The 144,179-nt window shown below is 42.0% G+C and overlaps 2 protein-coding genes across 4 annotated transcripts; one reads left to right on the forward strand and one right to left on the reverse strand.

Moving 5' to 3' along the window:
* Positions 1–19,155: 19,155 nt before the first annotated feature.
* LOC132815328 (tumor necrosis factor receptor superfamily member 11B-like) lies at positions 19,156–53,056 on the reverse strand. Of its 2 annotated transcripts, none has more exons than XM_060824182.1 (4): positions 52,989–53,056; positions 25,752–26,154; positions 22,479–22,694; positions 19,156–20,069 (listed from the first exon to the last, which is right to left on the reverse strand). In XM_060824182.1, the coding sequence occupies exons 1-4, from the start codon at positions 53,016–53,018 to the stop codon at positions 19,789–19,791; spliced, it is 930 nt and encodes a 309-aa protein (XP_060680165.1). In that variant the 5' UTR covers positions 53,019–53,056; the 3' UTR covers positions 19,156–19,788. The 2 variants fall into 2 exon arrangements, with proteins under 2 accessions (XP_060680165.1, XP_060680166.1); XM_060824183.1 differs by lacking the exon at positions 52,989–53,056 and adding an exon at positions 32,621–32,688.
* Positions 53,057–61,548: 8,492 nt separating this feature from the next.
* On the forward strand, positions 61,549–114,580 carry LOC132815329 (collectin-10-like). Of its 2 annotated transcripts, none has more exons than XM_060824185.1 (7): positions 61,549–61,634; positions 75,671–75,822; positions 91,961–92,032; positions 100,309–100,380; positions 102,297–102,350; positions 108,754–108,849; positions 114,116–114,580. In XM_060824185.1, the coding sequence occupies exons 2-7, from the start codon at positions 75,690–75,692 to the stop codon at positions 114,505–114,507; spliced, it is 819 nt and encodes a 272-aa protein (XP_060680168.1). In that variant the 5' UTR covers positions 61,549–61,634; positions 75,671–75,689; the 3' UTR covers positions 114,508–114,580. The 2 variants fall into 2 exon arrangements, with proteins under 2 accessions (XP_060680168.1, XP_060680167.1); XM_060824184.1 differs by lacking the exon at positions 61,549–61,634 and adding an exon at positions 71,648–71,808.
* The last annotated feature ends 29,599 nt before the right edge of the window (positions 114,581–144,179 follow it).

Here is a 144,179-nt window from a genome sequence, read left to right on the forward strand (position 1 = left end):
CAAATAAACCTGGTAGGCTTTAACCTGGTATCATCTGTCCACCCCAGTCTACCACTGGCACCTCCACATGAGGGGAATGGATAGGGTGACTAGTCACAGTCTTTTTCCTAACATGGGGAAGTCCCAAACTAAAGGGCATAGGTTTAAGGTGAGATGGGAAAGATTTAAAAAAGATTTGCGAGTGTGCAACAAGCTGCCTGAGGAAGTGGTGAAGCCTAGTACAATTACAACAGTTAAAAGGCATCTGGATGGGAACATGAGAAGGAAAGGTTTAGAGGGATATGGACCAAATGCTGGCAAATGGGACTAGGTCAAATTGGGGTGTCTGGTCAGTGCGGACAAGTTGGACTAATAGGTCTGTTTCTCTGCTACGTGACTCCATGACTCGATATTGCCAGGGAGGTGCAACAGTGGATTGCCAACAAGTATTCAGGAGCTCAATGGCCTTTGATGAATGGCATAGGTGACAAGGCTGAGTGGCAAGTTGCTCTTAGAACAATGTGCAGTAAGATGGGGTCAGAATCTTAATTTGAGGGACACTAGAAGGACAGATAGGTAGTTAATGAGGTGAATTTGCTAAATTTGGTGTGACCTTTTTGGGTCTTGTATCAAGAATCGCTCCTAAAATCTCAATACAACTGACATTTAGCCAAAATAACATGAAATTCAGTCCACTGCCTTTTGATTGTTAAAGCAAGTATCACTTTGATTGTAAAGTTGGATTCTCAATAATGCCTAATCTAATCCTATCATCAACTGTGGTGATAAAGTTGATAGCATAAAGCAGACTGTCTCTGTTCCAAATGACTTTTTAAAAAAGTATTAGCAGATAATTTGGAAATCCCTGCATAAGTCAAATGGCAGGCCCCTCTTTGAACTTGTTGTCAAAGTATAATACCACAAAGCTGACAGAGCAATGCACTTTACAAATTAAGATGGTTGCTGATGCAGTAGTGGTTTCTGCGCAACATGATAGTCATTTTATGAGGAAGTAGGAGAGAACCTGGGGAATTTTCAATTAAAACTGTAAAATGGCAGCAGTTCAAAAAAGCAGCTCACTAGCGTCGTCTCAAGAACAATTAGTAATGGGCAATAAATGCCAGTCTTCCCACATCCAAAGAATAATTACAAAAAACATTTGTTTCATTCATTGTTTTTCATAACTTAGATATAGGTATTTTAAAACTCTGTGAGGAAAAGAATACTTTTCAAAACATAAGCCATTGATCCAACACTTCTACAATTTCAAATAAAAACACATTTTAATCAAATGAGGGAGTCCTATTCATTTTAACAAGTATATATTTCCTGACATATCAATGCAGAAGAGACATCACTTTTACTTAGTTCCAGAATATTCTTTGCAGATTAAACTGTGAGTCAGTGGGGAGGACTTTATGGTCAGTGACCATAATTCTATTCTTAAAATAATGATGGAAAGTGATCGTATCCTCAGAAAAGTATAAATGAATAGGAGTATACTTAAGAGGGAAATTAGGAGGGCAAAAGAGAAAAATGAGATAGCTTTAGCAAATAGGGTTAAGGAAAATCAAAAGGGATTTTACAAATACATTGAGGACAAAAGCGTAACTAGGGAGAGAATAGAACATTAAAGTGTGGAACTGCAGAAGATGGGGGAGATAGTAAATGAGTATTGTTCATCTGTGTTTATTGTGGACAAGGACATGAAAGATATAGGAAGTGGGGAAATAAACAGCGATATCTTGAAAAATATCCATTTAACGGAGGAGGAGGACATGTTGGACAGCTGAAAACACATAAGGGTGGATAAATTCCCAGAACTTGACCAGGTGTACTCTAGAACTCTGTGGGAAGCTAGAGAAGTGATTACTGGACCCCTTGCTGAGATATTTGTATCATCAATAGTCACAGGTGAGGTACCGGGAGGCTGGAGACTGGTGAATGTGGTGCCACTGTTTAAGAAAGATTGAAAGCAGAAGCCAGGGAACTATAGACCAGTGAGCCTAATATCAGTGGTGGGCAAGTTGTTGAAGGGAATCCTGAATGACAGGATGTACATGTATTTGGAAAGGCAAGGATTGATTAGGGATAGTTAACATGGCCTTTTGTGTGGGAAATCATGTCTCACTAACTTCATTAAGTTTTTGAAAAGAAATGAAGAAGATTGATGAGGACAGAGCAGTGGACGTGATCCATATGGGCTTCAGTAAGGCATTCAACAAGGTTCCTCATGGTAGACTAGTTAGCAAGGTTAGAGCACAGAGAATACACGGAAAACTAGCTATTTGGATATAGAACTGGTTTGAAGGTAGGAGACAAAAGGTGGTGGTGGAGGATTGCTTTTTAGACTGGAAGCCTGGGACCAGTAGCATGCCACAAGGATGCTGGGGCCATTGCTTTTTGTCATTTATATAAATGATCTGAATGTGAATGTAGGAGGTATGGTAACTAAGTTTGCAGATGACACCAAAATAGGAGGTGTAATGGACAGTGAAAAAGGTTACCTGAGAGTACAACGGGATCTTGATCAGATAGGTCAATGGGCTAAGGAGTGGCAGGTGGAGTTTAATTTAGATAAATGTGAGGTGCTACATTTTGGCAAGGCGAATAAGGGCAGAACCTATACACTTAATGGTAAGTTTCTGGGGAGTCTTGCTGAATAAAGAGACATTGGGGTTCAGGTTCATAGTTCCTTGAAGGTGGAGTTGCTGGTAGATAGGATAGTAGTTCAGGCATTTGGTGTGCTTGCCTTTATTAGTCAGTGCATTGAATATAAGAGTTGAGAGTCATGTTGTGGCTGTACAGGCCATTGATTAGGCCCGTTTGGAAAACTGTGTTCAATTCTGATCTCTCTGCTATAGAAAGAATGGTGTGAAACTTGAAAGGGTACAGAAAATGATGTTACCAAGGTTGGAGGGTTTGAGCTTCAGGGAGAGGTTGAAGAGGCTGGGACTATTTTCCCTAGAGCGTCAGAGGCTGAGGGGGTGATCTTGTAGAGGTTTATATAATCATGAGGGGCATGGATAGGGTAAATAGACAAGGTCTTTTCCCCAGGGTAGGGAAGTCTAAAACTAGAGGGCAAATGTTTAACCTAAGAGGGCGAAGATTTAAAAGGAACCGAAGGGGCAACGTTTTCACACAGAGGGTGTTTGGAATGAGCTGCCAGAGGAAGTGGTAGAGGCTAATACAATTGCAACATTTAAAAGGCATCTGGATGGGTATATGAATAGGAAGGGTTTAGAGGGATCTGAGCCAAACGCCAGCAAATGGAATTAGATTTATTTAGGATATCTGGTGGGCATGGACGAATTGGACCAAAGGGTCTGTTTCCGGGCTATACATCTCAATGATTCTATGACTCTATATGAAACTTTACGTAGAATGAATGGACGACTGCAGAACATGTTTTTAAATTTGCAAAACTGATTAAACTAGCAAACATGATCATGTTAATTTCTTTTGATTTAATGTCAAATTGTTCTTGTAGCCGGACTATAGTCAAATCACCCAAACGTTTGGAATGAATGTGTACGGTATTAATTTATGAGTCTACAAGCCAGTGAATTTCTTCCTGGATTGCAAATTACTTTTTAACAAATCTAAAGCAGACACAGTGTAACCATGAATGCTGTTCAAAGAACCATGTGTCAGTGACACAGAGTTCCTGAGCCTTTGATGTCTTTACAGAACGATTGGAAATAACCCTCGGTCTTCACTCAAAACCTCAATAAGTATGAGGAAGCATAATTTTAAACTATGTCTATGATTATAAGTCATGTTTTTTATATGGGTCATTTAACCTCCTCTCAATTCTATACCCAATTTTAGAAGCTAGTTATGAGTAAGGATTGACAAAGCCCATGAGTATATAAACAAAAATCGAAACAATCCACAAACTGATCCACATTCTTTAAGTAATTAAAACGTCTCATACTTCAAAGATAAGAGGGATTGAGTTCCAGGCAGTAACCTAAGGGATATTCTTTCATGGTTAACTTTCACACTATCATTAATGAGCTTGTGATGAGAAAAACTACTTTACTTCCTACTGACTACTAACAAAAGCAGGAAGTTTTCCACTCAATTCTGGGAAATCATGTGAATGGCTAGAGGTTGTTTTCATTGCTCATAATACCTTCATTATAGGGGTTGCCTGAGAATCACTGTGTATGCACAATACAGAACATAAATATCATAGATTTCATAAAACCTTCAGGTGAGAATAATTATTCATTTTCTGTAATTATGCAGCTTGATTCAGCAATCCTTTCTCATTGGAAGTTGTACATGGCTTGGCTGTCATGCATTAGATCATAAACCATGTTTCATCGGATTAAGTAGGATTGCATAGAAGATACAAAACAGGAACAGACCATTCAATCCAACCAATTCAAGCCAGAATTTACTCTCCACTCCAACTTCTTCTACATTCTCCTCTAAAATTGCTAATTATGAAATAATCCCTAAATTTTGTACTGTCTCAAGGCCGAGTTGTTTTCAGAGCAATCCAGTGCTACCAGACATAGCTCCAAGCAGACTGCACAGACAAAACAATCATATTATACGGCATGATTTTGCAACTGGGCATGAAGGAAAGGTGATTCATAACTAGCAAAATCATATAGGTTTCGGCGAAAACAGGTAACATTTCCAGAAGACAACTATTTTTTGTTGTAGTCAATGTCCACATCCCACAAGAGCATTTTTAAAAAGTACTGCTTTCTCTTTATGCTTCCACTGGATATGCTAATAATGCACCTCATACTGGACAAAAAAACCGAAAGAACTGCAATTGCTGTAAAGCAGAAACAAAAACAGAAATTGCTGGAAAATGTTTCAGGTCCTGTGACCCTTCCATTAACTCTGATTTCTCTGCAAGGATGCTGCCAACATGCTGCGCTTTTCTAACAGTTTCTGTTTTTGCATCAAATACTGACCTTGATATTTCTGTTCAATATTTACAAAATCATGAAGGGTATAGACAGGGTGGATAGAGACAAGCATTTTCCCTGGGTGAAGGATTCAATAACGAGAGGTCATGCTTTCAAGGTGAGAGGTGGAAAGTTTAAGGGGGATACACACAACAAGTACTTCACACAGAAGGTGGTGGGCATTTGGAACGTATTGCCAGCAGAGGTGGTAGAGGCAGGTACAGTAGATTCATTTAAGATGTGTCTGAACAGATGCACGAGTAGGTGGGGAGCAGAGGGATACAAATGCTTAGGAATTGACCGACAGGTTTAGACAGTAGATTTGGATCAGCTCAGGCTTGGAGGGCCGAAGGGCCTGTTCCTGGGCTGTAAATTTTCTTTGTTCTTTGTTCTTAACATGATGATACAAAATAACAAGGTATTTCTATACAAATGTTACCAGAAGTTCACAATCTCTTTTCATTTCTGTACATCACTTCTCTTATAAATCCTTGTTCTTTTTATCCTATTACTTATAATTCGAGGGTAATTTGACACATTGCTTGTATTAGACAGATTATATTGATATTGCATGAAAATTATATTCATAGAATTCCTACAGTGCAGAAAGAGGCCATTGGACTCTACAAGTCTGCACTGACCCTCTGAAGGGCATCTCACCCAGACTCACCCACTATCATGTGGCTTTTAATGATGGCTAACCCATCTAACCTTAATATCCCTGGACACTATGGGAAAACTTTTTAAGCATGGCCAATCCAGCTAACCTGTAGATCTTCGGACTGTGGGAGGAAACTGGAGCAAACAGAAGAAACCTATGTAGACTCAGATATAACGTGCAAAGTCCACACAGACAATCGCCCAAGGCTGGAATTGATCCTGACTCCAAGCTGTTGTGGAGAAAGTGAGGTCTGCAGATGCTGGAGATCAGAGCTGAAAATATGTTGCTGGAAAAGCGCAGCAGGTCAGGCAGCATCTAAGGAACAGGAAATTCGACGTCTCGGGCATAAGCCCTTCATCAGGAAGCTGAAGTGAGGCAGTAGAGCTAACCACCAAGCCACCATGTCAGAATCTATTAGATTTAGATTAGATTACTTACAGTGTGGAAACAGGCCCGTTGGCCCAACAAGTCCACACTCCCGCAACACCCCCAGACCCATCCCCCTACATTTACCCCTTCACCTAACACTACGAGCAATTTGGCATGGCCAATTCACCTAACCTGTACATTTTTGGACTGTGGGAGGAAACCGGAGCACCCGGAGGAAACCAGAGCACCCGGAGGCAACCCACGCAGACACGGGGAGAATGTGCAAACTCCACATAGTCAGTCGCCTGAGGCGGGAATTGAACCCGGGTCTCTGGCGCTGTGAGGCAGCAGTGCTAACCACTGTGCCATTAAAGAAGTCTTAAAAATTCATGTTGAGAATTATAGCATGATCAGAAAAATCAATGTGGTTTTACAAAAGGAAAATCATGTTTGACCGAGTTATTGAGAATGTAATCATTGATAACGAAGAACCAGTATATCTAATAAATATGGATTTTCTAAAGGCCTTTGGTAAAAATGCCCTGCATCCAGCCAATACAGAAAGCAAGGATGTATAAAATTGAGGGCAATGTATTAGCGTGGATAGACGATCACATAACAAATACAAAGCAGAGAATAGGCATAAACGGGACATTTCCAAGTTGACAGGTTGTGAGTGCTGCAGAATCCCAAAAATTAGAGCTGGAACACTAGCTATTCACAATGCATTCATGAGTCAGAGAAAGGAACTAAGTGCAATTTGCTTAATGGGACTGTAAGGTCCTAGAACTGTACAAAGAGACTTCAAAGAGATAAAATGAATAGATTGCAAGGTAGTACATGCATCATAAAGTGAGGAGTTGTGATATTAGTCACTTTGGTAACGAGAACAGAAAAGTAGAATTTTTTGAAAAGATGTGAAACTGGTAAATGTTCAGTTGTTCAGACAGTGCTCATACATGTAACACAGGAAGCTAGCATGCAGGTACAGTCATTGATAAGGAATGGTGTAGAGGTGCTGGTGTTGGACTGGGGTGGGCAAAGTTAAAAATCACAGCAGTTCAGGCAGCATCTGAGGAGCAGCCCTGAAGCTCTTCAACCATGTCCTGAATTTCTCCCCACCCCCACCCTCCTCTAGCTTATCTCTCCACGTTTCAGGCTCTCTGCCTTTATTCCTGATGAAGGGCTTTTGCCCGAAACGTCAATTTTACTGCTCCCCAAATGCTGCCTGAACTGCTGTGCTCGTCCAGCACCACTAATCCAGAATATGGTTTCCAGCATCTGGAGTCATTGCTTTTACCTTTACAAAGTTAAAAATCACACAACACCAGGTTATAGTCCAACAGGTTTATTTGGAAGTAAAAGCTTTTGGAATGCTACTCCTTCATCAGGTAGCTAGTTGAGCAGGATCATCGAACACAGAATTTAGAGCAAGACATCATAGTGTCAAACAACTGATGTGATATATTGAACAAACTTAGATTGTTAAGCCTTTCATCTTTTAGCATGGGTTGCAGGTTTCGATTCATTAAAATGTAAATCCCAGAACTTCAAACCTCCTACCTGACGAAGGAGCAGCGTTCTGAAAGCTTGTACTTCCAAATAAACCTTTGGATTATAACCTGGTGTCGTGTGATTAGGAAGGCAAATTGCACATTCTTTGTTGAAAAAAAATGGCAGTACAACAATAAGGAAATGATTCATAATTGAACAGATTTAAGGTTAAAATAGAGAAAATTTAAGACATTCAGTGAATCCAAGGGCATACAGACCACACAGGAAAGTGAATGAAAGTAAATGAACCATGCTGATATTGCGTGACTTGTCAGATCTTATGACTCATATGGACTACACATGCTCCTATTTCTTATGCTCTTTTGTTCAGTTTCTGATTGATGTGAAAGGAAGTAAAGGACTGGAAGCATATGTAATGACAAATCACTCTTATCTCGAGTTGACTTGGTCTCATTCTTTTTTGTTCACACTGTAGCCGAGATCAATGAATAAGAATTCTCAATTATTACATTATCGCTTCTTAAAAATGATATTACTTTGAAATCTATAGTATTTAGCTGCAGATCGTCTCTTGATCAAGTTGTTTCATTGACTTATTGTTTGTTATTGTTCTTTGAGAGTGGCAATTATGAATTAAACCTCTTTACTTACCAGAAGCTATTTTATATGATATAAAAGCACTGGGTGGTCATTTGAATGGTGCTACTGAGAGAATTAAGAGTAGGATTGCAGGGATGTTGGGAGTGTGGACTAGGAGGGTGAGTATTCAATGATACTTGATTGAACTTGCCAAGTGCAATCTTTTCTATAATCCATACAAATATGCTACTACTTATCTTTTTGACCAGCAGGAAATAGATCTTTATGAAATCTAGTGCTGACTGATGTTATATATTGGTATCTCATTTTGCTCCTCATACAGCATTTCCATTGTTCTAAAAAAGCATTTATTGAAAATCGAATGCATAAGATTTGAAAGTAAACACAGAAAATAAAATGTATATTCAATATCACCTACTCACACTAAAAGCAACAAATTAAAGTAACTGTCACTCTACATACCATATTTATTTTCTTACAAGATGTGGCCAGTCTTTACTTTGTGATATTTCCTAGTTTAACCATAAAGTTACTTACCCTTATAATTATCCTAGATAAGAGCTGCCAGTCTCTTAGTGAAATAATGTTTTCTTATGTTCTGCCATTAATTGAAAGAATCTGATCTATATTATCATTGCAATCTCTCCCACTCCCAGAACTATCTGTAGTATCTGCATTCATTTAATTCTTGCTTCTTGAGTATCCCTGATTTTATTGCTTTACTGTTGGTGGGTGTGTAAGTTGCCTCCAGGTTTTAAGATCCCTATACTTCTCTGATTCTCAACACTGTTTTCATTTTTAAGACACTTCTTAAAACATACCACTTTGATCAGTTTTTGGTGGTCTGGCCTGATTTCGCCTCATGTGTCCAGGTGTTATATTTTATTTTACGATACCTCTGTGAAGTGCCTCTGATTATTCCATTGCTTTGATAGTGCTTCATAAATACACATTGTTAATGTTCAGTGGTTAATCATGACATTCATCTCAAAGGCAATTGACTAAAAGATGAAATCTGTTATTAATCCCAGTTACCTATTGGTTACACAGGAATGTTGAAGGGATAGGTCACTTATCATCTCAAGTCATTTGCGGGGACCATGGTTGATGTGTGACTCAATTCAATATTGTTGCCCTTATTCTTTAATATCTTTGGATGACTAAACCTATCAATCTTAGATTTAAAATTAACAATGAGCCTAACATCAACTGCTATGTACAGAAGCGAGTTCTAAACTTCTAGAACCCTTTATGTGTATGCGTTTTTGAATTTCACTCCTGAAAGATCTGATTTTATACTTCCATCCAAGACCCATCAATCAGCAGAAATAACTTCAATCTAACTATCTATCTTGTTTGTTCCTGTTAATATCCCAAAAATGTTGAACCAGTCACCTCCTAAATTCCAGGGAACATTTACCTAATTTGCAAAATCTTTCCTTGCATCCAGGCATCATTCTGGTAAACTTAGAAACCCTCCAAGACCAATGTACCTTCCCTAAGATAAGACCACACTTGAAAGATACAATGCAGTTTTAGATGATCTACCTTCAAACGGCATACATTAGTAGTTATTCTGTGCAAGAATCAAAGCATAACAATGACTATTTGAAGTGATGCATGCAATTTTGCAGCAACTGACTGATAGAAAAGCCAGTAATAATATTACAGTAAAAATTGCTACTTGCCAGCGGAAATATTCAACCGTTTGTTGCAAAGATGCTTGGGATTACAAGTAGTAAATGAGTTGCATTTAAAAGTGTACAAAATATCTGACACCCATACAGCAAAAGTCATATTCCCATTATAATAAAAATCCAAGAGTCCCACCACATATACATCACCCAAACTGCAAAAACATTAAACCTGCAAATGAAAAATATCTAAGCTTCATAAATAAAATCATTTGAGACAAGACTTCCCCTAACTATGTTAAAAGGTTGTGGAGTTGTTTTGTTTTGCAGATGTTAAAGCATGATAATGTGCTATGGAGGAAGTGATCTATTGTCTTATGTTACCTTTCCAATAAGATAGTAAGCTGATGTAAGGTCTGTCCTTTTGAGTGACATAAATGATCCAACGTGATTATATTAAAAAAAAGGGAATTTTTCCTGAGACCCAGCTATTGTTATTTTTATTCAAGCGATATCAGTAAGGCAAATTATCCTGTCATTTATTTCTAATTAAAGTTTGTATTGTGTGAAAGATATTGTCGCTGAAATTTCCTATAATGGTGATTATATTTCAATTAGTTAACTGGATGTGAATAGCCACAGGAATTCCTGAAGTTGGGAAAAGTGAGATACAAAGTTGTTTTTCTTAACTTCACCTAAACTTGTTCAGTTTGGATCCATGCTGTTAATTTCTTCAGTAAGCTCTCTCTTTCTCCAATTGACTATTCTCCATCACCAGGCCAGTTCAGCTCTGCTGTCACCTAACATCATTATTTTCACAAATATTCTTTGCTTCTCTGTGTTATCCCATAATTTGTGCCAGTCCTGTACAAGCTCAGAATTAGATTAGATTACTTACAGCGTGGAAACAGGCCCTTCGGTCCAACAAGTCCGCACCGACCCACTGAAGCGCAACCCACCCAGACCCATTCCCCTACATTTACCCCTTCACCTAACACTACAGGTATTTAGGATCTGGCCACAATGATTTAACAAGTTGATGTTTTATCTTCAACTCTTTAATCCTCCTGTCAAAGTATTTTCACCATAACTGCAATGAAATCCCATAGCTCTGGGGGAGTCTTTTACAAAACCTGCCTTGACACTTGACTGCCCTCGACTGTTCTCTCTGAACTCTGTCTGATTCTTGTTAATACTCAAGACACCCAAAATGGAACTCCAGACTTTGCATTCTCTGAGCCAGGAAATTTCCCAGTACCTGCTGCCCACCTCATGATGAAAAGCCTGTCTAAAGTGTCCAGACAACTATAGAAAATGCTACAGCGCAGAAAGATGCCATTCAGCCCCTTCTGTCCGAACACTTCAATTTTGTTTCTGCTCAGACAGCTTGAATGTATTTGAAAAAGATAGGTCATGGAAGGATATTGTGAAATTTGAAAGTGTTCAGAATAGATTGTTGCCATGGTTGGGGTGTTTGAGCTACAGGAAGAGGCTGAATAAGCTGCGGTGGTTTTCCATGGAACATTGGAGGCTGAGGGTTGACCTTAGCCAGGCAACTATAGACCAGTGAGCCTGACGTCGGTGGTGGACAAGTTGGTAGAGGGAATTCTGAGGGGCAGGATGTACATGTATTTGGAAAGGCAAGGACTGATTAGGAATAGTCAATATGGCTTTGTACGTGGGAAGTCATGTCCTCACAAACATGATTGAATTTTTTGAAGAAGTAACAAAGAGGATTGATGAGGGCAGAGTGGTAGATGTGATCTATATGGACTTCAGGAAGGCATTCAGCAAGGTTCCCCATGGGAGACTGGTTAGCAAGGTTAGATCTCATGGAATACAGGGAGAACTAGACATTTGGATACAGAAGTGGCTCAAAGGTAGAAGACAGAGGGTAGTAGTGGAGGGTTGCTTTTCAGACTGGAGGCCTGTGACCAGTGGAGTGCCACAAGGATCAGCGCTGGGTCCTCTACTTTTTGTCATTTAAATAAATGATATGGATGCGAGCATAAGAGCAAGAGTTAGTAAGTTTGCAGATGATTGGAGGTGCAGTGAACAGCAAAGAGGGTTACCTCAGATCACAACAGGATCTTGACCAGATGGGCCAGTGGGCTGAGAAGTGGCAGATGGAGTTTAATTCAGATAAATGCGAGGTGCTGCATTTTGGGAAAGCAAATCTTAGCAGGACTTATACACTTAATGGTAAGGTCCTAGAGAGTGTTGCGAATAAAGATACCCTGGAGTGCAGGTTCATAGCTCCTTGAAAGTGGAGTCTCAAGTAGGTAGGATAATGAAGAAGGCCTTTGGTATGCTTTCCTTTATTGGTCAGAGTATTGAGTACAGGAGTTGGGAGGTCATGTTGGGGCTGTACAGGACATTGGTTAGGCCATTGTTGGAATATTGCGTGCAATTCTGGTCTCCTTCCTATCGGAAAGATGTGTGAAACTTGGAAGGGTTCAGAAAAAATTTACAAGGGCGTTGACAGGTTTGGAGGATTTGAGCTATAGAGAGAGGCTGAACAGGCTGAGGCTGTTTTCCCTGGAGCATCGGAGGCTGAGGGGTGACCTTATAGAGGTTTACAAAACTATAAGAGGCATATATAGGGTAAATGGGCAAAGTCTTTTCCCTGGGGTTAGCAAGTCCAGAACTAGAGGGCATAGGTTTAGGGTGAGAGGGGAAAGATATGAAAGATCCTAAGGGGCAACTTTTTCACGCAGAGGGTGTTACAGCTATGGAATGAGCTGCCAGAGGAAGTGGTGGAGGCTGGTACAATTTCAACATTTAAGAGGCATCTGGTTGGGTATATGAATAGGAAGTGTTTGGAGGGATATGGGCCAGGTGCTAGCAGGTGAGATTAGATTGGTTTGGGATATCTGGTCAACATGGATGGGTTGGACCGAAGGGTCTGTTTCCATGCTGTACATCTCTATGACTCTATAGAGGTTTATAAAATCATAAGGGGCATGGATAGAGTAAATAGACAAAGTCTTTTCCCTGGAGTGGGGGAGTCCAGAACTAGAGGGCATAGATTTAGGGTGAGAGGGAAAAATATTAAAGGAAACAAAGGGGCAACGTTTGCATGCAGAGGGTGGGGCGTGTATGGAATAAGCTGCCAGAGGAAATGGTAGAAGCTGGTACAATTGCAGCATTTCAAAGGCATCTGGATGGGTATATGAATAGGAAATGTTCAGAGGGATAAGGGCCAAATGCTTGCAAATGGGATTAGATTGATTTAGAATATCTGGTCAGAATGGATGTGTTGGACCAAAGGGTCTGTTTCTATGAGTCTCTATAAGCTCATGCCTCTCAGGTCTCAAGGACTGATAGACATTGTCCAGTCATGGATCTAAATCCAGCAGTTGGAGAGCATAATTGTGACAATCCTCCAGGCTTGGGAAGTTTACAGCTAGGCAAAACAGAAATGTCCAAAAATACCACTAATGCTAACACATAAAGAAGAAAGCACATGTGCATAGTAGACAGCTTGCAGGATGAATTTATCTTTTACTGTATATTACATTCTGGCCTTCCTCTGGAAGTGGGAGGGGGTGAGAGTGAAAGGGGTCTGCATGCCAATCTGCTCAGGACTTGGCTGGGAAGTTTGGGGACACCCACTGCTAGGGGTGTCTGTTCGCAAGCAAAAACAGAAATTGTGGGGAAAAACTCAGCAGTTCCGGAAGCATCTGTGAAGCATCAGATGTTTTGTGTCCAGTTACCCTTTTTCAGAACTAATGGTAGCTAGGAAAAATTGCTTCTTACGCAGGTTGGGAGTGGTTAAGGGAGTAAACAAGAGGGGAAATAGAGCCGAATGAGAGAGAAGAACAGTTGAACAGACAAAGGAGTGGATAACAGTCGGCCTAGGAGACTGAATGGCTGCTGATTGGGACTAAGTGATGAACAATGGTTGGGTGTAATAGCAGATTACAGAGGAACCTCGATTATTCAAACGACATTGGCGGGATGTATTTTGTTTGGATAATCAAATGTTCGGATAGTGAAATGCCGGATAACACAGTTTAGCCAAGCATCAGGACCTTTTGATCTTGTTCGGATAATCCGAAATTCAGATAATCAAATGTCAGATGATCAAGTTCCTCTGCGTGTGATGACAAGGTCTGGTGTGTGGGTGCTGGAGTAAGGACTTGGGAGAAGGTGCCTAAAGCCATAAAATTGTTGAACTTGATATTGACTCCAGAAAGCTGGAGATTTTACCAAGAGAAAATAAAATGCAATTCTTCTAGCTTGCACTGAGCCTTGCTGGAGCACTGCAGCAAGTCTGAGACAGAGATGTTGGCCAGGGAACAGGGTGGTGTTTTAAAGCAGCACGCAACTGGAAGCTCAGGGTCTTTTTTGTGGATAGAATGTAGGGGTTCTGAAAAGTGCTCAACTGGTCTATGCTTTGTTTCTCCAATGTAGAGGAGACCACATTGTGAGCAGTGAATGTAGTAGAATGGATTCAGCAAAGTATAGGTAAAGTGCTGCTTTACCTGGAAAGTGTGTTTGGGCCCTTGGATAATGAGGACAGAGGAAGAAAATGGGCAAGTGTATCCCTTCTGCAGTTGGGGGAGAAGGTCCGTGGTGCTATGGGAGGGATATTGGAAGTGATTAAGGAGAGGACCAGGGTGTGCCAGAGGGAATGATCTTTGTGGAAAGCTGACAAGGGGAGGGGAGAGGGGAACCATAAGACATAGGAGAGGAAGTAAGGCCATTCGGCCCATCGAGTCCACTCCGCCATTTAATCATGGTTGATGGGCATTTCAACTCTACTTACCCGCATTCTCCCCGTGCCCTTAATTCCTTGTGACATCAAGAATTTATCAATCTCTGTCTTGAAGTCATTTAGCATCCCAGCCTCCACTGCATTCTGCGGCAGTGAATTCCACAGGCCCGCCACTCTCTGGCTGAAGAAATGTCTCCGCATTTCTGTTCTGAATTGACACCCTCTAATTTTAAGGCTGTGCCCACCGGTCCTAGTCTCCCCGCCTAACGGAGACAATTTCTTAGCATCCATCCTTTCCAAGCCATGTATTATCTTGTAAGTTTCTATTAGATCTCCCCTTAATCTTCTAAACTCCAATGAGTACAATCCCAGGATGCTCAGCCGTTCCTCGTATGTTAGACCTACCATTCCAGGGATCATCCGTGTGAATCTCCGCTGGACATACTCCAGTGCCAGTATGTCCCTCCTGAGGTGTGGAGCCCAAAACTGGACACAGTACTCCAAATGGGACCTAACCAGAGCTTTATAAAGTCTCAGTAGCACAACGGTGCTTTTATATTCCAACCCTCTTGAGATAAATGACAACATTGCATTCGCTTTCTTAATCATGGATTCAACCTGCATGTTTACCTTTAGAGAATCCTCGACGAGCACTCCCATATCCCTTTGTACTTTGGCTTTATGAATTTTCTCACTGTTTAGAAAGTAGTCCATGCTTGTATTGTTTTTTCCAAAGTGCAAAACCTCACATTTGCTCACACTGAACTTCATCAGCCATTTCCTGGACCACTCTCCCAAACTGTCTAGATCCTTCTGCAGCTTCCCCACTTCCTCAGTACTACCTGCCTGTCCACCTATCTTCGTATCATCGGCAAACTTCACTAGAATTCCCACAGTCCCTTCATCCAGATCATTAATATATAACGTGAACAGCTGTGGCCCCAACGCTGAACCCTGTGGGACACCGCTTGTCACCGGCTGCCATTCCGAAAAAGAACCTCTTATCCCAACTCTCTGCTTTCTGTCAGACAGCCAATCCTCAATCCATGCCAGTAGCTCACCTCGAACACCATGGGCCCTCACCTTACTCATCAGCCTCCCGTGTGGCACCTTATCAAAGGCCTTTTGGAAGTCTAGATAGACCACATCCACTGGGTTTCCCTGGTCTAACCTAGTTGTCACCTCTTCAAAGAATTCTAACAGGCTTGTCAGGCACGACCTCCCCTTACTAAATTCATGTTGACTTGTCATAATCCGACCCTGCTCTTCCAATAATTTAGAAACCTCATCCTTAACGATGGATTCTAGAATTTTACCAACAACCGAGGTTAGGTAATTGGCCTATAATTTTCCATCTTTTGTCTTGATCCATTCTTGAATAATGGGGTTACAACAGCAATCTTCCAATCATTCGGGACTTTCCCTAACCCCAGTGACCTTTGAAAGATCTCAACCAATGCCTCCACTATTTCCTCAGCCACCTCCCTCAGAACTCTAGGATGTAGCCCATCGGGGCCAGAGATTTGTCAATTTTAAGACGTTTTAGCTTTTTTCGCACTATCTCTTTTGTAATGGCAACTGTACTCAACTCAGCCTCCTGACTCCCTTTAATTGTTGGGATATTACTCATGTCTTCCATTGTGAAGACTGACACAAAGTACTTATTAGTCTGGTGATGGCATCCAACTAGATATGGCAGCTATTGAACTCTGGATGTGTGTGCTGCTGGGATTGTAGGTGAGGACAAGGGGGATGTTGTGAGGGGGAAGAGAGGGGGTGAGAGCTAAAGTGCAGGAGATGGTTCGAGACCCAGTTGAGGGCCCTGTCAACTACTCTGCTGGTTGAGGAAGAAGATGGACTTTTTGGAGGCCCCCTTGTTAAAGTTGACATCATCATAACAGGTACGATTGAGGTGGAGGAACTGGCAGAATGAATAGAGACTTTACAGGAAGCTGGGTGTGAGGATGTATAGTCCAGGTAGCTGTGGGAGTCAGTGGGTTCATACTGAATATTGATGACCAGCCTATCACCAGAAATGGAAACAGAGATATCAAGGAAGGGAAGAGTCAGAAATAGACCAGGTGAAGGTGGGAACGGGATGGAAATTGAAAGTTTAATTGATAAACGTTTCCAATTCTGGACAAAACAGGAAAGCAACAGCAAGGATATCGTCGATAAATGGGAGAAAAAATTGTGGGTTGTGGCTGGAATAGGACTGGAACAAGGAATGTTCCAAGTATTTCACAAAGAAACAAACATAACTGGGGCCAGTGTGAGTACCTCTGCCCACCCATTTGATCTGAATAAAGTGAGAGAAGTTAAAAGAGAAATTGTTCAGGGTGAAGATAAGCTCATGCAGGTGGAGGAAGGTGGTGGTGGAGGAATGGTTCAGGCCTTTTTTCCAGGAGGCCAGAGAGCCAGCCCTGAGACCATCCTAATGGAGGATGGATGTGTAATGCGGCTGCATGTCCATAGTAAAGAGGAGGCGACTGGAGCCCACAAACTTGAAACTCTGAATCACAGATGTGAGTGGGAAGGGACTGGACAATAGGAGAAAAAGAGTAGTTGACGGAGGAAGAGATGAGTCCAGCGGGGCAGGAGCAGACGGAAACAATGAGTCTGCCCAAGCAGCCCAGTTTGTGCATTTCAGGAAGGAGGTAGAAGCGAGCTGTGTAGGGTTGGGAGACTATGAGCTTGAAGGTGGTGAAGGAGAGGGGCGTGGAGATCACCGGATGAAATGAGGTTAGTGACTGTTGTGGACACGGGATCCTGATATTTCATGGTGGGGTCATGGTCTGGGGAAAGTATCTGAGAGCTAGGGCTCAGTCTCCGCAGCACCACCCTTGTCAGCAGGGTCAATTACAGAGCCTTTGATCTGAGAGCACAGAGTGCAGTCAGTTCACAGGGAGATTGGTTGATGGAGAGAAATTGAAGCGACCAGTATAACTTCGACAGTTCTCAATGAACAGGTTGAATGCAAGTAAAAGGCCACAGGGAAGGGCTATAGGTGGAGGGAGAGTTTTAGAGGTGGGTGAAGGATGGAGAGAGCACTCTTGTCCAAAGAAATGAGCACGGAGGTGTAGGCAATGGAAGGAGAGTTCAATGTCATATCATGCCTGAAATCCATTAATGTGATCAAAGATTTTCTTTGGACTCTGTATACTGAGATAGCTACTTTTCATGGATTAAGGCCACAGTAAATACACAACTAAATACCAATAAAAGAAAGAAATGTTTTGTTCGAAACAAAAACTGAAAGTGCTGGAGAAACACAGCTGACTTGGCAAATTCTGTAGACAGAGAAACAGAGTTAACATTTCAAGTCCGGGAACCCTTTGTCAAAATGGAAAGCAACTGGGAAATGATGGTTTTTACACTGATGGCAGGGGGTGAGGTTGAGGGGAAGGAGGAACATCATACATGGATTTGTTGCTGAGAGAGAGAGAGGGGACACAAACAGAGAGATTGCTGATGATAAGCCAAGAGTGTGAATAATTTGGAGTAAGTGCTAACAAGAATTGTGAATAGTTGAAAGTGGGTGGGCTATGCAGGGAGCAACCCATTCATAACTGGACCCGGCATGTACAGGGAGATAATGAGCATAGGGGAGGAAATTGCTAAACTCATCATTAAGTCCTGAGAGCTGTAAGATATCCAGGTGGATGAAGAGGTAGAGTTCCTTCAGGTTGGATTGAGCTTCAATGGAACACTGCGACAGACCTGAGAGGGAAATGTTGGCATGGAAATACGATAGTGTGTTCAAATGGCTAGCAACTAGTAGCTTGGTATAGTCCTTAGGGACCAAGCACAGATTTCATACAAAGCGGTCACCAGTCTATATTTCATCACCCCAATGTAGAGGTGACCACATTCTGAGTAACAAATATTGTAGACCAGATTGAATGAAGGTGCAGGTAAATTGCTGCTTCACATGCAAGACAGAGCCTTTGATACAGAGAAGGGAGGAGGTAAACAGGCAGGCGTTGTACCTTCTACAATTGCATGGAAAAGTGGCAGGGGCGGTACAGTGTAAGGTGGTGTTGGGAGTGGAGGAGTGGACTAGGAATCCTTGCAGAATGCTGACAAGAGGGGAAAGGAAATAGATGTCTGGTGGTGGTGAAAATGGCAGCTTATGATACTTTGGATGTGGAGGCTGTTGGAGTGGAAGGTGATGACCAGGGAAACACTACCATTGTTGTGAAGGGCAGGAAACAGGTCAGACATGGTGTAGGGCCCTGTCAACCATGATGATGTGAAATCATCCATTGAGGAAAAAGGTGGACATTCCTGAGGTGGCATCATCATAACAGATGCAACAGCGACAGAGAAACCAGAGAATGGAATGGAGTCATCATAGGAAACATGGTGTAGGGATAAACAGTCAAAGTAACTGTGAGCATTAGTGGATGAATATTGGTGGGCAGCCTATCCCCAAAGATGGAAATAGAGGTGTCGAGGAAGAGAAGGGAAGAGTCAGAGATGGACAGGTGAAGATGAGAGCTGTATGGAAATCGAAAGCAAAATTGATAATCTTTTCCAATTCTGGGTGAGAGAAGAAAGCAAAGTTGAACTTCGGGTCTTGATGCATTAAAACACAGCCAGACATAGATTTGAATTACAGTAAAATATTTTTTCAGTGAAGGTAATGGGTTTCACTGACCTTGTCTCTTTGATAATACCTTGGATGGAAACAAAAGCCTACTTACAGGAAATTATGTGCAATGGGAGTCACATTTTGTCAGGATCAATATCAACTTTATCTTATCAGATGTTACATGGCAGAAAATGTTTACATTGGGTGTTTAGACATCAGAACCAGAGACTGATTGATCAACAAATCTGAACATGTGTCACCTGGTCTGGTATAAGAAACTGTCATATAACAATTGATAAAAAAATTGTCTACACGACAACGTGTGTCTACTCAGTTTTAATTTAGTATATCTGAGGGATTTGTAGTGACTTTTCATTTGATGATTAATTTTGCTCCTTATTGTTATGGCTGAAACAATATCAACCAAAGGTATGCAAATATAAAAGTTCTAAAATACATTTGACAAAAAAAATCTATCTACTCACTGCTATAAATCAGCAGTAAATGTCGGATTATCAACTTAGTGTAGATAAGACTTAGCAAAGAATCAGAGATTTGCTGCATATGTGTCTAATTCATGGTGTTGACATTAGTCCTTGGACAATCAGAACTCAGTTTTAATTCTAACATGTACTCTTAACGTAGAATGCTTTTTGTAATAGTATAAATACCATTCTGTATCACTGTCAGCAAATAATGATTAACAGTAAGACGGCTGATGCCAACTTTGATGCTGTGCTGTCACACCTTATTTCTTCTCTCCTATACTATTACATGTTTATTCAAAGCCTGTGCAGCAGCTTTGTGTACACATCATGAATGTTGGCTTCTTTCAGGCCACGTAGTAGAGCCTCCACAGTATCGAAGCGAAGGTTCGCAATTTTCCAATGTTTCAGAAGTCGGAAGGTTCGAACCTGGCCTGTATTCATCCACCTAGCACCTTGCAGATGTTGTGTACTTATCTTCTTCCCAGGTAGATTAGCCAACAGCATTCTCAACTGCTTCAGTGTCAGTTTCTGATGAGCGATAAATTTAAAGGCTGCCTGATCACAGAGTGCAATATCTAAGGGAAATAAGATAACATAAGGATTATGTTATTGCTCAATTTCATGGTCGAAACTTCAGTCACACAAAGCTATGTTCACCACTTTGCCATTCTGCAATGGATCTCCAGGTTCTATTAGCTTGACAAAGAATAAAAAGAAAGATCCCAGTTTGACTTCTTGTTAAAATAACATTGCAGGAAAAGTTATTTTTTCAGACCACAGTTTACACATTTCAGTTAGCCCACAAAAAAGATCCTATAGTGGACACCACAGTCAACTTGAAAATCCACAGAGAACATCATATTAGATGGGAATCAAGTGTAAGTGAACACTTCGAGCGTAATCACTTCTGTGCATCATTTACACCCAGGAAGATGGAGAGACGTGAAAATGTGGCTCAATTAGAATCATTTACATCTACAACACAGAAAGAGGCCTTTCAGTCCATCAACTTTGTATCAGTCAGCTATTCTAACACATTTTCTAACACTTGGTCCATAGCCTTGCATGCCTTTGGCAGTGGAAGTGCACATCTGAATATTTCTAAGATGTCATGAGAGTTCCTGCCTCTACCAGGCCTAGAGGTAATGATTTCCAGATTCCCACCACATTCAGGGTGAAAAACATTTCCTCACAGCTCCTCCACACCTTCTGGCCCTTACCTTAAATTTATGTCTGTGCCAAGGAGAATGGTTAGATGGATTAGATTGAGGAATTAAGTGACAGATGATGAAGTAGACTGTGCTGAAGACCTGAACAATACTTCAGGCTTGGGCTGGTAAGCAGCACCTAACGTTTGAGCCTTGTATGTGCCATGCACACCTCCAACAAGTGAGAATAAAACATTTTGCCTTGACAATGGTAATACCATCACTACCAACATCAAGGGGCTACCATTAATATGAAACTGAATAGACAAACTATGTAAACACTGCGATCATAAGTGTAGGTCAGAGTTGGGAATTCTGCAGTGACTGGTCTCCTGGCTCTTCAAAGGCTGTCCACCATCTCCAAGTACATTGTCTAACCAGAAGTGTCACCTCCTTTATATTGATAGCATAATAAATTGTTTCAGGGCAGTGACTTGAAAGAAATTCTAGGATTTGCATATTAATCAATCAAAACCTTCACTTTAAGAGTCATCTTAGGTGTGTTCATTTCATTCACATGAGTTGTGTGACCCTTTGATCTTTTCCTTGTAAATTCTGTGTTTAAGGTCTTCCTCTCTCACTAGCACCTGATGAAGGAACAGCACTGTGAAAGCACATGCACCAATATCATTTACTATATCCTTTGCTCCCAATGCGGTCTCCTGTACATTGGGGAAACTGGACGCCTCCTAGCAGTGCGCTTTAGGGAACATCTCTGGGACACCCGCACCAATCAACCACACTGGCCGTGGCCCAACATTTCAACTCCCCCTCCCACTCTGCCAAGGACATGGAGGTCCTAGGCCTCCTCCACCGCCACTCTCTCACCACCTGACGCCTGGAGGAAGAACGCCTCATCTTCCGCCTCGGAACACTTCAACCCCAGGACATCAATGTGGACTTCAACAGTTTCCTCATTTCCCCTTCCCCCACCTCAACCCAGTTCCAAACTTCCAGGTCAGCACTGTCCCCATGACTTGTCCTACCTGCCTATCTTCCTTTCCACCTATCCACTCTACCCTCCTCTCTGACCTGTCACCTTCATCCCCTCCCCCACTCACCTATTGTACTCTATGCTACTTTCTCCCCATCCCCACCCTCCTCTCATTTATCTTTCCACCCTTCAGGCTCTCAGCCTGTATTCCTGATGAAGGGCTTTTGCCCGAAACATTGATTTTCCTGCTCCTCGGATGCTGCCTGAACTGCTGTGCTTTTCCAGCACCACTCTGATCTAGACTCTGGTTTCCAGCATCTGCAGTCGTTGTTTTTACTACAGACAATAAATGCTGACCTAACCAGCAATGCTTACAACCCACAAATTTTTAAACTGTTAAAGATTGAGTTAATGAATTTTTGAGTCTTTTTGGACTGTTACACTTTTCTGACAAAATAAAAAATTGCAGGTCCTATTTGACTACTCACCCTAACACAAATGTAGCTCTCCAATCTTTTCTACTAGAAATTCAAATGTTGTGTTCACATATCGAATAATTTGCATTTTCTGTAAGTAGTCTGCATTATAGTGGACTTGCAAATTTACTCACAAAACCTAAATTTTGTTGACCATGTCACAAACTTCATGTTTGACAGGTTGGTTTTATATTAAATGGATGTGTTAACTTGATATTCAAGTCAGCCATTAACTCTTTAATAAGCTTCTTCAGAATAAATGGAGATTCAAACTAACTGTCAATATTTCTAATCATGATACTTTCCAGAAATTGAAATGTTACGAAATGTTGTTTTATATACACCTCTGGAGACAAGTATGTTTACCTTTCTTTGAAAATGGGTCAGAACATCCTGAGTTTGATGCCTCACTGCTCCGACATGGCTCACACACATGATCTTGAAATGCATTTCCTCGGAGAACCTGTTTCAAGCCAAGTGCAGTGCAATTTATGTGCTTTTGACAGGGTTGGCTGGCAGAGCTATTAATTGAGAAAAAGCCCCTTGGACACTTCATGCACTCTGTATTGGCATATGGAGTTCCTAGAAAGAAATTGGCAAGTTGTAACATACAGACAAAACAAACCACAATTTCTTCAATGACTGATTTATTTGAACAGTATTAATACAACAAGATAAATAGTCTGTAGCATTCAGTAATCTTGGCAATGTTTCTTATCAATTAATTAATCTAATGAACAATTCTATCGAAACTTTTTTTTTCAGCCAGGGTGAGTAGAGTTTCCCACCATGGCTGTTAAGAATGACGTAGATGCATTTAAAGGGGAGTTAAAAGGGGCTCTTGTGGTACAGTGGTAGTATCCCTACCTCTGAGATGGGAGGTCTACTACTTGTCTAAATTAGCCCATCAATTAAAACATTCAGATGGGTCAAAAATGTTAATCATTTAAATCACATTAAGTTCAGACTTACATACTAAGGGCTGGCGAACAACATTATGCTATTGTGTCACGATTACGGATAGAAATTTCTCAGGCTGTCGCAGGCTAGTGTAAGCTAAAGTTGTGTGAGAAAGTTCTGGAAACTGATATAGAGGAGGATCCCAAATGATCCCATCCTCCTCTGACTTTCCCTGAGGTGGCTTTGAAGATGAAACGCAATCAGGGAGTCAGTGAGGTTTTTAAGAAACCAACCAGAAGCTGCTTTAGCTCTAAATCCGAGCTTTTTCAAGCACTGTACCTGCTTCCTGACCTGTCAGTAATTCACCAAAATGTGGGCAGTGTGAAACCAGCTTTATTGGTCAAAGTGACAGGTTTTTAACAGTTATGTTGATGATCTGAAGTATCCGTCAGGAGGGAGGCTACTGCTCAGAGGGTGCCCTGTATTGCTTATTAGCTGACTGCCAACTTCTTGGATGGCATTTCCTCTGTCTAGCCCCTTCCGCATTTTGATGTGCACTTCCCTGCTGTCAGCTTTTAATGTGCTGAGGGTAAAGAGCAAATGAGATAGACAGAGAAAGCCAGCTGGAAAGAGAGCAATAAGGGATAGGTAACAAATGCTAGCCGAGCCAGAGGCAGCACACCCCATAAGAGAATGAAAGATAGCCCCTCAGCACCCACTACTTGAGAGCCAAGAATCAGCCATCCTCTCTATTCCAGTGGTTGCCTTTGCCTCAAAAATCGAAATCCTGGTGAGCTTTCCATACTCATGCTCTTTCATTAGGAATCCCTCTTAGATGGTGATCCTACTGTCACTAATTGGAAACAGAGCTCAGTGGTGAATTTTAATGGGTTTGCTCTGGAATGTTGGGTTCAAGCTCCAAATATGATTCCGTCATTGTGGGACAGACTCTCAATTTTCCTCTTCCTGCTACACCAGGGAATCTTTCTGGTTTCCGCTGAGCCATAGGCTGCTGCAAATGCTCCTCTCTGACAAGAGATGCCTGTGGCAGATGGCCTGTAGGTTTTGGAAACAGCCATGGCCCTACCTGCCCCTGTAGGCCCATGGTTGTTTCCAAAATGTCCCTGTGGGCTTATTCATCAGGGCAGGAAGCAACATGTGTGGTTCTGTCCAGAGTTTAGGGAGAGGCAAATCATGAGAACTGGGAATGCCTCGAGAAAAATCCCCATTGCCTTGCGTCAGTTGTTTCATCCTGCCTCTCATGGTATGTGTGCTGTTCTCTGCTAATGAAGAGCCAGAGAGCCCTCAGCAGCATGGCATTGACCTTCCAAGATGATGCATTGTTCCATCCTGTGTAAAGTGATAGTCAGAGCATGCAGACTATTGCTTGGACCAGCATCCTCTCAATGACCCATTACAGCTGATTGCCCATGCTGGTGGCCAGCTCACATGTGATGCAGTCCTCCCCAGGTTTCCTATCTATTAAGCAGGATCCACCAATATGATTGTGTATCTGGTGGAGAATGCAAATGAGTCATGTGATAGTGAATGCTCAGAGTGCCTGACATCATCTGAGGATTCCACAGGTTAATCCAAGACCATTTCCTCTGCCACCTTTAAGAATCTATGAGAGAGGAAGAACTCAAGTTAGTGTTGATATTCAGATAACAACAATCTCAACACTGTGTATATCATGACACCATAGTTAGTGGTGACATCAATTTAACCTGTGTAACAGGTCAGTGCCAAGTGGCAGTACATCTTCCAGTACTATCACTAACTCTCTGAGTCATCACCACCTCTCCATCACTGATGCAAAGCTCTGTTAATTTCCAGTGCATCCTCCTCTAATACAATCCAAGTAGCAATGGTTGCAGGTCCAGCTCTGGCTTTTCATCTCTGCCTGGAGTCATCAGCTCTTCTCCTTTAATGAGAGAAGGAAAAGTGCTATGAGTGCAAGAAGTGAAGATGATGGAATGAGTACATTTGTGGATGGTCATCGTGCGGGATGGCTGTGAGAGATTATTGGGTGAGCTTGAATGGTGCTGGCTCAGATGGAGATTCGAGAAGGTTGCAGGAGACAATAACTAAAACATAGAACTGCCAGAGGAGTTCTGAGCAGGAGGTCAGAGAGTGAGGGACTGGAAATAATATCTTAACAACCTTTCCTGACCTAATAAGATGATTAAACATTTTGGTGTTGATTGCAGATTGTTAGAACCATACACCAGCTGCTCACAGCCTCTGCAAATTTCAAGTTAGTCTGCTTCATTTCTGGAGTTGATCCCTTGTTCTCTTTCTCCAGGATTGATGACATTCATTCTGCCCCTCACCACATCCAATATGACTTCCAGAGAAGAGTCAGAGTGTCAGTCTTCCTAAATTTTCCATCTATCTTCTTCGCTCAATGCACTGGTCTAATCAGTTAAAATGCCACTGTTAAAAATAACACTGGCCAACAACTTTTAATGGAGTTGAATGAGGATGTGGGTCTGGTAAAGGTGGGAGAAGGGAGACGGAACTTATCTTGTTAAGGACAACTCATCCCTTCTGAGTCATAGTGTGTTGCGATAGTGTAATCTTGATGGTAGTCATGACAATCTTGTGTGATCCAGAATATTTCTATCTCAGTTGAGAAAACATACATGGCAGCAATCTAAATTTTAACCAGCAATTTAAAAAAGCTAAGGAGTTGAATATTTTACATAGGATAATTCCAAATACTAATACACAGCTTACCAAGCTTCTTTACACCAAATCCTGGTGGGCATTTATAGTGCTTTAGACAAAACTCAAATTCAAAGTAGTGACCTTCAACACATTCACAGACACGGTTGTGAGTGCTGTTGCATTCATTTTTAACATATTGATATTCTTTGCAAAGCACATTGCAATACTGGCATTCATCCAAGTAATTCCAATATTCTGTATAATGTGAATCAGGACAAAGTGCACATTCAGTCCTCTTTTCTGCATTGCAGTGCTTCTTTCTGTAGGTACCAGGAGGGCATTGCTCACATATGTGATACCGAGACAATTCATCATCCCAATGCTGGTAGACAGGGACGAGGAAGGATTCCATTTGTGCATGATCAATCGGCTGTGTTACCAGTGGAACGGATGAAAAGGATATAATGGAAAGCTGAAAAGTAAAGCAAAGTGTTAAGTTTCATCCTGTTAAACGTTCTATTGAACAGATCATACAGTTTATTCAGCTATATGTTCTCTCCTCTCTTTATTTGAGATACAGCCTATATTGCTCTGGAGTTACGCACGTTAATGTGAAACCACATCGGCTTGGCATTTTGGGACCTTCCCTCGAAATTAATTTGGTTACTCATTGAGTACTGATGAGATTACACTCAAGTGTAATGGACATGCAGTGAAACAAGCTACAAGTTGTTGCTTGCTATGTGGTGCAAAGTGTGTGATTTATTTATACATAAATATTTTAGAGTTTAGACTTTAAACCAGTGGCACATGGATTTTTATCCATGTGTATGAATTAGTTTAATGATTAACTTGTTAGTATTTCTGAAGTCACTTTTTTTTGTAAAAAAAATGAGAGAGTCTTCCTTGAATAATGTTGTGAAGTTGTTTGCAGTGAGACAGCATTATGCGAAGACAGAGTAAATTGAACAGCATTTGCTAAGGAAGATCAGAAACTTTTTTTTTGCTTAGGGGTAAAACATAGAACTTGGAAAGCCTTTGGTTTCAGTTTGCAGAAGTTCTGGTTGAAGTTAGATGCACAAAACATTTGAACCCAGAGAAAGGAGATAATTCAGAATATAGATAAAGAGTAAGGTTGTCTCAGTGTAAGGATTTTAGTTTGTTAGCTCTGGTCCACACCCCCCACCAGCCCACACCCCACTCCTGGCACCTTCCCCTGCCACTGCAGGAAGTGCAAAATCTGCACCCACACCACTATCACCTCCACCCAAGGATCCTTCCACATCCATCAGAGATTCACCTGCACCTCTCCCAATGTTATCTATTGCATCCGTTGCACCCAGTGTGGTCTCCTCTACATCGGGGAGACAGAACTCCTTCTTGCGGATTTTTTCAGAGAACGTCTCTGGGAACCCGCATTCACCAACCCCACTGCCCCATGGCTGAACACTTCAACTCCCCCTCCCACTCCATCCAGGTCATGTAGATCCTGGGCTTCCTCCACCACCAAACCGTTACCACCTGATGCCTGGAGGAGGAACTTCTCACATTCCACCTTGGGACCCTGCAACCACACGGGATAAATGTGGATTTCAACAGCTTCCTCATTTCCCCTCCCCCCCACATTATCCCAGTTCCAAACCTCCAACTTGGTACCGCCCTCCGGACCCCGTCCATCACTGGCCCCTCCGATCTTTCACCTTCTCCCTCATCTTCATCCACCTATCGCTTTGCCAGCTACCTCCCCCCAACCCCACCCCCCTCCCATTTATTTCTCAGACACCCGGCTCACAAGCCTCATTCCTGATGAAGGGCTTATGCCCGAAATGTTGATTCTCCTGCTCCTTGGATGCTGCCTGACCTGCTGTGCTTTTCCAGCAACACATGCTCGACTCTGATCTCGAGCATCTGCAGTCCTCACTTTCTCCTCACAATGGTCTGGTTAGAACCTTGAAGTAGCTTTTAAAGCTGAGCAAGTCTAAACTTAGTTGTGTAAAAACTCAAGAGAGAGACTACTGAATTTTCAAGGCCAAAAATTGAAAGAAAATGTTAAAGTCAAGAAAGAAACAGTCATCAAATCTATAATTGTGATAGAGAAGGGAACACTCTCTGGTCTTTGAGTATTGTAAGGAGAAGCTGCTGAGATACAGAGAACATTGAATTTTACTGTGCGTGTATTAAAATCTTTCAAATTGTTATATATAAAAAGCTTGGTTTATTCTACTTTATCTTTTCTTTTACATTATAAATTTCTGTTTTATTGTTAAAACCAGAGCTGTAGCAATTTGTGCTTGTCTTCCAGTGAAAGAAAACCTCGTGAATTTAAAGATAATTGATATAGCAAAGCAAATTATAGTCTGTGATCTGATTTGTCCAGTAATAACATAGTAGGAATGAGAACACAACGAGTACGTGCATACTATTGTTTAAATAATCCTGATGGGCTGGACTACAGGAAGGTGCACTGTCTTCCTTAGAAATGTATCTCAGCAAGAAAAAGAGAAAATCAATAAGTAAGTGAAACAAGTTTTGGCCGACCTATGGAAAATGTGGTGTTCTCAGGAACTGAACACTGATACTTCAAAACCAACTGTATGTTTTGTGCCAGAAACCTACTGATGTATTTCCCGATATCATTACATGTCCTGAGTTGAATCAAAAATACCAGAAATTTCAAACCAATTTGGTGACTCTTGTGGGTTAAGCCCCAGGTAGACATTTGAACAAATAATGTGATAAGTTTTAATAATATGAGTGCTCTTATGAACTAAGACAAATAAAGATGTTCATTAACATACAAAGTGAGAATTTTGATGTTTGAATCTCAAAGCAATGAAACACAAAATGGTCTATTTTGATAGCAGGAATAACAAAGCCATGTAATTCTTGGAAAATAACAGCCTAAGTAAGGTACACGCAGCCAAGCAATCCAGTGTTTTTTTTTATTTTATTGACCCACAGGATGTGGGCTTTGCTGGCTGGTCCACATTTATTGCTCAACCTTGGTTTCCCTCAAAAAGCTGTTGGGTGAGCTGCTTTCTTAAACCACAGCAGTCCACATGTGTAGATTAACCCACAAAGTCCCAGGATTTTAACTCAGTGGCAGTGAAGGAATGGTGATTTTATTTTCAAGCCAGAATGGTGAGTGGCTTGGACCAGAACTTGCAGGTGGTGGTATGTATCTGCTGCATTTGTCCTTCTTGATCATAGTGATCATCGGGCTTGGAAGGTGCTGTCCAAGGACCTTTGGAGAATTTCTGCAGTGCATCTTATTGATGGTACATGCTGTTACTACTGCATAATGGTGATTGTGGGAGTGTATGTTTGTGGATGTAGTCCAGCTTACCCTGTCCTGGACGTTGTCAAACTACTTGAATGTTGTTGAAGCTGCATTCATCTGGGCAAGTGGGGGATATTCCATCACACTCCTGAGTTGTCCCTTGTAGATAATGGACAGTCTTTGGAGGGTCAGGAAGTGAGTTCCTTTCTACAAGATTCCTAGCCTCTGATCTACTGTTGTAGCCACTTTATTCGTATGACCAGTTCAGTTCTATTTCTAGCCAATGGTAACCCCTGAATATTGGTAGTGGGGAGTTTTGATCAATAATCATTAAAAGTAACAATATAGATTAATGAAGTAATAAAATACACATAAAACTCACTGTGTTAATTTCTGAAGAAGTAAAACTGAAAACCTGAGAAGTTATGCTAAAATTATATTCAGAACCCTAATTAGACCATAGTAGAACCTAAAATTTGTGCACCACTTACAGCTGAGTTTGTAGAAATGATTAGTATTGCTATTTAAAGTTGCTGAAGTCTACAGAGAGTGGTGTGGAGTGAGCTGAAGGCCTTAATTTTAACTTCAGAGTTTCTGCTCAGTCTGCTTGCTTACAGTCATGGGTAAAGTCTCTGTTAGCCAGCAGTGTGATAGGGCCGATGAGTAGAGGCAACACTAAAGAGGAGGAAGAGGAGGGCTCTCAGCAGGAGGCCATCTATTCCCCGAATCTTTAGGAAATAGTTCTGTTACCTCAGTGAGGAACAATGCATCCACTTGGCAAAGAGGTGCTCATTGAAATCTGCCACTGGTGCAGGCAGACATGCAGTTTGAGGGCCCAGTGAAAATGGCATTGTCAGTGATTGAGAAGGCCATAACCATGGATTTCTATGTCTCGGCTTCTTCTCAAATTGGAGCAAATAATATTAGTAAGATCACCCAGTTCACCACCTATTGTAGCATAGGGAAGTTACAGTGACTACGTATGCAAAATGAGATAATTATTTTTTATCTTGCCAAAGAGAAGCAGAAGAAATCATCCCTGGCTCACAGCAGAACAGGCTTCCCGTGATGTACAAGGTGACCATCTTTAATTCTGTTCCCTCCATGTTGTGCTGATGTGTCTCCACACATCAATGTCAATGATAACAGTCGTGGTGCCTTTATACTGTGGTAGGCAACTGTAGCACTTGCATTTGTGGCACCACGTCAAACTACTGGGTGGCTACTGAGTAATGTGGATGATTGTCAAACCACCTAGCTCATGACTCTGCTGTACTCCCACATGTACATGTAAGAAAAACCTCAGGGCAGTATTTTATCCTCTCAGAAGTGGCAAGAGTGATGACAAAGTTGGTTATTTTAATTGGGCGGGAGTCTAACAGTCTGATTCTTGAGTCATAAAATCTTGCCTGATTGAGTCCTCACACTTTAGATGTAAGTTCCGAATATGACCATCATGTGTCAAAAAGCTTATTTCCATGCACTGTATCTCATGAATGGGCCAAATCACTGTACTATCAGTATACTCCCAACCATTCTCAAGAAACCCAATGCCACAAAAGCCAACCTGGTAAAAGACAGTGAGTACCTGTTGACTTATCCTATCAGCATCTGTTACAGCTCACAGAATGGGTGCATCAGCCACAGAGCTTCTCTTTACATGGAGCCAGCTCTTCTGAACAAAGTGAGTTTGTAGAAGTGGTTGGTGTTGCTACTTAAAGTTGCTAAGTCTACAGAGAGTGGTGTGGAGTGGGCTGAAGGCCTTAATACAGACCTCATGGTTAATGGCCATGTTCTTCACAGACCCTTCACCCATACAGCTCAGCAACAGCAAAGCACCAGCTTCACAACATTATCAGGTTTGCTCTTGGCCCAGCTCAACACAACATCAGAGCTTCAAGTGTGTACTTTGGAGCTGAAACAGTGCCAGGACTCCCAGTGGTGGAGCAGGCTATTTTACATTGACCATGTGCCAACCACCTGGTGCATCCGTATATGATTTTCAGTGCTGCCGTTGAACTATCCATCATCTCCCTCTTAGTTTGTCTGTGACCACAAAAGATCTTTACATGCAAGCAGCCCTTGTATATTTTGTTTGTATGAAGAATCCTACAATGTTTAAGCTCAGCAGGTCGTACAACGAGCTTGCTCTTCCTCACTCACTCACTCTCAGGGTCCCGTTCCCAGGACACAACATCTCACAGCTGTTTCCGGGATCAAGTAGTGCAAGCTTCTCTCTACACAGGCTCAACAACAATCAATCCTCCTCTCGACTACGTTCAATAAATCAATGGACAAAATTAGATTTGACAACCCCCAAACCTTTATGTTCTAATTTTAGCACAGAAAGGATTCTCGTGTAAGTTTAGCAGCAAGCAGCCTATGTGTATAATCTGGTTTATAGTGCAGAAGAAGTGGCTGCAGCTTGTAAATATATCAGACAGACCCAGGATGGATGGCTCCTTGTATAACAATGATGCCATATCAGTGTCAGAGCTGCAGGATGTGCCAGCAGTTTATAAAGCTGCATGTGCTTCATGGAAATGGTGAGGTGTGAAAGCCAAAGAACAGAAGGGTTTAGTGGGCGTGGGTATTTCCAGACAGTCAGAGGGTATCATTACAATCAAACGGTTGGACCATTTCCTGTTCAGGAAATAGACCATGATCAGTCAGGTGCTTGGGCTGGGGATTTGTGCCCTCATGGACCTCCCGCTTTCATTCCAGGCTACTGACTGCCTTTGGAACACATGCCTGATGTTTCTGTGACTATCTCTGCAGGTTAAGCACATCAGCTATGGCTGAGAATAGGGGCATAGCTTCTAAATGGCTCTGAGCAGGTACACCTGGACTCATCAGTCCTCTAAGAGCCAGACACCTCGACTGTTTCTTCCTCAACCAGCTGTGTAGATATGTCAGTGACTGATCAGCAGATTATGTCCCCAAGTCTAATCCAGGTACAGTGCCCACTGAGGTGAAACTCTCTATATTAATGGAGGGTGCAGGTGAATGCTGGTGCAACCTCTAAGAGTTTGCAAGCTTATTCCTCAGAGCAGAGTTGTCACTGAGAGGTTCTTGCTCCAGGATGTCACTAGAAACTGCTTAAGTGAAGAGGTGGAATTAGTACACAAAGATGGATAAAAGCTTGTGCAGATTAAAAAATGAGTTAGTGATAGTAATGATTGTAGGTAAGATGTACAGCACAATGGAATTCACTGGGGTGGTTGCTGTCTCGTCATCAGCACATGAACCATGCAGCTTAACTCTCCTGCTCAAGAGTGAGGAGCCTGATGTCCACCAGAACCTCATCCTGGATCTTTCAGCCCGATTATCTCCAATATTTTCTGCACTGTTGTTGAATGAGGTAGGTACAAGAGCAGTTAGTTAGCATGTATGAGTTGGAGAAGCAGTGAGGTGTCCAGAGTGCGTGAGTAGGAAGCACAAAGGGTAATAAATATTCATATTTGTAAAAGGTGGATTGGACATGAGTAGACATGACATATATGATGGTGAGGGTTATGACTATCACCTTTGGTGAGATGCATGAGGCTGCAGTTGTTTGTGCAGTGACAGAGTTAGACTGAGCATTGGCGTTTTGGGGGTGAGGTAACAGAGAGAAGATGGAGCCATTTAGCCTTGCAGAGTATAGGAGATCACTGACCTTCTTTCTGCACTGCTGTGTACTTTTTCTCCAAGCAATGTGGCTGAGCTTGTGCACAGCACCTCCAATGGTCCATGCAGGGGAATTGGCAACAGCACTCAGATTTCAGCATTGAATTCCAGCTCCAGGGGGCTGCACAACTGGTAAGGAAGTTAGAGAGAATAGTAGTGCAGGATGTCGATCTTTAGAGTGAATACAGCACAGATCCATCCTGTATCTGTGGCCAGGTTGCCACATCTAGTAGGATGGCCTCTTGTTGCAGGCATCCAGGAAGAGAATTGAACATCTCTCCATCTCTTTGTCCACCAGCACTTTGAGAACTTTCTTTGTGAAGCAGGAAGTGAGCTTATTTTCCTTCTGTGCTATGGATCGAGACAGTGTGAGAGGTAGCTCCCATCTGGTAGCAAGTGGAGCCTAGTTGGATTTTAAACATGGTGCCAGAGCTTAGAAAGCCAGTGGTTTCCAGCAGGGATCAGCACTTCCACGTCATCTCACTGCCCAACATGCCTGTCACCTTGTTTGCATAAATAATGAAAGGAGAAGATGTGACTGTGAGAGAGAGAGAGAGAGAGAGAAAACACACTATGGGCTATGACATAAATGATGCCATCAAACTTGCTCATTGCCATTCTTTAACATCACAGGGAAAATATCATCCAGTGCTGTCACTTAAAATGTGATCAATACAATCACTTGGGTGTGTAAAGAACAGGCAGAATTCAACACTGACCTCCAAAACGAGTTTGAAAGTCAGGGCCATTTAACTGGGCGAAGACCCAGTCATCTTTTCACTCTGACCATTTTCAGTCCAGTGATTGGTTTACCTGCTTTGGCATCAATTGAGACCCTTAACTGAAAAATTACTTAAGCATTTCAACTCACTTGCAATGGTGTACAACCAGCAGCAGACAGAGCAGTTGCCGATAGGAAATCAAAAAGAATGGAACTGTCTGATTGAAGGGGCCAGGGGTAAGAGTGGATGTCTGTTGAAAGTTAACCCCTGTCCCAATCTTCTGATCCATCTGCACCTCTACACCTCATCCTTATGGCAGTGAGACCCTCACTGCAACCCCCATCCCACCTTCACTGACCTGTGGCCTGTATCCCTTGCTGCCCCTAGGCCTCTGGCAGATGCACAGCTGACAGCTACCCTTACTCCCTCAGTGGTACTGATGGCAAAGTAGAGCCACCAATCTCTGGTTGGTAGTCGGTTCTCTTGGGGGAAGGATCAGGTAAGTGCTGAGGAAGAAGAATGGAGTAGTAGGAGGAGGTAGAAGAGGAACAGAAGAAAAGGAGAAGGCAACCAACGCATTGCTTTTCTGGCTGGCTTTCCTGAACCCGTTCACCTTATTGAAATATCAGAGAATACAATTCAAATTCTGTGTTCACTTGCACGCCTTACTCTCTATCTGTTAATGAAACCTGCCACAGAAACAAACATTTTATACCAAATTTATAATTCAATAATATTCCATAAAAAAGTCAATTAATTGCCATTTTACGTTCCATTGATGCTGGTCGTCCTTATGCCTTTCTTTTAGTCCCATTGCTCCTACTCAATGCTGATCCTATGGCTGCAGCCTGTCTGCTGGAAGGTTACTGACCAAAGGTGGCAGTACACTACACCCTTAAAGGCAATTAAGGGTTACTGTACAATGTGCAAAAAATTATCACCATGACAAACCTATTTAATTGCACCGTGAATCATGCTACGTGCCAAATTCCATGCAAGAAAGGCCACATACATTTTCCTAAAAATGATATTAATAGCTTATTAATGCTTAATCAAAGATTCTTATCACAAACATATGGCATATTCAGGATTGGGCCAATTTAATTCCAGCAAGAAAGTATGACATAATGTCTCAGGTCAATGGCCTTTCATCAGGTCTAGGAAATGTTCCCAAAATTGTAGGCTTGGATGAAAGAGGGGAGGTTCAGACAGTGAGAAAAATGAACAAAACGGAAGGTCTGCAATCAAATACAATGCAGAAGACATGACAAAAAAAAAATTAGAAAGAGAAGCCAAGATTTATCTGGAAAAATGGTGAATAACAGAATCATGAACATCCGCTGTCCAAGAGTAAAACAGCTCGAGGGAAAATTAGAAAACCCGGATTAAAAGAGGAGATAAGAGTACAGAACTCAGGAGAGGTTATTAAAATCTCCAGCATTGACGCAAATAGGACAGAGTGTCTGAAAAAGGTTAACACTCAAACTTCAAGTGGACAAATGACTGACAATGAAAAGAGAGATGATTAAAACAGGACTAAAGGTGTTATGTCTGAATGCACGCAGTATAGGGAATAAGGTAAATGAGCTTGTGGAGCAGATCAAAATTGGCAGGTAAGATGTGGTGGGCATCACCGAGACGTGGCTGCAAGGAGATCAAGATTGGGAGTAGAATATTTGAAAAGATAAGCATTTGGGTAGAGGGGTTGGGGTTGTCCTATTAGTAAAAAATGAAATTAAATCAATAAGAAACAACAAAGTAGGGTCAAATGGTGTAGAATCAGTGTGGGTAGAATTGAGAAACTGCAAAGGTAAAAAAAGCATATTTGGAATCATCTATAGGCCTCCCCTCATCAGGAGCTGGGGCACATCATACACCAGGAGGTAGAAAAGGTGTGTAGGAAAAGCAAAGTTACAGTGAACATGGGGGATTTCAATATGTAAGTGGATTGAGGAAATTAGGTTCGCAGTGGTTTGCAAGAAAAGGAATTTGTGGAATGTCTACAAGTTGGCTTTTTGGAACAGCTTGTGATGGTGCCATTAAGGAACAGACAATACTGGATTTAGTGTTGTGTAATGAGGCAGACTTGATAAGGGAGCTTTAGCTGAAGGAACCCTTTGGAAGCAGTGATCATTTCGTGATTGAATTTACTCTGCAATCTGATAGAGAGAAGATAGAATCAGAGGTAATGGTATTTCAGCTGAATGAAGGCATGAGGGAGGAACTGGGTAGAATTGTCTGAGAGAGAAGCCTAGCATAAAGGCAGTGGAACAGCAATGGGAGGAGTTTCTGGGAGTAATTGAGGAGGCACAGCAGTGATTCATCCTGAGGAGAAAGAAGCATGATACAGGGAGGATGAGGCAACCATGGTTGACCAGGGAAGTCAGGTATAGCATAAAAGTAAATGAGAAAACATATAAAGTTGTGAAGAACAGTGGGACACCAGAGGATTGGGAAGCTTACAAAGACCAGAAGAGAGCAACCAAAAATAAGAAACAAGGAGGGAGAAGATAAAATATGAGCATTAGGTAGTAGTAATATAAAGGAAGGCTGTAAGAGTTTCTTTAGACATATCAAGGACAAAAGAGAGGCAAAAGTGGACATTGGGCCACTGGAAAATGATGCAGGAGAGATAGTAGTGGGGAGCAAAGAAACATCTGAGGAACTGAATCATTACTTCGCATCAGTCTTCACAGTGAAATACATGAGTAATTTCTCCAAAATTTAGAAGGTTGAGGGGACAGAGCTCAGTATGGTGGTCTTCACTAAGGAGAAGATGCTAGAAAAACCGAATGACATGAAGTTGGATAAATCACCTGGACCAGATGATTCTAAGGGAGATAGTTAAAAAGATAGTTGAGGTGTTAGTGGTAATATTTCAGTTATCAGAATTGGAGAGGTCCCAGAGGACTGGAAAATTGCTAACATGATACTTCTGTTTGAAAAGGGAATAAGGCAGAAGATGGAAAATTACAGACAGATTAGTGTGAGTAAATCCTGGAATCCATTGTGAAGGATGGGATTTCTGAATACTGGGAAGTGTATGGTAGAATTGGGCAGAGTCAGCATGGTTTCATCAAGGGTACATCATTCCTGACAGATTTGCTGGATTTCTTTGAGGACATAATGAGCAGATTAAACCAAGGAGAATCAATGGATGTTATCTACCTGGACTTGAAGAAGGCATTTGACAAGGTGTAACACAGGAGGTTACTGAGTAAGAAAAGGGCTCATTGTGTTAGAGACAAGGTGCTAGAATGGATAGAAGCTTGGTTGTCTGGCAGAAAGCAAAGAGTGGGAATGAAAGGGTCTTTATCAGGGTGGCAGCTGGTAACTTGATGGAGTTTAGAAGGATGAGGGAGGATCAAATTGAAACTTACAGAATCCTAATGGCCTGGACAGAGTGGATGTTGGGAAGATGTTTCCATTGGTAAGAGAGACTACGACCCGAGGGTACAGTCTCAGAGTAAAGGGAAGACCTTTAAAAACCGAGATAAGGAGAAACTTTTTCAGCCAGAGAGTGGGGAATCTGTGGAATTCATTGCCACGGAAGGCTGCAGAGGCCAGGTCATTGAGCATATTTAAGATGGAGATAGATGGGTTCCTGATTGTAAAGGGGACCAATGGTGATTGGGAGAAAGTGAGAGAATGCGGTTGAGAAACTTATCAGCCGTGATTGAATGGCAAACCAGGCTTGATGGGCTGAATGGCTTAATTTCTGCCCCTGTGTCTTAAGGTCTTACAGTCTTAAAGTGCATTGATTGTAATGAAACAGCCAGGTGGACCTCAAAGAATATGAAGTCCCTAACTGGGGCTGTTAACTTGGTCTAATTAGGGAGCCCTGACTGACAGATATAAGCAGGAATGTCTGAGGTTCTGTTCACTCTAAGAGTCGGCTCTGAGGAAGCCAGACCAGTGTCAAACACTATGCCTGTGTAAATAATGAGTGAATTGTTGACACTCTCTGTAGAGTTACTTCACAAAGAAAAACTAGAAGGATAAAAACAAAGTGAGCAAAAAGAAAAGATACATAATGAGGGAAGAGATTATAGTCTGATATTGGTGAACCTGTTCAAGAAGGGGAGTAGAGACAACCTGGTTATTATAGACCAGCAAGACTTACTTTGGTTGTGGGTAAAGTGTTTGAAAGGGTTAAAGAGATAGGATTTATAATCATATGGAAAGGAATATGTTGATTGGGGATAGTTAACACGGTTTTGTGAAGGGTAGGTTGTGCCTCACAAACCTTATTGAATTCTTTGAGAAGGTGACCAAACAGGTGGATGAGGGTAAAGCCGTTGATGTGGTGTATATGGATTTCAGTAAGGCATTTCATAAGGCTATTGCACAAAATATGAAGGCATGGGATTGAGGGTGATTTAGCAGTTTGAATCAGAAATTATTTAGCTGAAAGAAGATAGAGGGTGGTAGTTGATGGGAACTATTCATCCTGGAGTTCAGTTACTAGTGGTGTACCATAAGAATCGATTGTGGGGCCACTGCTGATTGTCATTTTTATAAATGACCTGAATGAGGGCATAGAAGGATCAGTTAGTAAAGTTGTGGATGACACTAAAGTCAGTAGAGTTGTGAATAGTGACAAAGGATGTTGTAGGTTGCAGAGGAACATAGATAAGCTGCAGAGCTGGGCTGAGAGGTGGCAAATGGAGTTTAATGTGGAAGAGTGTAAGGTGATTCACTTTGGAAGGAGTAACAGGAATGCAGAGTACTGAGCTGATGGTAAGATTCTTGATAGTGTAGATGAGCAGAGACATCTTAGTGTCCAGGTACATAGATCCTTGAAAGTTGCCACCCAGGTTGATAGGGTTGTTAAGAAGGCATACAGTGGGTTAGCTTTTATTGGCAGGGGGACTGAATTTTGAAACCATGAGGTCATGCTGCAGCTGTACAAAACTCTGGTGCGGCTGTACTTGGAGTATTGTATACAGTTCTATTCACTGCATTACAGGAAGGATGTGGAAGCGTTGGAAAGGGTTCAAAGGAGATTTACTAGGATGTCGCCTGGTATGGAGGGAAGGTCTTATGAGAAAGGCTGAGGGATTTGAGGCTGTCTTTGCTAGAGAGAAGGTTGAGAGATGACATAATAGAGACATATAAGATAATCAGAGAGTTAGATAGTGTGGATAGTGAGTGCCTTTTTCCTTGGATAGTGATGGCTAGCACTAGGGGATATAACTTTAAATTGAGAGGCGATAGATATAGGACAGATGTCAGAGGCAGATTCTTTACTCAGAGAGTAGTAGGGACATGGAACGTGCTGCCTGCAATAGTAGTAGACTCGCCAACATTAAGGGCATTTAAATGGTCATTGCATAGGCATATGGATGAGAATGGGATAGTGTAGGTTAGATGGGCTTCAGACTGGTTTTACAGATCGGCGCAACATCAAGGGCTGTAATGTTCTATGTTCTATGATCTAACTCACTGTTGACTCTGGAAGATGGAAAATGCCTAACTGAAAGATGAGATGCTGTTTAATGGACAGAAATGTCAGATTGGGAGCAAACTGGAGAATGATAATACAGGGGATCAAAAGCCTGGGGCTACAGTTGTGGATTAAAGTAAGTGGTTGTTCTAAGCAGTCACTCAATCTCCGTTTTCCCTTCTCAATGTGAAGGAAACTGCAGTATGCTCAGTGAATATATTATTTTAAACTGAATGAAGTATCAGTGTATTGGGTAACAGAATGCAACTTCAGCACTTCTGCTAATCTATCTGTGTCTGATATCTCCAAGTTGCGATGCAAATGCAAATGTTATGAAGATGTTTCACTGTTTATTTAATGTTTCATGTTTTGAAGGATTCTGGAAAAAAAGGAATTTACATTGAGTCTTGTGGACATACCTGGAGTGGTTTCTTTCATTCTTGAAAATTCACTATGAACATTGGAGCATTTATTTAACGTGGCTTCCTATAAATCACATGGCTGCTGATAACTGCCTGCTTTGCTGTCGACCCCTCTGGGGCTGGCTTTGAACAGTGCTGAGCTTGTAGAGCTGCTTGTTTTATCTGGCCTAATCAGAAACAGAAAGAGCAACAGACTATATACTCCACTTTGTCCTTTTACTTTCCAGAATAACACAGTGGGCAAAGTGTTCTTTTGCCAGAAGCCTCTGAATCTCTCTGCAAAGAAATTAGTCCTTTTCTCTCTTTTCCTGAGGAGAGAGTGTGTGTATGCTTGTGTGTGTGTAGTGGGATATTTACAAGGATAAGAATTTATACATCTATACAACTGATTGTGTAAATAAACAATTTCTGCATCTTAAGGAACAGGGTCTGTTTTGATAATAAATCTTTAAATGTGTTTATTAAGAAACTTCATTGACAGATATTTTTGCTTCAATCTCAGTCAGCTTGGTAACTGGAATAAGTATGTTCATTTGATAACAAACACAGAAAGCAGGAGAAACTCAGCAGGTTTGGCAGCGTTTGTGGAAAGGGAAACAGGGTTAACATTTTGAGTCCAGCGAGACTCTTCGTCAGAATTTCCAGTATTACCAATGTGTGGAGTGTTTTGCTTCTCATTCTATTTTATTGCAGCCTATAATGTTGATGCACTCTTCCAGCCTCAGTCATGACATGAGCAATTCGTCAATAACTCAACCTCCGCAAAATCCATCTGAATATCTATGTGAAATGACTGTCCTATATCCTTCATTCAACCACTGCTCCATGCAATTAACAAGTGCAGTCTCCCTTTACGTACAAAATGCTTCTGGTTAATGTGTACTTTTGGCTTTTTTTAAAACAGGAAATTGCCTCTGAGATTAGATAACATAAAATAAAAATTCAGCATGGAGAAATGAGCCATTAAAATATACAATATGAATTTATAAACATCTTTTGAAAACTGGTTCATACCTCAATTAGACTTCACACAGAAGTTGAAATCATTTAGTTCCTTCAATAAAAGAATTTGTTTTTGTTAAAGTGTAATAGCTTTTCTACAATCAGTTCCTTGTCACCCTATCTTGTTCTGTTTCAAATAAACCGGAGCTGTCGTAAAAGATCCATTGATGTAAGGTCCAATTTTTAAAATCCACACAAAACAAATAGAACAGCTGGATTATGTTTACATGTTCCCATAAAAATGATGCAAATGAATCTCTGTGAAACGTAATGTTAATTGCAGGGTTAAGCCGTAGCATTGTGTATGTCAGATCCACACAAAGATTAGAAAGCAAATTTCACTCAGAGTGGGAAAAGGACAAGTTGGGAGTGGTCTTAAACTTGTTAGGCAAAAGTCAAAATCAAATGGTGTTCTGCTGTCAAGGGGTTACTGGAAGTTCATTCCTAAATTCTTGTCAAACTGTACTCAAAGGCTAACCCTCAATTGACCTGGTAGTGAGTAAGGTAGAGTCAAAAAGAGTGGTGCTGGAAAAGCACAGCAGGTCAGGCAGTATCTGAGGAACAGGAGATTTGACATTTCAGACGTAAGCCCTTCATCAGGAACATAAGATATGTCAGAATGAGATCAGAGATGGAGAGAACTAGAAATATCCAGTAGCATCTTTACTCGGGTGCATGTGTAAATGACGGGTGAGAACAGAATTGTGCTTATCCAGAATGATCCATGTGATTGCTTAGAATCTTAGAATCCCCAGAGTGTGGAAGCAGGCCCTTTGGCCCAACACGTCCACACTGACCCTCCAAAAAGTTACCCACTCAGAACCATTACCCTAACTAATGCACTTAACTTACATATCTCTGAACACTATGGGCAATGTAGCATGGCCAATTCACCTAAGCTGCATATCTTTGGACTGTGGGAAGAAACCAGAGCAAACCTACACAGACAGAGAGAGAATGTGCAAACTCCACACAGACAGTCACGTGAGGCTGGAATCAAACTCAGGTCCATGGTGCTATGAGTCAACTGTGTTATCCACTAAGCCACTGGTAATTTTCAGTAATTTTCCTTGGAAGCTACTGAAGAATCCAAAGAGAGACATTTGACTAATTGCTGGATCAATTTCTTCAACAGGAGCTACACCTAAAAAAGAAGGGGTATTTTGCTCCCAGAGAAGGTGAGCTGTGAGGTTGGAAGGCTATTAATTAAGTGAGTTAGTGATGTTGATTCCATCTCCTGGGTGGGAATGCGCATAGTTGACTTTCCCGACCTGGCGACAACTGAGGTCCTGGTAAGTGACCAAATCAGAAACAGAAAGGACCTCAAGCCTTCTCCTGCTGGGATTCACCTAAGTGCAAGCAGGTCTTGTTCCATACAACATTCCTGAGCAGGCAGCTTGTCACACCTGTAGGAAAGTCCCTTGATAAAAAGACACTCAGTGTCTGATTGAGCGACTGGACATGGAGCAGGTGTGTACCCACTGAGAGCCACCCAAGTCTCCCTTGCCCACCTCTCCCTGTACACCTAACCCAAGAAAGCCCACTTTTGTCCCTACAGCAAAGAGTCCAGAGTTCTCTGTGCTTCTGGAACTCTGAGGGTGTGATTCCAGCAGCTATCATGGCCTCCTTTATGGCACTGCGGAAATCCAGAGCAGATGCTGTTTGATTGGCTGGCAGCTCTGGCTGGTTGAGACATATACCCCCTGGTCTTGATTCCAGGAATAGGTTGTTCGGCAGCCTCGCCATTGCCAGATAATCTGGCAGGCTTTCTCAAAAGAGGTTGCACAGGTCTCATGTCAACTCTTCAGCAAGCTGACAAGAACCCCTTTCTCCAACTGGGCTTTTCCATCCAAGCAGGGGTCCAACACATGCTCACATGGAGGTGAGCCACTCTATTGCTGAACTGGTGTGGCTTGCACTCACTATGTGCTGTACAAATTGGCATAATGTATACCAATTCATGACTTAGATGCTTAAAATGGAATAATGTTCCATTTCCAGCATTAAGGAACATTCTGTTCACTCAAGCTTTCCACCTTCCCATCACACTTCATCAGACTAAAGGTCACTTAACTGCCCTTTTAAGTTCTTTTGTCATTTAGTGGTTGCTGTTTTTCTGCTTAAATTATAATCCATTTCCTCACCACTGAACCACATCCGATGTTGCAGGAAAGTTAGCTGCAATCTTCCCTGTGTTTGGCATTTATCATTAGGGAAAAACTAACATTGTGTAACATTCTGAATGAAATAAGCAAAAAGCAGGGACCATTGGATTAGCAGCATGGAATAAAAATAACAGAACAAACTGCTTGATAAAATCTCATCAAATACAGAGCACTAGATAAAGGAAAATGACACCCGGTAACTCAAAGAAAGAGGATACAATATGATGGTAGATAATGTTATCAACTGGGGACTTGCTTTGTTTTATTTAAAATATATTGAGTTCTACTGGATCAATTTTGCAAGATTTTAATCTCAATGCAGACCCACTCCTGATGGAGAGAAACTGATGACAAAATCAACCAAGTCCTTCATCTCACCCAACTGACAGGGTTTCAAATTCTCCTATTGTTCTCTGGGAAACAGGAACACTCGATGTAAGACCCTGATGACAATCCTAAGGTATAGATGTAGGGCAGTTAGTAGTGAAGTTAGTAACGTCTGACTTGGCTAGGAAGGTGGTAACATTGGAAAAGAAAGAATTTTTGCAACTGTGGAGCAGACATAACCCACGGTGCTCCTGACTCTCATTGTTCCTATAGAGCAGTCCGGCTCCTCAAGACACCGTGAAAATAATTTTAAAGCTTAGTTAAAGCCTATCTCCTGCTTTTCCACCTGCTTTCAATAAACGGAGTGCATAGAATAGAATTTGACTGTTTAAAGACCAGTAAAATTTTACCATAAATATGCAGTGCATCATCAAGGTCCAGCCTGCCAAATTCCCACAGGCTCCCATGCGTTCAGACAAGAGCCCTCAGTCACAGGTTATGAAGACACTGAAGGGAATACGGTGGTGGGTGATAAATGAATTAACAAATCCACTACAATGATGTTGACTCTGATCCCACAAAGATAGGTATAAGCCCTGGATATTTAATCTCATTGAATAAGTTAATAGATTTGAATTGAGTAAGTTAACAAGTTATAACTGACCAAAACCTGCATAAATAGAAAGGAATTATATAGATTAGATTACTTACAGTGTGGAAACAGGCCCTTCAGCCCAACAAGTCCACACCGACCCGCCGAAGTGCAACCCACCCATACCTTTACCCCTTATCTAACACTACGGGCAATTTAGCATGGCCAACTCGCCTGACCTGCAAATCTTTGGACTGTGGGAGGAGACCGACACACCCGGAGGAAACCCACGCAGACACGGGGAGAATGTGCAAACTCCACACAGTCAGTCGTCTGAGTCGAGAATTGAACCTGGGTCTCTGGCGCTGTGAGGCAGCAGTGCTAACCACTGTGCCACCATGGCGCCCAGATGACTCATGACCAGGAGCAGAAGAGTAAATTCAATAGCCCCTTAAAATGAGTATGGGAACGCAATGCCCAATTAATCTGTTGCAGGAGCAATGCTAACTTCATTGTGCCTGCTAATTTAAATGATGACAATATGAAACCAGTGCTAACTGCTACTGAATGGCTCAACATCTCAGTGGGATACAAAATTATGGGAGGATAGACATTAATTAATGCTAATCTGCACTACTTAAAGCCAACCTGCAGATATTTTGGGAATGTATAATGTGGCAGGAGCAGGTTCGGGAAACATTCTACATTCATTTTATTTTCCTGGGATAATGTGGAAGTTTGGGCGAAATGGTGGCAGTGTTTAGCACTGCTGCCTCACAGCACCAGAGACCTGGGTTCAATTTCCGTCTCAGGTGACTCTCTGTGTGGAGTTTACACATTCTCCCCATGTCTGCGTGGGTTTCCTCCGGGTGCTCCGGTTTCCTCCCACAATCCAAAAATGTGCAGGTTAGGTGAATTGGCCATGCTAAATTGCCCGTAGTGTTAAGTGAAGGGGTAAATGTAGGGGAATGGGTCTGGGTGGGTTGCGCTTTGGCGGGTCGGTGTGGACTTGTTGGGCCGAAGGGCCTGTTTCCACACTGTAAGTAATCTAAGAAAGAGCGGCTGCAAGTTTTTTTGGACACTTGTCTGGAGGTCTCGGTCACGTGCGGTTGAGTGATGGTGCACTTGCCTGCAGTTTAGAAAGTTTTGAGTTCACAATACTAGAGTAGAAATTTTAGACTCACATTTCATGCATTATTGAGGAGTGCTGCAACAGCACAGGTGGTGTCTTTGGATTAGATGTTAAACTGAGTTTTGTCTGCCCTGCCAAGTAGATGCTAAAATCCCATGGCATTATGTGAAAAAGAGCGATCCATCTTTCTCTGGAACCCTTGTTAATACTAGCCTTTCAATCAACAGCACTAATGATTGATTTTTATCATATTGTTGAAATAAGACCAATACCCCATCACCAAGTCACCCATTATTTACATGTGCATAGTATTTGATCCAGCTTCCTTAGAGCCAGCTCCGAGAGTGAACAGAACCCTGACACTTTTGTTTATATCCAGGTCTCCCAGATTGTACCAGGTTAACAGCCCCAATCAGAGAGCTCATATTTTATGAGGTCCACCTTGCTGACCTTATTTTAATCACTACAATTGCTGATTCTGAAAAGTTGCTGTGTATCAGATTGGCTGCCACATTCCTTTCATTACTGCACTTCAAAGATATTTGGTTTCTGTAAAGAACTTCTGCAATATCATCAGGTAGTTAAAATACCATTTAAATGTAAGCCTTTCTTTCTTGATAGAGGATGTGCAGAAGAGGAGTGGTATCCTGTACCTACAATGGCACAGGATCACTAGAAGGCAGCCAGAGCAGATCACCATTGAGGTCAATGTCAACCCCAAGAACCTGAGTGCAGTGTCACTGAACTTTAACAATTTCATTTAGAATCACAGAGTTATAGAGATGTACAGCACAGAAACAGACCCTTCGGTCGAACTCATGCATGCCCGACCAGATATCCTAACCTAATCTTAGTCCTATTTGCCAGCACTAAACCCTTGCTATTCATATACCCATCCAGATGCCTTTTAAATGCTGTAATTGTACCAGCCTGCACCACTTCCTCTGGCAACTCATTCCATACATGCACCACCCTCTGCATGAAAATGTTGCCCCTTAGATCCCTTTTATATCTCTCCCTTTTCACCCTAAACCTATGCCTTTTAACTCTGGACTCTCCCACCCCAGGGAAAAGACCTTGTCTATTTATCGTATCCTATTGAGCAAAAATACTGCAGATTGCAGTGGGTCAGGCAGCATTTGTGGAGACAGAGCAATCTAATTTTTTGAGTCTCAATGACTCTTCATTAGAGACAGTCATTTGCCTGACTGGCTGTGATTTCCAGCATTTTTTGTTCAGTCCCAATTCCAGCATCTGCAATAATTCGCTCCAACAATGAAGTCATAAAGAGTGGCCAAGCGCCATTTCCTCAGAACCGTTAGCCTCAGAGGTTGCTCATTTCGACACAGCTCTGTCACTCACTTACCAACATTCTCAGCTGAAAATGTGTTGCTGGTTAAAGCACAGCAGGTCAGGCAGCATCCAAGGAACAGGGAATTCGATGTTCGGGCAAAAGCCCTTCATCAGGAAAGGCAAAAGCCCTTCATCACCAACATTCTCAACCAATCAGTAACAACACCTGACATTCTTATGGTCCATTACAAGCCTCATTGCCACATTTCACAATTTGTATACAATGGCAGTTATCTATCTACAGTAGCCACATCATTCAAACAGTCTGCACTCCACCCACTAACATGCTTCCCTGTTGCTTTCAGGACAAAGTATCAGGCAACCAGAGGCAGCAGGAGCCTAAGACTGTGATACGGGTAAATATGACTAAATATCCTGACTCCTGTGAACAAAATTGTATAATAGTATTCCCATTTTCAACAACACCTCCCAAACCTGCAAATTTTACCAGTTAGTGGATTTGGAAGATGGTGTTGAGAGGGGTTGAGTATGCTGCCACAATGCAACTTGTGGATGCTTCACACTGTTGCCAATGTGTAGTGGGGGTCTTGAGTGTTTAAAGTGATGGATGTGGCACTAATCACGCAGACTGCTGGATAATGTCAAATTCCTCGAATGTTGTTGGAGCCAGAAAAATGTAGACAAATTTGACCAGATCACATTCCCATGCCTTGTAGATGGTCAACAAACTTTGGGGAAACAGGAGGTGAGACCTATCCACTGCAGAGTTTGCAGCCCCTGTCCCATACTTTTAGACACAAAACTGAAATGTCTGTTCTTGGTCACTGTTTGATTGTAATACAGTTGAACATTAAGTGGTGATGATACATTTCTCTCTGCAATCCAGCATGAATGCAAAAGGAGCCCTCAGCTTCTTTTCTCTCTTGTAAACTGTCTTTATATCCACTCTCCCCCATCTCTTCCATTCTCACCTCCAACAATAAGGGTGAGTAGCTGGTAAATTTCAAAGTCATTAAGACTCAGACTATGCAATCAGCAGACTCTGTTGCTTCCCTCTCTTCCACCCAATGGACCAAATTTTCTCAAAAGTTGTTCCCATCCAGCACTCAGATCTGTCTCTATTTCCTCTGTTATCGCCACTCCAATCTTCTATGAGATCGCCTCGATCATGATTCTTACCTCTATTTTGTTCCACCTCACTCCCACCAAACTGCTGATAACCCAGCTACATCTCCTGGTCTGAAAATATGTTGCTGGAAAAGCGCAGCAGGTCAGGCAGCATCCAAGGAACAGGAGATTCGACGTTTCGGGCATAAGCCCTTCTTCAGGAATTCCTGAAGAAGGGCTTATGCCCGAAACGGCGATTCTCCTGTTCCTTGGATGCTGCTTGACCTGCTGCACTTTTCCAGCAACACATTTTCAGCTCTGATCTCCAGCATCTGCAGTCCTTACTTTCTCCTCGTACATCTCCTGGTCCCCTTGTCAGTCAATATTGATAACAGTTCTATCAGTTCAGATGTACTATGTCTTTCCTGTAAATCTGGCATCATTACCCCAAAAGTGAATCACTTCAATCCCATTTCTACCTGCCACAATACCAAAATAACCCGAGTCAAAGTCACAAATTATTCAACACAGTTGCCCACACAATCCTCCTCCAACATTTCTCCACTGTTATCCAGTTGGGTAGCACTACGTTCACTTGTTTCCATTCTTATCTATCTAATTGTAGCTTGTGCTTTTATCACTGGTACACCCAAAGGAACTAATCTAGGTCTGATCCTACCTTTCACCTACGTGACGTTCCCTCAATAAAATCATCCCAAGGTGTGGCATTGATTTGCTGAGATACTCCGATGACACCCAGCTCTACCAGATGATCAATCTCTCTTGACTCTTCCATTTCAATTATTAATTATTATCCAACATCCACTGGATGAGCAAAAATTTCCTATAATTAAATATCAGAAAGACTAAAACTATTATTTTCAGCACCTGTTGCAAAATCCATTTCCAAACCACTGACTTAATCTCTTTCCTTGGTAGCAATTTGGAAAGAAACTAGACCCAGAGCCAGAGCTCTGACAACATGTTTATGCTATTAATCCCTAAAACTGCCTATTTCAACCATCCTAACATCATCGGACTTCAACAACTTTTCAGTTTATTTGCTGGTGAAGCTTTCATTTATTATTTTGGAGAAAGAATTTCATTTGGAGGGATAAGTCCAGAGAAAATATGAGCTCAGAGCCAGAGCAGGAACTGAACACTGCTCCAGGCAGAAAGGATGTGTCTAGGCTGTGTATTTACTATCTTCTGACTTTCCTCCACCCCTCTTTCTCCTGCTCCTCTTTCCTCTTCATGCACTTAATATATTTACTGTATCATTGGTAGCTGTGGCTGCCCCTTATGGTGGTACGATTACACAGTATGTAGTGGACCAGGATAAATCTTGACCTGTTCTGCCAGATACTGCAGGATTCCTTTAGAAAAGGCTAGATAGTAAAAGTGATACTTTTGGTTCATTCTGTATTTTATGTAGCAGCGCAGGTTTCATTGCACAAGCTTTATGCTCAGATGATAGCCTTTATTATCTAGTAACCACAAATTCAGTTTGCTGAGGTGACTCAAATGCCATGACCATTGTGGGCTGCTGCAGATTAAAGGCATCATGACATCTGCCAGAATAGTGGGCATTAGCCTGCATGTTATGCAGTCTGTAGTGCCCTGACTAATGGCAAAGTTGCACCCCTAGTGAACCAATGTGTTTATCCTCTCTGCTTTTCTCTAGCAAAATAAGATGAAATATAATTGACTGTCATTAAGCAGAGAACCATACTGCCCCACCTTATACAATGCTAATGACAAACTGCAAGTTATTGCAAATATCTCAAGCATCATCCTGGAAAGAGTAACATATGAGTTCATTGTCACAGTCACCTTCACAGATACTGACTATTTTGTCCTTACCCTGCTCTGAGACTGTGGTTTGGCTAGAGAGGAAAAGGACATGGGCGTGAATTTTGTCTCGAGGTTGGGTGTGCACAAGTCGAAGAAATACTAGCTATATGAGCCAGGCTTATAAAAATGCCCAACTGCACTCTCCAGGTGGCAGGCGGAATTACTCAGAAATAGCTAACCCCTGAGATGGGTTGGGTGGAAGGTCAGGGTACCAGCACTGGGGTGAAAAATCAAAATAAAAGGATAAGAAGATATAAAACATTCCTCCAGCTCTCACCCTTGACATCTCTTCATTCCCACATCTTCCCCACACTCCATCTGTGCTAACCCATGCCACCTATTGTCCTATACCCATCCCTATAGCCCTTGAACTTCCTACATCATTCTATCAAACTTTTCCCAACCTGATGACCTTCTCATATCCTTCTGTCCAATCCTCATGGCATTTCAACCCCCCATGTCTATTTCCACGCAGCAGCCTTTCCCCTGCACCTATCAACTTGCCTGTAATCCATAAATACCCATGCATGGAAAGAAAAAAAAAGTTCTATTAATTACTGTTCTAAATTGCAGACTATATTCTGTTGAGTGAAGCACTCTCATTCATAAAAAAAAATTCTGATATGTTGTTGTTACTTCCTTTCAACTCTTAACAACTCTAGCCAATTCAACACTTCAGGACAGATTAGATTACTTACAGTGTGGAAACAGGCCCTTCGGCCCAACAAGTCCACACCGACCCGCCGAAGCGCAACCCACCCATACCCCTACATATACCCCTTACCTAACACTACAGGCAATTTAGCATGGCCAATTCACCTGACCCACACATCTTTGGACTGTGGGAGGAAACCGGAACACCCGGAGGAAACCCACGCAGACACGGGGAGAACGTGCAAACTCCACACAGTCAGTCGCCTGAGGCGGGAATCGAACCCAGGTCCCTGGCGCTGTGAGGCAGCAGTGCTAACCACTGTGCCACCGTGCCGCCTAACTCTTGATAAGAACTCTTAACTGTTCTTGATAGCTTTCAACAGCTTGACATTCGCCATTTGTTGAAACTTTTTGACAACTCTTGTCAGATCAACATTTCCCGACAAATCTTGGTGACAATTTTTGACAGGACTTGACAGCTCGTAACATGTTCGATACCTCTAAGGTGTTTTATGCAAATATTCTCTGCAATTAACAAGCTGGTAAGGCACTTCACAAAAGTTTCACCATTCCTTGTGATACTGCCCCGACTCTACCATGGAACCCTGACCCCTCAACTCTCCTGTGTCATTGCTACAGCAGCTGGAAAGTGGGGAAATACATATGTATTTAATGGAGGCAACTGGCCATATAAATCTTCAACTGAATTAGGAATTTATTGCCCTTCGGGTGTGAAGTTTGAAGTGTGCAAATTGAACCTGTTAAGAGCAAACTTTGTGGATTTGCTTGGATAACCAGGAACCCCTTTGGAGAAGTAAGGCCCAAACCTTTGCAGTTTGCAGTTCCTAGTCCCAGGAATCCTGTGATGGAGGTCAGGTGCCTTTCAGAGAAGGCAAAGTGCCATTTCGAAATGTTCAATGTATGCAAGCATTTGATTAAAATTAAAAGCGTAAGTTCGTGACTATCAAACTCATTTGAATAGTCCACAAATCTGTCAAAAGTTACAAGTGTCAAAAGAGTCTATCAGAAATGGCAAGGCAATGTGTCAACATCATCAAGAGTACCTATCAAAGTAAGTTATCAAGATGTTACAGCAACCTTTAAATCTTTGAAGAAACATGTCGGGTGAGTTTAAAAGGAAAAATTACTTACCATATCATTGCTTTTGTTGACATATACTTGAGAGCTCTCATTATTATTGCTGTATTAGTGATTTCATAGCCAATCATTATCACAGTGAAGTGACTATAATTTGATTAACAGCTACAAGTAGTTATAGACCGCTAGCTATGCCATAATGAGTTTAGATTGCATGCTATAATAAATTGTGTCCTTGAACGAAATGTTCTATGGCATTATTAAGTTGAAGAAATGTAAATATATTAAATGGGTTTTATGAATAAGTGTTTTTTTTCAATGTAGTAAAGCCAGCTTCAGACATTTAGGACGTCAATTTGTAGAAATTTATTTTACATAATTTCTGCATGGGTTCCTCAGTCTGTCCATGGGGAACACTAGGTCAATTGGCATGGTAGATATGAAAGCAAAGGGTTATGGTTTGCTTAGCATAAGTTGGCACTAATTTGGAATAGGTCTATAAAGGGTCATAGGGAGAAGCATAGATTGGTTTGGAGGGTATAAGAGTCTATGTGGAATGTGTAGATGGACATAGTTTGGCATGGGGATATAAGGAGCAACAAAGGTTAGTGGGTGCATGAATGGCATGGGTTGGTACAAATGGGGCATGTGGAGTGTATTGAAGGGCTGTAGTAGAGCTGAAGTGCTGTTTTATGTTTTATTAAATTTTAATACATTGCCAGTGTGCTGAGGCAAGCCTTCCATACAGCTCACCTGCACAACTTGCGGCTTCTGTTCTCATTTCAGGATCAATAAGCCTACCTTGCAGAGGGCTGGGCCACCCAGAATGAAATGCAGACCCTCTGACTCACTCTTCCTGGCCAAGTCCCAAATCTATTCTCCTTACCCAGGAGTGAAAATACAGGATTAACATTATTAAAGGTAAGGCGAAGCCGGTGTCAGAAGGTATTCCCACTCATTGGGAACACCAGAACAAGAGACAGGATATAAAAACTAAGCACCATTCAATCCAATGAGGAATTCAGTAAAAACCTCTTTACCCAGAGAGTGGAAATATACCAACATAAGGAGTAGTTGAGGTGATTAGCATTGTCAGATTTAAAGAAGGCTATTTAAACATATAAGACAAAAGGATGAAGGGCCTGTGAAATTCAAAACAAAATCACAGTACACATGAAGAGGCTCAGTAAAACTGCGTTGTTGGAAAAAATGAGCATAGATAAAGTCTGAAGTTACGAGTTAGTATTCAGATCACAGACATGCACAATGCCCAGGGGAAATTTGAAACACTGTTCTTCAGTTTATATTTACCTTACTTTGAAATAGTCTAGAATGCAAATGAAGGATAACTATTTTCACTGGGCAGCCTCAGGAAGCCCTGGATCCCTCTTGTGGTAATTTGTTTTCAAATCAATCACCTAACCTTGATATGAACTTCCCACAATAGGAGAGTACCATCCACAATAAATACAGTACATTAGCTTGTAATAAATATAAATAAATTATTGTCAAAAATTAGACCAGCGTTTTATATTCTAGCTAAAAGTTTAGGAGGAGATGGATTGTCAGATGTTACACAAAGAAGTGTCAGAACAAAGGTACAGAAAATAGGATAGATGGCAATGGAAGCAAATGTATCTTGTAAGGATGAGCTCCTTTGAAAATCAGAAAGCAAAATGAAGAAGAGATAAGCTTGATGGTGAAATTATATTGCAGATGGAAATACTGGTGGACGATCTGGTGAATGTGGAGCCTATTAGGATCTAAATTAAAGATAAGGAGGCCTCTGTCAATACCATGCAAGGAGAATAAATGAAACAGTTACAAGGAATTTGACTGGAGCTGTCAAAGATCCTACTAATGACTATTGAGGGGTTAATTGCTATATTAACGAACGAATAACTTGTAAAATGGTGTAGTCATTTACTCTTTGTTAGTCAGTTCACTGGATACAATCCAGCACTTGATGTTTTGATGATGCTTTTGAAACTTTCATTCTGTCAATGAGAAAGTGCATAAAGGTTTGGCAAAACTTAGATAAAATTCAAAGTTTCTGGTCAGACATAGCAATGTCAAAGATAGATTAGAACTGGAAAAAGTCAAGGATGAGGGAAGACCTTCTAATCTATTAAACCTCAGCCATCCAATAATCAGACATATTAGCATTCAACTGCATCCTGAATTCCCTTACCTTCTTAATGTTTTTGACTCTACATTATCTAATAGACTGATACATTTTGACTAGCATTTGAGCAAAGACATTTTTAGCAATGTCTTTTAAACTTACTTTCTTTGCAAAGTAAGCATGTGACAACAGACTTAATTTGTCAGTTAGAGCTTTTGTCTTGCTTTACAGTTTACAACATAGTCATAATTTTAACGACTGACTTTCTAAAATGACAATTGCACAGTAAGTATTACGAATACACTATAATACAAGTGACAGGAATGCAAGTTCGTTTTGCCACAGAATCCTAATGAAAGAAATGGTGATAAACAGAAATAATCTACACAGTACTTACAACGTAGGTGCAGAGAGAAATCAGAATCATTTCTGTGAATTAAGTGAATAAGCAGAACAAGCATTCTCTGTGAAGAATGAACTTCTCCAGTAACTTCTCCCTTTATATAGTTCTGCATCCTGAAGCCATGCCAATTCATAGAATAAAAGAAAACATCAGAGGCCATCAGTTATTGTTAGATTTACCACTTTTTTTTTGTTTATAGTTTGAGGTTTTTTTTAACTTAACAAAGAGTGATTTAGTATTCTAGTCAACTCAAATTAATGTCAGTAAACTAATGTCAGAATTTTGGGATGGAAGACATGGGGTTTGAATCCTGAACTTAAATACTAAGTACAGTTTAAGCAAAAATTAAGTTTAAGTAACTTAAATTTTTAAATATTAAAATGTAACAAAAACCATATGACAGTAATAAGAAAAGGAATAGTCCTTTCAACTCTTTGAGCCTGCCCTGCCATTGAATAGGATCATGGCTTATCAGAAAATCCTCATGCCTGCTATCCTGCCTTTTACCTGTAACCCTTGATTCTCCTTATGATCAAGAATCAGCCTTAAATATACACAATTCCTTTATACCATTCACCTTTATTCAATTTTTCTTCTCGGAATCACAGTTATGATTGAGTTTTATGCCTCATGAATAATACATAGATTTCAATCTGTTTTAATGCAAAAAAGCATTAAATCATATTTGCTATGTCAGCAGAATGTCCAAATCAGTAGTAGGATGGGGGTGAAGCCATCTTGATCATTGAGCGGTTCTCGAATTCACAAGTCAGGCGCCTACCAGAAATTGATGGGGTGAGGGAGGAATGGGAGGGGGGGTGTATCAGTTAAAAATAAATTGGAAATGGTCTCTAAACACAGGTTATTTCAAACTAATTGACACTGCTAACAATTAAAAGGAAATCATTTACAACCCGTTTAAAAGGATCCTAAACAGCTATCAATGAAAAGACTGCAAATGTTGGAAGACAGGGAAATAACATTTGCACTATGTAAGTCACAAGCAATGACCCTCTTCAACAAGAGAGAATCCAATCATCTCCCCTTAACATTCAATAGCATTCCCATCACTGAATTCTCCCCATTCAATATAGTGGGCTTACCATTAACACTGGTGTTACACAAGCAGATCAGAGTTTGCCAGTTCTGCAACAAGTAACTCACCTCCTAGCAGTAAATGCCTTTTTACCATCTACAGGGCATGATTCAGGAACACAATGGAATGCTCCCACTTACCTGGATAAGTGCAGCTCCAATAACGCACAACAAGCTCGGCACCATCCACAAGAAAGCAGCTTGCTTAACTGGCGTGGCATCCACAACCTTCAGTATTTATTCCCTGCATAATCACTACCAATAGTAGCAATTTGTATCATCCACAAGTTCCCTTGATTAGCGCCTCATGCACCTTGAAGAAGATTATCTCAGAGAAAAACGCGACATGATCAGATGGGCCAATGGACCATGTAGTGGCAGGTTGAGTTTAATTTAGATAAATATGAGGTGTCCCATTTTGATAAGGCAAACCGATGCAGGATGCACACGTTTAACATTAGTGTCCTGGGAACACTAAGAGACTTCTGGGTGCAGGTGCATAGTTTCTTAAAAGTGGAGGCACAGGTAGACAGGGTGGTGAAGAAGGCATTTGACACACTTCATTAGTCAGAACATTGAGTAAAAGAATTGCGGCTCTACAGGACATTGGTTAGGTCACTTCTAGAATACTGTGATCAATTATGGTCACCCTTTCATAAGAAGGATGATGTGAAACTTGAGAGAGTGCAGAAAAGATTTACAAGGATGTTGCCAAACTGGAGGTTTTGAGTTATAGGGAGATGCTGAATAGGCCGGGCCTTTTTCCCTGGAGCGTCAGAAGTTGAGGGTGATCTTATAGAGGTTTATAAAATCATGAGGGGCATAGATAGGGTGAATAGCCAAGGTCTTTACCCGAGGGTGGGGGAATTCAAAACTAGAGGGCATAGGGTTAAGGTGAGAGGGGAAAGATTTAAAAGGGACGTGAGGGGTAATTTTTTTCACTCAGAGGGCGGTGCGGCACGGTGGCACATACCGGGCGGCACGGTGGCACATACCGGGCGGCACGGTGGCACAGTGGTTAGCACTGCTGCCTCACAGCAACAGAGACCTGGGTTCAATTCCTGACTCAGGCGACTGACTGTGTGGAGTTTGCACATTCTCCCCGTGTCTGCGTGGGTTTCCTCCGTGTGCTCCGGTTTCCTCCCACAGTCCAAAGATGTGCGGGTCAGGTGAATTGGCCATGCTAAATTGCCCGTAGTGTTAGGTAAGGGGTAAATGTAGGGGTATGGGTGGGTTGCGCTTCGGCGGGTCGGTGTGGACTTGTTGGGCCGAAGGGCCTGTTTCCACACTGTAAGTAATCTAATCTGGAAATAGTTGTCAGAGGAAGTGGTGCAGGCTGGTACAATTATAACAGTTAAAAGGCATCTGGATAGGTATATGAATAGGAAGAGTTTGGATGGATATGGGTGAATTGCTGGCAAATGGGCCTAGTTTTATTTGGATATCTGGTCAGCATGGACGAATTGGACCAATGCTGTACATCTTTATGACTCAAAGACAACATGACCGGGCCTTTTGTGAATAGATTGGTTGTTTTCTCTTGAACTATCTTTGTTATAGTGGAATAGGCCTAATAGTGGCATATTCATAATTGAGACATTTTCCTTTCCATCCATCCCCAACCCACCCAATCCTGGGGTTAAAATCTAACCTCGTAATCATTTGACAATCTAGCCAATTTGCACCAGACCTCTTCCTAGCTAGCATAGGGAATGTCAGGAAATCGGACAATCTGCTGTTCATAGTTCCACCAAGCAAGTGTCTGGAGCCAACAGAGAGAAAAAAGGCCTTCTATGACTTTTTGCATTGACAGCTTGCAACAGCAGAATAGAAGCTGCAGTGTGGCTCGATTGCAGTTTCCCTCAAACTTTAAGGTCTCACTAACCAGATCAAATCACCCAGCTGATGAACCTCGTGTTTTCATCAATCACAGGGTCTTCTAACCCACTAATGCACAACGAGATTGTGATTACACAGTCAGATCAATGTCAAGAAAAATTCTGCACTTAGATGCTCAGGGAACAAATACAATTATAAAAAGCAGAAGTATAAAAATATACAGAAGTATAAGACAAAGTAAAAGGAACAATGATGAAAGAAAAATTAAACTGTCTGAATAGCACAGTGTGTAACATCCAAATAAAATCGAGGAACTAGTGGCGAGAATCAGTAACAAGAAACAAAACATATTAGGAGCAACTGGTATATGGTTACATACAGAATAGGTCCAGCTATTAAGTATTGCAGTGTGTAACCTGATCAGAAAGGATAACAAAGGAAGTGGTTGAAGGTAGTTGTACTGAATATAATGGTGATGGAAAATAGGAACAAACTCCTAGAAGGTTTGAAGAAAATCATGTGGAAATCAAATAATCAAATAAAATAAACAGAACCAATGAAATAACAACCCGGCATGGTGGCTCAGTGGTTGCCCCAGCACGATCGCTCAGTGGTTAGCACTGCTGCCTCACAACGCCAGGCACCCGGGTTCAATTCCCACCTTGACTATCTGTGTAGAGTTTGCACATTCTCCCTGTGTCTACATGGGTTTCCTCCGGATGCTCCAGTTTCCTCCCACAGTCCAAAGATGTGCAGATTAAGTGAGAATTGGCCAAGCTAAATTGCCCATGGTTTTAGGTGAATTAATCAGGGGTAAGTATAGGAGGTTGAGTTTCTCTTTGGAGGGTCAGTGTGGACCTGTTTCCACACTGTAGGTGATCTAATCTAATATTAACTGTTAGCTTTGAGCATTTGGACCACAAAATTGGGCTCAGTAAAAGTTTGGGCTGTAGCAGTAGATGAAAATGGATTGTCATAGCAGGGGGCAGAAACCACATGTATGGGGAGAAGGAGAACTTTCAAATCAAAGGCGATACTCAGTGGGCATTTATCTTACCTCCACCTCGGCGAGGAGCAGTTTCTGCCGTGGTTAATCTTCACCAAGGACAGGTCATTGAACTCACCACTTCCCTCAAGCAGATCTACATTTGCAGAGCAGGACCCAAAGGCAGTGCTGCCCGTGGGCGTGGAGAGTGCCACAGTCCCTTATTTCCATGTCCAACGATTTTTCTAACCTGTAGTTGCATCATTTGTGACATATCACATCCATCTCTGAATCAAGTAGATCACTGAGGTTGTGTATCTGATAAAAGAGAGTTTCACTCGCTTCTCCTTAAGAAGAGAAACAGGCATATAAGGTTGTTAGGAAAATTATATTTCCAGTGAAGTAGGGAACCATTCCGTCCATGCATGGAGTTCTGGGATGGTGTCCCAGAACTGGAAAGTGCTCAACTCTGTTAATGTGCTATTGGTTTGAAACTATGCGCAGAGCAGCATCTTGGGGAATGCCCACTGCCTTGGTAGCATCCATAAGGCTGTTATTCTGGTCTACTTCTATCATATTCAAGTCAACACAATGAGTATAGTGGCTTCTTGTTGACAAAAGCTTTCAGATCTACATATGGCTCATGATTTCTCACAGTGCTAGGCAACCACACAGGGACAGCTCTCACCATAAGAACCACAGTGTGGCCAGCAGCCTTGTGAAGTAAAACGTCAGCATGCTGAAACAACATGTCTGCACTTCTCAGGGAGACACAGAGTACTCTTTTATTCACATGTGCAATGTGGGCATCACTGGTTGGACAGCACTTATTGCCTGTCCTGAGTTGCTCTTGAGAAGGTGAGAGTGAGCTGCCTTCTTCAGCTACTGCAATCAACCTGTTTTGGTTGACCCACAATGCCGTTAGGAAGGGAGTTCCACAATTTTGACCCACAGCAGTGAAGAAATGATGATATATTTTCAAGACAGGATGGTGAGTGGCTTGGAGGGAAACTTGCAAAGTGTTGGTGTTCCTATCTATCTGCTGACCTATCCTCCTCAATGGTTCTGGTTGTAGATTTGGAAAGTGCTGCCTAAGAAGCCTTGATGAACTTCTGCAGTGCACTTTATAGATCGTACACACTGCTTCTACTGAGTTTCGGTGATGGAGGGAGTGGATGCTTCTACATATTGTTCCAATCGAGCGGGCTACTTTGAACTGGATGGTGTCAACTTCTTGAGTGTTGTTTGAACATGGAACATCAGGTTATCTATGAATGATTTAGCACCAGTTTCTCCATAAACATGATGTGCGTTTAAAGGAGAGAGGCAGCACCCATACAGCCGTGCTCCAGACCAGAACCGAATAGCACCACAGGGTACTGTTACGTTTAGGCATGATTCTGACTTAGAGGCGCTCAATTATAATCCCACACCATTGGCTCCTCAGCAAACACATACACTGAAATGTCTGAATCTGCGGTTCCTCTCGTACTGAGCAGGATTACTATTGCAACAACAATCAGCTGAGCTGCATCCATCCAGGTGAATGTAGAGTATTCCATTATACTCTGAACTTGTGCCTTCTAGATGCTGGACAGACTTTGAGGAGTCAAGAGATGAGTTACATGCTGCAGAATTCTTCGCCTCTTACCTGCTCTTATAGCCACTGTGTTTATGTGGTGAGTCCAGTTGAATTTCTGGTCAATGGTATCTCCCAAGATATTGATAGTGGGGGATTCAGTGATGGTAAGACATTGAATGTCATGCGGCAATGGTCAGATTGTCTCTTATAAGAGATGGTCATTGTCTGACATTTGTTTCTTCCTATTTGTCAGCCCAAGTGTTGATATTGTCCAAATCTTAGTGCATTTGAACATGGACTGCTTCAGTTTCTGAGGAGTTTCGAATGGTATTGAACATTGTGCAATCATCGGTGAACATCCCCACTTGAGACTTTACGTTGGAAGGAAGGTCATTGGTGAAGCAGCTGAAGATGGTTGGATCTAGGGTGCATGAGGAATGCCTGCAGAGATGTCATGGAGCTGAGATGACTGACCTCTAACAACCACAACCATATTCCTGTGTGTCAGATATGACTCCAACTAGCAGAGATTTCATGCCAGATACACATTGATTCCTGTTTTTTGAGGGCTCCTTGATGTCATGGGCTGTCACTCTTACCTCACCTCAGGAATTCACCTCTTTTGTACATGTTTCAAGCAAAGTTGTAATGAGGTCAGGAGCTGAGCGATCCTCAGAATCCACACTAGGCATCACTGAGCAGGTTATTGCTGAGCAAGTGCTGCTTGATTGTACCTTTCATCCCTTTACTAATGATCAAGAGTAGATTGATGGGGTGGTAATTGGCCAGGTTGGATTTGTCCTGTGTTTTGTGTACAGGACAGATCTGGGCAATCTTCGAGGAGAAAGTGAGGACTGCAGATGCTGGAGATCAGAGCTGAAAATGTGTTGCTGGAAAAGTGCAGCAGGTCAGGCAGCATCCAAGGAGCAGGAGAATCGACGTTTCGGGCATTAGCCCTTCATCTGAAGGGCTTATGCCCGAAATGTCGAATCTCCTGCTCCTTGGATGCTGCCTGACCTGCTGCACTTTTCCAGCAACACATTTTCAGCTTTCATATCAGGGCAATCTTCCACATTATTGGATTGATGACAATGTAGTAACTGTACTGGAACAGCTTGGCTAGGGCAGCGGCAAGTTCTGAAGCACAAGCCTTCAGTACTATTGCAGTAAGACCCATGACCTTTACAGTATCCAGTGCCTCTGCCCTCCCAGTTCCAAACATGTGGTGGTTTTCTATTTTCTGCATAAACTGTATTCAATTATGGTGCAGCCTCTGTGTTATGCCACAGTTGAAATATAACTTAACAGTCAACATCATGAAATAATCACTGCAAGACTATCCATTTGGCTGCCCTCCAAACTGAAGGCTGCACAACATGATGTTAATGAGGCTCTGAGGTTCAGCCAATTTCAGTAGCCCTTCATCCTCCCTACCAACCCATTAATATCAAGGCCTTGATGTTAATGCTCATGTCTTATCAGTTGAACTGCTCGTGCCTAGGTATTACCATCTTCCTGTAAGGATGTCACTTTAGGGATTCAGCAATTCCAGAAATTTTATTTCAAATCCATCATTATAGCATTTAAATTATCGTAGTGACTGTCTACCAACAGTCTACCAATCTGCTACCTAAATTCAGGCTGGCTGAGCCTGGTACTGTGGTCTCTTCATTGATGGTCCACAGTAACAAAGGTGGCCCTCCTCTTTACCATCCCAGCCACCAGCATAATGTGAAGTAATTAGATTAGATTATTTTACATACAGTGTGGAAACAGGTCCTTCGGCTCAACAAGTCCACACCAACCCTCCGAAGAGCAATCCACCCAGACTCATTCCTCTACATTTACCCCTTCCCCTAACACTGTGAGCAATTTAGCATGGCCAATTCACCTAACCTGCACATCTTGGACTGTGGGAGGACACTGGAGCACCCGGAGGAAACCCACACAGAGATGGGGAGAATGTGCTAACTCCACACAGACAGTTGCCTAAGGTGGGAATTGAACCAGGGTCTCTGGTCTGTGAGGCAGCAGTGCTAACCACTGTGCCACCGTGCCGCCCTTTGTGCCACTGTCATTAGCCAAGCTCTTATTCAATATTTGCAAAAACTGAGGTTGCAAGTGGTCCACTCTTGCTCCATTTTGTATGTTGAACAAAGGTGGTGACATCATTAGAAGATGTGAATTATACAGTCTAACATTTAAGATGTTGTCATGAAGAAATTTTTCTTGGATTGAAGATTATGTAGCAGCACCATTCAGTTATCTTAAGACAAGCATGCATAAAACATGGACAAATTGTCATATGATTGACTGAAGAAAGTCATTATTCAAACATTTTAAGAGACTCAAGGGATATAGGATCATAGAGTCATGAAGAACAAAATGCAATACAGCACCGGAACAGGCCCTTTGGCCCTCCAAGTCTGAGCTGCTATATTTTGCCCTTCCATACAAAAATATAGAGCTGTACACCTATAGAAGCAGACCCAGGAGTCCAACTCATCCATGCTGACGAGATATCCTAAATTAATCTAGTCCCATTCATCAGCACTTGGCCCATATCCCTGTAAACCCTTCCTATTCATATATCCATCCATATGCCTTTTAAATGCTGTAATTGTACCAGCTTCCACCCACTTCCTCTTGCAGCACATTCCATACACCAAACACCATCTGAGTGAAAAAGTTGCCTCTTTATGTCCCTTTTAAATCTTTCCCTCTCAGCTTAAACTTTTGCCCTCTAGTTTTGGACCACACAATCCCAGGGAAATTTACCCTATTCATGCCCCACATGATTTTATAAACTTCTATAAGGTCATCCCCAGCCTTCAATGCTCCAGGAAAAATAACCCCAGCCTAGTCAGCCTCTCCCTATAGCATATGATACAACAATGTCAAAGGTTGATGTGGAAATGCACTCAATGACCTTGTCAGGCTTGTAATTCATCAGAGTTGCATTATTAAACTGGTCAGCATTAACTGACAGTTTCAATACTCTACAGTCTCTACAAAATGAAAAGGAAGATTGAAACTGCATTTCCTGTAATCATGTTCAAGCGAATAGTTCAAGTCAGAGAGTTATCCTGGTGACTGGGCTCACAAAAACATAAAATTTCAAAATCAGAACTTCCTAATGGTAAGTGGAATGACAGTACCCTTACAGTCATAGTATTTGGAAAAAGGAACTGTGTAGGAATTTCCCTTGAAGCAATTCTATGTCTCATATTTTACGATTTTAAGATGCCTGTATTGAGAGTACAAAGTTAAAAACCAGGTTATAGTCCAAAAGCTTTATTTGGAAGCACTAGTTTTTGGAATGCTGCTCCCTTATGTCCCTGTGTCATATATTATACAACAATTTACTTGTATGTTACCACAGTTACTTGGCCAATGAGTAAAGTAGAAATAAATCTTTGTGTTCAAAATGACTTTCAACGGTCTAAAAATGTAAACATACAAGATATATCTCGCCTGCTTAAAAAATTTATATAATAAATATAAGTATCAGGTGAATGAGCAGATGTGACAGGAATTAAGCTAATTTTTCAGATAGGATCCTTCACAAGCTCGCATTTCTTTCATATTTTATGTGTAAATGTAGAGGCTTCTCAAATCTGAAGTCTCTCTGGACATTCCTGTCATACCTTTAGCAAGACACTATTGGGTTGACCAGATCCCAGCCCTTGACTGGAATTTGATTAGATTATGATTAGATTAGATTAGATTCCCTACAGTATGGAAACAGGCCCTTCGACCCAACAAGTCCACACCGACCCTCCGAAGAGCAACCCACCCATACCCATTCCCCTACGTTCACCCCTGACTAATGCACCTAACAATACGTTCAATTTAGCATGGCCAATTCACCTGACCTGCAATCTTCGGACTGTGGGAGGAAACCGGAGCACCCGGAAGAAACCCACACCAACACGGGGAGAATGTGCAAATTCCACACCGACAGTTACCCGAAGGGGGAATTGAACCCGGGTCTCTGGTGCTGTGAGGCAGCAGTGCTAACCACCGTGCCACGATAAAATGTGGAAGGTATAGGTTTTTCTTGCCCTCAACTTACACAGCCCTCAGTATGAGGTTGGGAATGCTAGTCTGTTAACAGCTGGAAATACAAGCCCCCTGCAGATTCAGGTCTGGAGTCTGAAAAATGAAAACAGCCAAAGAAAGGCCATAGAGTTATACAGCATGGAAATAGGCCCTTTGGCCTGCCTTGCCTTTGCTGACCAACAAACATCAAGCTACACTAATCCTATTTACCTGCATTGGCCATAGCCTACAATGGCCTGGCATTTTAAGTGCTTGCCCATATGTTCCTGAAATGTTGTGAAAGAAGCTACCTCTCAGGCAGCATTTTTCATATTTCTATCGCCTTCTGGGTTGTTAGGCCGGAACCTCGGGGTTCCAGTCTTCGCGAGTTCTTTGGAAGGAGAGACCGCACCAGCTTCTTTAGTTTGGAGCAGAGCACCGTTTATTTTACAGAATCAAAACTGGCAAACTATACAACGAATTCTACAGCATGCAATTCGTTGGAGAAGGCATTCTGTCTTCTCCTTCGGACGTGGCTCAATTATACTTCGCGCCGCCAGGAGTTCCCGGTCAGTTCTCCCTCGTTCGTCCCCCTCATTGGTCAGTACACCTGAGAGCGAGGGGGTCTGCTCCTCTATTGGCCGCATCGAGGTGCCTGTCCAGCTCCCGCTGCGCCGGACAATGGTACAGCCATCCTGGGGTCGGCAGTTCCGACCCTGCAATCAATAGTCCATCGTTCAGAGTATCGATCTCATTACTATGTGTCTGACAGGCTAGGTGTTTTCCATAACAGAGTCAATGGTTCTCCGCAAGCGAATTAACAATCATTATTATTTATCATGGGTTTCGATGGGAATCCGTTCTAGTAGGTACATTAACAGATGCTTTAACAATCATGTACTCCGATAGCGCAATTCACACCGTTCGACAGTTACCGGTTCCTTTATTAGTCATGAGTTCTCAATGGGACAGTCTGATACTGGCTGACAAGATCTAATCAGCGAGGAATGTTGCTTCAGACAGGTAGCCCTGCAGTTGCTAGGTTCTCCCCCATGGCTGTGGTTAACTGTTTGGGGACTGGAACTGGTAATGTCTGCTGTAGCAATAGTGCTACCCTCCCTAGCCCCACTCTAGGCCCTCTGATGATGTATTCTCCCCAACAGGGTGAATAAGATTTTCCTCAGATCCCCTCTAAACCACTTAATCTTCACCTTAAACTTTTGCCTTCTGATTTTTGACATGTCTGCCATGAGGAGGAGATTCTCACAATCCACCTGTGAGAAGGCCTGTCATAACTTTGTATGCCTCAATCAGATCCCACTCAGCCTCCTCTGCTGCAAGAAAACAAAACCCAGCCTATTCAGTCTCTCTTCAAAATGGATACTTTCCACTCCAGACAAGGTCCTGGTGAATCGAATCTGCACCGTTGTTAATGCAAACACATCTTCCTGATAGTGTGCCAAACCGAACTGCACAGAACTGCGAACTAACTTAGATTTTATAAAGTTGCAATTTTAACTTTATGAAAACTTCCTTGCTCCTATATCCTACATCTCAACTAATGAAGGCAAGAATCTTGTATGTCTTCTTCACCACCCTATCTGTCTGTGTTAAAATCTTCAAGGAACTATGGACTTGTTACTTAGGTTCCTCTGTTCTTCAGTATTCTTTACCATTCATTGTGTCCGTCCTTCCCTTATTGACCTCCCAAAATCTATCAGCTCACATTTATCAGGATTAAATTCCATCTGCCAAGCTCTGCCAAATTTATCAGCTGATCAATATCAGTCTTAGCCTGAGACTGAGCCTGAGGATGCCAACAAGAAGAGTGGCCATATTGGATTTGGTGCCTGGCAATGAACCATGTCAGGTGTCAGATCTCTTGATGGGACAGCATTTCAGTGATAGTGATCACAACTCCCTGACTTTTACTATACTTATGGAAAGGGATAAAAGCTGACGGTATGGAAAAGTATTTAATTGGGGAGAGGGAATTACAATGCTATTAGGCAGGCCTGGGGCACCTAAATTGGGAACAGATATTCTCAGGTAAATGCGTGACAGAAATGTGGAGGCTGTTTAGGAAGCACTTGCTGATAGTGCTGGATAGGTTTGTTCCCCCAGGCAAGGAAGGGATGATAGATTGAAAGAACCTTGGGTGACAAGGGATGTGGAATATCTAGTCAAGAGGAAGAAGGAAGCTTAGTTAAAGTTGAGAAGGCAAGGATCAGACAGGGCTTTAGAGGGTTACAAAGTAGCCAGGAAGGAACTGAAAAATAGACTTTAGAGAGCTAGTAGGGGGCATGAACAAGCTTTAGCGGTTAGGATTAAGGAAAACCTCAAGGTGTTCTACACTTATGTGAGGAACAAGAGGATGGCCAGAGTGAGGGGAGGCCCAATCAGGGATAGTAGAAGGAACTTGCGCCTGCTTCTGTACTCACTATTGAGAGGCACCTTGACATTTCTGAGGACAACATGAAACAGACTGCTATGCTAGAATAGGTTGATGTTAGGAAGGAGGATGTGCTGAAAAGTTTGAATAACATAAGGATAGATAAGTCCCCTGGGCCAGATGGAATATACCCTAGGCTACTATAGGAAGCAAGGGAAGGGATCGCTGCGCCTTTGGCGATGATCTTTGTATCTTCACTGTCTACTGCAGTAGTGCCAGATGATTGGAGAGTGGCAATTGTTATTCCCTTATTCAAGAAAGGGAATAGGAATAATCCTGGGAATTACAGACCAGTCAGTCTTATGTCAGTGGTGGGCAAGGTATTATAGAAGATTCTGAGAGACAGGATTTATGATTACTTGGAAAACCATAGTATGATTAGAGATAGTCAACATGGCTTTGTGAGGGGTAGGTCATGCTTCACAAACATATTGAAATCTTTGAGGATGTGACAAACACATTGTTGAAAGTAGAGCAGTGAATGTGGTGTACGTGGATTTTAGCAAAGCATCTGATAAGGGGGGCTTATGCCCGAAACATCGATTCTCCTACTCCTCGGATGCTGCCTGACTGGCTGTGCTTTTCCAGCACCACACTCTTGAATCTGATAAGGTTCCCCATGATAGGCTCATTCAGAAAGTAATGAGATATGGGATACAGGGAAATCTGGCTGTCTGGATACAGAATTGGCTGGCCCATAGAACACGGAAGGTGGTGATAGATGGAAATTATTAAGCATGGAACTTGGTGACCAATGGTGTTCTGCAGGGATCGGTTCTGGAACCTCTGCTCTTTGTGACTTAGATAAGAAAGTGGAAAAGTGGTTTGGGAAGTTTGCCAATGATACAAAGGTTGGTGTGGTTCTGGATAGTATGCACGGCTGTTGTAAATTGCAATGGCACATTGACAGGATTCAGAACTGGGCTAAAACATGACAGATGGAGTTCAATGTGGAAAAATGTGAAATAATTCACTTTGGAATATCAAATTTGCATGCAGAATACAGGTTTAAAGGCAGGATTCTTGGCAGTGTGGAGGAGCAGAGGAATCTTGGGTGTCCATGTACACAGATTTCTCAAAGTTGCCTCACAAGTTGATAGGGTTGTTAAGAAGGTGTATGTTTCGTTGGCATTCAATAGCAGAGGGATTGAGTTTAATAGCTGCAAGGTTATGCTGAAGTTCTTTATACCACACTTGAAATACTGTGTTCAGTTCTGTTCGCCTCATCACAGGAAAGATAGGAAGCTTTAGAGAGACCGCAGAGAGGATTTATCAGAATGATACCCAGACTGGACAACATGGCTTATGAAGAAACGTCGAGGGAGGTAGGGCTTTTCTCATTGGAGTGAGGAAGGATGAGAGGTGACTTGATAGAGGTTTACAAGTTGTTGAGAGTGGATAGCCAGAGACATTTTTCCCATGGCGGAAATGTCTATCATGAGGGGGCATAATTTTAAGATAATTGGAGGAAGGTTGAGGGGAGATGTCAGAGGTAGGTTCTTTACACAGAGAGTGGTGGGTGCGTGGAATGCACTGCCAACAGTGGTAGTAGAAACATTAGAGATAATTAGGCAACTCTTGGATAGACACATGGAAGCTAATGCAATGAAGTGTATGTAGTTTGGTCTGATCTTAGAGTAAATAAAAGGTTGGCACAACATTGAGGGTTGAAGGGCTGTACTGTGCTGTACTGTTCTATGTTCTATCTAGATCTTTTCTGCATCCTCTCCAGTTTAATAATATCCTACCTATAGCAGGGTGACATAACTGTATACAGTACTCCAAAAGTGGCCTCACCAATGTCCTGTATAACTGCATCATGACATTCCAATTCCTATACTCAATGATCTGAGCAATGAAAGCTGGTATGCCAAATGCCTTCTTTACTGCTTTATCTCCCTGTAATGTAACTTGCAAGGAACTTTGTACCTGCACCTCCAGATCTCTCTATTCCTTCTGCACAGATAGGTCCAACTCTTTCCCTGCATAATCCCTTCATTCTTAGTAGACTTAGAAATATCTGCCAATGATAGTTCATGGCCCCTCTTTAATCTTATAAACACTCTATACTTTTGAAGGACCTCTCTTGTTTTTAATGCATTTCCATATGCATTAACATATATTTCCTTCTTTTCCTTTATCAAACTCTCGATATCTCTTGACATACAGGGTTCCCTAGACTTGCTGCCCTTGCCCTTAATTCTTAGTGGAACACGTTAGCCCTGACTTCTCATTGAACTACCTTTAAAGTCGTTTCCAACTGTAGACTTAACTGCAAGTAGCTGCTTCCAGTCTATGTTTGCCAGATCCTGTCTAATGTTATTCAAATCGGCCTTCCACCAATCTTACCTAACACTTATCCTTATCCCTTTCTATAATGATTTTGAAACTTATGGATTAAGATCACTAACCCCAAAATGCTCACTTAATAACACTTGACCAGCTTCATTTCTGAAGATTACATCTAGCACTGCCTCATCTCTAGTCAGACTGTCTATGTACTGGCATAAATCGTTCCCCTGGATGCACATTAAAAATTCCACCGTGTCTAAAGATGATCCCAGTTAATGTTTGCAAAGTTTAAATCCTCTATGTATAGCTTCAACTATAACTCTATTCCTCTCATGCCTTTCTGTGATTTGCGTACATATCTGTTCCCCTATCTCCCTCTGACTGTTGAGAAATCTGTAGTATAATCTCAGCAAAGTAACCACCCCTTTTTATTTCTAAGTTCCACCCAGATGACCTCATTTAAAGAGCCTTCTAGGACCTTCTCCTTCATTAGTGCAGTGATGGTTTCCTTTATCAATAATGCAATGGTCCCACTTCTGTTACATCTGCAGCATGTTACCTGAAACTTTTATACTCTGGAATGCTGAGCTGCCAGTCCTACCCTTCCTTCGATGAGGTCTTAATGGTTGCAAGAACATCATGCTTACACATACTGCTGTAAGTTCAACAACCTTACCAGTCAAATTCCTTGCATTAAAGTCGATACAATTTAGCTTTCCAGATCTCCCATATGCCTTATAATGCCCATATATTCTCTGCCTGCTGGAATGTTCTAATATTCCTTCTATATTTCATTGGACATTGCTCCAGACTTTATGTCTACAGTGCGCCTCACCCCCCTGCCAAATCAGTTTAAGTCTGATTTACCAGCACAAGCAAATAGAACATAGAACATAGAACATTGCAGCGCAGTACAGGTCCTTCAGTCCTTGATGTTGCAACTAATCTAAAGCCAATTTAATCTACACTATTCCATTATCATCCATATGTTTATCCAATGATCATCTAAACCCCTAAAGTTGGCGAGTCCACTACTATTGCAGGCAGGGCATTCCACGTCCTTTTACTCTCTGAGTAAAGAACCTACTTCTGACATCTGTCCTATATCTATCACCCCTCAATTTAAAGCTATGTGCCCTTGTGCTAGCCATCACCATCCAAGGAAAAAGGCTCTCACTGTCCACCCTATATAATCCTCTGATCATCTTGTATGCCTTTATTAAGTCACCTCCTTACCTTTCAGTCTCTAACAAAACAGCCTCAAGTCCCTCAGCCTTTCCTCATGAGATCTTCCCTTCATACCAGGCAACATCCTAGTAAATCTCCTCTGAACCCTTTCCAATGTTTCTGCATTCTTCCTATAATGCAGCAACCAGAATTGCATGTAATACCCCAAATGCGGCTGCACCAGAGTTTTGTACAGCTGCAACATGACCTCATGACCTCTACCAATAAAAGCTAGCACATCATAGGCCTTCTTAACAACCCTATCAACCTGGTTGGCAACTGTCAGGGATCTATGCAAATGGATACCAAGATCTCTCTGCTCATGCACACTGCCAAGAATCTTACTATTAGCCCAACATTCTCTATTCCTGTTACTCCTTCCAAAGTGAATCACCTCACAATTTTCTGCATTAAACTCCATTTGCCACCTCTTGGCCCAGCTCTGCAACTTATCTATGTCCCTCTGTAACCTGCAACCTCCTTCCACACTGTCCACAACTCCGCTGACTTTAGTGCCATCCACAAATTTACTAACCCATCTTCTACACCCTCATCCATTATAAAAATGACAAACGGCAGTGCCCCCAAAACAGATCATTGTGATACACCACTAGTAACTGAATTCCAGGAATGAATATTTCCCATCAACCACTACCCTCTGTCTTGACATGTCTCTGTATTTTCCGCAATTTCCCACCAAGGATATTGGACTTATTCAGGTTCAGCTGGTACAGGTTCCACCTACCCCAACATCTGTCCCATTGATCTAAAAATCTAAATCCCTCCCTCCTACAACATTCCTTTCAGCTCACGTTTATCTAATCTATCTTCTTATTCTTATGTTCAGCCGCATGTGGTACTAGAAGTAATCCATAGATTACAACCTTAGTGGTCTTCCTCGTTAATCTAATACCTAACTCCCTAAGCTCCTCTTGCAGGACTTCATTTCTTTTTTCACTCATGTTGTTGGTCCCAACATGGACCATGACTGCTGGCTATTCACCTCCCCCTTCAGCATGATGTGCAGCCACGCTGAGACATCCCTGAACCTGGCACCAGGGAGGCATCATGCCATTCAAAAGTCTTATTTGCTACCACAGACCCAACTGTCCGTTTCAGCTTTAATGTTGTACTTTCCCTCATAGGGGAGACCATGGGAGCAACTGAGCAGTACCCAGCATCTCCCCAATATGGGATATTTACACAGGACCTCTCGATTTCCCAATAAATGCAGGTGACTTCAATGTGCTCTTTGTGGAACAGGACACCTCCCCACTAAACACACCACACCCCATCAATTTTTGACCTAGTAATGAAGGAACCTCTTTTGAATTCACAAGAATTGGCACAGTCATTGCATTTCAAAGAAACCAAGCAGATGTAATTTAACATTAAAGCACCTCCCACTGGGATCATCTGCTTCTCTGACATTTAAGCTTTGATCATTCTGAACTGGCGTGATCTCTCTATTTTGTAAATCTCTGTTCCACAGAAGTAAATTTATTGTTAAAAACATTCTCTAAGCTTATGTCTCTTACTTTAGCAGTTGTTAAATTAAAATGTGTTCCCTATCAGCTTATGTCAACATATTATTTGTATCATCATGGAAACAGTATGGCCACTGTTAAATAAACAGACATTTTTTTTAATAGGTTTAGTTTGACCGAGTATCAGATGGATGGTAAATCCAAGGTCGTTAACACAGAGTACAAAATTCAACCCAAAGCTCCCAGAAGAAGTTAATACAGGACATGTTAGCATTATGAGTTCCCAAAGCAAGGGTAAAAGGCACCTTGGTCATAAACCACCTTTAAAGCCTTTCATTTTAAATTATTTTGATTCCAGAATGGACCCTTTATTTACAAATGCTGATTTTAATTCCATTTGCATTTGTTCAGCATTGTAATTCTTTTGATAAGCAATTTTATATATATATATATATATATATATAATGGATTAATTTATAGTTTACATACTTATACATCATTCTGCTTCATTCCCAGCATTGACTTTGACTTCGAGTAATGGGCTCTTCGCTTTTGGCGTCAGATTGACTGCTTCTCTCTTTCCAGGCTTGTTAAGCTAGTTCTCATTTGTCATTCTTCTATTTTATTTTGATTTTTAAAAAACTTTCAGGATGGCAAAAATGATGAACATCCAAATCACCCCATATAGTCCCTTCACCCACAGCATTGTAGCGATGAATATAAAATAAAAATCCAAGTATTAACCATGAGTGCCAATATGTTTCTCCTGCACATTAAAAAACACTGAAATAGAGGCTCTTCAAATTCTGTAATTTTCAGGTTGTTATCCTTCCTCAGAAGCATAATTTCATGAAAGGCATGTTTCTGAAAATAAGACAACATTTTCAGTTTTCAAATTACAACATCTAAAATCTTTTATATTCAGCTAATTGTTCATCTTTTCCCCCAAAGATTGTCCTCACTGTTTGACAGCTTTATATCTACAGAATCAGGTCTGTGTCTGTGCTGTAAGACTCCACGACTCTATAATTAGTTGTGACCCTCCAATAGAATGTACTCAAACTAGCAGGAAAGATATTTATTTATACTTCTAGGATCATTGCCATGACAGATAAAACAGTAATATTTCTTGCTATGCTTCAAAAGGAAAGATTTTAGCTATTATACCCTGATATACAGCATTGGAGACAAAAGAGCACTTTTTTGCAAGAAATCTCTGCTCCCCCTCACCACCCGATTATTCAGTAAACAGTGTTTGACCCCACTGCCTCCCCTCTCATTTTCTTCCAATCACTGCCATTCTCTTATGATGTGGTTTAAAGTGGAGACTTTCAGATCCCTTACCAGAAGAAACAGGGAAACAGTCTGTTTCACTCATCCCACAATTGTTCTTATGCACTTTTCAACAGCCTCCTATATTTGAAAGCATAAACTACTATAGGGAGGAAAATACATTGGGAGGCTCAGATAGAGAAGAAAGACTCAGATAGGCAAAAGGATTGACTCCTTAAACAAGATAAAGAAAACTGTTCAATTTGCTTACTCTTGAAACTAATTTGAAACAAACTGCAAATATCAAACAAGGCATTTATTTATTTTATGATTGCAAGTTAGAGAATTTAAAGAAAACTTTGATATATCATTAAATCCTGTAAACACACTGGGTGGGCAATGTAAGTTGCTGACGCAATATTAAAAGCAACTCTAATAAACAAGTGTCAACAATGAATAAACATTCTGGAAGGATGGGATCTGGATGGAGCATCAGCTGAACGTATGATAAGAACCTCCATTTTAGTCTCTTCTTTCGAGAGGTAAGCTGTCTATATTTGTTTCAGAAAATGCAAATCTTGTTTACTCAAAAATGTTAGATTGTGTTTATTGTCGTAACAAGAGATTGACGTTAATTTGCACGAAGGAAGAGTGTATTAAATAAAGAGTGGCATACAGGGTCTTTAGCTATTGTTTACATTTAATTTCTAGAGTGATATCCTTCTTCAGGTGTGCTGTTATAGTTGTTTCTGACACAAGACCATAATTGTGTGTTTTAAGATAACACCAAAAATTGTGTATATTCAGCTAATGGTCAATTTATTTTCTGAAAGGTGTTCACAAAGTTCCGCTCTATACTTGGATCTCTATACAATTATTTGTAACCACCTCCCATCTCATCTTATAGAACTGAATGAAGTAACGGCAAATTGTAAAGCATCATTTATGCAGAGAACTGCCAACAGAAATGAACAGCTACATACTCAATTGGGCCTCAAAGGGGGAAATTCTCGCTAACTGAGAATTTAATTCACAGCAATGTCTTGTAAGCAGCTGAATGTAGATAATGGAAGAACAAATAAATGAAATTAATGCATGATGATGAATTATTGTAGCTGATGGAATCTTGCAAGTGCTGTTTCTTGTAAATTTATGTTTAAACATTACAATTTCCAGTAAAATTACAATGTCGTATTCTATCAAATTCTTCGGTAAAGCAACATTTCACCTTGTGATCTCATCTGACAATATAAATGATTTAACAGCTTTAAATGATAAAAACAAAATTGGTAAATAACACAAGCAAAATGTAAAGAGAACCTTGCAGCCTGTCAAAATTATTTATTTGTTTGGAATTGCAATTCCTTCTTTCTAAAATATGATGGAATAAAATTTCTGTGTGCAGTTCCAACATTGTGTGTGCTGTACAAGCCCCAAACTGTACAGGCCGAAGCCTCACTAGAAATTTGGACTTCAGGCCTCTGTTAAATGACTTATTCAAACTGTTATCGATGATTGCATCTCCAAAGGCAACTCTTGCATTCAAAATATTCATTTCGCATTGCCTGCCTCAGCAGTAACAATCCTCCTTTACATCCTGGGAGTAGCAGGATCAATACTGGGAGAGGAGGCCACTCATATATTAAGGCTAGTGCTCATGAATGTTGGAGAGCTGGGAGGAATATACCATCCTTTCACTTTTTGTTTTCACCTAGGGAGCAACTAGACCAAATCCAAATTGACAATTATGTCTTGAACTAGGCCCCTCATCGACAAATGCAAGAGGCCTAATTCCTTTTGACAGCGATGGATTTTTAAAAAATCATTCAAAACTAACTGAAATTTGACATATTTTAGAAATCCAAGGATGGAAGTATTTTAAGAGCCCTTGGTGTGCAGGGCAAATGTTTGACCTGGTTTCTACCTGCACAATGAATGCAATAACATCACTTTCAAACCCCAGCATCTTGATCAATCTGAGCATTGTGATATGTTTAGTTTTGTTGTGAAGCTGATTGGCAGGGAGGTTTGTGACCACTTTCAGCAGTTTCGTAACCTAACAGGAGATTTATTATAGATATGTGTAATGATAAATATGTCATGAGTTTTGTAATATCTGGTGAACTTATCTATCCGTCAGTATGCTTTAAGCTGTATAAAATCAAAGAATGCTTTCTGTGATTTTCTATATGCTTTCAATTAATCTTAGATGTCTTATTGGAGATACTAATTTGCAGATGTTATGTCAAATCAGTTTCACATGAGGTGAACACATTTTAGAAATCATGATTTGGAGATGCCGGTGTTGGACTGGGATGTACAAAGTTAAAAATCACACAACACCAGGGTATAGTCCAACAGGTTTAATTGGAAGCACACTAGCTTTCGGAGCGACGCTCCTTCATCAGGTGATTGTGGAGGGCTTGATCGTAACACAGAATTTATAGCAAAAATTTGCAGTGTGATGCAACTGAAATTATACATTGAAAAATTGATTGTTAAGCCTTTCATCTGTTAGAATACAGTGATAGTTTCACTTCTTTCATGTGTAAATCACAAAACCCTTCTTTTTAAAGTTGCATTCTCGGGTTAGCTGCTAACAATGGTGATAGCTAGACAATATGTTGAAGGTGATAGCCCCCTGTGTTCTCTGTCTATGACTTGATGTTTAAATTGATTCTAATCTAATAAGTGAGATAACAGTGTTTTACATAAATTCCTGCAGATTTTCAGCTCCGAGTTCTACATGAATGTATGCAGCTTTTGAGCAACGTGCAATGTAACTGTGCAATACAAATTCACCACACAAAATATGTGTGCATGTGTGTGTGTGTGTGTGTGTGTGTGTGTGTGTGTGTGTAGTGGGTACAGAGTGTCTTAAGTCTGAGGGGGTGCATGTGTGAGCTTGGGAGTGTGTGCGTCTATAAGGGTGTGTGTGCACGTCTGTGTGCGTGTCTGTGTGTACCTGTGTCCATGGATATGTGAGAGTATGTGTGTGCAGGAATATCTGTGTGTGTAGTGCAATGGTGATCACCTGTAATGTGACATGAACTCAAGGTCCCGGTTGAGGCCTTCCATATGGGTACCGAACTAAGCTATCAGCCTCTGCTCGGCCACTTTCCTCTGCTGCCTGTCCCGAAGTCCACCTTGGAGGATGGTCACCCAAAGGTCCGAGGCTGAATGTCCTGGACCACTGAAGTGTTCCCCAACTGGGAGGCAACCCTCCTGTCTGTTGATTGTTGTGCGGTGCCCATTCATCCGTCACAGCACAACAATCAACAGACAGGAGGGTTCCCTCCCAGTTGGGGAACACTTCAGTGGTCCAGGACATTCAGCCTCGGACCTTCGGGTGACCATCCTCCAAGGTGGACTTCGGGACAGGCAGCAGAGGAAAGTGGCCGAGCAGAGGCTGATAGCTAAGTTAGGTACCTATAGGGAGGGCCTCAACCGGGACCTTGGGTTCATGTCACATTACAGGTGATCACCATTGCACTACATATACACACACACACACACACACACACTCTCTCATACACACAGACACAGGTACACACAGACGCAAACACAGACACCCACACACACCCTTATAGACACACACACACGCACTTTCTCACACTCACAACCCCCACCCCAGACAGACAGACACACACAGACAAAGACCCACATGCACACATATATTTTGTGTGGTGAATTTGTATTGCACAGTTACATTGCACGTTGCTCAAAAACTGCATACATTCATGTAGAACTCGGAGCTCAAAAACTGCAGGAATTTATGTAAAACACTGTTATCTCACTTATTAGATTAGAATCAATCTAAACATGAGGTCATAGACAGAGAACGCAGGGGGCTAACACCTTCACCATTGTTAGCAGCTAACCACAGAATGCAACTTTAAAAAGAAGGGTTTTGTGATTTACACATGAAAGAAATGAAACTATCACTGTAATCTAACAGATGAAAGGCTTAACAGACAATCAATGTTTCAATGTATAATTTCAGTTACATCACACTGCAAATTTTTGTCATAAATTCTGTGTTACGATCGAGCCCTCCACAATCACCTGATGAAGGACCATCGCTCCGAAAGCTAGTGGTCTTCCAATTAAACCTGTTGGACTATAACCTGGTGTTGTGTGCTTTTTAACATTTTAGAAACATTGCATTAAGATTGGAAAAGAATAGACTTTTGACTTTGAGTGATAGTGTAAAAAGGTAATAACAAGTTGGCAGTAACTTTTTATAGCTTTCCAATATCCCACTGATTTTAAAAGAAACAAATATCAAGAGCAATATAAAATGTACTATCAATACAATACAATACAATCATTCAAGTAGAAGTCAACCCCAGAAGCAGACATAATGATCAATTCTGAGTCCTGCTTTATTTCATCATTTTGCAGGTTAGAAACGTCAGGAAGAATGGAAATTGAGTGTGTGAGAAGATTCTTATGTTTGCTCATAGTTCTCCAAGTACAGACATTGTCCTTCACTGAAACACATCGTCCTGCCTCAGACGTCTGTGCAACTCATATCATCTTGCCAGGTCCAAAAGGTAACGAGGATATCCTGCAGATAAACGTCATTATAGTAATGCATTTATTGAACTGATTTCTCTGTAACTAATAAGATACCAAAACTTCAATTTGACTTCACATTACGATGGCTCAGTGATTAACACTGCTGCCTAACAATACCAGGTTCGCAGGTTTGATTCCAGACTTTGGGCGATTTGTGTAGAGTTTGCACATTCTCCCCCTGTCTGCATGGGTTTCCTCCCTTAATCCAAAGATGTTTAGGTTAAGTGGATTGGCCATGTTAAATTGCCCATAGTGTCCAGGGATGTGTAGGCTAAATGGGAAATGCAGAGTTACAGGAGTAGGATAGAGGGGGTGGTGTCTGCCTGGGATGGTCTTCAGAGGATCAGTTTGGACTTGATGTGCCACAAAGGAGGCATCCTGTTCTATTTTACTGACTCTGCAAACTTCTGTCAGCAACTGGATAAAGATACATGGTCAGAAGCCTGCAATCAGGTTAACTATTCACCCTTTTATTCAACTTTGGAATAACGGAGGAAAATTGGATACGTTAAAAATAAAAATGAGAATAGTTGCTAAAATTGTAGAATGGTTACAGCTTGTCTTGGATGTAAGGGAGATGATTGTGATGGAGGTGTTTTGGATGTCAGGACTTTAGAGAGCTATGTGTCCTTTCTGTCCCTTGGGAAATGGAGTTGTACGATTTATACTGATATAGACCAGGATTAGGCCATTCAGTAAATTGAGCCATACTATTCAATATCATCATGGCTGATTGAATATTTCAATGCTTTTCATCCTGATATTTCTTTAAGCCATTGATAATCAAAAAGGTATCAATTTCTACTTTAAACATGCTCAGAGACTGAGCTTCTGTAGCGATCTGATGTCAAGAATTCCAATGAATCACAGCATTCTGAGTAAAGTACAATTCTCTTCACTTCTGATCTAAGTGGCATCCTCTTATTTTTAAATTGTGCCCCTGGTTCTAGACTTCCCAAACAGAGGAAACATCTGAACTACATCTACCCTGACTGTCCTTTCAAGTATTATGTCGGCATCAATGAGAACACTCTCATTTTTCAAAACTCTGGAAATACAAGTCCAGTTTGCCCTATTGCTGTTCAGAGGATAGTCCTGCCATACCAGTAGCAAGTCTTGTAACCCCGAATTACTGACATACCAACTAATGAAACAGTACCTGCCTCCATGACAAAATATTTTTAGGCCAATCTCCTGAACAACAGAAGAAACATTTCATTACATTTGCATTCAAATTCTTTTGCAATAAAGCCTAATTTAGTCTTCTCAATAATCTATTACACTGCATATTAGCCTTCAGTCAACTATTGACACGGACACTCAAGTGTGAGGTCATATATTTTGGTAGACAAAGCATGGAAAGACTCAACGATACAACTGTGACAGGAGTGCAGGAGCAGAGGGACCTCATGGTCCATGTGTATTATTCTCTGAAGGTGACCAGACAATATGAAGCATTTGCTAAGAAGGCTAATAGGATCCTTGGGTTTCTAAATACAGGCAGAGAGTATAAAAGCAAGGAAATGATGTTGCACCTCTACAAATCATTGGGTAGACATTTGGAGTATTGTGTTCAGTTCTGGGCACCTTATTAAATGAAGGATGTTAAGGCCATGCGAGAGTGCAAAGGAGTAATATTTGAATTATACCAGGAATGAGGGATTTTAGACAAGAAAAGGTTATAGTAATTGGGCTTATTCTCCTTGGAGTAGAGAAGACTCAAAGTGACCTCACTGGCGTGTTCAAAATTGCGAACAATTTTGACAGTACTGTTTCATTAGTTGGTATCTCAGTAACTCGGGGTCACAATATCAAGATTGCAATCCTAGCTCCCTTGCTGACAATGAGGAGAAACTTTTTTACCCAGAGAATTGTTAGGATTTAGAATGCACTGCCTGGAGAGGAGCCAGGTTCCATACAAGGTTTTAAGTGAGAGCTGTCTATTTATTTGAAAGCGATGAATTTAGAATATTCCATCACACTTCTGACTTAGGCTTTGTAAATTGTGGGGAAGCCTTGGAGAGTCAGGAGGTGAGTTACTTGCTGCAGGATTCCTAGTCTTTCACCTGCTGTTGTAACCACTGTGTTTTTATTGCTAGTTCAGTTTTTGATCAATGATAAACACTAGGATGTTGGTAATAGGGTATTCAGCAATAGTAATTCACTGAATAGTCATAATCATAGTGTCATAGAGTCATACAGCATGGAAACAGACCCTTTGGTCCAACCAGACCATGTTCTCAAACTAAACTAGCACCACTTGTCTGTGCTTGGATGATGGTAAGATTGTCTCTTGTTGGAGATAGTCATTGACTGGAACTTATATGACCTAAATGTTATTTGGCACTTGTCAGTCCAAACCTAGATATTGTCCAGGTCTTACTGCAATTGGACATGCATTGCTTCAGTATCTGAGGAGTCATGAATGCTACTGAATATTGTGTGAACATTTCCCAATTCTGAACTTATGATGGAAGGAATGTCAGCAGCTGAAGATGGTTGGACCTAGGACACTATCTTGAGGAACTCTTTCACAGATATCCTGGAGGTGAGATGACTAACCTCCACTAACCACAACCAGCCTCCAATGTGCCAAGTATGACTCCAAACGGTGGAGAGTGGACCCTGATTCCTATTGGCTCCAGTTTTGCTAGGGCTCTGATGCCACACTCTGTGAAATGTGGCTTTGAAGTTGAGGGTAACCATTCTCACCTCACCTTTGGAATTCAGCTCTTTTGTCCATGTTTAAAAACCAAGGCTGTAATGAGGTCAGAGTGGACCTTGTGGAACCATAACTGGGTATCAATGAGCATGTTTCTGCTGAGCAAGTGCTGTTTGGCTAGGGGCATAGCATGTTTTGTTATCAGGTCCCAGTGCCTTCTGTTATTTCATGATATATGGAATGAATCAAATGAACTGAAGACCGACATTTATGTTACTGGAGACATCTGGAGGAGCCCGAGATGCATCAGCCACTTGGCACTTGGCTGAAGTTTATTGCAAACATTGTACTGCTGTGCTTTGTGGCCACATCATTGAGGATGGGGACATTTGTGGAACTTTCCCTTCCAGTGAGTTGTTTAATGGCAGAGATTCAATGGCAGAGTGAGGGATATTGCGCTTGAATACAGTTTTGCTGCTCCTAATGACCTACAGCACCTCATGAATACCCTGTCTTGAGTTGCTAGATCTGTTTGAAGTCTATCCCATTCAGCATGGTGATACTGGCACACAACACAAAGTGAGGGTGGGACTTCACTCCAAAAGGACTATATCAATGGTCAATCTTATGGTTCGTCTCCTTACAAATGTATCTGTAACAGGCAAATTGATGATGAGGTCAAGTATATTTTTCCCTTTTATCATTCCTTCACCATCTAGAATACAATTCCTTTAGGACTTGACCTGCTCGGTCAGTAAAAGTTCTGATTCAGGAGGATGGCATTAATTAGCAGAATTTTTTTTGCCTATGTTTGCCCTGATTCAATAAGGTGAGTACTCCCATGGCAACTCACTCCCAACTGCCACATCTGTTGGAGTTGGCTTACCAGTGGGACAGGACATATCCACAAATAATGACAGTGGTGTCTGGGACATTGTAAAGTATGATTCCAGAAATATGACTCTGCCAATTTGTTGCATGACTATTTCTGCTATAGATCTCTGAGTTCTGTACCAGACCACCTATGTTTGTTATGTCATCAGTCTGAGTTTGCCATTGCTTCCAATGCCTAGGTCAATACTAGGTGGTCTGTCCAGTTCCTTACTGAGAAATTTTAGTTGTTCGATACAATTGACTTGATAGGACATTGAAGAAGGGAGTGAAGAACCAAACACATTGCTTTGTGAGTAGAGTCACATGTAGGATACTCCAGGTAAACTTGACAGCTTTCCTTCCCTAAACAACATTATTGAACCAGATGGGTTTTATTATAATTGACCATGGTTCCATGGTCATAGTCAGGTTTTTAATTCTAGATTCCTTTCAACTTCTAGTTCCAGCATTTGCTGTGGTGAGATTCAAACCTGCCTCCCAAAAACGCATTGCCTGGGTTTCTGAGTTACTAATTCAGCACCAATACCATTGAACAATTGCCTCCCCGAAACACCACAATCAATAGACCTATCAAGCAGTTTGATATTTGCGTACTACCTGCATTAATTGGAAAAGGTGCAAATTAGTCACACGTTGTGATCCTTGCATCAAATTTCAGAGGCTATTCAATTCAGTCCCCAGAGTTCACCTCCTTACTATTTTAGAACCTCTCCCTGTGTAATCTAAGGGAACAGGTATGTGCATAGTGCATGTATTTCGAATTTCTCCAAATGATATGGTTTGGTTTTCTACTAAGTTGAAAAATGTGATGCTGGAAAAACACAGCAGGCCAGGCAGCATCAGAGGAGCAGGAGAATCGACGTTTTGGGCATAAGCCCTTCTTCAGGAAGTTTTCTCCTAACCATGTTGCACTGTCTATACTTTTTAATCAGGATGTAAAATCATAATTTATGGCTTTTGTGATGCTCTAATATTGGTCTCATTTCAGGTTGCACCTGCCACTAAGGTGTTCCATGAAAAGTTTGATGAAAAATATTTTTATTTTACAACATAGAGCTTAGTCAAATAAACTATAGAAATAAAAGTTATTAGTAAAAGCTTGAGATGGGCAATTCCCCAATTAATATGAAAATAACTTGCCAAGAGCATAATTTCTTGAAGACATTTTTCTCAGAATAGCTCTGCCCTTGCTACATCACTAAATTCTGCTTGTTAACCCTGTGGGTCATAACGTTGAAAGCATTTTAATGACATTCCTATCATTCATTCACTAATGACATTTTGCCCCCACACAGACATATGCTGTACTTATAGTCAACTCAACATTTATCACTCAGGAGGTTTACAAAAATTACACCTCCCCAGTTTGGCAACGAAGATAGCTCTAGTGAATAACTAGGTTTCATTTTCAAGTTGTTGTTTAGAAAGCAAGTCATCTTCTGGCATTTCAACTGAAAAAGTCCTTTATTCTAGAAAAGAGAATGGCATTTGCCATAAAAATGTGGGCAGCTTGCAAAGGTTTACAGGAAGACTTCTAACAAATAATACACAGAGGATTAGTTTTGACTTTTAAAAAGTCATTGACTAGAACAAAAAAGTACAGACATAATCCTCTTGGTCAAACTGAAATAATTCCAAATATTTTTGTTCCAAATCTTCATACACCAGTAAAATTGCTCAGAAATGTTTGCATAGCTGTTCTTTCAAGAATACTCCACCCCATATGACCTCTTTCTTCCTTTTCTCAGATCATGGGTGGAATTTTAAGGTTCCCCTCAAGGGTTTTGCAAGCATGGGTCTGTAAAATTCTCAAAGCAGCCTTCCTACTACTCTCATATCCTGTTGTTACTGGCCACTCACAGACAGCGTCCTGTCTGGCTTCAATATTTCAGGCTGGAAGGCCAAGTTCCAGAGCAGGAGGAGCCCAGTATGTCACCCTGTTCAAACCTTGGGCGAGAAGGTAGCTTTACAGCATGGAAAGAGGCCCTTCGGCCCATTCTTCTGGAATGTTTTGAGGATGTGACCAATAGAGGTATCAGGGGTAAATCAGTAGATAATCTGGCCTTTAAAAAGGCTTTTGACAAGGTTCCATACAAGAGATTAGCAAAGAAAATTAAAACTCATGTTATCGGAGGTAATGTATTGACATGGATAGAGAACTGGTTGGCAGACAGGAAGCAGAGGGTTGGAATAAACAGGTCCTTTCCAGAGTGGCAGGAAGTGCCCAAAGGGGTACTGCAGGGTTCAGTGCTGGGACCCCAGCTGTTCACAATATACACTATTGATGTGGATGAAAGAATTGAATGCAATATCTTCAAATTTGCAGATGACATTAAGCTGGGTGGCAGTGTGTGCTGTGAGGAAGATGCTAAGAGGCTGCAGGATGACTTGGACAAACTGACTGAGTGGGCAAATACTTGGCAAATGCAACGTGGTGTGAATAAATGTGAGGTTATCCATTTCGGTCACAAAAACAGAAAGGCAGATTATTATCTGAATGGTGGCAGTTTAGGAAAAGGTGATGCGCAAAGAGACCTGGGTGTCATGGTGGAACAGTTGTTAAAGGTTGGCATGCAGATGCAGCAGGTGGTGAGGAAAGCTAAGGGCGTGCTGGCCTTCATAGCGAGAGGATTTGAGTATTGGATAATGATGGCTTGCTGCAGTTATATACAGGGCCGTGGTGAGGCCACACCTTGAGTATTGTGTACAGTTACAGGAAGGACATTTTTACTATTGAGGGAGTCCAGTGAAGGTTAGCCAGACTGATTCCTGGGATGGTTGGACTGACATATGAGGATAGACTGGATCGACTGAGCTTGTATTTGTTGGAATTTAGAAGAATGAGGGGGGAATTTCATAGAAACATATAAAATCCTGATGGGACTAGACTGACTGGATGTGGGAAGAATTTTCTGATGTTGGGCAAGTCCAGAACTAAGGGTCACAGTCTAAGAATAAGGGTAAGCCTTTTATGACAGATGAGGAAGAATTTTTTCATCAAGAAAGTTGTGAACCTTGGAAATCTATCCCACAATAAGCTGTGAGGGCCAGTTCATTAGATATTTTAAGAGAAAGTTGCATGTGGTCCTTGCGGCTACAGAGATCAAGGGGCGTGGAGAGAAAGCGGGAATGGGATACTGAAATTGCATGGTCAACCATGATCATATTGAATGGGCGTGTAGGCTCGAAGGGCCAAATGGCCAACTCCTGCACCTACTTTCTATGTTTCTATTCCTCACTGGCCATCAAGCATCTATCTGTTCTAATCCTCATTTTCCAGCTGTCATTTGCCTGTTGTGCAATGATATTTCAAGTGCTCATCAAAATATATAAGACTATAAGACTAGGAGAGGTAGACCATCAGCCCATTGAGTCTGTTCCACATTCAATGAGATCAAGGCAGATCTGATAATCCCCAACTCTGCTTTCCTGCCGTTTCCCCATAACCCTAGATTCCCTGACTAAATAAAAATCTGTCTTCCTTTGCATTGATAATACATAATGATCCAAACTCAATAAAGAATTCTACAGACTCAGAGAAAAGTCTACAGATTTTGAGAGAAAATATTGCAATGGTGCCCAAAATTGTCATTATTATTTCTGGGCTGTGCACACTGAAATATGGAAAAGCTCATCCCTAGGCAAGTAATAACTTAACAAGAATTTAAACCTTCAGTAAGAAATGAGGGTTAAAATGCTTAAAATTAGAACAATAATGGATAGCTAAACTCTTGTAGAAGTTATAGACACACAGAAAATAGGAGCAGGAATAGGCCATCTGCTGTTCAAGTCAGTTCCACTATTCAATATGATCATGACTGATTATGCAACTTTCTATTCTCACTTTCTTTCTGTACCCTTCTGAACATCCCTTCTGCATTTGCCTTGTTTACCCCTGTTAATTGCATAAGTTTTTATGAGATTCCCCCTTCTCTGCTTCTTCTAATCTCCAGTGAATATGAATATGACTGATCCAGTCTCTTTTTATACGTCACCCTGCCATTATAGGACTCAGTCTGTTAAATCTTCATTGCATTCCCTCCATAGACAGAACATCTTTCCTCAGATAAGGAGACCAAAACTGCATACAATACTACTTACAGTTGCAGCAAGACAACCCTGCTTAAATATTCTTGCTGTGAAGTCATGCATACCATTTGCCATCCTAAAGGTAGGAGCCCAAAACTATTCACAGTATTCCAGATTTGGTCTGATTAGTGTATTCCAGATATGGTCTGACTAGTGTATTCCAGATATGGTCAGACTAGTGTATTCCAGATGTGGTCAGACTAGTGTATTCCAGATATCACCTGACTAGTGTATTCCAGATGTGGTCTGACTAGTGCCTAACATAGATTTAGCAAAATCTCCCTATTCTTACCATCCATTCCAATTGAAATAGAGCCCACCAATCATTTGTCTTCCATATCACTCACTGAACTGGCTTTTTGTCACTCCTGGACACGGACTCCCAAATCACTCTGTTCCATAGCTTTCTGCACACTTTTGCCATTTAAATAATATTCAGCTCCTCTATTCTTCTTGCCAAAGTACATACTCCATATTATATTCCATCTACCAAGGCTTTACCTACACACTTAACCTGCCTGATTCCATCTGAATCCTTGTGTCATCCTCACCACTTGCCCTTCCCACCTTTTTATTTGCATCTTCTAAAATGCTGGCTCTAATATATTATGTTCTTCATCCAAGTCATTAGCTTGAAAGTCCTGCGGATTCCAGTCTCTAGGCAGTAAGTTCCAGTTTATTCACAGCTCTCTGGGTGAAAACGGTTTTCCTCAAAGCTCCTCTGAATATACTGCTCCTTAGCTTAAAACAGTAGACAAGTCAATACTGAAAATGTGTTGCTGGAAAAGCGCAGCAGGTCAGGCTGCATCCAAGGAACTGGAAATTCGACGTTTCGGGCATAAGCACTTCATCAGGAAAGCCTTCCCGATGAAGGGCTTATGCCCAAAACATCGAATTTCCTGTTCCTTGGATGCTGCCTGACCTGCTGCGCTTTTCCAGCAACACATTTTCAGCTCTGATCTCCAGCATCTGCAGACCTCACTTTCTCCTAGACAAGTCAATAGCCAAGGGACTCAAAGTACAAAAGCCTCTCCCTGTAGGGATGATTTGGAGATGCCGGTGTTGGACTGGGGTGTACAAAGTCAAAAATCACACAACACCAAGTTATAGTTCAAAAGGTTTAATTAGAAACACACTAGCTTTCAGAGCACCACTCTTTCACAGCGACATGATGAAGGAGTGGTGCTCAGAAAACTAGTGTGCTTCCAATTATCCCTGAAGGGAATGTGGCATTTTATTTTTTTTAAAAAACTACCATGGTATTGAAATGGGAAACAGCTAATTTGGAACCAATGTTTGAAAGTATGCTTTCAAAATTGCTGCCAAATAACCTGACAAACAATAATTGAAGAATTGCAGACTATTTAGAGCCATAACCTTATACTGATGCAGCTTTTGCTGGCAATAAGATGTTGATTGGTCTATGGACTAGTGACCAGTTATCAGAGACCTTTCTACCCGCCAGCAACTGTGTGATTGGATCTCAGGTAACTGAAGAGTTTGGAGTTGGGAACAATTTACAGAGAGAGAGAGAGAGAGAGAAGTGTTCAGTTCAGGAGTGGTCTTTCTGTTCTCTGCAGTCAAAACTTACAGTAAAACTTGTGTCTTTCTTGCAGCAGTTGGTATAAGCTGTGACTTTTAACTGAAAAGGCAAACTTTTTTTTACAAGTAGGTCAGCCCCCTTGTATCTTTTACCAATCAGTGGAGGCATCCAGAGAAAATAACTGAAGCAATGTGCTGGCCAGCAGAAGTGTTATCTGAATCACCTCAACAGTAGAACCTGAGAACAGAAACTACTGAACTGCCTCTCCAATTTTCTCTCTCTGTTCAGAACCTATTTTACCCAATTTGTTTGTCTGTCGTTGTGTGTGTCAAGTGGAGTTTACAAGGGGATACAGTTTTAATTATTAGTATTTTATGTCAAGTTTATAACTATTTACCTTTAGCTAGAGTCTAATTACTTGTGGAGTTTACAAGGGGCATACAGTTTTAATTATTCGTATTATATGTCGACGATTTATAACTATTTTCCTTTAGCTAGAGTCTAATTACTTGTAGAATTTACTAGAGGATACAGTTTTAATTATTAGTATTATATGTCAACAGTTTATAACTATTTACCTTTAGCTAGAGTCTGATTACTTGTGGAGTTTACAAGGGGGATACAATTTTAATTATTAGTATTATATGTCGACAGTTTATAACTCTTTACCTTTAGCTAGAGTCTAATCGCTTGTGCCAGAGATGATTCTTGTTCAGTAGAGAAACTCAGTCCATGTTTTCTATCAATCTGGGTCTGAGAATGAGGCAAATGGGGGGACCTTGTGGATGTTTTAAATTCTTTAACTTTTGCAATAATCCTGTAACTAGTAGGGTTTGATTTCTAATGTGGTAACCCAGTGAGTTATTACACTTTATCTACCCTGTCAATGCCACTCATAACTTTGTACACCTTGATCAGGTTCCATCTTCACCTTTTCTGCTGTATGGAAAGTAACCCCAGCCTATCCAGTCTCTTTTCAGAGTTGAATCGCTCCAGCCAGGCAACATCCTGGGAGTCTCTTCTGTACCGTCTCGACTGAAATCACATTCTCCCTACATTGTAGCGACCAGAGCCACATGCAGTACTCCAGCTGAAGACTAACTAATATTATATACAGCTCCATGATACCTCCTTGCATTGGATTTGATGCCTGTCTAAGATAGACAAATATCCCATCCGACTTCCTTATCATCTTATCCACTTATCCTGCTGCCTTCAAGTATCTATGGGCATAGACATCAAAGTCCCTCGGATTCTCTGTACTTCCTAGCATCCTACCATCTATGAGTATCCCTTTCCTTATTAGTCCCCCCAAACTGCACCCTTATTACTTTTCAGGGTTAAGTTCCATATGCCACTGTTCAGCCCATCTCACCAGCCAGTTTCTATTGCCCTGTAGTTAAACACATTTCACTACCAAATGTTTGTCATTATCAATGATTCCTCCTATGGATTGGTGACTCCCTATTCGACCTGGATGGACCACAAAATATTCCCCCTATAAGTACTCCATCCCACCCTGGCATCTCCACAATCCCTCTTCCCCCTCTCCAAACAGGTCTCATCTACATTCCTTGTCATTCGATTCCCCATATTTACCTGGTCCTGGACTCCAGGAATTAAAATCTAGGAATTGCTGCTAATCCTAGTTCTGCCTGTCTCTGACACTGAGGCCTCTGAGACTTAATTAAAAGGTCGGGTGAAGGCTGGAACTCTTGGCTCCAGATAATTAATGCATCTCAGAAACAGCACCATTCAGAAAATCCTCCCCCATCATTTTTTACATCAAATCATCTTTTAAAGCTTGTCATTTACTATATTTCTGGTGGACCAAAATGTCCAGATTGAATTTCCATCTGCTTTTTCCAAGAAACAATCAATTCAGATTTAAATATATTTAAATAGTTACATTCAAAACTCTACTGTACCATTAACAAGGTACAAGTTAGGATTGTGATTGAATACTGTCAACCTGCTTGGATCAGTGCAGCTACAACAACTTTCAGGAAACTTAACTCCTTCCAGAACAAAACAATTCACTTCAGTGGCATCCCAACCACTGCTGTAAACATCCACTCCGTATACCACTACTGCACGTATACCATCTAAAGATACATTGCAGCAACTTGCCAAGTCTCCAACTTCCAAACCCATTACCTCTATCACCTAGCAGGACAAGAATAGCAGATGCAAGGGAGTATCACCACCTGCAAGTTTCTGTCCAAGCTACGCACGATCCTGACTTTGAATCAAATTGCCATTCCCTTGCTGTTACTGGATTAAAATTTTGAAACTTGTTCCCTATCAGTACTGTGTGTGTCAACTTCACATCAAGAACTGTACCAGTTCAAGAAGGTAGCTGATTATTAACTTCTCCAAGATCATTGATATGGGCAGCAAATTCTGGCTGCACCAACAATACTAATATTCCATGAACAAATAAAACATTCTGCTCCATATTTCTGAGTCCCACTTAAACATTGAATATTTTTTAAAAAATTCATTCCTGGGATGTAGGTATCCTTAATTGTTGCTGGATTGACAAGCTTCCCAGGGTCATTTCTGTTGGTGTGGAATCGTATATAGACCAGACATTTCCATCCCGAAAGAACATTAGTGAACAAGATTGCTTTTTGTAACAATTGATGGTGACTATATTGTCATAATTAGGCTCGCTGTTTAATTCCTAATGCCAGTGCAGCATTTGAACCCAGCATGAGGCTGAGTTTCTTGATCACTAGTGAAGTAAAACTAACATGACATGACTGCTTCCCTGCTTATAATACCAAAATAGATGCCTGTTCATTATCTCATTTTGGAACTTCCCATTTGCAAATTGGCTGCTGCAATTTTCAAATGAAAACAGTGACTACACTTTAAAAGAGTACTTCTTTTGTTTGGGATGTCTACAAATCATGAAAAGCATAACGTAAAGGAAATTTTTCTATTGCCTAATTCCACTTACTAGGAATGTCGGAAATGCTGATGCCACCTTCCTGCTTTTGTGGTCAGTTATGATTTTAGGGAAGACTTGATATTGTCACAACGCCGTTCTCTTTTTTCGAAAAGCTGTTCCTTTACTCTTGGGTACTGTGTCCTTGGCATTTTTCAGAGGGGTCATAAACAGCTCCTGGTTCTGATTAGACTGGTTTGGCACAGAGATTAAAGGATATTGAGAAGCTTTTTTGTTTACATGTAAACAGATGAGATTTCAGGGCAAAGTGGTCATGTTTTAGAAGTGACCTGTATAATGAAAGGGGAGTAGTCAGCTCTCTAACTGAGCAGTTCAGTCCAAAACTAGTTAGGAGTTCAACAGTGAGTTGTGTGGAAACAGGTTGATAAACACTCTCTTCTTCTGCCCTTCTAACTTCAACCTATAAGCATTTGTTCCATTTTTACTGTTTTTACGGGGGTTTGCTTATTGGGACTGCTGTGTATATACAGAACAGCTTAATTAAGTCTAGTTTGGATAGACTGAGTTCTGCAGGGATTCTTTATTCTGTTCTTTGTGTTTCTTTGTGTAACTTTGTGATTACATTTTTATCTGTTTTGCGGGTGGCGCGGTGGCACAGTGGTTAGCACTGCTGCCTCACAGCGCCAGAGACCAGGGTTCATTTCCCGCCTCAGGCGACTGACTGTGTGGAGTTTGCACATTCTCCCCGTGTCTGCGTGGGTTTCCTCCGGGTGCTCCGGTTTCCTTCCACAGTCCAAAAATGTGCAGGTCAGGTGAATTGGTCATGCTAAATTGCCCGTAGTGTTAGGGGCAGGGGTAATGTAGGGGAATAGGTCTGGGTGGGTTAAACTTCGGCGGATCGGTGTGGACTTGTTGGGCCGAAGGGCCTGTTTCCACACTGTAGGTAATCTAATCTAATCTAAAAAAAAACCTGGTAGTCAACCTAGTTAACTTACTCCAAGTAATTTTCACTGTACACTTACCAAAATAAATTGCAAAATCAGAGTCTGGGTTGCCTGCTTAAGAATATCTTGAGTGCTCTGGCCTAGTCCATAACAATATAATGAAAAATTGGAAGAACTGTGAATGCTGGAAATCCGAAACAAAATCAAAAGCAGGAATTGCCGGAAAAACTCAGTAAGTCTGGGTGCATGCATGGAGAGAAGGCAGAGGTAATGTTTCAGGTCCAGTGATCCTCCTTCAGAACACTTGATGTTAGAGTTAGAATTAGATTTTATTGTCATGTGTGCACAAGTACAGGGGCACAGGAGTACAGTGGAAAGTGTACAAAGTCACATTCTCTGGTGCCACCTTGGTTACAAAACCAGATTTTAAAAAAATACAGAAAATAATAAGAAAAAGAGCCAAAAGGTAAGAAAATGACCAGATCTTAAAATCTATAATCCTACTTCCATAAGATGTTTGGAACCCTCAGACACCGATGCAGGCATCTGGGCCTAGCCTCGGCCTGAGTCTCTGTCCGTCTGCAAGTCTCACATCGATTGTTGGAAGAAGCTGCCATTTTACACATGGCCCACTTTCATTGCCATGCCGATGCCGCTGGATTACACTGCCACAAAAGACTTTAACAAAAAGATAAACAAAAAGAAAAGAAAAAGAGCAAAACTGAAAAGAAGTAGAAAGGCAAGAAAGGTGGCGACTATACGAGCCCCAGTTACAGAAGTCTAAAGCCTACAGAGGCCCTGCTAACCCACTGCCATCTTGGTATATTGGGCTTTGTTTACTTAAAATGGAGTAAGACTGAAGAAAATCTATGTAGTTCCTAAACTGTGCAGATCCATTACTGATGCAATCTTACGTACCCTCAGAGCAGGCTTTCATCAGGAAATTTGAGTAGAACATTGCAGTTCACTGCTAATCATTGCTGACATCAGAACAGCTCCTCATGGGACAAATTATGCCAACTCAGCTACAGTTTGACAGCTTAAGGAGACTGGTGTCAGCTTAGGAACAGCAATAACGTCACAATAAAAAAAAACCCTTCAATGCAGTCCATAAACTAAGTGGTTTATGGCGTTGCAAGTTAAAAATAATTTTGATTTTGCAGTGGAGTCAAAGTGAATAACCATGTATTTAAATGAGGTTTCCTCTTCTGAACAAGGAAATGTTTGATTAGCAGGAAATCCCCTGTCTCTGTTTAAACAGTTACATAAAGACATTTAATTAAACTTTGTGACAATGTCATTTTTTGCCTCATTTCGGGAATTTACTGCTTTTCCAAAAAGGGTGCTTTGTTACTTTGGAATGTATTTTTTTCAAGTAGCAGATGTGACAAATTGGGTACCACAGGAATCATTGCTAAGCCACCAGCCATCACAATACAGGATACAAGAATGATTTATATGAGGGAACTAAATGTACCTTTCCCAAGTTTGCAGCGAACACAAACATAGGTGACAGGTTGAGTTGTTGAGAGGATGCAGAGATGATTCAGTGTGATTTGGACAAGCTGAATGATGAGGAAAATACATGGCAGATGAAGTATAATTTGGATAAATGTGAGTTTACCCACTTTGATTGCAAAAACAATAAGACAGATTGTTTTCTGATCAATGATAGATTAGGAAAGGGGGGAGGTGTAATGAGACCTGGGTATCCTTGTATGCTAGTCACTGAGGGTAAGCACGCAGGTATAGCAGGCAGTTAATAAGGCAAATGGTATGTTGGCTTTCATAGGAGAAAGTGAGGTCTGCAGATGCTGGAGATCAGAGCTGAAAATGTGTTGCTGGAAAAGCTCAGCAGGTCAGGCAGCATCCAAGGAACAGAAAATTCGACGTTTCGGGCATAAGTCCTTCTTCAGGAAAGGCTTTCACAGCAAGTGGATTTGACTACACGAATACAGAGCAGAGACATCTTACTGCAATTGTACCCAGGGCTATAGTGATGCCACACTTGAAGTATTGTGCACAGTTTTGATCTCCTTAAATGAGGAAGGATGATCTGACTATGGAGGGAGTGCAACAAAGGTTTAACAGTCCAGTAAAAAGGACCGCAGATGCTTGGAATCAGAAACAAAAATAGAAATTGTTGGGAAAACGTAGCAGGTCTGGTAGCATCTCTGGAGTGAAAGCAGAGTTAACATTTCAGGTCCAGTGACCTTCTTCAGAATAGAGACTAATGTGCAGATTCCGATTAAAAAAGGGTAAAATTTCTACATGTTGACGTTCGGAGACATTTATGTATACTCAAACAATGAACACAAGAAGTTAGAGTGCAAATGCTCCAAGCAATTAGGAAAGTAAATGTTGTGTTGGCCTTTAAGCAACTGTAGTGCAAACATAAGGAAGTCTGCATTTGGTGAGACCATACCTGGAGTACTCTGCACAGATTTGGTCTCCACATTTAACAAAGGAGATAGTTGCTTTGGAGACGTTACAGAGAAGATTCTCCAGATTGGCTCATGGAATGTGAGAGTTATCCTTGTGAGGGAGTAAACTGAGTTTACCTGATTGTGACAGGGTAGACACCGAGAAACTGCTTCTATTGTTTGAGAAAATCAAGAACATAGGTGCATTATCTCATGATAATGGGTTATCATTTAAAACTGAGTTGAGGAGAAATTTCACAATTGAACGTTGTGACACTTTGGAATTCTCTCACATGTATGGTCCATGGTGACATATATGTGGCCTCTCACAGAATCGAGGGATAGGACAACAAGTGGGAAAGTAGAATTAAAGCCAAAGATCATATTGAATGTTGGAAAAGGCTTGATAAGTCATATGTTCTTCTTCCTTCCTGTTTCTTATATTCTCATGCAGATTTCCTTTCTTCCCATCCCACCAAAATGTCAAATATCTTTAAATACACAGTTCCCCACCTTGTCATTTTGCAACCACTATCGTATCTGTGCTAGCAATTCATCTATTTTGTTATGAGTACTTCTTTCTTTTGGATAAGGATTCTTTAATTAGCACAACCTGTATCTGAAGACTATTTTCTGTTTTAAAGGTGAGCAAGGTGAAACAGGTGACCCTGGTGATCCCGGAAAAACAGGAAAACTGGGTCCACCTGGACCAAAAGGTATGGTGCATGGTAGACTATAATTTTAATCTGCAGAAGTTTCTGTAATAACTGGATTCTTGTGTATCTGCTGGTCAATTAACATAAAATGATTGTTCTATAATATTGTCACAATCACTGGGAGAGTTTGGTGATCTTGCTGCATTTTACAGTTATAGGTTGACCCTTTAGCACGCTAAAGCAGAGTTTACACTCACAGTGTCCATACTTCCTTATGACTGGGAATGAAGTTCCTCCGCTAAAAAACTGATATTCCAGACTTTCTCCACTGTACTCAAAACCTGTTACAGACACTCTCTTGCCGTCCCCCTTTTGCACTTGAGGATCATTTGCTTCATCACCTGCAACCTGAGCCTCTGCTAATTTCTTAGTGCATTCAGGTTCAATCTAGCCATCACTTTTAGTGCAGCCTGTCCCTTTCAGTGACTCTCAATAGTTCATTGCCTTCCTTTTCCCCTGTTGATCGATCTCCTGTTCTCAGGTTTATGTCTCTAAACCTAATTTTCACTTGTGCAATCTGTCTCTATTTGCTTTTCTCCTACCCATCTTTCTTTTGTGCACCTGTAATTTCCCATGCATACATTTTCTTTCCTGAAATTTAGGCAAAAGTTTCTATCAGATAATACTGAGCATTTTATTTGTGATAAATCCCCTCTCAATGAATAGCACCCTCCTCTATGTGTTTCAACTGATTTAATAGTGCCAAAAAATGTATTATCGCTGTGCGAGGGAAGTGCAGGTGCAAATTGAGCAGAAAACTTTGGTACATTCTCTGACATTTGTGCCCTAGAAATGCTGAGTGAAAGTGAAATATCTGCCACATAGGCATGCAATATTCTCAATGGCTCAGGTGAGGTCAAATTTCTAAATGACTGGTTGCAGCAAAACAATTCATCACAGAGAAAATTCAGTAATATTCTTTCCCTGTCCCACTCCACACAACCCTGCTGCCTTACTACCTTAGGTGGGCAACTCAGCTGTGCCCCCAATGGTGATAACATTCGTGGAAAATATTTAAATGCCCCCATTCTAGGCATTTAGGCCGGGATCGTGGCACAGTAAAGGTTTGGAAGAAGACCAATGTTTTTACTAAATTACATTTTGCAACTTCAGAAGATGTGTTTGTTTACTTTGTGAATTCAGTGCTGTGATTCTATGACTCTACATAAATCCAGACCCTAAATGAGTTTTGCTTTTCAACAATGCCACTAATCTTTTGATGAAAGGACCAGCTAAACTCTGTAGGATTGACTGAATAGAACAATTATCGCTTTACTGTCAGATAACATTGGCGCTAATTTAGTTTTCAAATTCACTAATGTACATGGATTAGTACAAGGAACGATTCTTTGGATATTCCCAACTCCTTTATATCTTTCTCTCTCCTGATGAGCATTTCACACTGTACCAGTTCCATCCTGCCTGAAGAGGATTGATCATCGGTATGCAAGCTCTACAGTAACTTCATGTCACTTAGCAACCATACAGTTAACAGAGAATAGTTTGATTCAATCAATCTAGATGAAGTTGAGTTTTACCATTCTGTGTTAAATCTTTCAAATTCATCAGCACACTGATTTATCACAGAAGGCTATAAGTTTCTGAGATTTGACTCAAGGCCCTTTGATTTGGAAAAGCAGAGTTTTAGTGGAAACATGGGTGTGCGAGTGGAAGTGATTTATTGCAAGGTTATTTGATTTTGGCAAATATGAGCCTCGCCCACTCAAACGATGCAATGGAAATTTGCCTGCATTGTGCCCAATCTCCTGAGCAATGCACATGATAGCTAGAAACCAATTTACATTGCATGAGTGAAAAGTGCAAATTTCAAGTGCCAGTATAAACATGGATGGTTCTCAACTCGTTCTTGACAGTGGCATGTTCTCTTGACGTATATCACATTAGTTTATCACACACCTTCATTTCCAATAAAAATTGAAACAGTTGTCAAAAATTATAATCATTGGTGATCCTTGAGGCTTGATCCAAAATGTTATTCTTTATTCCTGTAATTAAGACCAGGACAAGTAATTGCATGAGCTATGCAAGTACATGAAACTATGGCTTTCTGATGTGATTGAGCATAAGTGATATTTATTTCTTTTATTATTCATTTAGCAGTTGCGGGCTTTGCTGGTTGGGGGTGGTGGGGGTGGGGGGGTGGGGGGGGGAGGGGGTCAGTATTATAACTTACTGACTGCCCTTGAGAAGGTGGTGGTGAGCTGGCTTCTTGAACTGCTGCAGTACACATATTGTAGGTAGACTTACAATACTGTTGGGGAAGAAATTCCAGGCTTTTGACCCAGCGACAATGAAGGAATGGCAATACATTTCCAAGTTAGGATGGTGAAGGGCTTGGAGGGGAAATAGCTGGTGGCAGTGTTCCCATATGATGGCTGTCCTTGTCCTTTTGAAGGCTCGTGGTTCTGGATTTGGAAGATGCTGTTTAAGATCGTTGGAGAATTTCTGCAGTGCATCTTTAAGATTGTGCCACTGAGCGTCAGTGGTGAAGAGAGTGAATATTTATGGATGTGGAGCCAACCAAGTAGGCTGCTGTGACTTGGATGGTATCTTGAGTGTTATTGGAGCTGCAAACACCAAGCAAGTGGGAGTATTACACCATACTCCTGACTTGAGTATTGTCGCTGGTGGACATGCTTTGAGGAGTTAGGAGAAAGTGAGCATTGCAGATGCTGGAGATCAGAGTTGAAGAGTATGGTGCTGAAAAAGTGCAGCGAGTCACGTAACATTCAAGGAGCAGGAGAATCAACATTTTGAGCATAAGCTCTTCATCAGGAATGCTGGAAACGTCGATTCTCCTGCTTCTCTGATGCTGCCTGGCCCGCTGTGCTTTTCCAGCACTATGCTCTTCGACATTGAGGAGTTAGGAAGTGAGTTAGTCACAGTAGAAATCCTAGCCATTGATCTGCTGTTGTAGTAATTACATTAAATCATTCATCCAATTCAGTTTCTGGTCAATGGTAAATCCACAATATTGATAATGGATGCTTCAGTTATGATAATGCTATTGAATGTTAAGGAGTGATGGGTAGATTCTCTCTTGTTGGAAATGGTCATTGTCTGGTACTTGTGTGGCACAAATGTACTTGCTACTTGTCAGCCTCAGCTGAATTTTGTCCAGATCTTTCATTTGGATGTGGACTGCTTCACTATTTTTGAGGAGCCGTGAATGGTACTGAACATTGATGAAAATCCCCATCTACTGATGGAGAGAAGGTCATTGATGAAACAGTTGAAAATGATTGGGTATAATTTAGAACCCCAAGGAACTCCTGCAGACATGTCCTGGAGCTGAGATGATTGGCCTTCCACAACTATGATGATCTTCCTTTGTAGCAGGTATGACTCCAACCAGCCAAGTTTCACCCTTGATGTCCATTTGGTCAAATACAGTCTTGATATCAAGTTTGGTCACTCTCATCTCCCCTCTGGGGTTCAGCTCTATGTTCAAACCAAGGATGTAAATGAAATCAGGAATTGATTAGCCTTGGCGTAACCCAAACTAGGCATCACTGAATAGATTATTACTAAGCAAGTGTTGCTTGGTAGCACTGCTAGTAACATTTTCCATCACTTAATTGATGGCGGAGAGTAGACTGATGGCATAGTAATTGGACACATTGCATTTGTCCTGCTTTTTGTGCACAGGACATATCTGGGCAAACTTCCACATTGTCAGATGGATGACAGTGTTGGGGCTCTATTGAAACAGTTTGGCTAGGAACACAGCAAATTCTGGAACATAAATCTTTAGTATTTTTATTGCAAAGTTGTCAGGTCCTTTTCAGTATCCTGTGCCTTCAGTTGTTTCTTGAAATCATTGGGAGCAAGTTGTATTTGCTAAAAACTGTTATTAATGAAGCTGAAGACCACTGTAGGAAGCCAAGATGAATCGTCCACTCAACACTTCTGGCTGAAGAACTGCTCTGAAGAAGGGTCACTGGACCCAAAACATTAACTCTGATTTCTCTCTACAGCTGCTGCCAGATCTACTGAGCTCTTCCAGCAATTTCTGGTTTTTGATTTTGGTTCCTAATTCCAGATATGTTTTATTGAATTCAAATTCAACCATCTGCCATGGCGGGATATGAACCTGGGCTCCAGAACATTAGCTGAATTTCTGGATTAATAGTCTGGCCATAATGCCACGAGTCATTGCCTCCCCCATTCACTTTTCCTGCCCCGATTAGATCTATTCAGGTACTGGATACAGGAATATGGTATCACACTCTTGCTGCAAATTTCCTTCACAATCTCCAGCCACATCATGTTGTTCTTGTGAGCAGGCTTCTTTGTGTAATTGGGTAGGGAAAGGGATAACCCTACAGACTCTTGCATATTGCAGCCTGAGGTCTAGTAGGTCACCTGGAAAGTGGGGTACAGCCATGTATGTTGAGAAACATACAGTTGTTTCCTCTACTCCACTTTCACATCATTCACTGTCATCTACACAGTGTCCCTTTAAGTAGTTCAGCTTATGGAAAACTCTCCAACTTGCTTGGTTTAATGCAGCAATGCTCAAGGAGTCTGGCAGCATCCAGAACAAATGATTCTGTTATTTGAACCCCATCCAGCCCATGTAACCTTGACTCCCTCCACAACCATCTGCATCATGCATTGCAGCAACTCACCAAATGATTCTTCATGATACTAAAACAGGTGAGAAAGCAGGCTGTGATGAGGAGATAAAGAGTTCACAGTTGGATGTTGATAGGCTAGGAGAGTGAGCTGGAATCTGGCAGACGAAGTTTAATGTGGATAAGTGTGAGGTTGTCCATTTTGGCCGGTAAGGCAAAGGGGGAAATTATTATTTAAATGGGAAGTAGATTCAAAGTGCATCAGTGCAGAGGGATTTGGGCATCATTGTGCATGAATCACAGGAAGTGGATATACAGGTGAAGTACACAATAAGAAAGGCGAATGGACTCCTGGCAGTTATTACCAAAGGATTGGATTATAAAAGTAAAAATGTCTTGTTACAATTATCTAAAACATTGGTGACACCTACATCTGCAATATTGTGTCCAGTTCTGGTCTCCTGACTTGAGGAAGGATGATGTGTCATTGGAGACTGTGCAGAGGAGGTTCACCAGTTTGTTTCCAGGGAGGGAAGGGTTGTTGAACAAGGAGCAGTTGAATAGCTTGGGCTTGCACTCTCTGGAGTACAGAAGAATGAAGGAGATCTGTTTGCGGTGTATAAAATGCTAAAGATGATTGATAAGGTCAACATGGAACAGATGTTGGTCAAGAGTGTGGTGCTGTAAAAGCACAGCAGGTCAGGCAGCATCTGAGGAGCAGAAGAATCAAAGTTTCAGGCAAAGGCCTTCATGTCAATTCTCCTACTCCTCGGAAGCTGCCTGACCTGCTGTGCTTTTCTAGCACCACACTCTCGAGTCTGATCTCTAGCACCTGCAGTCCTCACTTTCTCCACGGAACAGATGTTGCTTTTTGTGGGACGGTCTTGAACAAGAGGTCGTAGATATAGCAAGACAAGATAGGTTCAAAACTAAGAGACGGTAGTGAATCTGTGGAACTCACTGCCCAAGAGTGCAGTGGAGGCAGAATCAAATAACAGATTCAAGAAAGAAATAGATAGGTTTCTGACAAAAAGTGGGATAAAGGGCAATGGGAACAGGCAGGAAAGGGGTATTGAGACCAGCATAAGATCAGCCATGATCATGTTAAATGGTGGAGCGGCTCGAAGGGCTGAATTGCCTACTGCCCCTCCGAATTTCTCTGATTGTATGTCCCTATGTTCCTCAGCAGTCAGCCAGACACATGAAATTTACCATCTAGAAGGTCACACTTGAATACCACCACCTCCAAATTCCTTGCCAGGTTACACACGACCTTGCCATGAAAACATATCCCTTTCTTTTCAGCGTCACTGAGTCAAATGTCTTGAAATGTTTACCTAACAGCATGAAGGGAACATTTCTACTGCACAACTGTAACTGTTCGCCACAAAAATACATTAGGGATGAGTAATAAATTCCAACAAAGTGTCATGATTGCAAAAAGAAAAATATTGAGTAAAGTGCAATTGCTTGCCAGAGTAATCAAAGATGAGGTTAGACACAGAGGGTGGTATTTAACCTTGGTGAGAGGAATATTGTTCGCTGGCTGGTAACTCAGTGAGAGTCATATATCACCTCCTTTGGGCAAGCCCACCAAATTGAGTGGCTCAATGGCAGACCTCCTGGATGAATCCTATACCTGCCCCCCGGCAACCTCCTGAAGAAGTGCCAGTCAATCAGAAACCGGCAATTATCCAGTGCAGAAAGTGTCAATGACAGTAGCAGTACCTGCCAGCAATGTACCAACAAGAAGCTCAGGATCAGTGAGGGAGTTACACCACAGATGAGGGAGATTGGGGTGGGATAGCAGCATGTGGGCTATGCAGGAAGACAATAGGCTCCCCATCCACCACCTTCCCATCATTTGTCCAAGCCTTCCTTGGGCAAGGGTATTAAATTCCACACAGAGATTCATTAACTAATGCTATCTTATCTAATGATATCTAGGGTAATACAATGAATAGTGATTGGAAGATTTTGAGGATTACGTAAAGCATTTAGATATGTACTAATAATCGGCAGAGTTCAAATTATCATCATCACAGTTAGCATTAAAGTATGTCTCAGCATTTGTTAGATTTTGTTCTACTATTACAACAGTGGTAAAATTCATGGGTCTGGCTGACTCTACTGAAGATCATATCAGCATAGGAATTAGAAGTGGGCATTCAACCCTTCAAGCCTGCTCCGCCATTAACATGACCATGGCTGATCCTCTGTTGGTTCCTACTCCACATTTAACTATGTCCTGTTATAATAATAGAATAAAATTATGTTCAGTGTGTAAAATTTAATCACAGCTAATCAGATTCTAAAAATAAATGTGTCATTGGGAATTTTCCATGATTTGGGGATTCCTCTCGAATGAGATTACAATAAATGACTCCACCTACTGTATTGTTTTATCTATTGTGCCACTAAGTGCAACTACCTATTTCTACTTCAGTTTTGGGGAATGCAATGGGAAGTTGGCATCTTTGTTCATTGTCTTCCTTCTGCAAACATCTTGTTTGCACTAGTATTGCACTAGTTTGTATTCTTTGTATTTTTCTACAGCTATTTTACTCTTAGAGTTGAGACATTTCTTTCTTTGTAAGAATTGTATTTGTTGGTCCTAACATTCTGTGTTCCTCTCAACTTTTCACTCTTGTAATAGGTAGGGACATAATTCCGGCAGAAAGTCAGCTGGATAATGTAAATAGGGTCTGCGGAGTTAAAAACTGTTGTGTCCCAAACCCTGACATGGATACCTCCACTTCAGCACCCTATCCCACCAACGCGCGCGCGCACACACACACACATGCATTTGTGGGATTGAATTACAGTAGACCACTTTAACTTCACAAATATGGTGGATAACTGACTGGTTATTGACTATTAGACCAGTCACTTGTTTTACACCCAGTTATTGCTATTTTACATTAATAGGGAATAAAATATAATGGAGGACAAATCGTGTGATTAATCCAGCCCTGACATTTAACTGTGTACTTTTAAAATTATACCCTTGAATTTTTCCCAAACATAATGTAAAATTACATTTTCTCAGTGTTAAAAATCTTAGCATAAATGTCCTTTGGGGAGGACATTTGAAATTCATACTCAGTCGAGCCTATATGTGATTCTCCATGTACCAGCAAAGTGAACTTTGACATGTCTTGGCAAACTAATGACAGTTATGGACAGGCATCAAATTCTAGTCCTGTCAGCAATGCACATATCCTGTGAAAGAATAAATTTTAATCTCTGTTAGATTTAAATTGTAACTTTAGTTTTATACCTAATGAAATGCATTTAAGGAGACCTATATTGTTCATGATCAATTTAATTATACTTGACGCATCTGCATATATTTTAATGATGAATTGAGTTGACCATGAAAAGCTGAGCAATATAGCTTTGTATACTATACAGAAGCATTCAGCTCTACAGAAAATATTGGCATTAATTGCAATGAATCAATTTTTTAAAATTTAAGATCATTGTCATTTAAAACAAACCCGAAGAATTCTTCTTTTCATTCCTTTTGCTGCTCAGAAATATACATATTCTAATTTAATTAATTGCATAAAGTATACAATGAACTACTATTTTGCCTGAATACCTGCCATTTTTGTCAATAGCTATGCTGCAATGCAATAAATTAACAAACTAACCTGAAGCTTTACTTTTATTAAGGAATGATTGGTGAACCTGGTCAGAATGGAGAAGTTGGACGTAGGGGTAAAATAGGTCCGGTTGGTTTAAAGGGTGAGTCTGAAATTTGAATAGTGTAAGAAGTTTGAAGTTGCAATGTTTAGTTATAATTACATATTTTCTTCTCAGGCAGTTGATTATATTACGGAATGTTATAGAAGAATAAACAAAAATAATATAACTATCTCTCATTTAGCATACAATAATGTTTAGAATAAAATATAATGGAATAAAAGTCCTATTGCAAACATTTAAGTAATTAATTCACATTCATTCAGTTAAGGAACAATGCATTTATTAATTCCATATCATGTAATGATGAGTTTGTTCTCGGTTTCTTTAGTGAAGTGTGAACATTCTCGAGCAACACAAACTTTGCTTCATATTCTTGTTTTTTATGTACATTTTGTATAAAAGTGAGAAAAAAGGGTTGTCTTGTGGTGCAATAGTAGTGTCCCTATGCCCAAAAGATCCAGGTTCAAGTACCACACCAGGACATTTGAGCCACAGAAAGTGCATTTATAACAATGGGCAAACAAGCTGGCTATCAGTCTGCAGGTCCTTCCAAACAGCTTGATGGCAGGTGATAAGAGTGGATGAGTTTCCTGATCAGTCATCCAGAAGAAGGAAAGGACAAACCACTGTAGTACTTTGTTACAAGCACCAATCCAGTGGCGGTGAGCCCATAAGAAGCAAGGACAGATAAAAAAGCGACAGTGAAAGAAGGGAATTAGAAACTATATTAACTTACATTCAGTAAAAGTGATACCAGTATTTTATTTAATCTTAGGTTTAAGTGCATGTGTTGCATTTCATCATGCTTATTTCCACATTTATTGGATAAAATATTTGCACATATCCCAGTCAATCTAATTGATAGAAGTCGATTTTACATCTAAATAAATGGAGAAAACCAATTCACAATTCTTCCTGTGCCTCAGGATGAAAATGACATGTGTGATTTTTGTGAAAACAGTTCAGTTCCTCTCTTTTGATTTAGATTCAACCTGCAGGTGCAGAAACAAACCATTTCCCACAACACCACACCGTTGCTGGACCAGAGAATTACTGGGCGTACCAAAGCAGCACCTCTGCTTCAACAATTGTAAATAAACAGATTATCAGAAGAAAATCCAGTCCCTTATCTTTGGTGCAAAATAGTGCCTTACCATCAAATAAAATTAATAAATCAGTGCCAGAGGTACAGAAAACATTCTAGTAATAACGAGGCATTCATAAACTCAGGTAGTAAACTTTATAGATGCAACAGTTAATGGAACTCCAGTATTTTCAGCAAAGAGATCAGCACAATATAATTCCTGGTACAGTATAAAAATCTTATAAATAGCTGATACAGAGCTACAGTTCTCACATGATGAACATATTTTTGCACTGTAGTGTATTTATCCCCCCGGTTGGATGTAATAGCTGTAATTTGTGAACAAGTAGTTTCAAGCATGTTATACTGGTTGCAGGCAATGGGATACATTTCTTAAAACTGATAATTATTGTACATGTTGAATGACTTTTTAACCTCCAACACATTGGGTGGCAAGTGACTGCCTTTATAAAATAAACTTGCTGATAAATGTTGTCAAAATTCCTGTTCAAACCTGAATTATCCAAATATTAATTTTGTATTTTTTGAATAAACAGTCAGACATAAGTAAAAATATTTGTTGGATGGTATTTTCCAGATTGATACAACCATTAACATAAAAGATTATTTGTCACATCTACTTTTGTTCGTTAATGAACATGTCTTGCAATTATTGTATGCAAATCACATAACAATACATCATTGTCATGTACATGTAACTTTGATTTGACAAAAATGAAGCATGACTATTCTCTACAAAAACCTCTAATTATATTTTCATTTTAAGATGTTATAATACTGTATAAGTGGTAATAAGTAGTCTTCTATCTGTGAACTCATCTATTCTAACTCATTTTTTATTATAATTTAGGTGATAAAGGAAATAAAGGTTACCCAGGACCACCTGGGTTGAAAGGTGAATCAGGTATTGTTTCTGATTTCTAAAAATTTTTTATTCAGTTGTGGGATGTGGGCATCACTGGCAGTTGGAGGTGGGCTGGACAGAGGCATTTATTGCCTGTCCCTAAATGCACTTGAGAAACTGGTAGTGAGCTGTTTTCCTGACCACTGCACTCCATGTGCTATACGTAGACCCACAATGTCATTAGAGAGGGAATTCCAGAATTTTGACCCAGCGACAGTGAAGGAACAGCAATATATTTTCAAGTCAGGATGGTGTGTGGTTTCAAGGGGAACTTGCAGATGATGGTTCTCCCATGTACTCACTGCCCTTGTCTTTCTAGATGTAATTGGTTGTGAGTTTGGAAGGTGCTATCTGAGGATCTTTGCCAGTTTTCTGCAGTGCATCTTGTAGATAGTACATAACTGCTCTTACTGAGCGTCAGTGGTGAAAGGAGTGGATGTTTGTGAATGTGGTGCCAATCAAGTGGGCTGCTTTGTCCTGGACAGTGGCAAGATTTTAAGTGTTGTTGGTAGATGGGGAGTGCCCCATCACACACCTGACTTGCATTTTGTAGATGTGGACAGACTTTCTGGAGTCATTTCTAGCTTTTGACCTGCTCTTGTACCCACTGTATTTATTTGGTGAGTGCAATTGAGCTTCTGGTCATTGGTAACCACCAAAATGGTGATAGTGGGGGATTCAGTGATGGTACACAATTGAATGTAAATGTAATAATCCCAAACAAAACCCACAAAAGTCCACAGAGACTAGTACAATTGCAACATTTAAAAGGCATTTGGATGAGTATATGGATAGAAAGGGTTTGGAGGGATATGGGCTGGGTGCTGGCAGGTGGAACTAGATTGGGTTGGGATATCTGGTCGGCATGGACAGTGGGACCGAAGGGTCTGTTTCTGTGCTGTACATCTCTATGACTCTATGACTCTGTAATTATTAGGAGCTATAATGGATAGGTGACTGCAATTTATTTGATGATCATTTTGTTAAAAAGTTTAGAATTGTTCATGCTAGAAATAAAATGCTTTCCAACTTTTGGCATTAGGTGCACTAATGCAACCAACAAAGTGAGCCAAATAGTATTCCCATTGTATTGTTCCATTAAAGTGGTTTTGAAATGTGTCCATATTACACAGGGAAGAGGTGTTGGATATCTTAAAACACATAAAGGTGGGTAAATCCCCAGAACCTGAGGGAAGCTAGGGAAGTGATTGCTGGGCCCTTTGCTGAGATACATGTATCATCGATAGCCACAAGTCAGGTGCTGGAAGACTGGAGGTTGGCAAACATGAGGCCACTATTCAATGAAGGTGATAAGAAAAAGACAATGAACCATAGACCAGTGAGGCTGACACTTTGATGGGCAAGTTGTCAGAGTAAATCCTGAGGGACAGGATTTACATGTATTTGGAAAAGCACAGACTGATTAGGGATAGTCATCATGGCTTTGTGTCACACAAACTTAATTGAGTTTTCTGAAGAAGTAACAAAGGGGATTGATGTAGAGAGGTGAATGTGATCTATATGGACTTCAGTAAGGCATTCGACAAGGTTCTTCATGATAGATAAGTTAGGAAGGTTCGATCACTTGGAATACCGGGAGAACCAGCCATTTGAATACAGAATTGGCTCAAAGATAGAAGACAGAGGGTGGTGGTAGAGGGTTGCTTTTCAGACTGGAGGCCTGGGACCATCGGTGTGCCACGGGATCAGTGCTGGGTCCACTACTTTTTGTCATTTATACAAATGATTTGGATGTGAACGTAGGAGGTAAAGTTAGTAAGCTTGCAGATGACACCAAAATTGGAGGTGTAGTGAACAATGAAGAAGGTTACCTCAGAGTACAAGGGGATCTTGATCAGATGGGCCAATGGACTAAGGAATGGCAGATGGAGTTTAATTTAGATAAAGGTGATGAACTGTATTTTGGAAAGGCAAATCAGGGCAGCAGGACTTATACACTTAATGGTAATTTCCTGGGGAGTGTTGCTGCACAAAGACATCTTGGAGTTCAGGTTCATTCTTCCTTGCAAATGGCATCACAGGTAGATAGGATAATGAAGAAGGCATTTGGCATACTTGCCTTCATTGGCTAGTGCATTGAGTATAGGAGATGGGAGGCCATATTACGGCTGTACAGAACATTCAATTCGGCCACTGTTGGAAAACTGTATGTTGTGAAACCTGAAAAGGTTTAGAAAAGCCTTACAAGGATATTGCTAGAGTTGGAAGATTTGAACTACAGAGAGAGGCTGAATGGACTGGGGATATTTTCCCTGCAGCATCAGAGGGTGAGGATAGGGTGAACAGACTAGGTTTTTTTTCCCATGGTGGGGGGAGTCCACAACCAGATGGCATACATTTATGGTGAGAGTGGAATGATTTAAAAGGGACCTACAGGGCAACATTTTCACACAGAGGGTGATGCGTGTGAGGAATGAGCTACTAGAGGAAGTGGTGGATGCTGGTACAATTATAACATTTAAAAGACACCTGAACGGGTATATGAATAAGAAGGGTTCAGAAGGATATGGGCCAAATGCTGGCAAATGGGACTAGATTTATTTAGGATATCTGGTTGACATGGAAGAATTGAACTGAAAGGTCTGTTTCTATGCTGTACATCTCTATGGCTCTATGACTCTAAAAAAAACACCCTTCCATATTGAGTGTCCAGTTTCCTCTGCCAAAGTAGAGACTATTTGTTCAGCTGCTTTTTTGTCTTCCTCCCATTCTGCTTTCTCAGCACTTAGTTCAAAGACCAATCATAAAATTAACAAAGATCCCTATCATTCTTTTGTTCTGATTATTTCCTTCTATGCCCTTGCTGATTTCATAATCATGATTCATTTCCCACTGCCTTGATTCCCATTCCCAATTAAACTGGTGACAGGTCAGCTTTTCTTCCTGCCTCAAGTGTTACACCGAAAACATTGACTTCTCCACATCCTGATGCTGCCTGGCTTGCTGTAGTCTTCCAACCTCCTGCTTGTCTGCCTTTGTCCCAACTTCACGTGTTAGCTGATATTCCAAACAATTCCCTTACCTTGGGCATCTTTTTCTTCACTCTTACAACTACCGTCATCATCTCCCTTCACAACGTCATAAATACCCTTGACCATGCTTTCCCTGCAAACCCCTACCTCAGGTTCCAATGTCTCATGAACTTGATTGTGTTTTTTTTGAAAAAGTAACAAAGAGGGCAGAACAGTGGCTATGATCTATATGGACTTCAGTAAGGCATTCAACAAGATTCCCAATGGGAGACTGGTTAGCAAGGTTAGATCTCATGGAATACAGGGAGAACTAGCCATTTGGATACAGAACTGGCTCAAAGGTAGAAGACAGAGGGTGGTGGTGGAGGGTTGTTTTTCAGACTGGAGGCCTGTGACCAGTGGAGTGCCACAAGGATTGGTGCTGTGTCCTCTACTTTTCATCATTTTTATATATGATTTAGATATGAATATAGGGGGTATAGTTAGTAAGTTTGCAGATGACATCAAAATTGGAGGTGTGGTGGACAGCGAAGAAGGTTACCTCAAATTACAACAGGATCTTGATCAGATGAGCCAATGTGCTGATGAATGGCAGATGGAGTTTAATTTAGGTAAATGTTAAGTGCTGCACTTTGGGAAAGCAAATCTTAGCAGGATTTACACACTTAATAGTAAGGTCCTAGGGAGTCTTGCTGAACAAAGAGACCTCGGAGTGCAGGTTCATAGCTCTTTGAAAGTGGAGTGACAGGTAGATAGGATAGTGAAGAAGGCATTTGGTATGCTTTCCTTTATTGGCCAGAGCATTGAGTATAGGAGTTGGGAGGTCATGTTGTGGCTGTACAGGACATTGGTTAGGCCTCTTTTGAAGTATTGTGTGCAATTCTGATCTCCTTCCTGTCAGAAGGATGCTGTGAAATGTGAAGGGGTTCAGAAAAGATTTACATGATGTTGCTAGGGAGAGGTTGAATAGGCTGGGGCTAAGGGGTAATCTCATAGAGGTTTATAAAATCATGAGGGACATGGATAGGATAAATAGACAGAGTCTTTTCCGTGGAGTGGGGGAGTCCAGAATTCGAGGGCATAGGTTTAGGGTAAGACAGGAGGGATATAAAAGGGACCTAAATGACAACTTTTTCATGCAGAGGGTGGTGCATGTATGGAATGAGCTGCCAGAGGAAGTGGTGGAGGCTGATACAATTACAACATTTAAAAGGCATCTGGATGGGTATATCAATAGGAAGGGTTGAGAGGATATGGGCCATGTGCTGGCAAATGGGACTAGATTAGGTTAGGATATCTGGTCGGCATGGACGAGTTGGACCAAAGGGTCTGTTTCTGTGCTGTACATCTCTATGACTCTATCCTTACCTGGTTAAAGCTGTGAATGTGGTGTTCTTCTTCAGTTTCCCACCTCAAGGCATGTTCTTGGTGACCAGTCTCTGAACCATAGCCAGTGTTGTGACATTTTGCGATGGGTAGGATATAAGAGGCAGCTGCCTCATCTGGAATGGGAATTGAACCCTCTGCTCTAGGAGTTCATCCAATCCACACTTGAGCCATCCAATCAACTGAGCAAGTAATCTCTTCGCGACTTAATATGATGTGAGAACCCAAAACTGATCCTATTTTCATGCAAATCTATGTTTGTATTCTGTCAATTAAATATACATCCATCCTATTACACAGAAATGTGCCCTAACAAAATTTAGGATTGACATCCACCATGACCATGATGCATTATTCATCTTCCATTCACCTTACCCACACTGCATCCTTTGGCATCTCCTTTAAAGTCTTGCTTCTGTTGGATTGTTCCAGACAGTGGCACTCATTCAGGCAAACAGCAGTGTAATCTTTAACAATTACCTCTGCTCCCATCAGCATATCAAGCCATCGGTAGACTCACAAGGCAACCTTTTCTTCCAGATTTCTGTGCTGCTTCTGATAATCTTGGCTGCAGACATGGGGCCAGCTTCCCAGTTATGCTGATACCACCTATTGTAATCTCTCTTGACCCCTCCACTGCTTTTGTGAACTGCATTGACAGGAAAAGAGGGGTGTCTGGTTTGATTAATTGACATCTTTACAAGGTTAGAACAAGCTATTTTATTAAGTCTATACATTAATTTGGACAAGATTAAGAATTGTGATATGAGAAAAAGCTTCTGGTATTGATGTTATAATGAATTTGATCCTTTTACAGAATTGTTAGAGAAGCAGGTTTGCAAAACAGATTTTGAAATGGGTGTTTTCTTAAGCACATTTCAAAACTTGGCAATGTTATTACGTGGCTTGTTGGATTTTATAGTTCACACTGAGTGAGTGAGCATGGAAGGCGCAAGAAGAACATAGAAGATGCATGGGATGGGGTGCCATGAAGATGGAGTGGAGGGGTTCTGGTGAGGATGTAAAAGGAGTGGAGGTATGGGGAGTGGGGGCAGCAGATGTGGCATGAGGCCTGGGAGCTAAAACCTTTGATACATCTGGGACAAAATCTCAGAGAACTGAGGCAGATCTTTGAACCAGCCCACTTCAGCATTTGTCCATCTTCAAGGCTGCATCTGCACTGTCTGTGGGATTGCGGGGGCTGACTTGTTCTTGCCCTTACCCTCACCTGAGTAATGCCATCAATTACATGCCAATTTGACAGTCCGGTGCAGTGAATATATAACTACAAGTAACTGGATTGAAGCTGCTTCCATTTAGACCTGCCCAGATTTCATGGGCCAAAAGGCCTGTTTTTATACACTTAATACAACATAAGACACCACATTACAACTGGTAATGGAGCTACAGATCTCATTAACTTGGGACTGAATTTCATTTCAGAGGCTATATGCCTGTTTGGTGCTGTCCTTAAAAAATAATCCAGCATTCCGTTACTATCCAGTAGAACTGCAATTATTTCTGCACATCCATGAAAATCGATAGTCCTGTAAATATGAATATATGAATGTTATTGATGAGACAGAGCTGGAACATTAATGCAAACTTTACTGTGAAAGCAAACTATGGCCAACTCCCATGCAAAGGGTAAGAAATTGGACACCAATGTGGTCTGGACCTGCAAGTTGCCAAATTTTGGATTCTGAACCACTGCAGAGTATTCAACTCAAAAGTCTTCTCCTTCTATTGTAAGCAGTTTTCAGTTCTATTTTAATATTAATTTTAAATTTACAGTGTATTAGTGGCCGGCAATAATTTGGCCAAAACTAAAATGTCAATTCATTCTTGAGAGTTGAAACTCCTCTGACATCTATTTCTGGTGCTGTTATGAATGTATTACTACAAAATTCCTCCATATCACAGACATCCTGACAGTGAATTGTTTTGTGCTACAGTCACAATTATCAGATAAACAAAGGATGTTCATTCTGGCAACCTCACTTCCATATCTGGTCAATTAACAGGTAGCTTTTGTGACTGCGGAAGATACCGGAAAATTGTAGGACAGATGGATATCAACATTGCTCGTTTGAACAATACAATGCGCTTCGTGAAGAATGGTAGGTCATTTTAGTTTTAAGTTGAATTGAAGCTGTTGCTCATGAAATAGGTATGCTGTCTTACGTTTTTGAACAATGCGAATTGAGGAGATTTTCAATTAGACCAAAATTTATGCTCGAATACAGTAAGACATTACAACTTTTGTCTCTAGAAATTTATTGTTCTAATATCCTTCAGGGAAGGAAAATCTGCCTCCTAACCTGGCTTTGCTCACATATGATTCCAAATCCATAGCTGTGTGGCTGAGTCTTAAGTGCCTTATGGACTGGTCTAGCAATCCACTTAGTTATACTTAACTGCTATAAGGTCTGATAAAGGGAATGAAACCATACAAACCACCAGGCACCAACCAAAACATCAGAAACAACAATGGCACATGCAGCCCTGTCCACCTGAAACATCCTCCTCACTAATATCATAGAATGCCTATAATGAAATAGAGGCCATTCAGCCCGAGTCTGTACTGACCCTCCAAACAGCATCCCACCCAGACCCACATATCCCCATAACCCCGCATTTGCCATGGCTAATCCACTCAGCCTGCATATCCCTGGACACTGCAGGCAACTTACCATGGCCAGCCCACCTACCAGCACATGTTTGGACTGTTGGAGGAAATGGGAGCATCCAGAGGAAACCCATGGAGACACGAGGAGAACGTGCAAACTCCACACAGTCACGCAAGACTGGGATCGAACCCGGGTCCCTGTCACTGTGAGGCAACCATGCTAACCACTGAGCCAGCCACCCTGCTGCCTGGGGGCTTGTGCCAAAACTAGGAAAGCTGTCACATAGACTAGTTCAGCAACAGCTGGACATAGTCATGCTCATGGAATCAGACCTGTAGACAATGTCCCAGACAACACCATCTCATCCCCTCATATATTCTGTTCCAATCAGCTTGACAGACATGGCAGAGATGGTGATAAAATAATATTTTGTCAGGAGGGAGTTGCTCTGGGCATCCTCAAAATTGACTCTGGACCCCAGGAAATCTCATGGCACCATGTCAAAATTGGCAACAAACCCTCATGCAGATTGCCACCTCAAAGCTCATGAATCAATTGTCCTCCATGTTGAACAATACTTGGAGGACACACTGAGGATAACAAGGGCATGGAATGTATCCTGAGTGGAGGACTGTAATGTCTATCACCAAATGTGGTTTGGTTAGCACCACTACATCCTGAAGGAGATAGCTGCTAGACTGCACCTGCAGCAGGTGCTGAGGGAATCAACAAAAGTGAAAAGGATACCTAATATCATCCTCAATCTACTTGTGGTAAATGCATCTGTCCATTACAGTATCAGTAGGAGTGACCACGACACAGTCATTGTGGAGATGAAGTCCCATTTTCACCTTGAAGATGTTCACCAGTGTTTTGCGTGGCATTGTTATCAAAGCGAAATGGGATAGTTTTCAAACAGATCTAGCAAATCAAGACTGAGCATCTATGAGGTGCTGTGGGCCAACAACAGAATCTTATTCAACCATAGTTTGTGAACTCATGGCCAGCAGATCCCCTGTTACATGATTACCATCAAGAGATTTCTCTGCAATTCGCATGGTCTCTAGTTTTGATAGGGCTCCTTGACACTTAGTCAAAGTCACCATGGATATCCAATCCCTGTACACATCAATCCACCACGACAAAGGTTTCCAAGCCCTGTGTTTCTTCCTTTCATGTTGTCCCAACCAGTACTCTTCCACCAACACCCTCATCCACCTGGTTGAACTGGTCCTCACCCTCAACAACTTCTCCTTCCAATCCTCCCACTTCCTCCAAACCAAAGGGGTAGCCATGGGCACCCGCATGGAACCCAGCCATGCCTGCCTGTTTGTCGGTTACATGGAACAGTCCATCTTCTGCATCACCCCCACCTGTTCCTCCACTACATCAATGACTGTATCAGCGCTGCTTCATGCTCCCACGACCAATACCTTCCACCCTGATCTCAAATTCACCTGAACCATCTTGGACATCTCCCTCCCCTTCCTGGACCTATCCATCACCATCTCTGGTGACTGACTAATCACAGACATCTACTACAAGCCTACCAACGCTCACAGCTACCTCCTGTAAAAATGCCATCCCTTATTCCCAATTCGTCCATCTCAGCAGAATCCAGGATGACCAATTGCACCTCACTAAGTCCCAAATGGCCTCCTTCTTCCATGGTCCTAACTTCCCTTCCCACATGGCCAACGATCCCCTCCAGCACATCTCCTCTACTTCACACACCACCACCCTTGAACCACACCCCTCCCAGCGCAAGAAGGACAGAACCCCCCTGGTCCTCATCTTCCACTGCCCTCCACATCACATCATCCTCTGCCACTTCCGCCACCTCCAAAGATATATTTCCCTCCTCACTCCTATCAGCGTTCTGGAAAGACCATTCCCTCCATGACTCCTTCATTAGGTTCACACCCCTCATTGGCCCACATCCCACTCCTGGCACCTTTCCCTGCCGCCGCAGGAAGTGCAAACCCTTCGCCCACACCACTCCCCTCACCTATGTCCAAGACCCCAGGAGATCGTTCCACATCCATCAGAAATTTACCGTACCTCAATGTCATCTACTGCATCTGTTGCACCCGGTCTGGTCTCCTCTACATCAGGGAGGCAGGATGCCTCCTTGTAGATCGTTTCAGAGAACATCTCTAGGACACCGGCACCCATCAACTCCACCGCCCCGTGGCTGAACACTTCAACTCCCCCTCCAACTCCATCAAGGACATACAGGTCCTGGGCCTCCTCCACTGCCAACCTGTTAACACCCAATACCTGGAGGAGGAATGCCTCATATTCCAGCTTGGGACACTGCAACCATATGGGATAAATGTGGATTTCAACAGCTTCCTCATTTTCCCCCCTCACCACATTATCCCAGTCCCAAGCCTCCAACTCGGCAGTATCCTCCGGACCAGTCCATCACTCCCCCACCTCTGACCTATCACCTTCTCCCTCACCTTCATCCATCTATTGCTTTCTCAGCTACCTTCCCCTCAACCCCACCCCCCTCCCATTCATCTCTCAGCCCCGACCTACAAGCCTCATTCCTGATGAAGGGCAGATGCCCAAAACATCGATTCTCAGGCCCCTCGGAGGCTGCCTGACTTGCTGTGCTTTTCCAGCAACACACTCTCAACTTATTCAAAAGCAGCCTTAATATTAGGGGCAGTCACTCTCACCTCTCCTAAGGAGTTTAGCTTTTTTATGCATGTTTGAACCAAGGCTATAACAAAGTCAGAAGTTGATCGAACCCAAACTGAGTGTGAATGAGCTCATTACTAATAAAATGCCAGCATGGTTCCATCCTTTTGCTGTTGATCGAGGGTAGGCTGTTGGGGTGGTAATCAGCTGGTTGGATTTGTCCTGCTTTGCGTACAACACATACCTGGGCAATTTTCCAAATGGTCAAGTAAATGCCAGAGTTGTCACTGTACTGGAACACTTGACCAGGGAAAGGCTGCTTCTGGAGTACATACCTTCTGTACCATCACTGGAATGTTATGCATCTTTGAGAGAAGGAATTAATGATGCGCTGAGTTCCAAAATGGCATTGATGGCATATTTCTGAAAACTACACTGACTGGGGTCATCATCCATCTATCATACTGACGTCTGGCAGATGCTGTTTGCACATGCTCCTGAATGTTCCATACAGACACACAGGATAGCTCAAAGCAAGAGTATGAATGTCCCAACACCAGCTTCCTCGAGCCAAAATTGCCCTGGTGTGTCAAAACAACAACTGTTACCCGGCAAACAACGAGTCATCCAAAACAAGGAAGTGTAAGTTAAAATACTTAATTCTATGTGAAATCCTGTGCAGAAAGAGAGATGCAAAGGAAGATGGGATTGAGAATGATAAGGAAGGAAGTTACTTTTGGCAATAGGAATGCTGCTCACCAGGTGAACAATGAATGGGATCCCTGTGTGCTTTTTCACTGGAAAGCAATTCACAATTTCCAGACTTGTGCAATTTTTCCAGGCCAATCTGACATCAAGCTCGCTCAAGTAGGCTTCACTAACTTGCACCAAAGCAAATAGAAAGAAAAAGTAAGCATCTTTGTTTATTCTAATCTCCACTCTTAATTAAAATTTGAAAGAATAAAGCTTCATTCTTATATATAAATTTGCAGTACCAGTGAGATTGTATGGCGACAATTAAGATTTACCACATCATTAGACTTTCCAATTTAGTGAATATTAGTGTTCTTGGGTAACCACTGTGGACAAATTCCTGTGAAGTAAAGCAACTTTACCTTCTGTTCAATGGCAAGTCTCTCAGTCAGATACCACTAAAGCATACCTTTTGTATGAGGCAGGCAACTTGGACTGCAGCATCTTGATTTCCACATTTAACTGCATGTGTGATCACTGGAAGTTGCTCACCAAATTACTTCTCAATAACTGAGTGCTGATAGCCTCAGTGCCATTGTTGCAGCAAATTCTGATGCATTGTATTCTGCCACCACAGGAACCTAATTTTCTTCTATGAAACGAACATTGTTTGTTTGAACTTGTTCCCTGCACAGATTTGCATTGCACAAATTAAGAGGTCACAGTCAAAATGAACTGATAAATCATGTTTGACAAACACTTTTGGTTAAATCCTCTGAGGCCAACAAGATGATGTAATTTAATCATTTTATTGCATCCGGATTTTTTCACATTCTCTGGAAGCGAGCTGGAAAATCCCATTCAATCAATTCAATTGAAACTAACCTGGAGAGAGGCAAATTAGCCAGATATTAAGGAATACTAGCAATATACATGGTCATATATCCCTCATCCAAAATATTTATCATTGTAAATTAATTAAAATTGTCATGTCAGAAGGTTGTAGTTGAAAACCTAAGGGGGACAATAGTTCGTTTTTCAAATAAGGGTAAGAAGAAAGAATAAACAGGGATTTATTTAGCATTTTGCAGCACAGTACATTTTAAATCACTGCCACTAAAAAATTTTGAAGTATGGGCCTTGTTGCATTACAAAGAAATGCAGCGACTAATTTGTGCATGTGGTCCCACAAACAGCAATGAAATAAACCAGGTTGAAAGTTGCTCCAGAATCCCGTTCCACCAACTTTTCAAACAGTGTTTTCCAGATCATCATAATTTGCTGCTTAAATAATTTATTCTTCCCTTTGGTTCTTCTGTGAATTTGCCAACTACAATATCTTAGCAAAAAAGCAGTTATAACTGCTGGCCACTTGTTGAATAACAAAATTAATTCTCTGTTTTATTCTCCACAGTTATTGCAGGTATTAAAGAGACAGCAGAGAAATTCTACCTAATTGTGAAAGAAGGGAAGAATTATAATGCTGCACTTCTGCACTGCCAAGACCGAGGAGGAACACTGGCAATGCCAAAGGATGAAGAGACAAACACACTGATTGCTGCCTATGTGAATAAGACTGGTTTATCTCGTGTGTTCATTGGGGTGAATGACCTAGAAAAGGAAAGACAATTCATGTACACCGACGCTACCCCTCTCCAGGATTATAGCCATTGGAGACCAGGAGAACCCAACAATGCATTTGGTGGTGAGGATTGTGTAGAAATTGTAAGCGATGGAGGTTGGAATGATGTGGAATGCCATATCACCATGTATTTCATCTGTGAGTTTTTAAAGAAGTTTTCATGATCTAAAAGGAGTTTGTGGGTTTTACCAAAGGTAACACTCACTAGTGGCTTATAATAAAAACATTTTGTTTTTATCTTTGGTTTGTAATGTAGTGAATGATAATTAATTACACTTAATTAGATCAGCCAATTCCAAAGTAAATCATAAAATTATGTACAAAACTTTTGGAGGAAGTTAGGATAAAATATTAATCGAAGATTTACTTTTCCAATTTGGAATTTCACTATATTGAACTCTGATGTGATATTTATATATTGTTTGGTATATTTTGCAATTTAATGCAGATGATCTAAAATGAACCCTACAGTGATCCATTTAATTTAGCCCCATACATTATTTCCTACTATACAGCCCAAATCTTTTTGTACAATTGTCACTTTTATAGTTTAACAACAGACCCCATTATGAAATCTGGCTCTACCCAATTCTTAACATCTTTACAAATCTCTTTTCAAAAAGATGTGTACACTAGGGACTATGCATTTCCCATCTCTTACAGTATTTAAAGACGTCACAAAGTTACCAAATTCTCAATAATGTGGCCATTTTTTGTAACTTTTGAGCATTTGTAACTAAGGCAATTCTCTCACTCTGCTATTAATTTTTTAAACTCCATTCCACCAGGTCAGAAAGCTAGAGTGTTAAGGGTATTAAAATGGGGAAAATTAGCTGATCAGTCAAAAGTTGCTCTTGTATTGTTTCCTCTTTGGTGACATCCAAGTACTCTTCAGGAAGCGAAACATCCAAAGATGCAAAATCCTTGGTGCTGCAAGATCTGAAATTGGGCTTATTTTAGACATTCCTTCTTTCATCTTCCCTGTTGTTCAAAAGATAGATGAAGTTAAAAATTACACAACACCAGGTTATAGTCCAACAGGTTTATTTGGAAGCACTAGCTTTCAGAGAGCTGCTCCTTCATCAAGGAGCAGTGGTCCGAAAGCTAGTGCTTCCAAACAAACCTTTTGGACTATGACCTGGTGTTGTGTGATTTTTAACTTTGTCCACACCAGTCCAACACCGGCTCATCCACATCAAGTTCAAAAGGTAAACAGCTATCTATATACTTAATTCCAAACAGAAATAACACAATGGAGAGTGCTACTATTATTCTTAAGCCCACTTCTGAGATAATGGTGACCTGTAAAAGAAGGTTCAATGGTCATCTGCATAGACAGAACCCCAACTCATAGGTGAGCTCATATGATGTGAATCTATCCTAGGACCTCTGAGAGAAAACAAAACTCTGCTGTGAGAATAAATCCAAAAGTTGTTTTTACAAGGCTAACAGCATTGATTTCATCTCAGTCCACTGTCAGGAAATAGTCAATAGCAGCCCCATGGGAATGAGATATTTCTGCCATTTGGTCAAATTCCAACTTTTGGATCATGGAATATGATCTATTTCATTTTTGTTTTTGACCTTCTCCCCGGCTCATCTTTCAATTCAGTCAAAGCCAGGAGGAAAGTCTCAGAAAGCCTAGAAAATCTCCACTGGAGCCAAGGCCAGGAGTAGGCCCCCATAAGCTTTTAATTAACTCCACCTTTGCCTCCACAGCCTGTGACAACCCAGAACCAGGTGCTATCTGCAATCACTGTCAAACTGGTGGTGCTGGTAATGGTCATCGTCTGCTGGTCCCATCTCCAGTTGCTTCAGGCTATCATTGAGGCGTCTGCCTGCCAATTTAATTTCAAGTACACATGCACAATCCTTTATCCGAAATGCTCGGAACCAGCTGGTTTTCGGATATCAGAATTTTTCAAATTTCAGAATAAGTGACAGTAAAAAACCTTACTGGAGGAGCAGACTCACTGAGTAAAACAGGGCCTTGAAACAGAATCGAGGCCTGTCAGTGCTGGGCCACGCCCCCACCACACCTGAGTGACATGTATTGAGTGGGTGTCAATTTGGGTTAACTGTTTACATGCCAAACAACCTTATTAATGAGAAAAAAAACTCACAAAAAAACCTTTGGACTTTGGAGCTTTATGGATTTTGGGTTTTCGGATTGTCTACTTGTATACCATCAAGAGGCTGCACCTAATGCACACTGATGGCAGTACCTGTTCCTGGGCACATGCGAATATAACTGGTCATTGTGTACACCACTAGCTTTCAGGATGAGCCTGTTTCCCTGGAGGTGGGTATCAGTCACACAGTGAGAAAACATGTGTCAATCACTGCCACACAACTTGCTGTGGTTTATCACAGTCCTTTTCTTTATGCTGTAAGATTGTGCCACTTCCCCAGAGCAGCCAGCAGCAGCAGTGAGAATAAAGTTCAGAGTGTGAGAAGATACCAAGAGTTGGAACTTTCTTGTTTTAAAACATATAACCCATCAGTCATTTTTGGAAAATGCTGTTATCTAGTGGAAGAGTCTGACAAATTTTATTTTGGCTTTTTACTTCTGAATATTCGAGCATTATCTTAGTTCCAGTCTAAAAGTACATGGGTTAAGTGTAAATCATTGTTATTTTACTTTGCCTTGTATAGTGAAACTTCAGTTTGCCTGCTTGTTTATCTCTTTTTGGTAAATGTAAATAAAAAAAGATCGGTTTGAAAAATTGGCTTTTTTTATTTTCAAGTAGAATGTAGAAGGTATAATTAGTAAGCTTTCAGATGACATGAACATTGGTGGTGTTGGGTTGTTGATAGTGAGCAGGATGGTCTCAGGCTACAGTCTGATACTGATCAGTTGGTAAAGTAGGGAGAGCAATGGCAGAGGGAATTTAATCCCAATGAGTGAGGTGATGAATTTTGGGAGGTCTAATAGGGGAAGGATTTACACAAAGAATGGTCAGGCCTGAAGGAGTGTTGAGGGATCTTGATACACAAGTCCATAAGTACCTGAAGATACCTGTACAGATACACAGGATGGTGAGGAAGGCATTCAGGGTGCAGAATATAGGAGCAAGGAAGTCTTGTTACAACTTTTAAAAATATTGGCTAGGACACAGATGGAATATTGTGTGCAGTTCTGGTCGCCGCACTCAGAGGGACATAATTGCACTGGAAACGGTGCAGAGGAGTTTGAACAAGGTGTTGCCTGGAAAGTTATATTTCAGTTATGATAGGCTGAGTTTGTTTTCCTTGAGCAGAGGAGTCTGAGGGGAGATCTGTCTGAGAAATACAAAATTATGAGAGTTATAAACAGAATATTTCCCCATAGTTTCAAACCAGAGGCCATAAGTTTCAGGTGAGGGGTTTAGAGGACATCTGAAAAAGTAAATTTCACTCAGAGGATGGTAGAAGTGTAGATGTGCTGCTGCCTGAAAGGTTGGTGGAGGAAGTTACTTGCAACATTTAATAGGCATCTGAATGACACATTGGGCTATGGACCAAGTCCAGTTAATGGAATTAGTGCAGTTTGGTGTTTGTTGGTCAGCATAGACATGGTGGGCCAAAAGGCCGTTTTTTAATATATACTGCATGACTCTATAACTCTAAGGAAATCTAAATTTTAATCCTCCTCTTGGTTTTCAACTGTACTATTCTGGATGTATTCTGATGTAAGTACAACTGCATGTGAACTGCAGCACTCTACTTCTGCTGTAAAATTAAACACACAAAGCATAAAATAATAGAGTTATGACAGCATAGAAAAAGACTCTTCGGCCCATTGTGTCCATTCAGTACCTATCTACTCTAATTCCATTTGACCATAGCCTTGCATGCTACAGTGCTTCAAGTGATCACCTAAGTATTGCTTAAAGGTTGTAATCTTACCATTTCAGGCAATTAGTCCAAAATACCCAACACCTTCCGTGTGAAAAAAAATTCTCCTTAAATCCTCGCTATACATCTTGCCCTTTACCTTAAATCTACACCCCCTATTAATTGATCTCTCACTGAACGGGAAAAGATTCTGACTATCCCCATTATCATTTTGTAACCTCAGTCAGGGCCCCCTTGGCCTTCTCTGATCTGAGGAAAAAGGCTTTGCTGTTATCTCTGTCTCTAAATACATCAGCCCAGACAAAATCCTGGTGAATTTCTTCTGCAACCTCTCTAGTGCAATCATATCTTTCCTATAGTGTGGCGCCAAAACTACATATAGTACGCCAGCTATGGCCTAACACCTATACAGCTCCATCAGAATTTCCAGATTCTTGTATTCTATGATTTGGAGATGCTTCTATGATTAGTGTGCTTCCAATTAAACCTGTTGGACTATAACCTGGTGTTGTGTGATTTTTAATCTTGTATTCTATAGTATGCCTTGTCTAATAAAGGCAAGTATTCTATATGCCTTCTTAACCACCCTTTCCACCTGTCCTCTTGCCTTTGAGGATCTATGGGCATGCATACCAAGATTCTGCTGATCTTCTGCACTACTAAAGGTCTTGTAAATGTTTTGTCAACATTTCAGGCAGAAAAGAGGCAAATGAAATGTATTCAACATAAGTATGAGGTAAAACACTTGGAAATGGCAAGACAAAGACACACATAATAAATGGTAAGATTCAGATAAGTATAAAATAACAGACAGTCCTAAGAGTTTATATCTATTATTCTCTGAAAATTGCTGGACAGGAAGACAATGTGGTCAAGAAGGCATGTGGAATAATTTCCTTTGAATGGCATGAGTGATTTTATACTGAGAAGCTGCTAAAACTGCGGAAGATTAATTAACAACTTTGCAAGGTAACATACAGACGAAAAGCTCTGAGCTCTGAATCAGCACTGCCAGCAGCGACCATACAAGGAGATTACAGTGAAACAGTTTTATTTGTCTTCTGAGTAAGTGATATTCTTGATCATGATGCACTAGTATTGTTCTCAGATTGCTGTAGTCCTCTTTCCTTCTATTTTGTTTTAGATCAGCCCACAAAATACATAATGTAATGAAGGTTAGATCATTAGGTAATGAAGCTTAGTACCTGGTAGAAAAGGTAATAATCTTGCTGCTGATAGTTCTTAGTCACTAACAGCCAGAGGCACTGAAAAATACCTTGAAGTGGAGTCTCCTGAGTCCCAGTCTGAATTGCTTGATGCAAAGATTGTAAATAATCTTAGAGCAATGTGATAGCTATTACTTTCCCCTCCAATGGGCTGTACAGCTGCAAGTGATTACAGAGCCACACGTATACTTAGTCTAAAATTTATGTCTGAACACAACATTCTGCTCCTCCATATTATGTTCAATAATCATTCTTAATAATTTACAGCATTAAATATTGGTCTGAATATTGTTTCCTCTTTTTAATCTTGTATCGACTTGTGATCAATCTGTTTAAATTTCCAGTCTATATAGTGATCCTTATTCTGTATGTACATTTTAACCACATTCCAGCGATAAACAAGCCCTATTCCCATCCCTACCATCTCTGTGTTAACTGTTTCAACTACTTTGGCCTAAACACTGTATATTGTATTTATTCTCCATCTATGTCCACTCATTCTAGAACCGTAAATCAAGGGAATCATGGTATTTTTATCTATTCATCCCCTTCACTACTTTAATCATCTCTATCAAAATAACCCCATAATCTACCTTATTCAAATGGAAAAAAGCTTCATTTGACTTGCTACATAAGCGAACATGCAAGTTCTCTGTACTTCTCTTGAAGATTTCACAGACTATCTTTCAGGAGAAGTCTTTCAGATCTGACAAAAATTGAAAATGTACTCACATTTTGCAGTGTTGTGCAGTAGCTGCAGGTTGTCTTGTACATGTTTTCAGGAGAAATCTGGAGTCATTACAAATGCAACCTAACTCACTTGTTCTGCCAGAACTAAAGAGATAACCACATTTAGAATCATAGAGATGTACAGCACGAAAACAACTTCAGTCCAACTTGTCCATGCTGACCAGATATCCTAACCTAATCTAGTCCCATTTTCCAGCACCCGGCCCATATCCCTCTAAACCCTTCCTATTCATATACCCATCCAGATGCCTTTTAAATGTCACATTTGTATCAGCCTACACCACATCCTCTGGCAGCTCATTTCAAACACACACCACCCTCTACATGTATAACTTGCCCCTTTGGTCCCTTTTAAATCTTTCCCCTCTCAGTCTAAACCTATATCCTATAGTTCTGGACTCTCCCACCCCACGGAAAAGAGCTTGTCTATTTACTGTATCCATGCCCCTCATGATTTTGTAAACATCTAGAAGGTCACCCCTCAGCCTCTGACACTCAGGGAAAACAGCCCCAGCCTATTCAGCCTCTCCCTATAGCTCAAATCCTCCAACCTGGCAACATCCTTTCTGAATCTTTTCTGAATTCTTTTAAGTTTCACAACATCCTTCCAACAGGAGGGAGACCAGAATTGCACACAATATTCCAAAAGTAGCCTAACCAATGTCGTGTACAGCCGCAACATGACCTCCCAACCCCTATACTCAATGTTCTAACCAATAAAGGAAAGCATAACAAATGCCTTCTTCACTATCCCACCTAACTGTGCCTCCACTTTCAAGGAAATGTGAACCTGCACTCCAAGGTCTCTTTGTTCAGCAACACTCCCCAGGACCTTGCTTTTAAGTGTATAAGTCAGCTCTGATTTGCCTTTCCAAAATGTACCACATTACACTTATCTAAATTAAACTCTATTTGCCACTCCTCAGCCCATTGTCCCATCTGATCAAGATCTGAAGTAACCTTCCTCACTGTCCACTGTACTTCCAATTTTGGTGTCATCTGAAAACTTACTAACTAGACCTCCTATGTTCACATCCAAATCATTTATATAAATGATGAAAAGCAGTGGACCCAGCCTCCCATTCCCATAAACATAACATCTTCACTCACTTTTCATTTATTACTGGATGAATAATTTCACACTTCGATCATATAATTGATGGACAAACACACCAAGGAGCTTTTGGAAGTAATTGGGTAAATCATGATATAAGCTGAAGAGGAAACTATTTCTACTCGTCTTCCTGGATCACACTCATTTTTCTCCTCAATAAGAATGCAGGCAACTAAATTGCCATTAATTCTATTACTGTTTTATGAGATGGTGATGTGTACATGGCATCCTGATAAAACCACATCTCTGAGATGAAAAGAAAATCAGGTCAAGGTAAAATGATTTTGAAACTCAAAAGGGTATTTCAAGTGTTTGCCAAGCCCCACACAACATAGAAAAAATGGAAAAGAAACTGAACATTTAGCTCAACTAGTTCATGCTAGTGCCTTTGCTTAAGTTTTCTCAGTTAAATCTACCATCAAAGCCATCTATTTCTTTATCCTTCAAACACTTGTCTAACTTACAACAGTGAATTCAGATATCTCTTGTGCAGATGGTTCTCAGAATCATAGCATCATTACAGTGCAGAAGAAGACCTGTTGGCCTATCATGTCTTTCTGAGCTATTTCAATAGGTTTCAATCTGAAGTCTGTTTCCCATGACCCTGCAGATTTTATTCCATTTAAATATTCATCTAATGCCACAATTGAACCTGTCTTCAGCAGGCTTCTTGGAGAAGCAGGAAATCATTGGGAAATTAGGAAAAGAAAATCGTTGAGGAATAGGTTCAGCTGTCAAACACAAAATAAAATGGCCATTATATTTCTGGTATCTTAAATTAATCACATGTCTCCTGTTACTGGTAATAAACACTTACTTACACTCCATCTGGCACTTTGGTGTAACAAGTCAATTTGTTTTGTTGATCAAATGTTTAGTTTGATGTTCTTGTAAAACTGTAATCACATTTAAGAGGCTTCAACTCTATTTTCTGAGAAATCACACTGGTTGAACTTCTGCTTGTGTTATTTGGAAACTGCACACTACACATGACAGAAGCAAGTAAAACAGGAATGGTGAGGTGTACAGTGAGTTGCTCAGGTTATCTCACAGAATTTCCCAAAATTAAGCAAGGCTGGAATAATATTCTTCTGCTTCTTGACTATTGAGGAGAAAAGGAAAGAACCTCTTTACTTCCCCAGGTCCGGAAATTATAGTCACGGATGTGTAGATCTAAAGTTTAGGATTCCAAGTGTAAATGCGAGACTGCTAAAAGTTAATCAACCAAAACTTTGTGGTCCACCAATAATGGGAACTTGTTAAATTCTTTCCACTAATTTATCAGGACAGCCTGACCTGTTAAGTCATTGACTTGCATAATTATCTGACATTCAAATTTTCATTTGACTAAATTGCTCAGACAAGCTCAACAGTGGGAAAACCCAACAAGGAAACCATAGTAGGCACCTGATAGGTTCAAGGTGCAGCAAAATCAACGTTTCGGGCAAAAACCCTTTATCAGGAATAAAGGCAGTGAGCCTGAAGCGTGGAGAGATAAACTAGAGGAGGGTGGGGGTGGGGAGAAAGTAGCATAGAGTACAATGGGTGAGTGGAGGAGGGGATGAAGTGATAGGTCAGGGAGGAGAGGGTGGAGTGGATAGGTGGAAAAGAAGCTAGGCAGGTCGGACAAGTCAGGACAAGTCATGGGGACAGTGCTGAGCTGGAAATTTGGAACTCGGGTGAGGTGGGGAAAGGGGAAATGAGGAAACTGTTGAAGTCCACATTAACGCCCTGGGGTTGAAGTGTTCCGAGGGGGAAGATGAGGACTTGTCTGGACTTGTCCTACCTGCCTATCTCCTTTTCCACCTATCCACTCCACCCTCTCCTCCCTGACCTATCACCTTCATCCCCTCCCCCACTCACCCATTGTACTCTATGCTACTTTCTCCCCACCCCCACCCTCCATCTTATCTCTCCATGCTTCAGGCTCACTGCCTTTATTCCTGATGAAGGGCTTTTGCCCGAAACGTCGATTTCGCTGCACCTTGGATGCTGCCTGAACTGCTATGCTCTTCTAGCACGACTAATCCAGAATCTGGTTTCCAGCATCTGCAGTCATTGTTTTTACCTACCTGATAGGTTCAGTTCACCGCTGGCTCTGAACTATTTCTGTGTTATATCCAGGCACTGGCATTTCAGAATCTGCTTCATGGGCATGGCAACATGTGCCCACATAAACAGACATTTGCATCTGACAAGTGTCAGCCTTTAAGAACCTACATGTTGCATTTCCAGTTCATTTGCAGAATACTTCTGCACTTCAATGCTGCACCTTGGCCTGTACCAGCAACAATCATTGTGATTCTGCAGCAAGCTGAGGGAAGATACTGTAGGCAATGGTGGGAGTGTCAGAACATGAACCTTGGTGGGAAGTAGCGTGTTTAAAGTGTGAGATATCAGAGAAAAAATGGAGGAACTCATGCTGATGGAGCAGAGAAGGTGATTGACCTTCTTCCTCCAGTCTTGGCATTTCTCCAGACCACTGACACCACACTAACCCAGGTGGCAACCTTGGGTCAGGCTGCCATGATGTGCTCTGGTGTTATGGCCTCCACTGCTGGTCCTGGGAGAAGAGAAAGTCCCAAATCAGCACCAACCCATCCAGCGGGAGTGCCAAGACCCTATTCCCAAAGCGGGGTGCCAATTTCCCTGTGCCAATTTCCTGGGGCAAATCTCTGCAACCGTGCAAGTCAGCTCTACACTGATATTGTTTGTCTGGGTCCACAACAGGCTTTTAAAGATGACATGGGCATAAAAGATGCCAGTTAATTCCGAGATATCTGCTGAGCGGCAAGTTGTTCAGAGAATGGTGTCTGATGGGCAGGGCAGAAATTGGGCGTGAGAGATGCCAAACGGTTGTGGTAGGTAAGTAATGAGGCGGCTTCAGTAAGAAACAACAAGAGAACTTGCTAGGCCTTAGAGCTTCGAACCTTCCAAATAAATGTGAAGAATTCAGACTTAGTCAAAATATGTAAATTGAGGTGTGGTGGATGGCTCCCTCTATTGACTGTAAATGATACTTATTTTTCTTCAGCCTCTAAGTGTAATAACAGAGGAAGACAGAAACTACAGAATGCATGAATTGCAGTCATAGTACTGGTGGAGCTTTAATTGGTTATGTAACTGTTACACTTCAAATAGATTTTAAAAATTGTTTTACAGGAACACTATGCCAATCTGATTTGCAAAATCAATGGTAAAGGCCACTCCTTCCACATCCAGGGCAGCAGATTGCATCCTTCAGCTTCGGAGCTCTCTGAAGCTCTTTCACATTTCGTCCAGCCTCTGGCAACTGTCTGTGTGGAGTTTGCACATTCTCCCCGTGTCTGATTGGGTTTCCTCCGGGTGCTCCGGTTTCCTCCCACACTCCAAAGATGTGCAGGTCAGGTGAACTGGCCATGCTAAATTGCCCGTAGTGTTAGGTGCATTGGTCAGGGGTGAATGTCAGGGAATGGGTCTGGGTGGATTGCTCCTTGGAGGGTCGGTGTGGACTGGTTGGCCCGAAGGGCCTATTTCCACACTGTAGGGAATCCAATCTAATTTAATCTAAATTTGCAAAACACGTCTTCCAGTTTTATCACATTATCATGGAAAAGTTTTTAAAAGTTAAGTCAAGAACAATAAGAGGTATATTTTTATGCATTACGCTGCACTTTACAGCTTCCAAATGATCACATTAATTAAAAGGATCAGTGTGCCCTAAATAAACGTGATCAGGTTGTGCAGCTAGAACACAGTTACAGGTGAGACTTTCATTGGAGGAACAGGTTTTATGGTTGTGATCATTATTGTTTCTCACATAGCTAAGATGATAAATTATTAAGATCTATTTGTTAATCGTGAGAAACAGTTACTAAAGAAAAGCTTGATTTTTCACATCTCAACATTTGTCTTAAAGATGGTTTTGACAGAGAAAGGATACGAGTTGAGAGATGTGTATCAGAAACCCATGCATGTCCTGATGTGCACACATACACTGAAATTGCCAAGGAATGTGAAATTCCTGATGGTCTGATTTCTGCTGTCCTAGGACATAACACCTGGCCTGAGCTCTGTCAGAGACTTGGGACAGATACATGAAACTTACCTGGACACTTACCAAGAAATGTTGTGCTGGTTAATGTCTGGTCTAACTTGGTGATTGGTCAATGCAAGTGAACCAAACATCACAAGCAAAAATCACCTTTCCCCCCCCCCCCCACCCCAACACCCCACAATCAACTCTAACCTGACTGTTCCCTACCGTAACCCAACTAACCACTCTCATGATTTAGTTAGGAAGACTACACCAATAATTTTGCCCCATTGTTCCACAAGCTATCACAAAATTCCCAATTAGATTACCAAGATGATTGATTTACCTGACTGACTGCTACTCAGGATATAATTCACACCAAGATTTACTATTAACAGAAAATAACTCTTTATTTTAACACATTTTAATGAGTGGTAGAGAGAAGAAAAGCTTACTAATCTATACCATTTTATGGATAGTGCCATAGAGGCTATTAAACGATATTGAAATGAACTAGTCAACCATCACCTCTAGATTAGATTAGATTAGATTAGATTAGATTACTTACAGTGTGGAAACAGGCCCTTCGGCCCAACAAGACCACACCAACCCACCGAAGCGCAACCCACCCATACCCCTACCTTTACCTCTTCACCTAACACTACGGGCAATTTAGCATGGCCAATTCACCTAACCTCTAATGGAAAAGCAGTTCAAAGAATACCTACAGTGTGGAAGGCCATTCAGCCTGCAGTGGGAGATGGCACGGGCAGGGTGACACTAGACACACAGACACACAAGATGGCCGCTGAGCTATCAGTTGGCCACTTGACACATAAGATGGCCGCCAGACCACAATATGGATAGAGACAGTAGAGCAAACACAGACACTACCTGGGGCCACCAGAATGCCAGCACAATGCACTCACAACCTAGTTGATTAGGTTAAGGTGGGTGGGGGAGAGAATACATATGAGTAGCGTACACTGCCCACCAAAGTGTCTGGGTCCAGCCAACACCTTTGATAGAAATGTTAACAGTGTGATATGGACTCAATACAAAGTGCTAATTGCCAGGGCTGTAGTAATCATCCTTTTTAAGAAGAGCAATTAGTGCCCATTACAACAGCAATGGACTTCTGTGCAGACACTGAAACTGACAATGTCCGCATTGAAACTAACAACATCCGTGCTGAAATTAACAAAGGCTGCTCTGGAACTGACAATGACTGTATCAAAACTATCAATGATTCGGCAATGATTGCCATAAACAAATCATGTTACAAAGACAATAATCTCATCACTGACCTACTGTATCACAAGCTGGATAAAAGTATCTTGACCTGTGTTCCGGGGGGAGAGAAGTCTCGCAGCTGACCACTGTGCTGTTGGTGTCTTTCTCTCCCCAGAGCTCCGGTATTTCCTTGTACAATAAACTCTGTCAATGAACCCCGACTCTGACTCCAAGAATGGTGATTTTCCCAATAATAAGCCTATCGAGTCCATACCCACTCTCCAAAAAGCATCCCACCCAGGCCCACCCCATCCCTGTAACCCTGTTGTTCCGAGCTGCACACCCTAGATACTACGGGCCAATCTGTACAATATAGAACAGTACAGCACAGTGCAGGCACTTCAGCACGCAATGTTGTGCCTTGCCTTTTTCCTACTCTGAGATCAAATGAACCTACCTACTCTTCATTTTACTGTCATCCATCTACCTATCCAAGAGTCGCTTAAATGTCTCTAATGTATCTGACTCTACTATCACTGCTGGCGGTGCATTCCACACGTCCACCACTCTCTGTGTAAAGAACCTACCTCTGACATCTCCCCTAAACCCTCCTCCAATCACCTTAAAATTATGCCTGAAAGTGTGTTGCTGGAAAAGCACAGCAGGTCAGGCAGCATCCAAGGAGCAGGAAATTCGACGTTTCGGGCATAAGCCTTCCTGATGAATTTCCTGCTCCTTGGATGCTGCCTGACCTGCTGCGCTTTTCCAGCAACACACTTTCAGCTCTGATCTCCAGCATCTGCAGACCTCACTTTCTCCTTTAAAAATATGCCCCCTCATGATACCTATTTCTGCCCTGGGGTAAAAGAAATCTCTGGCTATCCGCTCTATCTATGCCTTTCATCACTTTGTACACCCCTATGAAGTCACCTCTCATCCTTCTTTGCTCCAATGAAAAAAGACCCAGCTCCCTCAGCCTTTCTTCATAAGACATGCCCTCTAGTCCAGGCAGCATCCTGGTAAATCTCCTCTGCGCCTTCTCTAAACTTGAAATCCTTCCTATAATGAGGTGATCAGAACTGAACACATATTCCAAGTGTGGTCTAACCAGGGCTTTAAAGAGCTGCAGTATAACCTTGTGCCTCTTAAACTCAATCCCCCTGCTAATGAAAGCCAACACACCGTACGCCTTCTTAACAATCTATCAACTTGGGTGGCAAGTTTCAGGGATATATGTACATCGACTCCAAGATTCATTTGTTTCTCCATACTGCCAAGAATCCTGCCTTTAAACCTGTAATTTGTATTCAAATTCAACCTTCCAAAGTGAATCACTTCACACTTTTCCAGGTTGAAACTTCATCTGCCACTTCTCGGCCCAACTCAGCATCCTGTCAATATACTGTTTAAACTTAAAACAGCCCTCCATACTATCCACAACTCCACCAAAGTTTGTGTCATCGGCAAATTTGCTAACCCATCCTTCCACTTCCTCATCCAAGTCACTTATGAAAATCACAAACAGCAGAGGTCCCAGAACAGATGCCTGCAGAACACCACTGATCACCAAGCTCCAGGCCGAATACTTTCCATCTACCACCACCCTGTCTATTCTATGGTCCAGCCAATTCTGTATCCAGGCAGCCAAATTTCCCTATATCCCATGCCTCCTTACTTTCTGAATGAGTGTACCATGGGGAACCTTATCAAATGCCTTGCTAAAATCAATATACACCACATCCACTGCTCTACCTTCATCAATGTGTTTTGTCCCATACTCAAAGGATTCAATAAGGCTTCTGAGGCATGACCTGCCACTCACAAAGCCACGCTGACCATCTCTAATTAAACTATGCTCTTCAAATAATTGAAATCCTGTCTCACAGAATCCTTTCTAATTATTTGCCCACCACCGACGTAAAACTGACCTAGTCTGTAATTCTCAGGAGCTGAATATGTGTTGCTGGAAAAGCGCAGCAGGTCAGGCAGCATCCAAGGAGCAGGAGATTCGATGTTTCGGGCATATTCCCTTCATCAAGAATGAGGAAAGTGTGTCCAGCAGGCTAAGATAAAAGGTAGGGAGGAGGGACTTGGGGGAGGGGCGATGGAGGTGTAATAGGTGGAAGGAGGTCAAGGCGAGGGTGATAGGCCAGAGTGGGGGTGGGGGCGGAGAGGTCAGGAAGAAGATTGCAGGTTAGGAAGGTGGTGCTGAATTCGAGGGATTCGACTGAGACATGGTGGGGGGAGGGGAAATGAGGAAACTGGAGAAATCTGAGTTCATCCCTTGTGGTTGGAGGGTTCCCAGGCGGAAGATTAGGTGCTCTTCCTCCAACCGTCGTGTTGTTATGGTCTGGCGATGGAGGAGTCCAAGGACCTGCATGTCCTTGGTGGAGTGGGAGGGGGAGTTAAAGTGTTGAGCCATGGGGTGGTTGGGTTGGTTGGTCCGGGTATCCCAGAGGTGTTCTCTGAAACATTCCGCAAGTAGGCGGCCTGTCTCCCCAATATAGAGGAGGCCACATCGGGTGCAGCGGATGCAATAGATGATGTGTGTGGAGGTGCAGGTGAATTTGTGGCGGATATGGAAGGATCCCTTGGGGCCTTGGAGAGAAGTAAGGGAGGAGGTGTGGGCGCAAGTTTTGCATTTCTTGCGGTTGCAGGGGAAGGTGCCAGGAGTGGAGGTTGGGTTGGTGGGGGGTGTGGACCTGACGAGGGAGTCATGAAGGGAGTGGTCTTTTCGGAACGCTGATAGGGGAGGGGAGGGAAATATATCCCTGGTGGTGGGGTCCGTTTGGAGGTGGTGGAAATGACGGTGGATGATACGCTGTATATGAGGTTGGTGGGGTGATAGGTGAGAACCAGTGGGGTTCTGTCCTGGTGGCGGTTGGAGGGGCGGGGCTCAAGGGCGGAGGAGCAGGAAGTGGAGGAGATGCGGTGGAGGGCATCGTCGATCACGTCTGGGGGGAATCTGCGGTCCTTGAAGAAGGAGGCCATCGGGGCTGTACGGTATTGGAACTGGTCCTCCTGGGAGCAGATGCGGCGGAGACGAAGGAATTGGGAATATGGGATGGCGTTTTTACAGGGGGCAGGGTGGGAGGAGGTGTAGTCTAGGTAGCTGTGGGAGTCAGTCGGTTTATAATAGATGTCTGTGTTGATTCGGTCACCCGAGATAGAAATGGAAAGGTCTAGGAAGGGGAGGGAGGAGTCTGAGATGGCCCAGGTGAATTTGAGGTCAGGGTGGAAAGTGTTGGTAAAGTTGATGAACTGTTCAACCTCCTCGTGGGAGCACAAGGCAGCGCCGATACAGTCATCGATGTAACGGAGCCAGTGTAGTTGCAGAAGATGGACTGTTCCACATTTCCTACGAAGAGACAGGCATAGCTGGGGCCCATGCGGGTGCCCATGGCTACTCCTTTAGTTTGGAAGAAGTGGGAGGATTGGAAAGAGAAGTTGTTCAGGGTGAGGACCAGTTCAGTCAGTCGAAGGAGGGTGTCAGTGGAAGGGTACTGGTTGGTACAGCGGGAAAGGAAGAAGCGGAGGGCTTTGAGTCCTTCGTGATGGGGGATGGAGGTGTACAGGGACTGGATGTCCATGGTGAAGATAAGGCGTTGGGGGCCGGGGAAGCGAAAATCCTGGAGGAGGTGGAGGGCGTGGGTGGTGTCCCGAACGTAGGTGGGGGGTTCTTGGACTAAGGGGGACAGGACCGTGTCAAGGTATGCAGAGATGAGTTCAGTGGGGCAGGAGCAGGCTGAGACAATGAGTCGGCCGGGGCAGTCAGGTTTGTGGATTTTGGGCAGGAGGTAGAAACGGGCGGTGTGGGGTTGTGGGACTATGAGGTTGGAGGCGGTGGATGGGAGATCCCCTGAGGTGATGAGGTTATGGATGGTCTGGGAAATAATGGTTTGATGGTGGGAGGTGGGGTCATGGTCAAGGGGGCAGTAGGAGGAGGTGTCCGCGAGCTGGCATTTGGCCTCAGCGGTATAAAGGTCGGTGCGCCAAACTACTACTGCGCCTCCCTTGTCTGCCGGTTTGATGGTGAGGTTGGGGTTGAAGTGGAGGGTTGCACGTTCCGAGGGTGAGAGGTTGGAGTCGGTGAGAGGGGTGGACAGGTTGAGTCGGCTAATGTCACGGCGGCAGTTGGCTATAAAGAGATCGTGGGGGGGGTAAGAGGCCAGCACGGGGTGTCCAGGTGGATGGGGTGTGTTGGAGGCGGGAGAAGGGGTCGTCAGAGGGTGAGCGAGAGTCTTGGTTGAAAAAGTAGGCACGGAGGCAAAGGCGGCGGAAGAATTGTTCAATATCTCGCTGCGTGTTGAACTCGTGGCGCCAGACCATAACAACACGACGGCTGGAGGAAGAGCGCCTCATCTTCCGCCTGGGAACTCTCCAACCACAAGGGATGAACTCAGATTTCTCCAGTTTCTTCATTTTCCCTCCCCCCACCTTGTCTCAGTCGAATCCCTCGAACTCAGCACTGCCTTCCTAAGCTGCAATCTTCTTCCTGACCTCTCCGCCCCCACCCCACTCCGGCCTATCACCCTCACCTTGACCTCCTTCCACCTATCACATCTCCATCGCCCCTCCCCCAAGTCCATCCTCCCTACCTTTTATCTTAGCCTGCTGGACACATTTTCCTCATTCCTGTTGAAGGGCTTATGCCCGAAACATCGAATCTCCTGCTTCTTGGATGCTGCCTGACCTGCTGCGCTTTTCCAGCAACACATTTTCAGCTCTGATCTCCAGCATCTGCAGGCCTCACTTTTTCCTCTGTAATTCCCAGGATTATACCTATTCCTTTCCTTGAACAAGGGAATAACATTTGTCACCCTCCAATCATCTGGTACTACTCCAGTGGACAGTGAGGGTGCAAAGATCATTGCCAAAGGCACAGCAATCTCTTCCCTCACTTCCTGTAATAACCTAGGGTATATCCTGTCTGGCCCAGGGACTTATTTATCCTCATGTTTTTCAAAATTTCCAGTACATCCTCCTTCTTAACATCTACCTGTTCAAGCATATCCTCACAAACAACAGGTGAGTACTGAAACATTAAGGACCTCCCCTCCCTCCTCCAACTGCAGGCACAAGTTCCCTCCACTATCCTTGATTGGCCCTACCCTTACTCTGGCCATCCTCTTGTTCCTCATGCAAGTGTAGAAGGCCGAGGGATTTTCCTTAATTCTACCCGTCAAGCTCCTTCTAGCTATCCTAAGCCCATTCTTCAGTTCCTTCCTGGCTACTTTGTAATCCTCTAGGTCCCTGTCTGATCCTTGCTTCCTCAACCTTAAGTAAGCTTCCTTCCTCCTTTTGACTAGATATTCCACATCTTTTGTCATCCAAGGTTCCTTCACCCTACCATCTCTTCCTTGCCTCAGTGGGACAAACCTCTCCAGCACTATCAGAAAATGCTTCCTAAACCACCCTCATATTTCTGTCATGCATTTCCATGAGAATATCTGTTCTCAGTTTATGCTGCACAGTTCCTGTCTAATAGAATTGTAATTAAACGTTTTCCCATACCATCTGCTCCTATCCCTCTCCATAACTGTAGTAAAGGTCAGGGAGTTGTGATCACTATCACTGAAAAGTTCTCCCCAAGAGATCTGACACCTGACCTGGTTTGTTGCCAAGCACCAAATCCAAAATGGCCTCCGCTCAAGTCAGCCTATCTACATATTGAGTCAGGAATCCTTCCTGGACACACCTGACAAAACCAGCTCCATCCAAACTATTTGAACTATTTGCACAATCAATATGAGGTAATTCAGCATGGCCAATCCACCTAACCTCCACATCAGTGAACCGTGTGAGGAAATTGGAGCACTCAGAGGAAACCCACGCACACACATAGGGAAAATGTACAAACTCCACACAGACAGTCATCCGAGGCTGGAATCAAACCCATGTCCCTAGCACTGTGAGGCAGCAAAACTAACCACTGAGTCACCACGCCACCCCATTAAAATCAAGCACACTCAAGAAGCCAGAATTAGAAGGGTACAGATTCCTCACAGGCTTATGTGGATGGTAGAGATTGCAGAAAAGCGAATGATGAGGTGATGAAGAGATTTGAAAACAAGATTGAGTTTTTTTTTAAATTGAGGCTTTGCTTAACCAAGATCTGAAGTAAGCCAGAGAGTACAGGAATAATGTGAGGGGATTGATGCAAGTCAGGACTTAGACAACTAGATCTTACATGCAAAAGTGATGACAGCAGATTAGAGTCAAGAATGTGGTGTTGGAAAATACAGCAGGTCAGGAAGCATCCGAAGAGCAGGAGAATCGACATTTCGGGCATAAGCCCGTCATCAGGAATGAGACTTGTGGGCCGGGGGGTGCTGAGAGATAAATGGGAGAGGGGAGAGGGGCTGGGGGAGGGGGGGAGGTAGCTGAGAATGTGATAGGTAGATAAAGGTGGGGGAGAAGGTGAAAGGTCAGAGAGGAGGGTGCAGCGGATAGGTGGGGAAGGTGATGGTCAAGAGGGTGGTGCTGAGTTGGAGGCTTGGGACTGTGATAAGGTGGGGGAGGGGAAATGAGGGGAAATCCACATTGATCCCATGGGATTGCAGGGTCCCAAGGTGGAAGATGAGGTGTTCTTCCTCCAGGCATCAGGTGGTAATATTTAGCAATGGAGGAGGCCCAGGACCTGCCTTGACATAGTGGGAGGGGTAGTTGAAGCATTTAGCCATGGGGCGGTGGGGTTGGTTGGTGGGTCAAGGTATCCCAGAGATGTTCTCTGAAACGATCCATAAGTTAGCATCCTGTCTCCCCGATGTTAAGGAGACCAGATTGACTGCAATGGATACAGTAGATGACATTGATGGAGGTTTCAAGTTTGAAGATACGAGAAGCGATGCTGGCTGGGGTGGGTAGAAGTGGTCAATTGGCAAAGTTAGAAGCAGAATAACTGAGGCAGAACGGGGCAATATCGAGTGGGAGTAGAGATGGAAATAATGCATGGGTGATGCTGTGGTTGAAAACTCATCCTGGTGTCAATTATGGACAGAAAAGTTGTGAAATACTCAGTCAGAGAGATGCCAAAGAGAGGAATAGAGTTGCTGGTTAGGTAATTATATTAGTTTCGGGGGCAAGGAACAAAGACAATTCCAATGTTTAATTGGAGGAAATTTCAGTTCATTAGTCCCAGTTAGCAGACAGTTTGACACTTTGGAGTCAGTAGGAGTGGGAATAATGTGAGTGGTAGAGGCAGCAGTTGGTGGTGGTATAAGGTAGATGTGGGTGTAATCAATATGCCCGTGAAAACTGACACTGTGTTCTCAGATGATGTCAGTGACGAGGTCACGTTGGTGAGAAATAGGATGAGGTAAGGCTACATCCCTGGAAGAAAGGAGAAGTACAGTGTGGAACAGTGAAGAGAAAGTCATGGTAAGGGAGTCTCCAGCTACAACTGCACTGATGCCCACAGTTCAAAGATGCGCAGGTTGTAGGATTGACCATGCAAAATTGCCCTGCATTGTCCAAGCATGTGCAGACTAAGTGAATTAACCATGTAAATGTGGGGTTATGGGTTTAAGGTGGAGGGGTGAGTATGGGTGGGATGTTCAGGGGATTGGTGCAGACTTGATGGGCCAAAAGGCCTCTTTCTGCACTGTAGGGATTCTATGCTGTTCAGCAAAATTTGCTTTTCTCATTTACAATGCATTGTGTCATGTGTCTATTTGTATGAAAATTCAGAACCTGCCATTTCAATCTATCTCCTGTGTCAAACATTGCCCCCTGTTGGATTCCCATGCAATTGCAAGCACATTGCAGTCATTATGGATTTCAGCAAGGCCTTCAACAAGGTTCCCCATGGTAAACTAGTTAGTAAGGTTAGATCACATGGGATCCAGGGAGAGCTAGCCAAATGCATACAAAATTGAATAAAAAACCAAAAGAACTGCGTATACTGGAAAACAGAAACAAAAACAGAAATTGTTGGAAAAACTTCAGTACTGAGGAAGGGTTACTCGACCAGACATGGTACCTTTGATTTCTCTCCACAGATGATGCCAGACCTGTTGAGTTTTTCCAGTATTTTCTGTTTTTGTTGGATACAAAATTGACTTGACAATATGAGACAGAGAGTAGTGTTAGAGGGTTATGGTTCAGACTAAAGGCCTGTAACCAGTGATGCAAGGATCAGTGTTGGGTCCACTGTTGTTCATCATTTACATAAACAAATTGGATGGGAATATAGGAGGCATGGTTAGTAAGTTTTGAGAATGTGTTGCAGGTCAGGCAGCTTCCAAAGAGTAGGAAAATTGACATTTCAGGCTGGAGCCCTTCATCAGGAATGAAGCTGGGACCCTCGGGGGGTGGAGAGATAAATGGGAGGGGAGTGGTGCCAGGGAGAAGGTAGCTGAAACTGCAATAGGTGGATGGAGGTGGGGGTGAAGGTGATAGGTCGGAGAGGAGGGCGGAGCGGATAGGTGGAAAGAAAGATTGACAGGTGGGACAGGTCATGAGAGCAGTGCTGAGCTGGAAGGTTGGAACTGAGGTAAGGTAGGTGGAGGGGAAATGAGGAAACTGGTGAAGTCCACATTGATGCCCTGGGGTTGAAGGGTTCTGACATGGAAGCTAAGGTGTTCTTCCTGACCAGGTAGTTGTGGAGGGAATGGCACTGTTTCCTTCGCAACTACCTGGTCCACGTCCACTAACAACCCACCCTCCCCTTCCACCGCAGGAATTGCAAAACTTGTGTCCACACCTCCTCCCTCACCTCTGTCCAAGGCCCCAAAGGAGCCTTCCACATCCATCAAAGTTTCACCTGCACTTCCACACATGTCATTGCTCCTGATGTGGTCTTCTCTACATTGGGGAGACTGGACAACTTCGCACATAGCACTTTAGAGAACATCGCTAGGATAGCCACACCAACCAACCCCAACCACCCAGTGACTGAACTTTTCAACTCCCCCTCCCACTCTGCTGAGAACATGCAGATCCTGGGCCTCCTCCATTGCCATTCCCTCACCACCTGACGCCTGGAGGAAGAATGCCTTATCTTCCTCCCAGCCTCATTCCTGATGAAGGACTCTAGCCCAAAATGTCGATTTTCCTGCTCCTCGGATGCTGCTTGATCTGCTGTGCTGACCAGCAACACACTCTCAACTCTAATTTCCAGCATCTGCAGACCTCACTTTCTCCATGGTTAGTAAGTTTGTGGATGATACCAAAATTGATGGTATAGGGATAGTGAAGAAGGTTATCTAAGAGTAGAATAGGATCTTATCAACTGGGGTAGTGGGTCAAGGAACAGCAGATAAAATTTAATTTAGATGAATGTGACGTGTTGCATTTTGTAAGACAAACCAGGGCGGGACTATACACAGTTGTTGAACAGACGGACCAGGGTCGGGGGGCGGGGGGGGGGGGGGGGGGGGGGAGGGGGGTAGTTACATAGTTCCTTGAAACTGGCATTATAGGTAGACAAGATAGTGAAGAAGGCATTTGGTATGCTTGCCGTCATGGGTCAGAGCATTGAGTACAGTAATTGGGATGTCATGTTATGGCTGTAAAGTCATTGGTGAGGCCACATTTGGAGTATTGCATACAATTCTGGTCAACTTGTTATTGGAAAGATGTTCTAAAACTGGAAAGGGTGGAAAAACGATTTACAAGGATGTTACCAAGACTGGAGAGTTTGAGTTATAAGGAGAGCCTGGGTAGGCCAGGGCTTCATTCCCTGGAGCATTGGAGGTGGTTGGAGGGTGACCTTATAGAGGTTTATTAACTCATGAGAGGCATGGATAGGGTGAACAGCCAAGGTCTTTTCTCCAGGGTAGTGAAATGCATAAGTTGAGAGGGGAAAGATTTAAAAGGGACCTGAAGGGCAAAGTTTTCGAATAGAGGGTGGTGGGAATATGGAATGAGCTGCCAGAAGAAGTGGTAGAGGCACATTACAACATTTAAAAGACATTTGGACAGATACATGGATGGGAAAAGTTTAGAGAAATATGGGCTAAATGTAGGCAAATGGGACTAGTTCAGCTCAGGAAATCTGGTCAGCATGGATGAGTTAGGCTGAAGGGTCTGTTTCTGCACTGTTTGACTCTCTAACTATATGATTGTATGAGAAAGCCAGACAAGTGTGGTTTCCTCTAGCTGAGTGACCATTTACAGGCATTTGCGAAGGATTGTGCAACAGAGAAGACATGTACAAAAATGAAGTTGGTAAAGAAATGTGGTGATGATGACCCTGGTGTATCTATCATTTGATAAGAGTAGGAGAACTGAAATGGAATATTATAGGACTATCATAAGGCCATGAGTCATAGGAGCAAATTAGGCCTTTCAGCCCATTGAGCCTGCTCTGACATTTGATTATGGCTGATATGCTTCTCAACCTCAATCTCCTGCCTTCTCCCCAGAATCCTTGATCCCCTTTCTAATCAAGAACCTATCAATTTCTGTCTTGAATACACTCAGTGACTTGGCCTCTACAGCCTTCTGCGACAACGAGTTCCACAGATTCACCACCCTCTGGCTAAAAAAATTCAGTCCGTTCCCTGAACACAATAGGGTCAGCTTTGACCGAAGTGGTTAGCTATAATGGGAAAATGGTCCTGCACATGTGCAGACAATGCGAAATGGGTCAGCTGGCTATGACAGGCTGCAGGACATATCTGCTCATGTACTGCTAATGTCACCAGGTTAAGTGAGATGCAGGATGTGGGAGGGTCTGGTAGAATTGTTCCCATCTCCTAACTCCAATCCTCCCCACCTCAATCCATTTCCCCATCACACCGACACATGCACAGGAAGTGACACCAACTGGCTGCGACACTGTCTTCCTGCACATGTGCATTAAGTGTTCATCCTGATGGTGGGGATCACAATAAACATAACCTTTACCAAAATCAGTTAAGTGAATGCTGTGCTATAAAATGATCTTTAATCTGCTCAACAGTTCCTGGTTCAAATTTCCCTTTGTGGAGAAATTGAATTATTCTACAACAGACTGGATTAAAATACACATTTCACACAAGGCATTGCACAAGTAGTTTTTCTTTTACCTATTCACAGAGTATCACTGGATTGGCCAGCATTTATTGCCTGTCCCTAGTTTCTCTTGAGAAGGTGGTGGTGAGCTACATTTTTGAACTGCTGCAGTCCACCTGCTGTGGGTTGATCCACAATACCATTTGGGAGGGAAATCCAGGATTTTGACCCAGTGACAGTGGAGGAATGGTGATTTATTTCCAAGGCAGGATGGTGAGTGGCTTGAAGGTGATGGTGTTCCCAATAATTGCTGCCCTTGTCCATCCAGATGAAAGTAGTGGTGAGTTTGGAACCAGCTGTCTAAGGTCTTCGGTGAATTTCAAGAGTGCATCTTGTAGATAGTATACACTGCTGCTACTGAGCACCAGTGGTGGGGAGAATGGATACTTGTGGATGTGGTGCCAATCAAGTGGCATGTTTTGTCACAGAGTCATAGAGATGTACAGCGTGGAAACAGACCCTTTGGTCCAACTCATCCATGCCAACAAGATGTCCTAAATTAATCTAGTCCTATTTGCCAGCACTTGGCCCATATCCCTCTAAACCCTTCCTATTCATATACCCATTCAGATGTCTTTTAAATGTTGTAATAGTACCAGCTTCCTCCATTTCCTCCGGCAGCTCAATCCATACACGCACCATCCTCCACGTGAAAAAGTTGCCTTAGGTGCCTTTTAAATCTTTCCACACTCACCCTAAACCTATGCCCTGTAGTTCTGGACTCCCCAACCCAGGGAAAAGTTCTTGTCTATTTATCCTATCCATGGCCTAATGATTTTATAAACCTCTATAAGGTCCTGGATGGTGTCAAGCTTCTTGAATGTTGTTGGAGCTGCACTTACCCAGATAAGTGGGTCCTGACTTGTGCCTTGTAGGTAACAGACAAGGACCTACACCTTCGTGGGCGGCACGGTGGCACAGTGGTTAGCACTGCTGCCTCACAGCGCCAGAGATCCGGGTTCAATTCCCGCCTCAGGTGACTCACTGTGTGGAGTTTGCACATTCTCCCCGTGTCTGCGTGGGTTTCCTCTGGGTGCTCCGGTTTCCTCCCACAATCTAAAAATGTGCAGGTTAGGTGAATTGGCCATGCTAAATCGCCCGTAGTGTTAGGTGAAGGGGGAAGTATAGGGGAATGGGTTTGGGTGGGTTGTGCTTCGGCGGGTCAGTGTGAACTTGTTGGGCCGAAGGGCCAGTTTCCACACTGTAAGTAATCTAAATAGATGCAACCGAAAAAAATTAATTACACTACAATGTAGTACCACTTTATTCCTTAAGATGGTGCTCCTAATAGCAGTGATTTCATTTTGAAATAACAGATTTGCCAAATAACATTCAAGTCATTCATTAACACAGCATTTAAAATGGAAGGCTGAAAGCAATAAAGAAAAGGTTGTGTCAAATAGTTCAGAAACAGCAATAACAACATATTATCCCAAATCATTTTGAACTGCTAAATGAGATCCTAAGTCTCCAAAAGGTCAGGCAGGAAATGCACACCCATTTGTACTTTGCTGCAGGCAAAAGAAACAGGTTGTGCAATCTCCAGGCCTCAGGCAGATCAGGTGTTATACCTGTTCCATAAATTTAAGTAAAGTTCCTAATGTCGAGCTTCTTGAGCCCTTTTTTCCCCTCCACCCTCTCTCCATGGGCTTCACTTAACACAGCTGATGTCTGCCCAGTTGCTTCAGATCAACACAGGCCTAACAGGGGCTAATGAATCGAATTTAATTTAATTTATTGTCATGTGTACTGAGGAATAGTGAAAAGCTTTACCCCTGCGAGCAACACAGGCAGATCACATAGTTAAGTATCATAGAAATGTAAATAATAGATAAACTGCAACAAAACCAAAAACAGATACAGGCGAACGTTAAGCATTTGTGAGTAAATTCAGTATTCTAACAACAGTAGGGTAGAATCTGTTTTGAAACCAGCTGGTGCATGTCGTCAGGCTTCTGTACCTTCTCCCCAATGGTAGAGGTTGTAGAAAAGCATTGCCAGACTGGGATGGACCTTTCAGAATGCTTCTGGCCTTTCCTTGACAGCAGGCCTGGTAGATGGATTCTGTGGGTGGGTGGTTGGCCTTTGTGACTGTCCGGTCCGAGTCACCACTCTCTGTAACCATCTCCAATCTTGAATTGTACAGTTGCCATACCAGTTATTGATACATCCAGACAGAATGCTCTTGATGGCGCACCTATAAAGGTTGGCAAAGGTATTCACCATCATGCCAAATTGCCTCAGCTGTCTGAGGAAGAAGAGACATTGTTGGGCCTTTGGAACCAGTGCGTCCACATGAAGAGTCCAAGAAAGCTTATTGTGGATGACCATTCCCAGGACCTTGACACTCTGTACTCATTCCACCTCTGTGCTGTTAATGTGTAGGGGGGCATGAGTAACATCCCATTAAAAGTCAATATGAGTTCCTTGGTTTTGCCAGCATTGAGAGCTAGGTTGTTCTCAGTGCACCATTTTTCCAGGTCTTCCACCTCCAGTCTGTAGTCTGTTTCATCGCCATCTGAGATTCAACTGACTATGGTGGTGTCATCAGCGAACTTGTAAATGGCATTAGTCTGGTTTTTGGCGACCCAGTCATGGGTAGACAGTGAGTACAGAAGGGGGCTAATACGCACCCCTGGAGGGGTCCAGTGTTGAGTGTTAGTTAGGATGAAATATTGTCCCCAATCTTCACTGATTGTGGCCTGTTGGTCAGGAAACTGAGGATCCAGTTGCAGAGAGTGGGGCTTAGTCCGAGATCACGAAGTTTAGTGATCAGTCTCAAGAGGATAATAATGTTGAAGACTGAACTGTAGTCAATGAATAGGATTCTTACGTAATTGTTCTTGGTGTCAAGATGTTCTAGGGAGGAGTGAAGGGCAGGTGATATAGCATCTGATGTGGATCTGTTGGTTAGATAGGCAAATTGGAGTGGGTCAAGAGTAGTCAGGAGGCTGGAGTTGATTAATGCCATGACCAGCCTTTCAAAGCACTTCATGATCACCGAAGTTAGGGCCACTGGGCAGTATTCATTGAGACATGCTGCATGAGCCTTCTTAGGCACAGAGATGATACTGGCCTCTTGAAACAGGCAGGGACAGTGGCCTGCTGCAGGGTGAGGTTGAAGATGGCCAAGAAGACCTCTGCCAGTTGATCTGAGCATGCCTGGTACTCTGCCTGGTCCCATCAATTTCCTTGGCTTCACACGAAGGAAAACTGATCTGATCTCTGATGCAGTGACAGTTGGGATAGGTTTGTCAGGACTTGTCAGAATAGGTGTTACCTCTCCACCGAAATTCTGCTCAAAGTGAGCACAGAAGATGTTGAAACAATCTGGGAGGGATGTGTCATCGTCTACTATCTTGCAATGTCTGACCTGTAATGTCATTCAGTCCTTGTGCTGGAAACAACCAACACAATGCAACAGCCACTGAAACATGGAAGATACTTGTTTATCCCAAACAGGTCCAACCTGAAATGTTAACTCTGTTTTCTCTGCATTCAGACCTGCTGAACCTTTCCAGCGATTTCTGTTTTTGTTACTGATTTCCAGCTTCCGTGAGTTCTTTCAGTTTTTGTTTAACTGTAAACTCTACAATGGCAGCAGAATGGCAAACCATGAATATAACTGGACTTTTGTGGTTAGCTGTATCTAACAATAATCTTTGGTCAGGTCAAGGGTTGTCAGATTCATAGCCTTTAAGAATCTTCTCTATGCAAGTACCAGAAAAACGGGAGCTTTGGTTAGAACGTTCAGTGTGCAGTTAGCCACGCAGAATCTATTTTAGTGAAATTAGGAAATAAAGGCTAAGTTTTCTCCTTGAGGGCAGGAAATAGAAGTTGGCACTGTTTCCAGGTTCAGAACTGCCTCTGCAGGGAGCAGATTGAATGCATAATCAGATGGAGTCAGGTTTGGTGGCCAATTAGAACATGAAGGCAGAAACAGAAGTCAGTCAGATGAAGTATGGCCGAACTTATGAAAACCATCATTGTGCACTGATTTTAAATGTTGGGGAGAAAGATGAAGGTTTCCTGTGCGTCTTGGAGTGAACTGCAGTATATTAGGATATTAATGGAAAGCCAGTAACTAGAGTTACAGAGATGTACAACATGGAAACAGACCCTTTGGTCCAACTTGTCCATGCCGACCAGATATCCTAAACTAATCTTGTTCCATTTGCCAGCACATGACCCATATCCCTCTAAACCCTTCCTATGCATAAAAACATCCAGATACCTTTTAAATGCTGTAATTGTACCAGCCTCCACTACTTCCTCTAGCAGCTCATTCCATACAGGCAGCACCCTCTGTGTGAGAAAGTTGTCCCTTAGGTCCCATTTTTATCTTTCCCCTCTCACCTTAAATCTATGCCCTCCAGTTCTAGACTCTCCCACCCCAGGGAAAAGACCTTGTCCATTTATCCTATCCCACCCCTCATGATTCTATAAACCTCGATAAGGTCACCCCCATACTGTTCTCATTTCATCCAGTAATCTCCCCACCACTGCCTCCAAGCTCATTGTCTCCTAATGCCACACAGTTCACTTCTAACTCCTTCCCAAAATCCACAAAATGCCAGGTAGATCCATTGTTTCTGCCTACAGAACTCACCACTCCCTACCTCGACACAATTTTTTCTCCCCTTGTCCTGTCCGTTTTGCCTACATCCACAATTCTTCTGACACTTTCTATCAGTTTCAGAATTTCCAGTTTGTGGACTCCAGCTACACCATCATAGTCGGGGTAATACCTGCTATTTACTTCCTCCCTCCTTACTATCCAAGGCCCCAGACACAGTTTCGAGGTGAAGCAACAGTTTGCTTGAAATTCACTCAAACAGAATTCACTGCTCACAATGTGGTCTCCTCTACATTGGGGAAACAAAGCATAGACTGAGTGACCACTTTCCAGAACATCTACATTCTGTCCGCACAAATGACCCTGGGCTTCCAGTTGCCCGTCAATTCAACACACCACTGTGTTCCCTGGCCAACATCTCTACCTTGAGCTTGCTGCAGTGCTCCAGCGAAGCTCAGTGCAAGCTGGAAGAACTGCATCTCATTTTCCACTTTGGGATCCTGCAGCTTCAGGGCTTAAAATCAAGTTTGATAATTTTAGGTCTGAGCACCCCCATATCCTTTCCCCAACCCCTACATACACAGGCCTTGTCATCATATGGGTTGCTACCACAATCCATTGGTATCCCATTGTCAGCTATTAATGCTCCACATTAGAAGCTATTGAATTTCCCAGGCTGACTTTAACCCATTTTTTGTCTGCACAACTTGTTCTTTATCTATGAGCTCCAACTCCACCTGTCATTCATTCCTCACCACCACCCCCCCACCACACCGCCCCCCCCCCCCCCCCACTCATCCCCACCCCCTTCCGTCAACCCACCTTTGACATATACATCTACCTTTTTCCAACTACCCTTCTGACACAGTTGTCATAGAGATATAGGGCACAGAAACAAAACCTTCCGCCCAACTTGCCTACACTGACCAGACATCCCAATCTGACCTAGTCCCACTTGCCAGCATTTCACCCACTTCCTTCTAAACACTTGCTACAGTCAGCTTTGAGGAAGGATCGCTGGACCTGGAAATATTAACTCTGCTTTCTTTCCACAAATGCTGCCAGATTTGCTGAGTTTCTCCAACAATTTCTGGTTTTTTGTTTTGGATTTACAGCATCCACAGTTCTTTGGGTTTTTTTGTGATATTACCAGCGGCCTCTATAAACTCAGCCTCCTTACTTGTAGATTCAATTCTACTTGTGATGAATGATGGTATTCTGTTAGCTATTCTAATAGCTTGCTATACTTATATTCCAACCTTCGATGATTCATTATGAGGACAAGCAAATCTCTCTGCATCTCAGTGCTCTGTCTACAATTCCAAACTGAACAGATAATTTGCTTATGATTTACTTTTCCTGCACTATATTCCAATTGCCAGGTCTTTACCATTCACTTAACCTATCCATATCGCTTTGTAGCACCTTTGTGTCCTCATCACAACTTTCTTTATTTACCTTTGAATAATAAGCAAATTTAGCAACAATTTCTTTGATTCCTTCATCCAAGGCACTTATATAAATAGTGGACATGAAGCCCCAGCACTGACCCTTCTGACACAGTTGTCATAGAGATATAGGGCACAGAAACAAAACCTTCCGCCCAACTTGCCTACACTGACCAGACATCCCAATCTGACCTAGTCCCACTTGCCAGCATTTCACCCACTTCCTTCTAAACACTTGCTATTCATGTACCCATCCAGATGCCTCTTAAATGTTGTAATTGTACCCTTCTCCAGCACTTCCTCTAGCAGCTTGTTCCATACATACACCACCATCTGCATGAAAAAATTACCCCTCAGGTCCTTTTTAAATCTTTCCCCTCTCACTTTAAATCTCTGTCCTAGTTGTGGACTCCTCCACCCCAGGGAAAAGAACTTGCCTACTTACCCTATCCACTCATGATTTTATAAACCTCTATAAGATCACCCCTCATCCTCTGACACTCCAGGGAAAACAGCCCAGCCTATTCAGCTTCTCCTCCCGTGTCTGCGTGGGTTTCCTCCGGGTGCTCCGGTTTCCTCACACAGTCACAAAGATGTGCGGGTCAGGTGAATTGGCCAAGCTAAATTGCCCATAGTGTT

The sequence above is a fragment of the Hemiscyllium ocellatum genome, chromosome 4 (assembly GCF_020745735.1).
Source record: "Hemiscyllium ocellatum isolate sHemOce1 chromosome 4, sHemOce1.pat.X.cur, whole genome shotgun sequence".
NCBI lineage: Eukaryota > Metazoa > Chordata > Chondrichthyes > Orectolobiformes > Hemiscylliidae > Hemiscyllium > Hemiscyllium ocellatum.

Bases quoted from the DNA above. Each gene is read 5' to 3' on its own strand.
- LOC132815328 (XM_060824182.1), bottom strand. From the start codon at position 53,018: ATGATTCTGATTTCTCTCTGCACCTACGTT. The intron at 26,155-52,988 runs GTAAGTACTGTG...TTTACTTTTCAG, and splicing joins TTTCTCTCTGCACCTACGTT to CTTTCCATTATATCCTTTTC. The intron at 20,070-22,478 runs GTAAACATACTT...TATTTCCCTTAG, and splicing joins TGACCCATTTTCAAAGAAAG to ATATTGCACTCTGTGATCAG.
- LOC132815329 (XM_060824184.1), top strand. From the start codon at position 71,771: ATGATAAGAACCTCCATTTTAGTCTCTTCTTTCGAGAG. The intron at 71,809-75,670 runs GTAAGCTGTCTA...ATCATTTTGCAG, and splicing joins TTAGTCTCTTCTTTCGAGAG to GTTAGAAACGTCAGGAAGAA. The intron at 108,850-114,115 runs GTAGGTCATTTT...TATTCTCCACAG, and splicing joins AATGCGCTTCGTGAAGAATG to TTATTGCAGGTATTAAAGAG.